Source organism: Rhinoraja longicauda, chromosome 9, assembly GCF_053455715.1.
Source record: "Rhinoraja longicauda isolate Sanriku21f chromosome 9, sRhiLon1.1, whole genome shotgun sequence".
NCBI classification, from domain to species: domain Eukaryota; kingdom Metazoa; phylum Chordata; class Chondrichthyes; order Rajiformes; family Arhynchobatidae; genus Rhinoraja; species Rhinoraja longicauda.
In genome coordinates, this window is record NC_135961.1 from 51,385,968 (window position 1) to 51,520,201 (window position 134,234).

Here is a 134,234-nt window from a genome sequence, read left to right on the forward strand (position 1 = left end):
TGGAGCAACAGACTTTATTGTAGGGATGTGCTGGTGGTGTATCCTTCTGGTTGGATGCATGAGAGTGGTTTGAGAGTGATCAGCCATGATCGCATTGAATGGCGGTGCTGGCTCGAAGGGCTGAATGGCCTACTCCTGCACCTATTGTCTATTGATGCCTGTGCATGACATCTTTCAACATGGGGAAACTGGTGCACAGACAGCCACCACATGGTCCTTGATTGAGACAGACCCGAGTCCAGTAGCTTGGACTCCATGATGTTTGGGAATCTCTTCCTGCTGCAGTTTTCTTCTGCCTTCGGAACCCTTGTGGTGCTCCACCTGCTGGCCAGCCACCATACTCAGCCTGTTTCCCCGTTGAAATCATCTTGGCCGCCGCGCGTTATCAGGCTGCCCGCCACGGGTCACTGGCACGAACATAGCTCTGACGATTTAAATCACAGGGTCTTATGCACACGTAAGTTCCAAGGGCTGCCATTTTGCCGTAATTTATTTTCTCAAACTCACAACCTTCTTTTATTCCTCAAAACCTATTTTTTGGGTCATCTGTGCAATAGCTCCAACATGACCTGGTGCCAACTTTTGTTGATTGCTTTTAGTGTAGTGTAGCGATAGTGTTTTCCAGGCCCTTCTGTCCAATGAGTCCATGCCGGCCAAGAATTACCTGCACACTATTTCAAAGTTTCGCAATTTACAGAATCAATTAACCTTCAAACCAGCAAGTCTGGATTGTGGGATGAAACCGGAGGACCCGGAGGAAAAACATGTGGTTACAGGACGAACATATAAACTCCGTACAGACAGCACCGGTGGTGTGGATCGAACACAGGTCTGTAGCACTGTAAGACTGCAACTCTACCACTGTGCAAAAGCAGTTGGGAAAGTTTGCTTTATTGACGTTGCTATATAATTTGTTGTCATTGTTGACTAAGAGAAGTGATTAAAATAGGTCACTCATTGCGATATCAGAGGTATGGAATAATGAAGAACAAACTTTATCCTTTGTCAAGGAATTTCTCTCCAAAAAGTCATTCACAGTAGCTTAGTGTATGTGAATAAATGAACAAAAATGCATTGAAACCCAATATAATGAGGCTACATCCTGTCTATCACAGCTCATTTTATAAATGGAACAGTGTCCTCTTTAGCTTCATGTCTAACAGGTTGAGACTGACACTACTGAAATCAATGCTCAGAATTTTAGTACCGTTTTTAAAAGAACATATCAACATATCCCTCCCCGCTATCCCTCCAACCCTACCACAATCCTCATCCATCTCCATGCTACTAAGAGTTAAAAACAAGATATTTTCGACGTGGTGTAAGAGTTATTGGGGTATAGTTTAATCCTGGATAGAATAGGTAGCTAATGGATGATCTAAGAATTAGAGGACTTGGCTTGAAAATTTGGGGCATAATATACAATAAGAAAGAATGCTTTTTCCCCATCAGGAGCCAGCATAGGCAATGCACTATAGAGAAGATAAATGCTGCCTGACCTGCTGGGTTACTCCAGCATTTTGTGAATAAATAGAGAAGATAAAGGTTCACATGCACCTAACCTCATCTACTGCATTTGAAGTGGCCTCCTTTACATTGGCAGGATCAAGCAAAGTCTAAGCAGCTGTGTCACTGAACACTTGTGCTCAGTCTGCCATGGCCTACTGGATTTCCCAGTTGTTAACCATTTTAACTTCCCTCCCCATTTCCATACCAATCTTTCCACCCTCGGCCTCTATTGCCAGAGTGAAGCTAAACACAAACTGGTGGAACAGCTCCTCATATCCTGCTTGGCAACTTACATGCCAATGGCATAAGCATTGAATTCCCCTACATTAGGTAACACCTAATCTCTTGTATTAGGTTCCACTCCTCACTTTCCTGTGGCCCACCCACCCAGGAAGTACCCATTTCTTCCACTATCCTGTCCCCTACCCCATTCCCTTCCACCTATATCGCCCACCTCTCTCTTTATCTGACACCCTTTTGTCTCATATTCATCTGTAGCCTTTGTCCACCCATCTGCCAAACAATCCTCCCCACCTGGATCCACCTATCACTTGCCAACCTTTGTCCCACCCCCACCTCTCTTCCAGCTTTCTCTCCCCTATTACAAATAATCTGAAGAGGAGTTCCAATCCGAATTGCCACCTATCCATTCCCTTCACGGATGCTACCTGACCTGCTGGGTTCCTCCAACACTTTGAGTTTTAGGCAATGGCCTAATGGCTGTAGCAATGCTATGATTCTATGGATTTTAATTTTAGTGATATCAAATTAACTGCCACTGCAACAAAAACAGAAAATGTTGGAAACACTCAGCAAGTCAGGCGGTCGGAGTGGAGAAAGAAAAGATAACGTGTCCGGTCAAAGACCGTGCCATGTGTTTTTATTCCCAATTCCCAATCCCATTACAACCTGTATTGAAAGAGCACAGGGTGATTTCAGAAAAGGCACAGCAGCACCAGCATGCTACATCCACCCCACAAGCAATCAGGAAACACACAAAGATCCTGGTTCTGTATGTGGATGTGAATGATGTGCATCAACTTCACACTCCCCTCAAAAGTGGTAAGATTTAAATCATGCGTGCCCCTGAAAGAGGGGCCTTTAACATTGAAACATAGCACAGTGCCTATGTGGAGCCTCACCAACAAATTCAGACTGAATCACATACCAGGTGTTAGGACAAGTGACCACGACCTCAGCAAAGGAGCTTTATAAAGAGTGCCAAAGGAGATTAAGGAAGGAATCCTGGTTAAGGAAGAGATTCTGATGAAACGTTAACTGTTTCACACACCCAAAATGGTAACAATTTCTGGATTGCTACCTGCACCCTACCATACCATAGAAATTGTCATTGAGTTGACGAGAATAGAGAGTTAAACACTTGGCTCAAAGATTGGTGTGGGAGGAGTGGGTTAGAACCTGTGGGACATTGGCATCCATATTGGGGAAGGAGGGAGTTGATCCGATAGGAGGGATGACAAATAGCATAACCAGGGCTGTGGATAGGGCTTTAAACTAAATAGTGGGAGGAGGTGGTTGTCAACTCATTGGAAAAGTATGGATAAAGTCAAAAGGAAGGTGAGTGCTGGAGAGGTTAGTGATGTGTCCAGAATAAGAAATAGGACAGAAAGTTTAGAAAGGGTTAAGAGTCTAACGTCAGGCAACATGGGGACCAATTTGAAGGAGGGATGGTAAATACAGAACTGAAGGTGTTATATTTGAGTGCATGCAGCACACAAAACAAAATGAATGAGCTTATACCACAGTTAGAAATGGTCAGGTATGGCATAGTGGGCATAACAGAGTCATGGTTGTAAGAGGATCAGAGCTGGGAGCTGAACATCCAAGGATGCATATCCCAACAAAAAGACAGGCAGCTGGGCAGAGGAGGTGAGATGGCTCTGTTGGTAAGGAATGGAATCCAATCCTGAGCAAGAAGTGACATCACATCGGAAAATGTAGAATCCTTGTGGGTAGAGTTAAGAAACTACAAGGGTAAAAAGACCCCGATGGGAGTTATATACAGACCTCTGAATAGCAGCCAGGATGTAAGGTACAAATTACATCAGGAGATAAACAAAAGGCAACCAAGCTCTCCTTAGATCCAATGCGCTCTCACCTTTCAGAATATTGTCAAATGCCTTGCTGAAATCCATACATACATCATCTATAGCTCTGTCCTCATTAACCTTTTTGGTTACATCTTTAAATCACATCCAACTATAGAAACATAGAAAATAGGTACACGAGGAGGCCATTTGGCCCTTCGAGCCAGCACCGCCACTAATAGTGATCATCTACAATCAGTAACCTGTGCCTGCCTTCTCCCCATATCTCTTGATTCAACTAGCCCCTAGAGCTCTACCTAACTCTCTTTTAAATTCATCCAGTGAATTGGCCTCCACTGCCTTCTGTGGCAGAGAATTCCACAAATTTACAACTCTCTGGGTGAAAAAGTTTCTTCTCACTTCAGTTTTAAATGGCCTCCCCTTTATTCTTAGACTGTGTCCCCTGGTTCTGGACTACCCCGAAATTGGGAACATTTTTCCTGCATGTCGCTTGTCTAGTCCCTTTATAATTGTATACGTCTCTATAAGATCCCCTCTCATCCTTCTAAACTCCAGTGAATACAAGCCTAGTATTTCCAATCTTGCCTCATATGACAGTCCCTCCATCCCAGGGATTAGCTATCTCTGATCAGTCTTTGCCTCTAAATTAAGGTCTGTCTGTCCCTCTGAATTCTTTTTGCACTACAATCTTGCACTAATCTGCCGTTTTGCACGTGTTATATTTGTTATTGTATTTACCATTACTGTATATTTAACTGTTTGACATGTGAGCTTCATGTGGACCAGGATTTTAATTGACTGGTGTATTTACAATGAACTAATATGATGTGATCTGATTTAAACAATTTAAGGGTGGCATCGTGGCGCAGCTGGTAGAGCCGCTGCCTCACAGCGCCAGAGACCGGGGTTCGATCCTGACCTCGGGTGATGTCAGTGTGGGATTTGTACGTTCTCCCTGGGTTGCCTCCGAGTGCTCCGGTTTCCTCTCACATCCCAAAGACGTGCGGGCGAGTCGGTTAATAGGCCTCTGAAAATTGTAGGGAGTGGAGGCGAAATTGGGAGAACATGGGACTATTGTGAATGGGCGATCGATAGCCGATGTGGACTCGGTGGGCCGAAGGGCCTGTTGAAGTGTGTTCACCACTGTAGTTGAGGGCAAGTAATTGCAAACATCACTTCTAATGCGATAAATCGAATCAAAGTGTTAAACGTTAAAATTATATATGGACCCTGAGTGTCACCGGCCTACACAATATATTACATGGATACATGTATGTATGTATGCATGTATGCATGTATGCATGTATGCATGTATGTATGCATGTATGTATGCATGCATGTATGTATGTATGTGTATGTATGTATGTATGTATGTATGTATGTATGTATGTATGTATGTATGTATGTATGTATGTATGTATGTATGTATGTATGTATGTATGTATGTATGTATGTATGTGTGTATGTATGGATGCATGCATGTGTGTATGTATGTATGTGTGTATGTATGTATGTATGTGTGTGTGTATATTACATGGATATGTGTATGTGTGGATATTCTTATTTCTAAAGTTGTGGACTTCCACAGACGGCAGGTTCTGAAAAGAGATTTACTTTCCCAATATCAACGAGGCACTGCAGCGCACTACTCTACGCGCTTAGAAACAGCAGTCAGGTACCTGAGAGCGCAGGGGACACTCGGAGTTGAGTGGATGCTCAAAGCGAGAGGCTGGAACAGTGCGAGAGGGGGGCTATGCTGGAGGCAGGTCCACTGAGAGTGCCAGGACCGAGTTTCAAAACCAGAGTGAGACAGGTTGCTAGAGAGAGAGAGAGAGAGAGAGAGAGAGAGACGGTGACAGAGACAGTGAGAGAGTGGATCTAGGGAGATTACCTGAGGGAACGCTGGTATAGAGTCCCAGAGAGAGAGAGAGTGAAAGAAAAACCACAGGGGAGAGAAAGAGTGACAGGTAGTAGTACTAAAGAGACAGTGGAAGAGTGCATGGGTAGAGACTAGTGAGAGCTAGAGTTGAAGAATACCAAAGGGAGATAAAGGGAGACAGAGAGAGACAGAGAGAGAGGGAGACAGAGAGAGACAGAGAGAGACAGAGAGAGAGGGAGACAGAGAGAGACAGAGAGAGACAGAGAGAGAGGGAGACAGAGAGAGACAGAGAGAGAGAGAGAGAGAGAGAGAGAGAGAGAGAGAGAGAGAGAGAGAGAGAGAGAGAGAGAGAGAGAGAGAGAGAGAGAGAGAGAGAGAGAGAGAGAGAGAGGTGTGGTGGGGTGGGGGGGGGGTGGAAGAGAGAGGGTACCACAGTGTGGAAAATGGGAGAGCAGAGAGAAGGGGAGAGACTGAGGGAGACAGAGAGTACCAGAGAGAGAGAACCACAGGGAGAATACTAGTGTCCAAGACAAAGAAAGAAAGAGCAGAAAGAGATTGTGGTAGAGAGGGACAGAGATTGTGGTAAAGAGATTGTGAGGGAGAGAGAGAGAAGAGAGAGAGAAGAGAGAGAGAGGGAGAGAGAGAGAGAGAGAGAGAGAGAGAGAGAGAGAGAGAGAGAGTGAGAGAGAGAGAGAGAGAGAGAGAGGGGGGGAGAGAGAGAGGGGGAGGGGAGAAAGAGAGAGAGAGAGAGAGAGAGAGAGAGAGAGAGAGAGAGAGAGAGAGAGAGAGAGAGAGAGAGAGAGAGAGAGAGAGAGAGAGAGAGAGAGAGAGAGAAGAGAGAGAGAGAGAGAGAGAGAGAGAGAGAGAGAGAGATAGAGAGAGAGAGAGAGAGAGAGAGAGAGAGAGAGAGAGAGAGAGAGAGAGAGAGAGAGAGAGAGAGAGAGTACTATATAAAGAACACCATAGTATCAGAGGGGCAGTTTCGGAGAGAAAGGAGCCAGAAGGCAAGTGTGACAGAAAGCGAGAGAGAGAGAGAGAGAGGGAGGCAGGTACTTATAGTGGAAGATTAAGAGTTTGCCAGTGAGAGAGAGTGAGACGGATTGTGCCAGAAGCATCTGCTGTCTCCCTGCACCATAGCCTGCACCATCGCTGGCCGTTGTGAGACTGAGGAGAGGACACCTTGCCCTAAGCCGGTAACAAGCCGCTGCTAACCTGCACGATGTCCCTCTCGACCTTGCTGCTACTCACTTTCCTCTGCAGCTGCCACTCTGGAAGGTAAGATTCAGGTTCAACATATACAATACTGAGTAGGATTTATTTTTAGATGACATTTTTTTTTTTTTTTTACGATTTCAAAGCAATTCTTTGCTGCTCACTACCGAGCAGAGGATAAAGATAGAATCCACCTGCACAATCTTCATTTGTACTTTGTACAGCCAATTCCACAAGTAACAATGTTTTGATGATCCGCTTGTCATGTTCCTGGGATTTAAGGACACCAGATTTTCTGTGATAGTTGTTGAATGATTACAGTCATATCTTATTAGATAATTAGATATAAATACATTTATGGTGCAACTGTTGGTATAAGTGAGTTAGAAGTTTAAGAACATAGAAAATGGAGCAGGATAGCACAGGAACAGGCCCTTAGGCCCATGATGTCTGTGCCAAACATACTGTATGTCTACTTTAATTTACTCCTTCTTCCAGTATGTGCTCCATATCCCCCCCCATTCCCTTCATATTCACATATCTATCTAAAAGCCTCGTAAACATCGCTGTTGTATCTGCTTCCACCACCAACCCTGGCAACTACAACTCTCTGTGCAAAAACCTTGCCAAGGATATCTCCTTTAAACTTTCTCACTCCGACCTTGTAGTTATGCCATCCAGTATTTGACATCTATTAGGTCTCCCTTCAGCTACCAATGCTTGAAAGAAAACAAAGCAACATAATCCAAATTCTTCTTATAGCTAATGCCCTGAATCCTTGCTGCATCCTGGTAAACTCTTCAGCAGCCTTGACAAAGCCTCCTCGTCCTTCCTGCAATGGGATAACCAGAACTGCACATAATACTCCAAATGCGGCCTAACCAAAATTCTATAAAACTGCAACAACTCCTGACTCTTATACTCAGTGTTCCAACCAATGAAAGCAAGAATATCATACCCTTCTTTACCACGCTATCTACTGATATTACTACTTTCAAGGAGTTATAGACTTGGACTCCAATATCCTTTTTTACATGCTGTTGAAGGTCCTGTCTTTATCTGGATATTTTCCTCTTACGATTGACCTCCCAAAGTACCACACCTCACATTTCCATCTGCCATTTCTCTGCCCATTTTTAACTGATCAAAATCCTGCTTCCTCCTTTGACAGTCCTCTTTACTGTCTGCAACTCCACCAAACTTTGTGTTGTTTGCCAACTTACCAACCAACCAATCTGCATATTCATCCAGGTTAGTTCTCTTGGAGCACTACTGGTCACAGACCCAGCCAGAATAACACGCTTCCACCACTGCAGTCCGTCTTCAACAAGTAAGCCAGTTGTGAATCAAAACTACCATGTTACCAAGGATCGCATAATTTTTATATTCTGGATCAGCCTACAATGAGGAACCTTGTCAAATGCCTGACTGAAGTCCATGTAGAAATTCTACTCCCTAACCTCATCAGTCACCTTTGTCATCTCCTTAAAGAACTCAATCAAGTTTAGTAAGACATGACCTGAGCCACCGAAAGCCATACTAATTTCTTTAATTATCCCAATTGCTTCCAAGTTAAAGTAAATCCCATTGCTGAGAATTCTCTCCAATAGTGCCCCCGCCACTAATGTGAGGCTCACCAGCCGATAATGTCCTGGATTATCACTACTTCCCTTAAATAAAAGAAAAACGTTCGCTACTCTCCAGCTCTCCAGGACTGAGTAGAGAAGATACAAAGATCTTTTTCAAGACCACTGCAATCTCTTGCCTCTCTCAATAGCCTGGGATAGATTCCATCAAGCCTTGGAGACTGATAGTGCTGAATGTTCTTCAACAGCATGTAAAAAAGGATCTTGGAGTCCAAGTCTATAACTCCTTGACAGTAGCAACATCAGTAGATAGATTGGTAAAGAAGCGTTTGAAAGAGACCCGGCACCATCCATTTTGTTCTGTGCTGACTATCAAACACCCATTCATACTAATCCTAATTTAATCTCATTGGATTCTGTCACTCACTTACACACTGGGCACAATTTACGGTGGCTAATCAACCTACCAACCCACTTGTCTTTGGGATGTGGAGGGAAACCGAAGCACCTGGAGGAAACCCACACAGTTACAGGGTTTAAGCAATGTACTGTTAGGATTGAACCCAGTATGCTGGAGCTGTGAGGTAGCAGCTCTACCAGTTACGCCTTAGGGTAACCATATGGGGAAAGATGACCTGGATGTGTGAAATTAACTGAGTAACCTATATTTATTTTGTTGTACATCGAAGACCAACCTACATCATCACGTCACCGAAAAGGCTGCTGACCAGACACAATATGACATTCAGTGTTAACTTATTGGATGGTAGCCAGGGCCCTCTGAAAATAACAGCGCACCTCAGCAAGGACAACACGAGCTTGAGACAGGCTGAGGATACTTTCCACCCAGGTAAGAAGCCAGGTGGTAAATGGGCCTCCTGGTCTGCCCCGAGAATGTATACCAGCTGAACTACAGCAGAGGGTCCCTTGATCTACCCTTGCAACCCATCTCTATCCTACCTGACTCATCTGCCAATTAGTCCCTCCTCACATGAATCCATCTATCACTTGCCAGCTCCTTCCCCTCCACCTCCCTCCACCTCTCTCTTCCAGCTATCTTTCCCTTCCCGTTACTTTGTCAGTCTGAAGAAAGGCCCAAACCTGAAATATCTTCTGTTCATTTCCCTCCACAGATGTTGTCTGACTTGCTGTGTTCCTCCCATGCTGGGTTAGGTCAAGTGGTTCTGAGGAAGAAGGGCATGGGGCAGTGAGAGCTTTACTCTAAATGTAAGGAGGTGGCTCTCCACTGTTTTCTGAATGACAGCTAGGGATACACAATAAATGTTGGCCCTGCCTACAATGCCCAGATCCTAGAAAATAAAAGCTTCTCCCTCATTTTCCTCCATGAGATCACAACTAGTCTGCATTGTGTCTATTGGCCATCTTTCACATTTTTAACATTGTCCTTAGTCCCGTTCTTGATATGGATTTTCACTGAAGGGGAGTTTAAGGTAAGGATACAGCATTTCTCCTTAAAGGTTGGAAAAAAACCATAGAATTTCTGCAGCAAAATCTCAGAGCACTCCAAGGTTATTGACAACCAATGAGGCAGTTTGATAGTATAGATGTGGAGAATGTGTAGGACGGAACTGCTGAAGCTGGTTTAAGCCGAAGATAGACACAAAATGCTGGAGTAACTCAGTGGGACAGGCAGAATCTCTGGAGAGAAGGAATGGGTGATGTTTCGGGTTGAGACCCTTCAGTCTGAAGGAGGGTCTCGATCTGAAACGTCACCCATTCCTTCTCTCCAGAGAGGCTGCCTGTCCCACTGAGTTACTCCAAAATGTTGTGTCTATCTTCGATGTAGAGAATGTGGCAGCCAATATGTGTACAGAAAGATCCCACAGGCAAAGTGATCATGAGTTGATATGCATCTTGGTGAATATCTGAAGTGGCAACATTGAGTATAAATGGTGTCCATGAAAGTGCTGAGAAATAGGTAGCAATATATCAGCTACAACAACACCATTAATGTTGCTATTCACTATTAGAAGAATTAATTTTAAAGAATAAAACAGTGTTATTAGACAGGATGTCTTCAGAAGTAAAGTGAGACTAATTGGTACATTGTCTTATAAGAAAATAACTGCAGATGCTGGTACAAATCGATTTATTCACAAAATGCTGGAGTAACTCAGCAGGTCAGGCAGCATCTCGGGAGAGAAGGAATGGGTGACGTTTCGGGTCGAGACCCTTCTTCCGTACCCTGGTACATTGTACCCTGGTACATTGTCTTGTTTGCCCTGATGAGGTCAGTGAACTTTAAATGCAACCACTGTTCTTCTTTGCTGGAGGTAGTGCCGGCTGCAAGTTTTACTGCCCCTTTACTCAGCAGACCTCCTGCCTTTATTCCCAGCATCCTGCCTTTTTAAGATCTGTTGAATTGAGAAAGGTTTGCAGACCGGACTTGCGAAATCATAGCATGTGAAGATGAAAGAATAAAATTGCAAAGATCGGAGGGGGGAGGGGCTGTTGAATATCATATTGCAACCACTTTCTAAAAGGACATAAGAAATAATACCGGGATGACGATTAATCGGCTTACCCAATCCATTGATTTAAAAAGATCATATTGAAAATGGCCACAAAAAAAAATCTTGTATAAGTTTCCATTTACTGTTTGAAACAAAAACCACAGAGAATAAGACTTTCATGTTTGTGACAGGATTGTATATCATATTTGAGGGCATATGTTGACCCCCATTGCTGACCACCATCAACAAATAATAAGCTTGGGTTTCAAATGTAATGTGCATGACACAATAAAATCTCAACCCATGGTAAATTTCAGAATAATACTTATTAGGTCGACTTCGCTTCTCACCCAACAAACCGGTTGTCCAATTTGCACCTTAAACTTTTGTTGTCCTGTAAATTGATCGTGCATCTGAATAGGGATTTGCTTCCACATTTCTTTTCTTTGCAAATCTGAAAGATTGAAAGAAAAGAAGGCCGGTGGACTGAATAGTCGGGGCGTCACTCTGAGCTGCCATGTAAGGGATCTAAGAACTTTGTTAGTCCAGTGCCTTTCCCAGAGACAATGTAGGTGTAATTGGAATACTTATAAAAGCTGCCAAAAAAATGTAAGCTGGTATTATTTTCTTTGCATATGGATTTTCCTTCTTATCCCATAAACTCCACCCCTTGAGGATATAACTACATGGTGAGAGGGGAAAGTTTAATATAGGTATGTGGACAAGTTGGATGCCTGGGATATGCTGCCAGGGATGGTGGTGGAAGCAGATAAGATGCTTTTAGATAGGCATGTGAATTTGTAGGGAATGGAGGAATAAGGATCATGCGCTGGCAGAAGAGATTAGTTTAATATGGTATAAGAAAATAACTGCAGATGCTGGTACAAATTGAAGGTTTTTATTCACAAAATGCTGGAGTAACTCAGCAGGTCAGGCAGCATCTCGGGAGAGAAGGAATGGGTGACGTTTCGGGTCGAGACCCTTCTTCAGACTGATGTCAGGGGGGGCGGGACAAAGGAAGGATATAGGTGGAGACAGGAAGATAGAGGGAGATCTGGGAAGGAGGAGGGGAAGAGAGGGACAGAGGAACTATCTAAAGTTGGAGAAGTCGATGTTCATACCACTGGGCTGCAAGCTGCCCAGGCGAAATATGAGGTGCTGTTCCTCCAATTTCCGGTGGGCCTCACTATGGCACTGGAGGAGGCCCATGACAGAAAGGTTAGACTGGGAATGGGAGGGGGAGTTGAAGTGCTCGGCCACCGGGAGATCAGTTTGGTCAATGCGGACCGAGCGCAGGTGTTGAGCGAAGCGATCGCCGAGCCTGCGCTTGGTTTCGCCGATGTAAATAAGTTGACATCTAGAGCAGCGGATGCAATGGATGAGGTTGGAGGAGGTGCAGGTGAACCTTTGTCTCACCTGGAAAGACTGTTTGGGTCCTTGGATGGAGTTGAGGGGGGAGGTAAAGGGACAGGTGTTGCATCTCGTGCGGTTGCAGGGGAAAGTGCCCGGGGTTGGGGTGGTTTGGGTACGAAGGGACGAGTGGACCAGGGAGTTACGGAGGGAACGGTCTCTGCGGAACGCATCATATGTGGCATCATATTTGGCACAGATATTGTGGTTGGAATGGCCTATTCCGGTGCTGTACTCTTCTATGTTCTTGTACACGTTTACAAAGTCATAACAGGCATCGATAAGGTGAATGGTGGCAATCTTCTTCCCAAGGCAACGTAGTTCCAAATCTAGAGGACATAGGCTTAAGATGAGAGGGAAAAAATTTAAATGAGATCTGAGGGATAATTTTTTAATGCAACTTTAAAAACACATTAAAACACATGTATGGATAGCAAAAGTTTAGAGGAATACTTCCAAAAATAGGTAAGTGGATCAAGCAAGGCCATTAAATCTGATTGGTACGCATGAGTTGGGTCGTAGGGCCCCTTTCCATGCTGTAAAACTGTGTGACTCCAAAGAATGGCACTCAGGTATTTATCAGCCATGATCCTGATAAGTGGGGGAGCAATCATGCATGGATGGAGGATCTATTTCTTATATCTTCCAACCTACCTTATTTAAGACCTTTTTATAACCTGCACTTTCTTTGTGATGTCATAATGCTGTTACACAATATTCCTTTCTTTGGTATTGTTCACTTTGCACTACCTGTTGTACTTGTGTATGGCTTGATTGTACACATGTATATGATTTGTCTACATAGCACACAAGCCAATTTTTTCAATGTATCTTGGTACACTTATCAATAATAAACCAATACCAATATATTCTTATGTTTACCTCTTTGCCAGGAATGAATCAAATTTCTATCACTCTTTGAATATTTTCAATAACACTCACTAGTTTATTAATATAAGCTATTTCTGACCTTATTTCTTTCAGGTACTATAGGAAGAATGATCCTGCCTACGGTAAGTATTCCACCATGAAAGTGCAGGAAGAAATTTATATTCCATTGCATTGAACTATTGAAAGAACAACTGGGAGTATTATAGCTGATCATAAAAAATATGGTTTAAATTTCCTTTGTATATTTATGTATCCATTCCTTATAAATATATCAGACGTTGAGAATGTTACTGGGAAGTACATCTCTGTACAAGAACCCCTACAATCCTACAATCAATGCAAAGTGGACCTGCAGGAAGATGCTATCCTTAGAAAACCCACTCTTGTAATTTCTTCCCAAAAGAACACAAGTCAGGCAGAGTTTATTGTCAGATGCACAAGGACGGCAAGATAATGAAAATGAAAATATAATGAGAATCTTGTTTGGTGCTGCATCAGGGACACACAGAATAGATCAACAGCTGAAAACATAAATTATATATAAATTACTCATGGATAATGCATTAAATTCTGCGAAACATTAAAAACTTTTTTAAAAATATGTGCAAAAAAGATTGAGACTTTGGTGCCAAAAACAATTAGAAAAAAGCAAGGTCACTGGGAGAACTTGCCACATAAAACAGTACTGCACATGGATTATGCATTTGGGCTCATAATATCCTTACCAATTTAAACAAGTCTCTGCCTCCATGTGATCCATATCCCTTCATTCCCTGCATAACGGACCCCCCGGAGTCAGGGGGTATGGGGAGAGGGCAGGAACTGGGTACTGATTGTGAATGATCAGCCATGATCACATTGAAGGGCCGAATGGCCGAATGGCCTCCTGCTGCATCTATTGTCTATTGTCTATTGTCTATCCATGTACATTGGAAAGGTGGCAGGAATATGTCTGTGAACATCTAAGGTAAGTGGTGGGGCAAAGGATACCTCTGAAATTGTTTGTGGGTAGGAGATTATAGATGATAGATTTTGGCGTCCATTTTAGATGTCTATTGAAAACAATTGAGTTAAGTATCGAAGTGGAGTAAAACATGCAGACATCACAATATTGTGGCTTTATTGTTCATTCACGGACAAATATCTACAAATGGCTAAAGGATTGATAGGGGGGAAATACACATTTTTGACTATTTATCCGAGTAAATTTATTATTTTGCAACTTCACATTTTTGTTTTTCCTTCTCAAACTCCAGGAAGATCTGCTGAAAGGCCACTATGAATTGGTAGTGGAGGGATATCAAGGGCAGAACCTGCTGTTTTCCAATAGCTCCACCTTGGAGATTATTCTGGAGAGAGTCACCGCATTGATTCAGACAGACAAGGCAATGTACAAAGCAGGACAGACCGTGAAAATTCGATCCATCTGTATCTACACCGATCTGAAGCCATACCTGGGCAAAATAAATATCATCATTTCTGTAAGTGCTACTTGACAATTCTTAAGCGTGACACCAGCAGCTACTAATCTAGATGTTGCTGACAGTGACATGAATGTGCGTGCACATAACTCAATCTTTGATCTGAATTGTGTTAATCATAGATCTGAAGATGAGTCCTTACCCAGAACATCACCTTTCCATGTCCTCCAGAGATACAGTGTGACCTGCTGAGTTTAAATCATAGATTAATTGTTTGCAGCATGGATAGAGTCCATTTGGCCCAACCAATGTGCAGTAGCTTCATGTAAGAGCTGTCACTAGACTGCTCTTTCACCCCATATCTTGCAAATGTTTACCTTTCATATACTCATCCAGCTCCATTTTGGATGCTACAATGAATATATCTCCACTACTACTCTCACATTGCATTCCAGACTATAAGCACTAACCATGTAAGTTATATTTCCTTACAGATAATACCTGGAGTGCAAAGGTTAAATGACAAGGAGATATTTCAGAATCTAACTAAAAAGTCCCCATAGCTCCCTGAAAGTGGCAACACAAGTAGATAAAGTGGTAAAGAAGGCATATAGTATGCTTACCCTCATTATTCGGGGCATTGAGTATAAGAGTCAGGAAGTCATGTTGTTGCTTTATAAAACTTTGGTCAGTCTGCATTTGGAGTATTGTGTGCAATTTTGGTCACCCCATTACAGGAACAACATGGAGTCTTTGAAGAGGGTCCAGAGGTTTACCAAAATGCTGCAGAATAAGAGGATATTATCTATAAGGAGAAGTTGGACAAGCTTGGGTTGTTTACTCTGAAGCTTTGAAGACCTGATAGAAGTATATAAAATTATGAGAGGCATCGATAAAGTAGACAGTTACAACCCTTTTCCCAGGATCAAAATGTCAAAGACTAGAGGGCATAGTTTTAAGATGAGAAGGGCAAAATTTAAAGGCGAGATGGGAGGCAAGTTTTTTTACACAGAGAGTGGTGGTTTACTGGAATGAACCAACAGATATGGCGGCACGGTAGCGCAGCGGTAGAGTTGCTGCTTTACAGCGAATGCAGCGCCGGAGACTCAGGTTCGATCCTGACTACGGGTGCTGCACTGTAAGGAGTTTGTACGTTCTCCCCGTGACCTGCGTGGGTTTTCTCCGAGATCTTCGGTTTCCTCCCACACTCCAAAGACGTACAGGTATGTAGGTTAATTGGCTGGGTAAATGTAAAAATTGTCCCTAGTGGGTGTAGGATAGTGTTAATGTACGGGGATCACTGGGCGGCACGGACTTGGAGGGCCGAAAAGGCCTGTTTCCGGCTGTAGATATATGATATGATATGATATGATATTGTGGTGGAAACGGAGACAATAGTGGTATTTAAAAGTGTTTAGATAGGCACATTGATATGCAAGGAATTAAGGGATATGGATCACATGCAGGCAGTGGAGATATGTTTACATTGGTGTCATGTTTGGCAAGGAGATTATGGACTGAAGAGCCGTTACTTTGGATCTGTCTTCACTGAGGAAGATACACACAATCTCCCAAATGTTCTAGGGGCTGGAGAACCTAGGGTGATGGAGGAACTGAAGGAAATCCACATTAGGCAGGAAATGGTTTTGGGTAGACTGATGGGACTGAAGGCTGATAAATCCCCAGGGCCTGATGGTCTGCATCCCAGAGTACTTAAGGAGGTGGCTCTAGAAATAGTGGAAGCATTGGAGATCATTTTTCAATGTTCTATAGATTCAGGATCAGTTCCTGTGGATTGGAGAATAGCAAATGTTATCCCACTTTTTAAGAAAGGAGGGAGAGAGAAAACGGGTAATTATAGACCAGTTAGTCTGACATCAGTGGTGGGGAAAATGCTGGAGTCAATTATAAAAGACGAAATTGCTGAGCATTTGGATAGCAGTAACGGGATCGTTCCGAGTCAGCATGGATTTACGAAGGGGAAATCATGCTTGACAAATCTACTGGAATTTTTTGAGGATGTAACTAGGAAAATTGACAAGGGAGAGTCAGTGGATGTGGTGTACCTCGACTTTCAGAAAGCCTTCGACAAGGTCCCACATAGGAGATTAGTGGGCAAAATTAGGGCACATGGTATTGGGGGTAGGGTACTGACATGGATAGAAAATTGGTTAACAGACAGAAAGCAAAGAGTGGGGATAAATGGGTCCCTTTCGGAATGGCAGGCAGTGACCAGTGGGGTACCGCAAGGTTCGGTGCTGGGACCCCAGCTATTTACGATATACATTAATGACTTAGACGAAGGGATTAAAAGTACCATTAGCAAATTTGCAGATGATACTAAGTTGGGGGGTAGTGTGAATTGTGAGGAAGATGCAATAAGGCTGCAGGGTGACCTGGACAGGTTGTGTGAGTGGGCGGATACATGGCAGATGCAGTTTAATGTAGATAAGTGTGAGGTTATTCACTTTGGAAGTAAGAATAGAAAGGCAGATTATTATCTGAATGGTGTCAAGTTAGGAGGAGGGGGAGTTCAACGAGATCTGGGTGTCCTAGTGCATCAGTCAATGAAAGGAAGCATGCAGGTTCAGCAGGCAGTGAAGAAAGCCAATGGAATGTTGGCCTTCGTAACAAGAGGAGTTGAGTATAGGAGCAAAGAGGTCCTTCTACAGTTGTACCGGGCCCTGGTGAGACCGCACCTGGAGTACTGTGTGCAGTTTTGGTCTCCAAATTTGAGGAAGGATATTCTTGCTATGGAGGGCGTGCAGCGTAGGTTCACTAGATTAATTCCCGGAATGGCGGGACTGTCGTATGTTGAAAGGCTGGAGCGATTGGGCTTGTATACACTGGAATTTAGAAGGATGAGGGGGGATCTTATTGAAACATATAAGATAATTAGGGGATTGGACACATTAGAGGCAGATAACATGTTCCCAATGTTGGGGGAGTCCAGAACAAGGGGCCACAGTTTGAGAATAAGGGGTAGGCCATTTAGAACGGAGATGAGGAAGAACTTTTTCAGTCAGAGGGTGGTGAAGGTGTGGAATTCTCTGCCTCAGAAGGCAGTGGAGGCCAGTTCGTTGGATGCTTTCAAGAGAGAGCTGGATAGAGCGCTTAAGGATAGCGGAGTGAGGGGGTATGGGGAGAAGGCAGGAACGGGGTACTGATTGATAGTGATCAGCCATGATCGCATTGAATGGCGGTGCTGGCTCGAAGGGCTGAATGGCCTACTCCTGCACCTATTGTCTATTGTCTATTGTCTATTGCCTGTTCCTGTGCTGCACTGTTCTATGTTCTGATGAAAGGTTTTGGGCTTGAAAAAATATCTCTTGGTTCTCTCTCTGTATCTGAACGCCGACTTGCTATTTCCTGTGTTTACAGATTTTATTTTATGACTTAGGGTTGCGTTCTAAATCAGAACATTCTGGAACTGCATCAGAGGAAAGAGAAACAAAATCAATTTTCGAGGTCAAGGAGCCTTTGTCAGAATGAGAAAGTGAGAAGAAATATTCCGTTTGAAGTTGCAGACAGGGTAGAAGAGGGATGGGAGAGCAATGGGTGTAGCCCTCATAGGGTGGGACCAAGGTTGTTCAACACTGATGGTTACAGAGCTGTCTAGTTAGTCGATTAAAAGTGGTGTGTTGTGGTTAGGATAGAGAGAGACAAAAAATAAAAACAGATGTTACATGCGGCACACTGTAGCGCAGCGGTAGAGTTGCTGCTTTACAGCGAATGCAGCGCCGGAGACTCAGGTTCGATCCTGGCTACAGGTGCTGCACTGTAAGGAGTTTGTACATTCTCCCCGTGACCTGCGTGGGTTTTCTCCGAGATCTTCGGTTTCCTCCCACACTCCAAAGACGTACAGGTATGTAGGTTAATTGGCTGGGTAAAATGTTTTTTAAAAATTGTCCCTAGTGGGTGTAGGATCGTGTTAATGTACGGGGATCGCTGGGCGGCACGGACTTGGAGGGCCGAAAAGGCCTGTTTCCGGCTGTATATATATGATATGATATGATGATATGATGTATAGATCCTGCAGAAATAGATTTTTGTTAACCAAAGACATTTGGGAATAGGAAGAAAGCCGGGTATTTGGAGTTAGTTCTTAGTTTGACTGTGGTCTTGATGATTGGATAAAAAAGCCCAAGAAACTAAATGGCTTCCTTGAGTCAGAGTCCTGCAGCATGAAAACAGGCCCTTAGCCCCAACCTGTCCATTCTGATCATGTTGCCCATGTGAGTTAATTCCCCTCAAGTCCCCTTTAAATCTTAAATCTAGGTGTAGACTCTCATAGAGTCATCCATTTTTATAGCTTGGAGACATTCCCTTTGACCCAACTCGTCCATGCCAACCAAGATATCCAGCTGGGCTAGACCCATTTGCTAGCCCTTGGTCCATATCCCTGTAATCCTTTCCTATCCATGTACATGTGCCAAATGTCTTTTAAACATTGTAATTTTACTTGCCTCTGCAGCTTCCAACAATCCAGGATGTTCAGGGCTCATATAGGTACCATGACTTCATGCAAATGGGAGTTGAAAGGTGAAAATCATGTCCCCCAAAGAGCTGTTGAGACCAGCGATTTAATAAATTAGTTCAAACTTGGCATAGTTTCTTGGTGGGCAAGAGTACTGGGGATTCCCAAACCATGGGTAGCCAGAGGTAAGATGTTGATTAGCCAAGATCCAGTTGAATGCAGCTAGAAGTTGAGGCCTGGATAGTTAATACCCATACCTATGTCTCTGGTCGGTCTTCTGCAGCTTTGCTTATACTTGGTCCGGGAACTTCAGCACCTTTGTGAAGTTCAACAGCTTATCGAGTCCACTGCGGAAATATCCACTGTTGACAATGCTCCTAATTGCCATCTGAAATGCTCTAGCAGTCCATTCACTTCAAGACCTAATTAGGACAACATCAGTGCTGACCTATTCACCTCTCCTTTTTCTCTGGAGCTGCTGCCTGATCCGCCGAGTTTCTGCAGCACCTTGTGTCGACCTTTGGTATAAACTAGCCTCTGCAGTTCTTTATTCTAACAACGCTGACCTTGTCGATGTTGTCGCCATATTCCAGGAATAAAATCCTTTCCAATTTATGTTTCCTGGTATAAAAGCCAGCTGCAATGTTCACAGTCGCAGAAATACAGCAGACTATGTGGAAACATGCGATTTTGCCCAACCTGCCAAACACCAATATTAAACCCATGTGTAGGAAGGAACCACAGATGTTGATCTATATTAAAGATAGACACAAAATACTCTATAGTATTTTGTGTCTATCTTTAATATAGACCAATGGCTCAGACAGTATCTCTGGAGAAAAGGAATAGGTGACATTTCATGTTCTTCTGCAGAACCCTTCTTCAGATTAAAAGTTAAAGAAACAGATTGCATTTTAAACCCATCTCACAACCCTTGCCCTGCATCCTTCTATGCTGGTGATTCTAGTTCTCACCTAAATGCTGTCAGTGACATTAGCTTCAACCACTCTCTCAGACAGTGCAATCCAAGTACACGCCACTCTTGGTGAAAAGATCCTAAGCTTCGGGATTGGAATGGTCCTCTCTACCTCTCTTGCACATTCTAAGGTGCTGCTTAAATCCTTCCTCCTAGATTAGAACATAGCAGTCGTAAATTTTGCCTGTTAATGTCCATGTGAAATTCCTTGGAGTATTTTACCAAGTTAAAAAAGCAATGTTGCGATTACTGTTGAATAACCCTTTGAACAACGATCCATCAATCAAGCTGCAACAATCTCACAATTGAGAAACTAGGTCGAGATTCAAAAGTGCACAGAACATTCTGGGGAAAAAAGTCTGATGTCAACATGATACATGCATGGGTCATGTTCATGAAATTGAATAGGTAACAGGTTCACCAGGGAGTTATGTGAGACTTTTAAGGAATGGAGTGTTATATGCTCCTAACACTCGCTCTGCTATAATCTGAATGAGCCCCTTTGTTTTATTTGTTGTCCATTTAGGGATTGTGCAGCCAGTTATAGAAATAAAAGCTGAAGCGTATTTTTTGCCAGCGATTGTTTTCTCGATTCATTCCTCTCGGTGTAATGCATGTGATTGACTTTCAGCTGAGTCATCTGGTGAGGCTCCTGGTCTAATCTTCTGCAATAGGCAGGTGTTCAAGGCCACACGGCATTTCACATCAAGGAGCACGGATTAATCCTGCAACCCGGTCAACTTCTAACACTCAGCCAAACGGTGCCTCCTGCAAAAACTGATTCTGTCTCCCATGGCCTCATGGACTTTCTTGCAGTGTTCTGCCTTTGTCCACATAACATTCCTGCCTATAAAGTAGCCTTGAGCACATGTTTGTGAGGGCCACAATAATGGGCAGTGAAACATAGAAACAGAAAATAGATGGAGTAGGTCATTTGGCCCCATGAGCTAGCACCGCCATTCAATATGATCATGGCTGATCATCCAAAATCAGTACCCCGTTCCTGCTTTCTCCCCATATCCCTTGATTCCATTAGCCTGAACAAGCTCCCTTAAATAGGGTCTTTGATAAGGTCCCACACTGGAGACTAGTGGGCAAAATCAGAGCACATGGTATTGGGGGTAGGGTATTGACATGGATGGAGAATTGGTTGGCAGACAGGAAACAAAGTATAGGAATAAACGGGACCCTGTCAGAATAGCAGGCAGTGGCGAGTGGAGTGCCACAAGGCTCGGTGCTGGGGCCACAACTATTTACAATATATATTAATGATTTAGATGATGGGATTTAAAGTAACACTAGCAAATTTGCAGATGACGCAAAGCAGTGTGAATTGTGAAGAGGATGCTAGGAGGTTGCAGGGTGACTTGGACAGATTGAGTGAGTGGGCCGATGCATGGCAGATGCAGTATGCAGTATAATGTGGATAAATGTGAGGTTATCCACTTTGGCGGCAAGAACAAGGAGGCAGATGATTATCTCAAGTGTGTCAGATTAGGAAAAAGGGAAGTGCAACGAGACCTGGATGTCCTTGTACACCAGTCACTGAAAGTAAACATGCAAGTTCAGCAGGCAGTGAAGAAAGCTAATGGCATGTTGGCCTTCATAATGAGAGGATTTGAGTATAGGAGTAAAGAGGTCCTTCTACAGTTGTACAGGGCCCTGGTGAGACCACATCTGGATATTGTGTGCAGTTTTGGTCTCCTAATTTGAGGAGGACATCCTTGCTATTGAGGCAGTAGGTTCAAGGTTAATCCCCAGGATGGCGGGATTGTCATATGAGGAAAGATTGGAAAGACTGGGCTTGTATTCACTGGAATTTAGAAGGATGAGAGGGGACCTTATAGAAACATATAAAATTATTAAAGGACAAGCTAGATGCAGGAAAATGTTCCCAATATTGGGAAAGTCCAGAACCAGGGGCCACAGTATAAGAATAAAGGGGAGGCCATTTAAAACTGAGAAGAGAAAAAACGTTTTCACCCAGAGAGATGTGAATTTGTGGAATTCTCTGCCACAGGAGGCAGAAGAGGCCAATTCACTGGATGAATGTAAAAGAGAGTTAGATAGTGCTCTAGGGGGTTGCGGAATCAAGGGATATGGGGAGAAGGCAGGCACAGGTTACTGATTGTGGATGATCAGCCAGTCGGTGCTGGCTCGAAGGGCCAAATGGCCTTCTCCTGCACCTATTTTCTATATTTCTAAATACATCCAGTGAATTGGTCTCCACTGCTTTCTGTGGCAGAGAATTCCACAGATTCACAACTCTCTGGGTGAAAAGGTTTTTCCTCATCTCAGTCCGAAATGGCCTGCCCCTTATTCTTAAACTGTGACCCCTGGTACGGAACTCCCCCAACATCGGGAACATTTTTCTTGAGAAAGCTGGAAACACTCAGCAGGTCAGGCACATTAATGGGAAGAAAAAAAAAACAGCTGACATTTCAGGTCAAAAATCCTGTTGAATATTTCCACCATTTTCTGCTTTTCTTATTGATTTCTATCATCCTCGGATTTTGTGACTTTCTTATAACAATGGACATAAATGTTACCTTGTAAAATGTCTGCTGCCTCATTCATTTCACAACATTGAAACAATCAAAGTATTTTATAAATAGTTAAATTTTTTTTGAGGTATAATTGCAAAATCCCCAGAAAGCACCAAGGGAGTGTTCCGGAAACAATTTTCTTGTGCTCATACAGTAAAATCCCACAATAAATTCTAGTGGTCAATTTTCCCAAAGCATACTTTCCCATCAATAACATTATGGTGGCTCTGCCGTTTTGCATGGGATCTTATGGACAGTGCTTGTTTTAGATCTTTCATAATGTTATAGTCATAGAATTATCCACTGCATGGAAACAGGTCCTTCGGCTCAACTTATCATGCCGACGATGGTATCTACCTGAGCTAAACTAATTTGCCTGCAATTGGCCCACGTCCATCTGAACCTTTTCTTTGCATCAACCTGTCCATATGCCCTTTAAACATTGTAATTGCTCCCACCTCTATCACTTCCTCTGGCAACTTGTAACTGCCTCTCTGTGAAAATGGTGCCTCTCATCTTAAGCCGAAGCCCTCCAGTTTTAGACTCTCCTACCCTGGGAAAGACTGTGACTATCCACCTTATCTACGTCCCTCATGCTTTTATAAACCTCTATAAGGTCACCCGTCAGCCTCCCACACTCTAAAGAAAACAGTTTCAGCCTATCCAGCCTCTCCTCGTATCACGAGCACAGTTGTCGGAATCCTGTGGTGCAAATGAGATGCCCATTCCTGACCATCGTTTGCAATTGAAACATAGCTCTGACTAAATATTAGGGGGTGAAATGTTTTTGTATAATAGTTTGATTCGCTGTTCCACCGGATTAGTTTAATGGTTCTACTAGCTGTGCCATTATGTCATGTCACATTCTAAAAACAAATATTCAAGTATCTACTTGTTTGTGCTTGATGACAATCCCGTGAAAATACCCTGATTTTTCATTTACCGCATTATAAATGCTATATCAATGTCGATACGGTACGATACAATGAAACTTTATTCATCCCCAGAGGAAAATTGGTCTGCCGACAGTCACAACACACAAGGTACACACAAACTTGAAAATTAAAAGTGAAAACAAAAAGAAAAAGACAAGCGACTGTTGGCTAGCTGCTGTGTGCACAGTGCCTTCACCTGAAGAAATGAACAAACAAACAAACAAACACAGACTTATCCCCTGGGTAGAGGATTCTAAACTAGAGTTCCCCCCTCCCCCCCACACACCAGGTCCCCTTTTGTTCTCCCACCGTCCCTCACGGCGATCCCCTCACGCCGGGTCCTCCATTGTTCCTCACGCCGGTCTCCCCACGCAGGGTCCCCAGTGTTTTCCCCTTCCCCTCACGCTCATTGACCGCGTGGCCCACGTTTCCGCTGAGGCCCACGCTGCCCGCAAGGCCCACATTGCCGCTGCCACTGCCGAGTCTCCCGCCGTCGCCGCCGAGTCCCCCATCGGCCATTGTCATTTATTCTGTATAAAATTCACCAAAATGATTGAATTCAATGATAAAATTGTTTTTTTTAAAATTTGACAGAGCCCACAGGGGTCAGTGATCCAGCAATGGTTGGACTTAAAACCTTCGTTAGGTGTTGTCTCCAAGGAATTTCAACTGTCTGCCAACTCTCCACAAGGCGACTGGGAGATCCAGGTCACATTTAATGTAAGTGCGATCAATCACATTGCACCGCTTCACAGATTGGATGAAAGGAGTAAAGTAAAAGAGAAACCCTGGGTTTATACATTGCACCTGAGACCATCGTCCAGCATTCAACGTGTTTATCTGAAGAAGGGCCTCGACACGAAAGGTCACCTATTCCTTCTCTCCAGAGATGCTGTCTGACCCGTTGAGTTACTCCAGCTTTTTGCATCTGTCTTCTATCTACTCCTTTATCCAGCGTCCTCTTTACTTGCCATGGCCACTTACTGTGGGAGAAAGTTGCATACTTTTACTGCATTCAAATTAAAGATACTTAGCTGAATCTCCTACTGAATTGGTAAGTAATCATTTGATTTAGTCTAGAGATACAGCATGGAAAAAAAGCCCTTTGGCCCACCGAGTCCACGCCAACCAAAGATCACACTAGTTCTATGTTATTCCACTTTCGTATCCACTCCTTATACACAAGGGCCAATACACATAGGCCAATTACTCTACAAATCTGCACGTCTTTGGGATGTGTGAGAAAACCGAGCATTCAGAGGAAATCCACGCAGTCATAGGGAGAATGTGCTAACTCCATAGGGATTGCACCCGAGGTCAGAATTGAACATGGGTTTCTGATGCTGTGAGGCAGTAGCTCTACCAGCTGTGCCACTATTAGTATTGTATTGGTTTATTATTACCACATGTCCTGAGGTACAGTGAAAAACTTTGCATGCAATCCATGTAAAACATTCATAAATGGGTACAATCAAACCATGCAACCTAAAGTATTACTGCAGAAAAATGCAGATAAAACAAAGAACGCAGGGGCCGCAAATAGGTAGATTGGGGGATCGGGAATACATTCTTAGCTTATAAAACGTCTGTCCAGTAGTCTGACAATGGTGTGGAAGTAGCTGTCCTTGAATCTGGATATATGTACATTCAAGCTTTTGTATCTTCTATCCAACAGGAAAGGGGAGAAGAAGGAATGACTGGGGTGCAAATGGTCCTTATTTATGTTGGCTGCTTTATTTCAATGGCCTTGAGGGTATCTATCCTCTCACAAGTGTAAAATACTCCCAAGCTTTCCCATAACCTTGAGAGCTTTCATCCCTCAGAGAGCTCCAGCCTATCTGATCATTTCTTGAACATTTAGCAACTGGCCCACCAATTTTGCACTTCTCTGCGTCTCTACAATTCTGGAGATACAGAAATGCAATAATCTCATGCCCTTGTTTACATCATTTTATTACCTTGTCTGGACTTGATTTTGAACCTCCAAGAGGTGGGCTTGAACAAAATCTTGTTAACTACCACTTATTCTATGTGGAACTCTCCTACTCTAATCAAAATATGCTGCTTCATCATTTCCTTTTGAAGGGCATTGCCCACATATCAAGAGAGTGGTTGTGTCGAGTCTTGCCTTGTCCATCACTTCTCATGATGTGAGGCTAGAACCACTGGTAGAAAACATCTTGATTGCTATAGCTTCCATTGACCCACAGTCTTCAATTCCCCCATCATCTCCAGTATTTTCACAATGAACAATTAGTTTTTTTTTTAAATGACTGGCACTGTATCTTTCTCCAGGTATTACTTGTAATATTCAGTGTCTAAGATCAGAAAGTGTGGGAGAAATTAACCTCCAGGGAGGGATGTGCTTTTAAGCAAGTTTGAAGTTCTTCGACAAGTTGTCAGACAGAATGCATTTGCCTTATGATTCTTTTCCAGGAGGTGAAGCAAAGGAAGACATTCACCGTGGCTGAGTATGGTGAGTAACTCCTCATCATCAGAATATTTACAGCATGGAGGACAGCCATTTGGCCCATCTAATCTGTACTAGTGTTTAGGACCCACCCCATCATCACACCCTTCCGTTCGTCTTGTTTTTATCCAGATTCTTCTTAAAGTCATCACTATTTCCAGGAGCATAGTTGAACCATCTTCCCTGTTACTTTTTAATGGTTCAACTGAATACATAAGTTTTGTAAACTACCGATTTATTCTTTAACCAAGTCACACATCAGACTTTTGTGGTTTGCTTTGTTCAAACTGAAGTTCCTTTACAATCATTAATTAACTCATTATTCATTATTGCATAAGGCTTGGTCCAAAATAGTTTGTTCCCTGCTTGATTCCACAGTAAATTAATCTGGAGGACCATTTAAAAATACACTGATATAAATCCTACATTCAACAAGAAGTAGTTACTAGATGTGTTTGAGGGAATGGGGAATGGGAACGTAATAATTGGTAATATTTACTCCTAGGAATTTGAAGTTTTCAACCATTTTATGAATGCCATCAATGCAAACTGGAGTATGTGTACTGCTTTGCTTCCTGAAGTTGATCACCATCTCCTTTGTCTTGCTGACATTGAGAGAAAGGTTGTTGCCTTGACACCAGGACACAAGGTTCTCAATCTCCTTCCCTTACTCTGACTAGGACCACTTCTGCGTCATCTGAAAGCTTGGAAATCATGCCATAAATTCCCATCCAAATTGTTGATATAAAACATAAACTTCAAAGGGCCCAGCACTGATCCCTGAAGCAACCATGAGTCCCAGGCCTCCAGTCCGATAAACAACCTTTCACCATCACTCTCTACTTCCTTCCATGAAGCTAATTTTCTATCAAGTCAGTTCGCTCTCCTTGGATCCCATGCAATCTAACCTTCCGGAGCAGCCTACCATGTGGAACCTTATCAAATGCCTTGCTGAAGTTCATGTCCATGAAGAACTAACTAAACAATGAGGATAAGCTGTAGGATCTTCACGCATCCAAGCATTTGATGAAAAAGCGACACTAGGGTACGTCACTGGATGCAACACTGCAAGAGTTGCATGCAGCGGTTATGAGAGGATGGCCAGAACTTGTGACCATGTGGCGATTTACTCATTCAACATCAAACCCACACTATCCACAATCCAATGGCAAGGTTGGGGAATGTTGTAATAACAGCCAATCTGCTTCCAAGGAAGACAAAATAAGTATGCAGGATAACATTCCTCACCCTATGGAAGCAGACTACTGTCAAGAATTACTTCTAGCCCACTCAGAGACTGCTGAACTCCCGACTGGATTTTTATCTGAGCTTCAAGATTGTTTAAACCAAAAGCACCAACTGAACTGAGGGAAAAGAGGGAAACAAAGTTTCTTGCTGAAGAAGGGTCTCGACCCGAAACTTCACCCATTCCTTCTCTCCAGAGATGCTGCCTGTCCCACGAAATTACTCCAGCTTTTTGTGTCTGAAACATGGCAACTAAGGAGGTGTCAAACCAGATGATGTGGTAATCAACCAACCACAAATCAAGTGTGAAAGAAGAAAGATGGCAAAAAACTACAGTCATCAGGCAGTTATTATGACTGCAGTCGTGTCAAATTAAGCCTTTGGAAAGTATTGTACACTGCTCAAATTGACATTAAATGAGGAAGGTGTGCAGAGAGGTTTGGCAAACTGACCAAATTAGTTTAGTTTAGTTTAGTTCATTATTGTTACATATACTGAGGTACAGTGAAAAGCTTTTTGTTGCATTCTATCCAATTCAGTGAAAAGTCTATACATGATTACAATCAAACCATCTGCAGTGTGGAAATACAAGATAAAGGGAAGAAAAGTTTGGTGCAAGATAAAGTCCAGTCAAGTCTGATTAAAGATAGTTTGAAGATCTCCAATGAGGTCAGGACTGCTTTCTATTTGGTGAGAGGACGTTTCAGTTGTCTGATAACAGCTGGGGAAAAACTGTCCTTTAAACTGGAGATATGCATTTTCAAAAAGAATTAGCAGAAGATACACAGCTATTCAAGGTCAAGGTTTCAAGGTCAGTTTATTGTCACATGTACCAATTAAGGTACAGTGAAATTTGAGTTACCACACAGCCAAACTAAGTGAAAAGCAACAAGACACACAACGACATAAAAGTTAACATAAACATCCATCACAGTGGATTCCACATTCCTCAATGTGATGGAAGGCAATAAAGTTCAAACTACTTCCTTTTTGTTCTCCCACGGTCACGGCAGTCAAACCATCCGCAGTTGGGGTGATCAAAGCCCCCGCATCCAATGTTTTTGCAGAACAAAAATGTTGAGGCTCAACTAGGTGACAGTGAACAGCAACTAGAGACAACCAGAATTGAGAGAACTGTTCACCATACTATCTTCCAGACTTCATGTTGGTATTATCTATCTATCTATATATGGATTGGAAACCTGCGCTGAAATTCTATATTGAAAGTAGAACAATTTATTTTCAGAATTAGTTTAAATCTAAGACAACTAAAATTTTGAAATTTAAATTAGTTTTTTTGGACTCTAGGAGTATAAAGTCTGTTGCATGGATAATGAAAAAGAAATAACAGGCACCATCTGGTGCCTTTTCATGGTAGTGCAACAATTGTAAGCATTAAATATTTAGGTCAGGTTTCACAAAGAAGGAGATTGACAATTGCAGGCTTGTAACAAATTCAGATTCCTTAATTAGTACAAAACTCAAGAACCCATAGATGTGACAACATTTTTTTTTATCAAAGGAAGAATGCAGCACAAAGGAACAAACAGATTGCACCTCTACTTCTTCAGATGTTTATCCAAGGGTCTTTTCCAGTGGCCCCATTTGCAACCTGCCCCTAAACACTTTCCCCAGAAGTGTTAATTGAAGGATAAATAATGACTGAGGACATCTGGGTCAACTCATTGAACAGATAGTGAGAGGGGTCTTTCATCCACACTTCAAAACACATTCTCTCTTCTATGCGACCCTTTTTTTTGTCACTTTGCCATTTCAGTGTTATCTCGATTTGAAGTTTCAATCAACACATCTACTGTATATTTTCCAATCGATCGATCAGACATAACTGGGACTATTACTGGACGGTGAGTAAAGTAGGGAATTCCAGCTACAAGGTATGGAGAATTCTGCTATAACACGACAGTAGTGTTCCTGTAAATCCTTATGTTTTAGAAAATTGTATTAAAACAGCAACCGTGTCAATGGGGGAAAGGGGGTCAAGGACTAGAAAGTTTCAGACTTCTTTCTGCAGGATTTTCAAAATCAAAGGTTTTTTCAATGGCTAACTTATTTTTGTTACTGCCAGCTAATAAATGTTAAAAGCTACATACATTGTTTAATAAACCATCGTTGCACAAGGTTCAATGGAAATGATGGGTTGGCAGTTTCAATGGCCACCCACGGTTAAAGCATCAGCTGTATTCTTAAGAGACCATCGTTTCTGATTATAGCAGGGTGGTTACACGGAAATGTGTTTTTTCTCCCACTCTATTGTTTAAATCCAAGACAGCTTTTGTTTGCTTGTTAATTTCCAAAATATCTTTCAGGAGGTCCTTAAGATCCCAATCAAAATTGCTTTATAACCAATTTGCTCCCTAATTCATTATTTGTGTTATATCTATTTGTGTTATGGAAACATGCTATTGCAGAGTTGAGTAGGGTAGAGTATATGCCTCAAGCTAAATTAAAACAAATCACCTCCTTGGAATCTGTGATCTGTGTTGTGGATCTGTATCATCAGTTATTTTACCTAATGGGCTGGAAAAGCAAGGTGTATAGGAACACAGGTACATCAGCACAGCTATTCTGTCCTTCTGCACGCCATTTGCGGAAGGTTCTCGACCCCAGCTACATGTGCCAGCAAAGTACATGGATAGGAAAGGTTTAGAGGGATATGGGTCAACTATGGGCAAATGGTACGAGCTGAGATGGGCATTTTGGGCAGCATGGAAGAGTTGGACCAAAGAGCCTGTTTCCCTGCTGCATGATTCTAGATGTCTACGAGGAACAAAATCTAGTCCACGCTTAGCGAGAAAGTGACCCCTACAATGTGGTTGATCTTTATTTGCCTTCCTAGTTCAGGAATCATTCAGATAGTCAATAGATTCTTGACTTACTAGTGATGTCTGCTAACAATTATTTTAAAAAAATTCACAAGTCTTTTAAAATGTTTTTTGTTCCAGGTGGCATCGTTTAGTGAGTTTCCCAATCAGTGCCCTGTGCCGAGTTTCCCAATCACTGAGCAGACAGCAGAGGAAACCCATAGAGTGTCTCCCTTCTGAGCACAGAGATCTCTGTAGTTGCCATAAAAAAGTAACAAGTTGTGAAATTGAATTGACTAAATCCGGCCACGTTTGGCCCATGCTTGGGTTGCGCAGTGGCACAGCGGTAGAGCTGCTGCCTTACAGTGGCCAGAGACCTGGATTCTATCCTGACCACGAGTGCTGTCTGTACGGGGATTTTATGTTCTCCCCATGACCTGCGTGGATTTTCTTCGGGTGCTCCAGTTTCCTCTCAAAGACTCGAAAGACGTACAGGTTTGCAGGCTAATTGGCTTGGTGAAATTGTAAATTGTCTCCAGTGTGTGTAGGATAGTGTTAGGGTGTGGGGAACACTGGTTGGCACGAATTTCGTGGGCCAAAGGGCCTGTTTCTGCACTGTATCTCTAAACCAAATGATCTAAATCTCAACCAGTTCACCCAATACCCTGCTGGGACTGGCTTTGTCCTTGTGGCGGTTATACAGTCATGGACACAAACAGTGCAGAAATGTTCTCAGACTCACCATGTCTATGCTGACCCTTTTGCCTATCTACACCGGTCACATTTGCTCATATTAGGAATACATCCTTCTCTGCCTTTAATCTATCTATTTGCATCTTTAAAATAGTAATAGTATCTGATTTCACCACCACCTCTGGCAATGTGTTCCAGATATCGACCACTCTGTGGAGAAAAACTTTCTCCTTTACAACTTCTTCCTTTCTCTCTAAACCTATGTCCTCTTGGTTTTGATACCCTGAAATGGGGAAAGACACTGACTCTCTAACCTGCATCTTAGATAGACACAAAAAGCTGGATTAACTCAGCAGGACAGGCAGCATTTCTGGAGAGAAGGAATGGGTGACGTTTCGGGTCGAGACCCTTCTTCAGACTCAAGATAGCTGCCTTGTAGAATTATATATACCTCCTCTAGGTCATCCCTCAGCCTTCTTTGGGCCAGTGAAAACAAGCCTAGCCTTTTCAAATAACCATAATCTAAAACAATACTCCAGGTGTAGCCGAACCAGTGTTTTATAAAGCTGCTACATGGACATGGAAACATGAGTCATGCAGTGTGATTTTTAGATGCCCAGTTAAGGCAATAAAATGCTGAAATGCTTTATACAGTGGCAATGCAATGTAAATGTTGTCCAGTGAATCAACCTCACAGCAAAGGGTTGAGGATATAGCCCAGTTACACCAGCATTATCCCCTGCTGACAAGTAAGGAAAGCACAGCACCAAACCTGCCCCGAAGGTTAATGTTTTGTTTTGTTTAATTGAGAGATACAGCATGAAAACAAGCCCTTCGGCACACCGAGTTCATGCTGACCATCGTTCACCTGTTCCCACTGGTTCTATGTCATCCCATTTTTGCGTCCACTCCCTTCACGTTAGGGGCAATTCAGCAGAGGCCAATTAACCTCCACACCCACACATCTTTCAGATGTGGGAGGAAACCGGAGCACCCAAAGAAAACCCACATGGTCGCAGGGACAACATACGAACTGCACACAGACAGCACCCAAGGTCAGGATCGATTTTGAGTCTCTGGCGCTGTGAGGCAGTAGCTCTACCAGCTGCACCACTGTGGACAAATGAACTGATAGTGGGGAATAACTCTCTGAGCAAATTATGAGACGGGGGGGAGGGGGGGGGTTATAATAGATTGCTATAACCTCAATCACTTTACACGTCAGTGAGCATATTTAAAGAAAATCTTGAGCAACTTATAAGACTCCTTAAACAAAGCCTTCCGAACCCACAACCTCTACTGGCTAGAAGGACTAGGGGACCAAAAGCATGGGAACATCAGCACTGGGAAGTAGCTCTCGGAGCCACACACCATCCTGACTTGGAAATATATCGCTGTTCCTTCTCCGTCACTGTTTCAAAATCCCGGAACTCCCTCCCTAACATCATTATGGGTACACCTACACCTCAAGGACTGCAGTGGCGCAGGAAGGCAGCGCACCTTATACTTCTCAAGGGTATTGGTTTATTATTGTCATGTGCACTGAGATACAGCGAACAATTTTGTTTTGCTTACTATCCAGGCTGATCAAGCTTGACATGAGTACAATAGATAGTGATAAAGAGTCAATACACCTCGACTAGGTCATCCCTCAGCCTTCTTTGGGGCAGTGAAAACAAGCCTAGCCTAGAGATCGTGAATCAACTTCAGCAATGGGCTGAGGATATAACCCAGAGTCACACCAACATTGCCCCCTGCTGACAAGTAAGGAAAGCACAGCACCAAGCTTGTCTCGTAGGATGGATTTTATCATCATCATCATATCATATATATACAGCCGGAAACAGGCCTTTTCGGCCCTCCAAGTCCGTGCCGCCCAGTGATCCCCGTACTTTACTTCAGTTTAGTTTAGAGATGTAGCATGGAACTCGGCCCATCGAGTTCACACTTACCGTCGTTCACCCGTTCACACTTGTTCTATAGTATCCCACTTTTGCATCCACTCCCTACGTCGTTAGGGGCAATTCTACAGAGGCCAATTAACCTATAAACCCACACATCTTTGGAATGTGGGAAGAAAGCGGAGCAGAATAGACAATAGAGATATACAGGTATATAAAATAATTAGAACCTTTTTCTCTTCAGGGGTCTTAAACCCATGGTGGATCTCAAAATGGTTTGCATAATAGTGAGTCCAGTGCCCTCTGATGAATTCAGTCAAGGGTCAATTTAGGATACTATTGCTGAGTTGTTCCTGCAATTTGGTTTGCTTTCTTCTTTTCAGATACCTCTATGGAAAACCTGTGAAAGGAAATGTGACGGTCACTCTATCCTTGCCGATCTACCCTGAGACGCTATCCAAAACATTTGAGGTACTTTTGGGATTACTGTTTACTTACCTGGCTAATCTTGACCCCAATTAAACACTGAAACAGACCATTCAGCCTAATGTGTTGACCATGATGCTCCACATCAGCCTCTTCCCACCCTGGTCACCATATCCGTCCACTCCTCTTCTTTCAATTTTCTCCTTCAACCCACTCTCTGCTCCTTCATTCCAACACAACCTGTGGGAGCAGGTTTCATCGTCCCACGACCCTCTGGTTGTGGAGAATTCTCTGGAATGTTCTAATTTCCAGCTGGATTTATTAGTGATGTCGAATGCTTCTAATTCCTCCCACATTCTTTGGGCTGGCACCTGAATCAAAACTCTGGCTGCTGTTATATTCTATTCACATTACAAACTCACAATGGGAAGAAAGTAAAGACAGCACTTCTACTCACCTAGACATGTCTGCACTGTTGAGGACTAGGTGCTGTGGTGCTGCAGATAATGCAATCACCCATTGGTGCACAGCAATACCACATAAGCAGCACAAACATAACCATATTGTCTGTTTTTGGTGATATTGGTTGATGAATAAATACCGGTATGGTCTAATCACGGCCCTATAAATTATGGTAAGACATCCTTGTTCCTGTACCCAAAACTCTTGGTCAGCATACATTTGCTGCACCTTTTGCTTTTAGTGACCAGAGATTGGACACCCTGTTCTCTGTGCATCAACATTTCCCAATCTAATATTATTTAAATAATACTGTGGTTTTCTGTTTGTCCTTCTGAAGTGGATATGTTTACATTCAACAAACTACTGGAGGAACTCAGTGGGTCAGGCAGCATCAGTACTGTTGCAGGGTCTCAACTTGAAACATTAACTACCCCTTTCCCTCCACAGATCCCACTTGTCCTGCCGAGTTTCTCTCAAAGTTTATTTTTTCCTCAATATCCCGATTACTTTTTCATCAATACTCATCTTCCAACTGGGCATGTTGCAGATTTCCAAACTCAACTTTGCACTGTATCACACCTGGACATTGTTGTCATAAGTTAATCATTGGTGTTATTGTTTAAACGTTAGTTTTCCCTCTCCATTTTCCCACTCTGCCATTTGCTGCACATCACACCACACCATCTAAATGCCCTAATAACAACTCATTCCCGTAGTTACCTTGGCTCCCACCTTTCAGAGATATTCCTCATTCTATCCATCCTTGCCCCCCCCCCCCCCCCCCCCCCCCACCCCTACCTTCTCCACTAGACTGGAGCAACTAGGCTTGTATACACTGGAATTTAGAAGGATGAGAGGAGATCTTATCGAAACATATAAGATTATTAAGGGGTTGGACACGTTAGAGGCAGGAAACATGTTCCCAATGTTGGGGGAGTCCAGAACAAAGGGCCACAGTTTAAGAATAAGGGGTAGGCCATTTAGAACTGAGATGAGGAAAAACTTTTTCAGTCAGAGAGTTGTGAATCTGTGGAATTCTCTTCCTCAGAAGGCAGTGGAGGCCAATTCTCTGAATGCATTCAAGAGAGAGCTAGATAGAGCTCTTAAGGATAGCGGAGTCAGGGGTATGGGGAGAAGGCAGGAACAGGGTTCTGATTGAGAATGATCAGCCATGATCACATTGAATGGCGGTGCTGGCTCAAAGGGCCGAATGGCCTACTCCTGCACCTATTGTCTATTGTCTAATATTTTTCTCTCAGTCCCAGTTCCAACCAAGGGTCTTGACTTGAAATGTTTATTTCTCTTTACACAGGTACTTCCTGAGCTGCTGATTTATGTATTTTTGGAGCCAATAACATCATTCATTTTTAGATGAAAATTGTGTTGTGTAAATCTTCAAACGTGACCTTTCCCTTCTTTTGCAGGTGAATGGAACTGCTGATTTTGCCTTCCTTTTCTCTGAACTGCACCAGTTCATCCTCAGAATTTTTGGACCATTCCTGGGCTTTGATGATGTATTCGTACCAAACAAGACGCTGAAGGAAAACTCATTGGAAAACGCACTCTCTCTGATCATGCATCAGGTGCGCCACGTTACAATCATGGCAACGGTGACTGAGTCTCACACAGGTGAGTCACACCAGGTCATGGCACTTATAGGCTATGACTTTTGCAGTCCACCATAAAGAAAAGAACATGCATTTTCATAGCGCCTTCTCCATTGTCTTGCTTCACAGCCAATAAAATTATTTTTGAAGTATTTTCATTGTTGCAATGCAGGAAAATTAATAGCCAAATTTGTACACAGTAAGTTCTCATCAATAACATAGACCACTGAATAGCACAGTGCAGAAACAGGCCCTTCAGCCCACAAATATCTGTGCTGAATATGATGCCATGACTAACTCTTATATGCCTGCACATAACCAATATCCCTTCCTTCCCTGCATATCCATGTGAAACGATAATGATGAGACAATCTGTTTTCAATAAAGTGAGTCAGTGGATATTTTTAAGGCAGAGATAGACAGATTTTTGATTAGTACTGGTGTCAGAGGTTACAGGGAAAAGGCAGGAGAATGGGGTTAGGAAGGAGAGATAGATGAGCCATGATTGAATGGCGGAGTAGACTTGATGGGCCGAATGGCCTAATTCTACTCCGATCACATAAACTTATGACCTTATGACCTTATGGCATAGATGGGACCAAACACCTGGAAAAAGCAGCGTCGTGGAATGCGACCTGTAGTCATCATAGATTCATAGAGTTGCACAGCACGGGAACAGTCCCTTCAGTCCAACTCAATCATGCTGAGCATGTTGACTTCCTGAGCTAGTCTGTATTTGGCTCAGATCTCTATAAACATTTCCCATTAATTAACCTATCAAAATGTTTATTAAACATTGTAATTGTACCACCTCTGTTCCGTCTTCTCACAGCTCATTCACCAACTGTTTGAAAACTTACCCCTGACCCATCCACTCTCAGCTGAAACTAATGTTATCTAGTTTCAGACTTAATAAGGCCACCCTTTAGCCTACTATGCCCCAGAGAAACTGCAGGTATTCAGTCTCTTATTATAATACAACCCTTACAGTTCCAACGTAAATATTTTCTGCATCCTCTCTAGTTTAATCATATCCTTCCGACATTTCGGTGATCAAAACTGCACACAATATTATAAGTGTTCTCTTAGTTTAGCTTAGTCTAGTTTAGTGATACAGCACGGAAACAGCTCCTTCGGACCACCGAGTCCATGCCGGCCAGCGAGCCCTGTACACTAACATAGTCCTACACACCAGGGACAATTTACAATTTTACCAAAGCCAATGAACCTCCAAACCTGTACATCTTTGGAATGTGGGAGGAGACTGAAGCAGCCAGATTAAACCCAGGCAGTCACGGGGAGAATGTACAAACTCCATACAGACAGCACCCGTGGTCAGGATCTAACCCAGGTCTCTGGCGGTGTAGGGCAGCAACTCTACTGCTGCGCCACCGTGCTGCACTTGTAAATATCCTATATATTCGTTACATGACATCCCAACTCTTGTACTCAACACCCCATCCAATGAAAGGCAAGGGTGTCAAACATCACCACCTTGTTTAACTCATCACCACTTTCAGGAAACTATGTACTGTACCTCTAGATCTCTAGATTCAACTACACTCCCCGGATCCCTGTCTTGAATCTACAACCTTCTGTCTTGGTGACAAGAGAGCTCTCGCCTCCAATGAGACGGTTGATTGGATGTACCTATAATGGCTGACCTACCACCCAGCTTGCCAGGTGACCAAGAGGGATCCAATAGATCATCTATCTCCATTCCCCAGTTCCGAGACATTAGATTTCACTTGTTTTGCTCATAGAATTTAATTGACATTAACAATTTGGATTAAATGAATATTCTTTAACTGTTGAAAATATTTCTCCTGTGTGCCTTGATTACGGGCTGGGGGACACTTTCTGAGTAGAGAAGAGTCTTTCCTCCTCTTTTCTTTGTTGTAAGGTTCAGTGAACAGTGACCTGAGAGCCAGAGGACCATTCGATTCATAATGCTGGGAATGCTAGTTGTAAAGATCTTGCCCAGTTAACTGCAATCAGCCCCCCTGTCCAAACCTGCACGGTGGCGCAGCGGTAGAGTTGCTGCCTTACAGCGAATGCAGCGCCGGAGACTCAGGTTCGATCCTGACTACGGGCACCGTCTGTACGGAGTTTGTACGTTCTCCCCGTGACCTGCGTGGGTTTTCTCCGAGATCTTCGGTTTCCTCCCACACTCCAAAGACGTACAGGTATGTAGGTTAATTGACTGGGGAAATGTTAAAAAAAAATTGTCCCTAGTGTGTGTAGGATAGTGTTAATGTGCGGGGATCGCTGGGTGGTGCGGACTCGGTGGGCCGAAGGGCCTGTTTTTAAAGGGCCTGTATTTCTAAATCTAAAACAAATAATAATCTAAATCTAAATGTTTCCATTCCTTCAGGTATCTGATCTTGCTTCACAAGTCATGTTTTAACCCAATTCCTTCAATGGATCTCCATCCACTTTTTCCTTCCTGAAATTTACCTCAGATGCCATGCAATTGACCATAAATTCCAATATCTCTGAATGTTGGTCAGGCTCATTGCCCTCAACAAGGTAGCTTACGTAATTTAAACACATTTAAGGTGTTCTATACGTGCAAAAGCAAACTACTGCAGAGGCTGGAGATCTGAAATGAAAACAGAAATACACAGCAGGTTATCAATGGAGAGAGAAAAACACATCTAGAAATGCGTATGTGTTGAAGAATTGAATTTTACGATCTGATTGCGCTAATTCTTGTTTGAACTGGGTCACTCTGGTAATTTGACTGAACACTTCCAGTCAGAAAACATTGTTTATTGCCTGACTTGTCGAGTGTTTTCAGTATGTTCTGACAGAATCCTTGTACCTTACATCTCAAGGTATGATGCAGAGCACAGCAATAAACATCTCCATTTCACTCTCGAAATATAAGCTGAAGATTCTGGACTATCTGAAAATCTTAAACCCACCTCAGAACTACACAGCATATGTAAGTACTGACTTGGAGAGATGTTTCAGACTGCGTTGGAGCAGGCAGCAAGGGAGATGATTTGGGATGGTAGTTTTCACATGTGGAGATGAAGGGAGGAAGGGGTCAGGCAAGGAGGTAAGGGACATTGTGGGGGACAGGTGGTCTTTCATTGAATGGTGAAATGGAGAGCAACGGTTGCCATGCGGTACAAGGGAGAGGTGGGGGAGTGGAAGAGGCAACATGCAAGTGGGAATTGGGAGGAGAGAGAGATAAAAGGGAAGGAAGGTATGAAGGTATTAGTAAAGGAGGTTGGGAGTGAGGGAGAGATCTCTAACGTGCACATATCAGCCACAAACATGCACCAACCTGCCACATTCCTATTAAATCTTTACACTCTCACTTTAAACCTATGCCCTCTAGTTCTTGATTCCCCAGTCTTGGCGGCACGTTGGCGTAACTACTTCATCTGGAAAATCGTTCATGATACCTGTCATCTGTGTGAAAAAATGTCCTTCATTTTCCGAACAAATCGTTCCCCTCTCACATTAAACCGATGATCCCTACTTCTTGACTCCACTAACCCAGAAAAAAGATTGTACATTCACCCCATCTATAGGATCAAATTTGTTATAAACCTCGTCTGCACATTTTCCAGCTTAATGGCATCTTTCCTATAGCAGGATAACCAAAACTGAACACAACATTCCAAGTGCAGCATCACTAACGTCTTGCACAACTGTAACATAATGTCCTAATGTCTATACTCAATTCCCCGTATAATGAAGGGCAGCATGCTAAAAACCTTCTTCACCATCCTATCTATCTGCGATGCCACTTTCAGGAAACTATATACTTGTATTCCTAGATCCCTCTGCTCTACAACACTCCCTAGGCCCTGTAGTTCACTGTGAGGAACCTGTACTGGTTTTACCTCCCAAAATGCAACACTTCACACATATCTGAATGAAACTCCATTTGCTTTTCCTTGCCCCACTTGCCTAGCTGATCAAGATCCTGCAGTAATTTTTGATAACCATCTTCATTATCTACCATCCCTCCTATTTTACTGTCAAACTTACTAATCATGCATTGTACATTCTTTTCCTGATATGGATAGCTGATATGGATGCCAAACAGCACTGGGACTAGCACGATCCCTGAGACACACCACTAGTTACAGGCTTCTGGTCTGAAAAAGGACCTACCACCACCACAATCTGCATCCTACCAAGATGCCAATTCTGTATCTAGTTCACCAGCTGTCGTTGGATACGATCTAACCTTGCAGAGCAGTCTACCCAGTGGAACCTTATCAAAGACCTTGTGAAGACCCATATGGACAATGTCTATGGCCTTGCCCTCATCAACATTTCACATCACTTCTTCATGAAACAATTACATTTATGAGGCACGGTCTCCCATGTAAAGAACATGTGACTATCCTGCATCAACCCACATCTTAGTTTAGTTTATTGTCACGTGTACTGAGGTACTGTGAAAAGGTTTTTGTGGTGTGCTATCCAGTCAGTGGAAAGACTTTCCAGATGCATTTTCACTTGCTTCTGAGTTTATTGATGGATTAAGCCATCTCGGCTGAAATGGTTTAACTGTTTGTCTTGTACATTTACAGGTCCAGCTGTCACGCTTTGATCACCAAAAACTCTCAGTGCAAGACAGGAAGAACAGCTTCATCGTCCAAATCACACAGGCCAAGAACCCTCTAGCAACCAGTAAAACATCAGGCATATCCTTGAGTACCATCAACATCACTGTTCCAGAGAGCGGGCTAGTTCAAATTCAGTTTCCTTTGCTGCCAAATACTGTCAGCTTATCGATAAAGGTAGGGACTTTCGATAAAGTTCATAAATTATAGGAGTAGAATTAGGCCATTCGGCCCATCGAGTCTGCTCCGCCATTCAATCATGGCTGATCTCTGCCACCTAATCCCATTTTCCTGCCTTCTCCCCATAACCCTTGACACCTGTTCTAATCAATAACTTTTCTATCTCTGCCTTAAAAAAGCTTTCCTCCAACATGCTTGCACACACACACAATGACTCTTAACATTTTACACAGATGCGCTGTAGAAGGTATCCTATCTGGATGTATCACAGTGTGGTTTGGTAACAGTTATGTCCAAGACTGGAGAAAGTTGTGGATGTAGCCCAGTCCATCACAAAAGCCAGCTTCCACCTATCAACTCCATCTACACGACACAATGCCTTGGGGAAGCAGCCAACACAATTAAGGATCATTCCTTCTTCTCCCCTCTCCCATCAGGCAGAAGATAAAAAGCTTGAAAGTCAGTACTAACAAAGTCAGAAGCAGTTTCTTCTCCACTGTTAGTGAACTTTTGAATTGACCTCTCATAAGCTAAGGATCCATTCCCGTTCTCCCAATTTACCTTGCTGCAGCCCTTATACTTTTATTTTACCTGCACTTTCTCTATAACTGTGGCACTATGTTCTTCATTCAGTTTCCTTTCTTTTGTAAACGACCTTGTTTAAAAGAAATACATGTACAGTTTGGTTGTACTCATGTATGGTATGGTTTGGAGAGGGCGCAAAACAATGTTTTTCACTGTACCTCGGTACACTTGAGAATAATAAACCAATACCAATACCATACACATACACATATATACACACCAACTTGCACAATTAAGCATTCACATGCCCATGTATGCACACAAACAAACCACCTCCAACATGCACATATATGTACACTAATTTGCACATACTGGCCACAAACATGCACGTACCTGCCTCATTCCTATTAAATCTTCCACTCTCACCATAAAGCTATGCTCTCAAGCTCTTGATTCCTGACTCATTTGTGGAGCAGCAGTAGAGTTGCTGCCTTACAGTGCCAGAGACCCGGGTTCAATCCTGACTACAGGTGCTGTCTTTGCGGAGTTTATACGTTCTCCCGATGACCTCGTGGATTTTCCCCAGGTACTCCATTTTCCTCCCACACACCAAAGACAGATTATGTGACTTTGGTGAGAATTGTAAATTGTCCCTAGTGTGTAGGATAGTGCTAGTGTACAGGGATGACTGGTCGGTGTGGACTCGGTGGGCCAAAGGGTCTGTTTCCGTGCAGTATCTCTAAACTAAACTAAGCCCCGGGAAAAAAAGACAGTGGGCATTCAATGGTAGATGTGTGTGTTTGGTTCAATGGTCCTTTGTTGTCACCTATGCCCAAGAATAATGTAATTTTTTTGTGGAAATTTACCTTATCTTGACCCCTCATGATTTTATACACCTCTATAAGACGTGGGCATTCCCTCCTTGTACTTTCAAGGACTGCAAGTCAAGGATCACTGGAGGCAATGTTGTTTACTTTGTGCTGAACATTAATTCCCTTAGCAAAGGACCATATGTGCACTTTAGAAGCAGGTGCACATGAAGCTTGGGGTAGATCAGCCATGATCATGTGAATGGTGGGGGGGTTTGGCTTGAAAGGCAAATAGATCGACTGTTGCTCCTCTTTGAGGCAAACATTAAGTGGCTGATTTTGTCCATGATGAACTTCCCAACAGGCAACATTTGAGAGTGCAGTGATCGCAATTGACGTGGGATCAAACCAAAAGGCACCTGCCATCTATCTCCATGTTCTGAGGCCTGTTGTCAAGGTAATGCGATGGGAAATGATGTATAATTGTATCATCTGGAGAAAAAAAAGTGTGCTGCTAATCTTGAGCATCTTAGTTTAATAAATTTTAATACATTTTGTCTTGTTTAAAAGCCTACCTTTTTCATTAATTAGATTTGTCTTTACCTAGGTGGGATCACCATTTGAATTTAGCACTGAGAGGTCTGAGCCATCAAAAGAGTTTACCTACCAGGTAATTTCATTCATAATATATGTAACCCTAAGGAAAAGAAAGATTCATTATATTAAAGCATGCGCCACTTCTTTACAATAAAGTAAATATTTAATGTCTTTAAAGTGTTCTGTCTGTTTCTATACGAGCAGACACCATGCATGATGAGGTTCTGTAAAGTGTCAAGAGGAGAACGATTCATGAATCTTCTTTTAGTGAGGGAGGTTGGATGTTATTTCCAGAAGAGCAATACAATACAATACAATACAATATATCTTTATTGTCGTTGTACAGGGGTACATCGTCTCTCTCTCTCTCGTGAGCGTGCAGTCAGTATCGGTGGTCAGACTTGAACCTGCTTCCCAGGAACGGTGAGGTAGTGGCAATAACTGTAGCTTATCGTGCCGGCCTACCTGGGTTGTTGCTAGAAAGTAGCACAATACTAGGTTAAATGATTGTTTATATTTCTGAAGCCAAGGTATGTTTGGAGCTAAGAAACAAATTGCTGGAGGAACTCAACAGGACAGAGGGCAGTTGTGAAGGGAAAAGGATGATCGAGCCTCTGCATCAGGTCTGTGAGTGTAGAGAGGAGATAGCCAGCATATCCTCACGCCCTCCTCTTTCCCTCCATACTGGGCACCTTCTGCCCAGCATCTCCCTCCTCACCTGACTACATCTGTTCCTGCCAGCCCCTGCCTCACCCAACACCCCCCCCCCCTCACTTCTCTGCTGGATATCTACCCTCTACATTCTCAATCTGATGCGGAGTGTCAACCTGAAATGTTGAACATCCTTTTGCCACCACAGATGGTGCTCAACCTGATAAGTTTCTCCAGTCGTCTGTTTTTTTCTTCAGATTCCAGCATTTATGGTCACATGTTTACTTTTAGAGCAAGTCAATGCCATCGCATGTAATTTTTAACACCATCCCTTCCCCGCCTTGATCCACCTCTCAGGTCACATCAAAAGTTCAAGCGGTAACTATCGGTAAAAGTAACCTGACGAGAGTTCAATTAACTCCGGACATTTCATGGGCACCATTGGCTCACCTCATTGTCTATTATATCAAAGATGGTCTGGTGGTCAGTGATACTCTGGATCTGAATGTGGAAGGCATCTTTGCAAATAAGGTAAGACATTTTACTTGGGCCAAATAAAAAGTAAGGGAGTGATTCTATTGCACTCTTTCCAACCTTGTGTACTGCTTTTGAAGTTGACAGTGCAGCCTCATATAAACTGGAGAAACCAAATACAAATTGGGTTATTGATTTTCAGAGCAGTTGCACTCAGTACACAAGAACGACCCTGAGCTTCCAGTTACCATTCCATTCCCCTCTGACCTCCCTGTCTTTGGCCTCCTATGCTGTTACAACGAGACCCAAGTTAAACACAAGGAACAATACCTCATCTTTCACCTTGGCACATTTCAGCTTGTAACGCTCAATATCAAATTATCCAACTTCAGATAACTTGCTCTTTGATTTGTATCAGGATTGGCCATTTCTTCAACTCCTTTCCTTTTTCTTTGATATCCTTCCCCATCAGATATACTGATCTGCTGGACAAGCACCAGTAGACCAGTCGAGACAACATCAGCCGGACTTCATAACATCAACAATGTATTAAACAGTTGGAGAGCCTTGATTAACCATCCAACGGTGACATCATCTCATAGAAACATAGAAACATAGAAAATAGGTGCAGGAGTAGGCCATTCGGCCCTTCGAGCCCGCACCGCCATTCAATATAATCATGGCCGATCATCCAGCTCAGTAACCTGTACCTGCCTTCTCTCCATACCCCCTGATCCCTTTAGCCACAAGGGCCACATCTAACTCCCTCTTAAATATAGCCAATGAACTGGCCTCAACTACCTTCTGTAGCAGAGAATTCCACAGACTCACCACTCTCTGTGTGAAGAATTTTTTTCTCATCTCGGTCCTAAAAGACTTCCCCCTTATCCTTAAGCTGTGACCCCTGGTTCTGGACTCCCCCAACATCGGGAACAATCTTCCCGCATCTAGCAACAATCTTCCCGCATCTCATCCCATTGCAGGCATCTTCTTTGTTTAGGTTAAGGTTTAGGTTTATCATTGTCATATGTACTGAGGTTCAGTGAAAAGCTTTGCTTTGCGTGCTCTCCCATCAAATCAGACAATAATATGCATGAATACAATCAGGACAAACTTAAGTACAAAAGGTGGATTGTAGGGAAAGATACAGTGCAGAATGTAGTTCTCAGCATTGTAGCGCACTAGTTCTAGAGACAAAGGCCAATGTCTGTAATAAGGTAAAGGTGAATCGGACTGTTCCCTCGCTCATGGAAGGGCTATAACAGACGGGAAGAAGCTGTTCCTGAGTCTAATGGTGCACTTGTTCTGCCCATTGCCTTCATTCATTTTCTCTGCAACCTAGAATAGTTTTTTTTTTCTCCCTTTCTCAATTCATTTGAAGGACCTTTAGCCTGAAAAAAAATAATCGCTTCTCTTTCAACAGAAATTGTCTGACTTGCTGAGATTCCTAGAATTTTCCAATTTAATTGAGTCAAAGTTTATTTTTTGGATGTGGTGGGTTCCGGGCACCGCCATTAGTTCTGTGTTTGCTGTCTGAGGCCCTTTAACTATCTCCATTATTGGCCAGTGCCTTCTCGCCTGAACTTGCTCTTTGTCAATCTGTGGACAAACTCTTCAAACATCGAAGCTGAGCAATTTGTTGATGATCTCAATGAAAGATGTCAGATTCTAGGGGTGGTCTTGCAAAGGTGGACGTGGAGAAAATATCCCCTATTATGAGAGAGTCTAGAAATGAGGATCATGTATAAAATAAAGAACTACCCATTTAAGCCAGTGATAGGCTTTGTAACTCTCTTCCTGAGATGGCAGTCTTTGGATATTTTAAAGGCAGGTAGATAGATTTATTAAAGGGTTGGACACGTTAGAGGCAGGAAACATGTTCCCAATGTTGGGGGAGACCAGAACAAGGGGCCACAGTTTAAGAATAAGGGGTAGGCCATTTAGAACTGAGATGATGAAAAACATTTTTCAGTCAGAGAGTTGTGAATCTGTGGAATTCTCTGCCTCAGAAGGCAGTGGAGGCCAATTCTCTGAATGCATTCAAGAGAGAGCTAGATAGAGCTCTTAAGGATAGCGGAGTCAGGGGGTATGGGGAGAAGGCAGGAACGGGGTATTGATTGAGAATGATCAGCCATGATCACATTGAATGGCTGTGCTGGCTCGAAGGGCCGAATGGCCTCCTCCTGCACCTGTTGTCTATTGTCTATTGCCTATTTGGGATTTTCAAAGGAGGAGGCAGGAATACAGAATTATGGTAACAGTCAGTCACTCACTGAATGGCAGAGGAGGTTAGATGCATGACACTCCAAAGACGTACAGGTATGTAGGTTAATTGGCTGGGCAAATGTAAAAATTGTCCCTAGTGTGTGTAGGATAGTGTTAATGTGCGGGGATCGCTGGGCGGCGCGGACCCGGTGGGCCGAAGGGCCTGTTTAGGCGCTGTATCGCTAAATCTAAATCTAAATCTAAAAAAAATAATGGTCAGTTTACCTAGTATTACCGATAATTTATTGTATTACTATTTCTTGTATATTTGTTGTGCCGTGGCATCAGCGTGCCCGTTAAGCTGCAGCAAGTAAGAATTTCATCGTTCCATTCCTGTGCATCTGATAACACTCTTGCGATGGATTGAATGGATTGAGTGCTCCCACTTTATATGTTACATATTTTGGGCACCACATGATTAAGTTTTATCAAAACAATATTTTGTAAATATGATCCAAGTGGCATGCAAATTATTAAACTACTTGGATAGGGATCTTGGCCAGCATGGACGAGTTATTCTGAACAGTCTGCTTCTGTGTTATGTTAATCTATGCCTTGCCTCTCTGCGGGGTATGTGGTGTATGTCTCCTTGGACCTATTCGGTCACGTTGGCCAGTGGGCAGTGGTTGTTTTGGCGTCACTTGTGCAGCGGCAGATGTTGGAGGGCTGATTCTGAGTTGCTTAGAAACATAGAAACATAGAAAATAGGTGCAGGAGGAGGCCATTTGCCCCTTCGAGCCAGCACCGCCATTCATTGTGATCATGGCTGATCATCCACCATCAGTAACCCATGCCTGCCTTTCCCCCACATCCCTTGATTCCACTAGCTCCTAGAGCTCTATCTAACTCCCTCTTAAATTCATCCAGTGATTTGGCCTCCACTGCCCTCTGTGGCAGAGAATTCCACTAATTCACAACTCTCTGGGTGAAAAAGTTCCTTCTCACCTCAGTTTTAAATGGCCTTATGGCGAGTCCGAGACTTGTAGTTGTAGATGAAGTTTATTGCAACCGCAATACACGAATACAGAATCAAAACAACAAGTCGCAGGACAACCAATATAAACTTACTGTCTTCCTTGAAGACTCAGACGAACTAACTAAATCGGGCGCCAAACGCACCCATGACATCGCTGACCAATCAGCGATGTCCTTCCCTGGACCAATCCCCATGGTCGCGTTCCCACGTGACCTCGCTGGCCAATCCGAGGGTTCGACGACCTAGACCATTCTCCATGGTCGCTACATGACCCCCCCCAGAACCCGAGGTGCGGAACCTAGCTGGGAGTCTGATTTCGCGACCATAACGAGTACGGAGAGGGACAGCCTGAACCACAGGAGCCGGAGGTTCCGGACTTGGTGGGACAGCCGGAACAGGAGGTTCTGGAGGAACTACCGGAACGGGGGGTCCTGGAGGAACTGCCGGAACGGGGGGTCCTGGAGGAACTGCCGGAACGGGGGGTCCTAGGGGGACTGCCGAAACTGGGGGTCCCGGAGGAACTGTCGGAATGGGGGTTTGTGGACTGGGCGGAACTAACGGAGGTCGGCCTCTTCTAGGGGTTTGACCGACCAGGACTGGTTGATCCGGGTCCAAATGGGCAGGTTTGAGCCGGGACACCGAGACGAGCTCTCTCTTGCCGCCCATGTCTAAGGTGAAAGTAGCCGTTCCCTTACGTAAAACCCGAAACGGCCCTTGATAGACCCTCTGCAACGGGGCGCGATGGGCATCTTTACGCAAAAAAACGAACTCACAGTCCTTCAGGGAAGACGGTTCATGTACCATGGGACACCCATGACGTGAAGTCGGCACTGGAGCCAGGGAGCCCACCCGTTCCCGGAGAGCTGCTAACGCTGCTGGGACTGTAGGGAGCAGTGCTGAAGTGTCCGGAAACAGATCTCCAGGTACTCGAAGGGTCGAGCCATATACCAGCTCTGCGGACGACGCACCGAGATCTGGCTTTGGAGCCGTCCGGATGCCCAAAAGAACCCAAGGGAGTTGGTCTACCCAGTCCGGGCCTTCAAGCCTTGCACTGAGGGACGCCTTAAGTTGGCGGTGGAACCTCTCCACGAGACCATTTGCCTGGGGGTGATATGCAGTTGTGGGTTGTAATTTGGACCCGTACAGTTCCGCCAGCGCGGCCCAGAGGGACGAAGTGAACTGTGGTCCTCTGTCAGTTGTAATAACTGCCGGGACCCCGAAACGGGCTACCCAATGAAGGGCCAAAGTCCTAGCACAAGACGCTGACGAGATGTCAGACAATGGGAAAGCCTCTGGCCACCGGGTGAACCGATCCACCACCGTGAGGAGGTGGGTGTAGCCCTGGGAGGAAGGCAAAGGCCCGACCAAATCCACGTGGATGTGAAAAAAACGAAAAGCCGGGACTTCGAAATCCTGTACGGGGGGCTGGACATGGCGCTGGACTTTAGCGGTCTGACAGGGAACGCAGGAACGTGCCCAACCCGCTACCTGTTTCCGTAGGCCATGCCAGACAAACCGAGCTGCTACCAAAGCAGAGGTGGAGCGGATGGACGGGTGCGCCAGCCCATGAATGGCATCGAAAACCCGGCGCTGAAGGGAGGGCGGTACTACCGGCCTGGGGCGAGGAAGAGAAACATCGCACCAGACTTTCGTGCCCTCCGAACCACAAGCTACCTGGGCCAACTTCAATCCCGAAGTGGTGGACTAGTACGTCGAAACGGTATCCGCCAGGAGCTGTGCCTCCGCAAGCTCCTGGGGATCCACTTCGCAGTCCACCGCCGAAATAGGGGGAAAAGCAGGTCTAGACAGGGCGTCAGCAACGGCATTCAGCTTACCCGCAATATGACGGACATCTGTGGTAAATTCTGAGATAGCAGTGAGGTGCCGCTGCTGGCGGGCCGACCATGGGTCAGACAATTTCAAAAAAGCGAATGTTAATGGCTTGTGGTCCGTAAATGCCACAAATGGGCGGCCCTCGAGGAAATACCTGAAATGACGGACAGCTAAATGGAGAGCTAGAAGCTCTCGGTCAAATGCGCTATATTTCAGCTCGGCCGAATTTAGTTGCCGGCTGAAAAACGCTAAAGGCTGCCAACGGCCACCAACCTGCTGCTCCAGAACTCCACCCACCGCCACGTCAGAGGCGTCGACCGTCAGGGCCGTGGGGGCTGAGGGGCTCGGATGGACCAACATGGTGGCGTCTGCCAAGGCTGCCTTAGCTGCCGTAAAAGCCGACTCTGCGGCCGGGGACCACAACAATTCTACTGGATTACCTGCAAGGCATTGGAAAAGCGGGCGCAGGACTCGCGCCGCTGCCGGAACGAATCTATGGTAGAAATTAACCATGCCAACGAACTCCTGCAGCCCTTTTACTGTGGTGGGCCTGGGGAAAGCCCGAATAGCCTCCACCTTCTCTGGCAAAGGGGCAGCGCCGGCAGGGGTAATTCTGTGCCCTAGAAAATCGAGAGCAGGGAGGCCGAATTGACATTTGGAGGGTTGAATAATGAGCCCGTGGTCTTGGAGCCGCTGGAACACGGTCCGCAAATGGGCCTGGTGTTCTTGCACTGAGGGGCTAGCTACCAGGATGTCGTCTAAATAAATAAACACAAAGGGTAAACCCCTGCCCACGCGGTCCATCAGTCGCTGGAAAGCCTGTGCCGCGTTCTTTAAACCGAAAGGCATACGCAACCATTCAAACAACCCGAACGGAGTAATAGTTGCAGTTTTTTGTATGTCCTCCGGTCGCACCGGAATCTGGTGGTATCCTCGCACCAAATCGATTTTGGAAAACACTATCGCTCCTTCCAGTCCAGATGAAAAGTCCTGTAGGTGCGGTATGGGGTAGCGATCAGCCGTGGTGACAGCATTGAGACGCCGATAATCGCCACATGGTCTCCACCCCCCAGATGCCTTGGAGACCATGTGTAACGGCGAGGCCCACGGGCTGTCAGACTGACGAACAATTCCCATTTCCTCCATCTTCCTGAACTCCGCCCGTGCCACCACCAGTTTGTCTGGCGGTAGTCTCCTGGCCCGAGCGAAAACGGGAGGGCCTTCGGTGCGGATGTGATGGACCACACCGTGCTTAGCTGAAGGCGCGTCGAAACGTTGGACGAGCAGCTCTGGGAACTCTGCCAGAATCGCAGCATACGAGTCGGGGGCCGCGACGACGGCCTGGACAGTAGGGCTGGGCGAGGAGGCGATTGCCGGAGCGACGTGCTCGTCTTCAGCAGCGGGTCGGAGGTCGTTACCGCGGACATCAGGAACCAGTGAAAAAGCCCAGAGAAAATCTGCGCCCAGGATCGCTTGTTTGACGTCGGCTATGATGAATGGCCATTCGTACGTGCGTAGGCCTAACACAAGGGACATCTTCCGTGTGCCGAAAGTGCGAATTGGGCTGCCATTAACCGCGATGAGGGTGGGACCTGTCTTACCCGATCTGGTTTCGAGGTCGGTCGGCGGCACTATGCTGACAATGGCTCCGGTGTCCACCAAAAATTCTGTGTCCGTGAATCGATCATGGACATAGAGGCGCCGGTTCTGGCCAATCGTAACTGCCCCTATGTACGATCGGCCGAGGCATTTCCCGCGAAGGTACAAGGCAAGCGGCAGTTGCGGGATTCGTTACCCCATCGTAGGTGATAATAGCACCAGCCGCGCTTGTGCGGATCTTTTTGGCGGGCTTTCGGAGAATTGGCGGGAGACGTGGCGCCATCTTGTCGTCGCTGTGGCGTGGTCACCGATGTCGAGACTTTGTTGATGGAATCCCCTGCCTTGTTTTTTCCTGCTATGAGCGCGTCCGCTTTCGCTGCATATGCTTCAGGGTCCTTAAAAGAACAATCCGTAAGCAGCAATCGGACATCCTCGGGGAGTTTTTCGCGGAATGCCTGCTCAAACATCGGGCAATCCGTATGCTCACCGGCTAGCACCATCATTTCGGCCATGAGGACGGAAGGCAGTTTGTCTCCAAGCTCCGGTAGGTGCAGAAGTTTTGCCGCACCACCATGCTTTTTTAACCCGAAGGTCCGCAGTAATACCTTCTTCATGGTTTCATACTTGTCTTCCGCAGGTGAATTTATTATGAACCGCATCACGCGCTTGGTTGTGTCCGGCGATAGTGCGCTGACGAGGTAGAAATACTTCGTGGAATCATCCGACACCTTCTTTATATGGAATTGGGCCTCGGCGTGGATAAACCAAGCTTGCGGTGCGTACGTCCAAAATAACGGAAGATGAACGTCCGCCGCGCTTGACTCCGGTGTGCCCTGCTCAGTCATCGTCAACGAGGCGTCGGGTTTTTCTCAGTCGGTGATCGTCCAGATCACGTTCGGGGTCACCAATATGGCGAGTCCGAGACTTGTAGTTGTAGATGAAGTTTATTGCAACCGCAATACACGAATACAGAATCAAAACAACAAGTCGCAGGACAACCAATATAAACTTACTGTCTTCCTTGAAGACTCAGACGAACTAACTAAATCGGGCGCCAAACGCACCCATGACATCGCTGACCAATCAGCGATGTCCTTCCCTGGACCAATCCCCATGGTCGCGTTCCCACGTGACCTCGCTGGCCAATCCGAGGGTTCGACGACCTAGACCATTCTCCATGGTCGCTACAGCCTCCCCTTTATTCTGCGTGTGGGCCCTGGACTTATTAAAGTGGACTAGTCTGTGACCATTGAGTACAATGTAGATCCTGCGTAACGTAGGTGCTCACCTATTACTTGCTCCACATGCTCCACTCCCGATGAGATGATGACCGAGTCCCTCCTGTCTTTTTCAGCCTTCGCCCTCCATCACAACATCCTGGCTTTAATACTCTGACCCAATCCATAGGTTTGTTCTCTCTCCCATGACTCAGGACTGACCTCTCCTCCCCAAATTGGGCTGAGTCAGCTTACCATCAACCTTGTAACTGTGACTTATTTGATTTCCTTCAACAGTTCTGCAGAGGCAGAACTTGCAAAAGAAAGACTTTGTGTGTGCTCCCTTTGGGTAAGGCTGATTCTATTAGTTTCTCTCCACCATTGAATTGGCAATGCCATCCACATATTGCTTGCAAACACATTGCCTCTTAAGTTGCTTCACATTACCTCATAAAGACATTGGTTTCAGGTGAGAGGGGAAACATTTAATGACCTAAGGGGCAACCTTTTCACACAGAGGGTGGTACGTAAATGGAACGAGCTGCCAGAGGAAGTGATTGAGACAGGCACAATAAGAACATTTAAAATACATTTGGACAGGTACATGTATAGGAAAGGTTTAGAAAGATATGGATCCGACGTGGGCAAATGGGACTGGACATCTTGGTTGGCATTGACCAGTCAGGCAGAAGGGTCTTTTTCTGTTCTCTCTTTCGATGCACTGAAGAACTTCTGCTCCATAGATTCGTTACACCACAGGCTCATTGATCCAGTGCTGATTCTCAGCAAGAGCAATCCTCCCAGACCCATTCTTCTGCTGTTTACCTTGTAGCCCTGCTACCAATATCACGGGATTTTCCTCTCTTGAATCAAAGGCAGCATTCAATAGCTGCAGTTTCTGCATCAGCGTCGATTCTTATCCGTGATTCCTTTTTCCTTTTACTTGGCTGTTCCCACTTTCCCTCTCAGATGTCTCATTTACGCTGAGAATGCAGAGCATTAAGTTCTGGAATATCCGAACTGTGCTTGTCCATAGTATCTCAACATCTGGATGTTGAAAACATTCTTGTTTTGCATTTCGTCAAGCTATTGGCCCCAGGGCCAAAATCTCCTTTACTTTGATTATGTTATCTGATTATGCTCCCAGCCAAGTATTTTGGGACACTTTAACTATGTTAGGGTCACAATATAAGTGCAAGCTGCTGTCGCTGATAAATTAACCATTTGCTTGGTCTTGACTAATGCAGGTTTCATTATCCTGGAGTAAAGATCAGACCAAGCCAGCTGACAATGTCTCTCTCAGTGTTTCCACCAATGAGGTTAACTCTTTTATTGGGCTGTTGGTGGTGGACAAGAAAGCCCAGCTTCTCAAAGGAGGAAATGACATCACAGAGGAAATGGTAAGTCCTGATTGCAAAGTTCTTGTCTCTACATCGGTGTGACCAAGTGGAGACTAGGGGACCACTTCACCAAACTCTTGCACTCTGTCTATCCCAGCAAGCAGAAGCTCTCGGGTGCAAGCCATTTCAATTCCCCTTCTCATTCCTATACCAACCTGGCTGTGCTTGGCCTCCACTACAGCCCGAGTGAGGCCACACACACACCTCCCCGTTTTCATCCATCCCTATAGTTCTACATTTCACTCCCCACCTTCCTTCCTTATCAAATTCCAGCAACTGCAGCCCTTTTGTCTTCACCATTTATCACATCCAGACTTGGTTACTATTTCCACTCATCTCACCCCCCCCCCTCCCCACCTGATTCATCTGTCAGGCAATCCCTCCTTACCTGGATCAACCTATCATTTATCAGCTCTTGCCCCACTCCTTCCCCTCACTTCTTTCTATCACCTATCTCCCTTCTACTCCAATCTGAAGAAGGGTCCTGACCAAGAACATTGTCTGTCCATTTTCCTCCACAGATGGTGCCTGACCGGCTGAGTTCCTTCAGCAGTTTGTTGTCTCATTTTCTTGTCAGTCCAGTGTGGATCAACTATCTGCTGTCAAACTCAACTGCCTTTTTATTCCACAGTGGAATGAAAACCTAGAGGATTCTACATTGAGCAGAGGATTAAATGTTATTGGGTGAATTCCCAAGGCTTAGTTTATTGAAAGAGCTTCCCGTTGATATATGCATGCAGGCTTCCTATTGGTCAGCTTTGGGTAAATGTACATCAGACGAGGAAGTTAGAATAGGAAGAAAAACAGAAGCAGATAAGAAAAGCTCCCCATTTACCCCAGAATGATCAAGGACGCACAACTATAGAGTTTGAAAGTGACACAATGGCACAACTAGTAGAACCACTGCTTCACAGTTCCAACAGTTGGGTACCATACTGACGTCCGGTACTTTCTGCGTGGAGTTTGCAGGTTCTCCCTGTAACTATCTGGTTTTCTTCTGAGTTCTCCGCTTTCCTCCCGCACCCCAAAGATGTGCAGGTTGGGAGCATAATTGGCTGCTGTAAATTGCCCCCAGTGTCCAGCTGAGTGGTAGAATCTAGGGAGAGAGTGGGGTTGATGAGAATGTGCAAAAAATTGAAATTGGGGTTAATCTAGCATTAGTGCAAATGGGTGATTGAAGCTCAGCATGGACTTGGTGGGATGAAGTGTGTGTTTCCATGCTGTAAGTCTGTAGCTGAAAGTGAGAGAGTGCAGGAACTGGGAATCGATCTGCCAGTCCTGAAACTGGGAGTGGCCTTTGTTGACGAGTTAGGATTTTCTTGGGATATGCTGCATATTTTTAGACCCAGAACAGCTCTGTGATATTGGACTGGTCCAAAGGGGAGCTGAAGGTGTGAGGTATCTTGATCCTTGCATGAGAATAAGTTGCCTTGACCTGTTTTGATCCCTTCCAATTGCAGGTTAATCAGGCATTGAAAGCTACTGTTGAAGAATATGTAGCAGAAGATACGAAAGACAATGTATTTCAGGTATTGCATAGCATTGATAATAACCGGAGGAGGGGAAGGGGTGGGGGAGGTGGAAAAGTAAATTGAAGGGAAAAATCGTGGAAATGCTCAGCAGGTCAGGCAGTGTTTTGGAGAATGAAAGAGAGTTAATGCTTCGGGTCAATGGCCTCATCAGAAATGTTGGAAGAGCACATGAAGGGGCATTGACTCTGGAGAGGAGGTTGTGAAGGAACCCATAAAAAAAGCGAGGGAAACTAGCAGACAGGTGGGTGTAGGAGTCAGGGTAGGAGGCATGGTGGGGGTGGGTAAGTGTACATGAGGTGGGTGGAGGAGCAGAGAGAGTGCGGGAGAGGAGGTGTGAGATGATGAAGGAGGTTGGAGCTAGATGAGGAAGGTGGAGGGTTATGGAGGGATGGGAGGAAGGAGGGAGATGGGAGGAGGACAAGGATGAGGTGAGGAGTGCTGGCATAGGGGAAGTGAGAAAATGCACAGGGAGGAGGGTGGAGTAGGAGTTGAGAGATGTATAAGCATGAAGGAGAGATAGAGGGGCAGGAGAGGAGGGCACGGAGGGAGGAGGTGTACCGGAAAGGAGGGAGGAAGGGCGGATGAGCAGAAGACTTCAAACTATTTGGGACAATATTACCAGCTACTTCAAATTTAGTGTTCTGCCCCAACCATTACCGGTCCTTATCCTGAAGAGTGTTGAGTTCAGAGAAGTACCCATTGAATCAAATGTTGAAGTGTTTTTGATATTTTGTTAACAGAGCATCGGTCTAATGGTGTTAACAGATGCTTATTTTCCACCATCTGAGCCAATATGTAAGTATGAATTCATAACTATTTGATTTACAGCCCTGGTTATTGGGAAATTGGGATTCTTGGGAAAAGTGGATAAAGATGTCCTATACCCAAGAAGCTGAGTTTGGTAGTTTCAAGGCCGGTGAAGTTGTGGTATCAGTCAAAGAATGGTTACAACATTGGACAAAGCCATTTGGTCCATTGACTCTGTAAAAGCAATCAAGATAGTCCATCCTCCTACACGCTCCCCCCTGCCCTGTAAATTATTTTCCTTCAGATACTTATCCAACTCCCATTTGAACACTACAATTGAGTTTGAGTCTGCACCTACCCACATGTTGTGTTCCAGATTTTGATCATCTCCCCGTGACCTGCGTGGGTTTTCTCCGAGATCTTTGGTTTCCTCCCACACTCCAAAGACATACAGGTATGTAGGTTAATTGGCTGGGCAAATGTAAAAAATTGTCCCTAGTGCGTGTAGGATAGTGTTAATGTGCGAGGATCGCTGGGTGGCGTGGACCCGGTGGGCCGAAGGGCCTGTTCCCGCGCTGTATCTCTAAATCTAAAAAAAATCACTCGCTGCTCAAAAAATATATATTTCTGCCCAACCCCTTTGATTCTCATGCCAATTCCCTTCATCCCATGTTCAAGAGTTCTTGATCCTTCCACCAATGAGAACAAATTCCCTCTCTCTCTACTCTGCTACCCTTCATATTTTTAAATACTTTATGATTGGACGTAAATGCAGATGGGTTGGTTAGTAAGTTTGCGAACAACACCAAAATTGGTGAAGATGCAGACATTGGAGAAGGTTGTTAAAGTACACTGCAGAATATAGATCAGGGACAGAAATCGGTGAAGAAGTAGCAGAGGGAGTTTAATCCGAGCAAGTGTGAGGTGTTGCACTTCTGGGGCTTGAATGTAAGGAGAAATATCATATCATATATCATATCATATACAGCCGGAAACAGGCCTTTTCGGCCCACCAAGTCCGTGCCGCCCAGCGATCCCCGCACATTAACACTATCCTACACCCACTAGGGACAATTTTACCTTTACCCAGCCAATTAACCTACATACCTGTACGTCTTTGGAGTGTGGGAGGAAACCGAAGATCTCGGAGAAAACCCACGCAGGTCACGGGGAGAACGTACAAACTCCTTACAGTGCAGCACCCGTAGTCAGGATCGAACCTGAGTCTCCGGCGTCCTTAACAGCATTGGTGTACAGAGCGATCTTGAGGTCCAAGTCCATAGCTCCCTGAAAGGGGCAACTCAAGTTACAAGAATGGAAAAAAAAAGGCTTGCCTTCATCGATTGAAGCATTGAATATAAGGGTCAGAAAATCATGTTGTAGCTTAAGAAAATAACTGCAGATGCTGGTACAAATCGAAGGTATTTATTCACAAAGTGCTGGAGTAACTCAACAGGTCAGGCAGCATCTCAGGAGAGAAGGAATGGGTGACGTTTCGGGTCGAGACCCTTCTTCAGACTGACAGACAGTTTAGCTTTGTAGGAGAAAATTATAATATAAGAAAATAACTGCAGATGCTGGTACAAATCGAAGGTATTTATTCACAAAGTGCTGGAGTAACTCAGCAGGTCGGGCAGCATCTCGGGAGAGAAGGAATGGGTGATGTTTCGGGTCGAGACCCTTCTCCAGTCTGAAGAAGGGTCTCGACCCGAAACGTCACCCATTCCTTCTCTCCCAAGATGCTGCCCAACCTGCTGAGTGTAAGGGGTTTCTGCGCCGAGCTTTTGCCCGACCTAAGGTCCCCGTGCCTTGCTCTGATCCCTTGACCAGGCCGCGCACACTGGTTCCCCGTGAGTGGTTCGACCCACTCACCCCCTACGGTTCTAGACACTGGACTTAGATGCAGGAGCGTTGATAGTGCAGAAAAATTCAACCAGACCAGATTTGAAGACCAGGGTTTAAATGGAAAAGGCTTTTATTTAGCGCTTGGGGCTATTGTCCATGAATACTTATACAGTTCTATAAGACATGTCTATAAAACACATACCGAATCACATGAATACTTATAACTATGAATCATAAAACACACACAGTTCTACAAGACATATACACGACTGTAAGATGGGGAACGTACGACACATCGCAAAATTGACCAACACACATTCCTTTACACACCCACGTTTATTCAAGCCACCCTCCCCTCTACACTAAACTATGTCCAGGATATGCAGATTTGGGGTACATGCTCACCATGGGGCTATCACTGGGGTTACTGGCTGTTCGTGCTGCAGTATTTCTTCTCGAGTTGCGTGCCTGTTCCTCTCTCTTGCATCCGTTTTCTTGCCTGCTTGCGTTCCTTGCAGGTTTTCTTCTTAAATTTAAAACCCAAAAGTCCTGGCCAGTTATACTATTCTGACCCGTCCTATCTCCCGCCAGATCTTGGAATCTCTTTGTTTAAAAAGATATGTATGAGTTTTCTCTCTGATCTGCGCTTATGTCCGGGGATACCGGGGATGGCCAGACGGTGTTAATTGGTATTTAGTTGCGAGGTGATGGGTTTAACTGGTTTCCCATCACCTACCAGGTAGTTTTCTATGGGCTATTGTGCCCCCTTAACGAGATTAACTGTGTAGGTCGGCTTGGGGCATTGTGAGTATGCTGATGTCAGCGCCCCAGTGTCTGGACTTTGACCTGGTTTCGCAGGTTTCTGCATGGCCAATATCCATCCATTGTTCTAGCCGTGGCTTTGCAGAAACCTAGAGACTGGGCTGTAAGGTTTTTACTTTTGTGGCTGGTCACGAGGTCCTGCAGCCATCTTAGGACCCACAGATTGTGACATCCCTTGGTAAACTGACCGCAGCCTTTCTCCGCTATCAGCCCCAGTCTCCCGTTTAAAATGTCCAAACTGCAGCTCTTTGGTTTGGTGTTGTTTTCAGAATGAGGGAAAACTTCTCAAATCTTACATGAGTTACTCTAGCACTTTGTGAATAAATAGCTTTGTAGGAGTTTGGTTAGGCTAAATGTTATGTATTGCATGCAGATCTGGCTGCGCGATCACAGGAAGGAAGTGGAGGCTTTGGAGAGAGTGCAGAAGATGTATACCAAAATGCTGCCTAGATTAGAGGGTATTAGCAGTAAGGAGAGGTTGGACAAACTTGGATTGTTTTCTCTGGGGTGTTGAAGGCTGAAGGGAGATCTGATGGAAGCATATCAAATAACGACAGGAAGAGAATCGACAATTAGAACCTTTTACCCAGGGCGGAAATATGAAAGATTAGAGGGCATAGCTTTAAGGTGAGAGGGGCAAAATTTAAAGGAGGTGATGACGTACAAATTATCAATGTCATACAATTTTTTACACAGGGAGGGTGGGTGCCTGGAATACGATACCAGGGGTGGTGGTGGAATTTAAGAGTTTTTTTGTTTAGGCACATGAATATGCAGGGTATTGCGGGATATGGATTACGTTCAGGCAGTTGAAATTAATTTAATTAGGCAACATGTTCAGCAAGGACATTGTGGGCTGGCCTATTCCTGCGCTGTACTATTCTACGTTCTATGTTCTATCCCATTGTACTCCTTCTTTTGGAAGGAGGGTATCCCCAATCTCCAAAAAACTCTCATTTTTCTCAACACATGACACCCAAAACTGTGCATCGCAGTTTAGTTTGGTTTAGTTTAGAGATACAGCATGGAAACAGGTCATCCGGCCCACCGAGTCCACACCGACCAGCGATCCCTGCACATTAACACTATCCTACACACACTAGGGACAAGTTACATTTTTGCACCAAGCCAATTAACCTACAAACCTGTACATCTTTGGCGTGTGGGAGGAAACTGAAGATCTCGGAGAAAACTACGCAGGTCACGGGGACAACGTACAAACTTTGAAGACAAAAGCACCTGTAGTCAGGATCGAACCAGGGTCTATGGCACTGTAAGGCAGCAGCTCTACTTCTACGCCACCGTGCCACTGCAGCTTTCTCATAAAAGCTTTCAAAACTTCATATACCTCATCTTTACACTCTGCGATTGGCGTCCCCTTATTGCGACGCCCTGGTTGTAGACATACAAACGAGGGAAAGCATCAACACAGCATGGGTGATCGTCACAGGCTCGTCACATCTTTCCATCCAGTTCATCTTCACGGTGCATTGCACCAGGAAGGCTGAAAATATCATGAAAGATGTCTGCCACCCTGGTAGAAGATACATGAGCTTGAATGCTCGAATATCCGGACTTAAAAACCATTTCTTCCCCATTGCTATCCAATCCTGAACCAATCACCATTTTCACACCCCCTTCACGGAGGCGTTGTCATGTATTCTTACTTCTTAACTCTACCTAAATCGGTTACTCCGTTATTGTACTCTAATATTCTTTTTGCACTACTTTGATTTTGCACCAAGATAAGGCTGGAGGAGATTAAGCGAAGCAAGTATGAAGTTCAATACAAAAGAGAAGTTTGAAGCTGTTCCATTGAGTCTTTGCGTGACCATGAAGACAGTCAATTATCATTGGTGTTTTATGATGGACATGTTTCAAATTGAATGCAGTTCCCTCGGGGTTTTGATTCCCATAAATTAAATAATAAATATTTTTTCCCCTGCGGAATTGAATAGGTTTCAAAGGTTTTAATTCCCTCTGGTGCCACAGTGGTAAATTGGGACTGTTAGTGTCTACCCAATTTTCAGTCACTAATCCTTTTACTTTAGATCACTGCATGGTAAGTAGAAATTAAAGCCTCCTGTCTGTCTCCATAAATAAGTAAACACAGCTGGTGCCTTTGTGTAAAAACCTCAGCTTCCAAGAGAAGGCCAGTGTTTGGCTTTTTCACGATACTGAGAATAATGGTTCAAGTCGAGTTTAGATCAAATTATACATGGTCTGTGGGGGAAAGAATGAGCTCAATGTCATTTTTTTTGGTTTGGTGCAATTCATGTATGACAGTGACTTTTTAAAAATGCTATATGGTTTTAGAAAAGTCCTTGAGGTCTTTTTGATTGGGGTTTCAGCTATCAAAGAAAATTCCAACTGGGACGATCCTTAAAGCTTTCAGTCTCCCCATGTGATATTAGAAGTGATCCAATGTGATATTAGACGTGTCATTAAATTGAGGTCTCATCTGCTCTCACCTGTGGATGTAAAAGATTCCACTGAGCTACGTGGAAGAACAGTATGGGACCCATCAGCACACTGACCATGAGCACACAATGGGAGAATGAAAAGCAAGATGTGCTGATAGATGTGATGGAGTGGTGAGAGGAAGCTCATAAACCTCACCGTTGACCAATGGATCAAATCCCCTGTTTCTGATTAAATTAACAGTGGCATCTTAACATTATTTAATGGTTTGTGGACTTTTTAAACAAAGGATGGCTTACTTGTCTCGTAAAGGCTTGGCTTGAGATTTCATCTCAAAGGCTTGGTCACATAATCTGAACCTATCCTCCAAAGCAGGAGAGGGAAAGGACTCTTCTGTCAGAAGTGCCTACGCTCGGAACAAATGTAATGTTTTCTCTTTCAGAAGAATGTTAACAACGCAGTGATATTATTTTGTTAATATCCTATCCCATGCTTGATCGCTCTGTCAGCAACACCAAAACAATTGTCTGATCATTATTATGTTTCTATGTATGGGAGCCTACTATGCACAAATGAATTACAACATTTTCTGACAATACAACAGGAATTACACTTCAGATTGCAATATTTTATTGGCCATGAAATGTCATGAGATTGTAAAAAAGTATTTTAGAACTACTAAATCTTTTTTCCTTACTTGTTCTTGGGAAATTATTTTCTACAGAATTTTCCATGACTTTCACTTTATCCGCTGTCAAAGGTTTACACTGTTACCAATATGCTGACGCAGAGAAGTAAGAGACTTGATTTGGTACACAGTCCCATCTGGTGGGGAATTGTTTGACAATAGACAATAGGTGCAGGAGTAGGCCATTCGGTCCTTCGAGCCAGCACCACAATTCAATGTGATCATGGCTGATCATTCTCAATCAGTACCCCGTTCCTGCGTTCTCCCCATACCCCCTGACTCCACTATCCTTAAGAGCTCTATCTAGCTCTCTCTTGAATGCATTCAGAGAATTGGCCACCACTGCCCTCTGAGGCAGAGAATTCCACAGATTCACAACTCTCTGACTGAAAAAGTTTTTACTCATCTCCATTCTAAATGGCCTACCCCTTATTCTTAAACTGTGGCCCCTGGTTCTGGACTCCCCCAACATTGGGAACATGTTTCTTGCCTCTAACGTGTCCAACCCCTTAATAATCTTATATGTTTCGATAAGATCCCCTCTCATCCTTCTGAATTCCAGTGTATACAAGCCTTGTCGCTCCAGTCTTTCAACATATGACAGTCCCGCCATTCCGGGAATTAACCTAGTAAACCTACGCTGCACGCCCTCAATAGCACAAATATCCTTCCTCAAATTTGGAGACGAAAACTGCACACAGTACTCCAGGTGTGGTCTCACTAGGGCTTTGTACAACTGCAGAAGGACCTCTTTGCTCCTATACTCAACTCCTCTTGTTATGAAGGCCAACATTCCGTTGGCTTTCTTCACTGCCTGCTGTACCTGCATGCTTCCTTTCAGTGACTGATGCACTAGGTCACCCAGATCTCGTTGTACGTCCCCTTTTCCAAACTTGACACCATTCAGATAATAATCTGCCTTCCTATTCTTACCACCAAAGTGGATAACCTCACACTTATCCACATTAAACTGCATCTGCCATGCATCCGCCCACTCACACAACCTGTCCAATTCACCCTGCAACCTCAAAGCATCTTCCTCATAGTTCACACTACCACCCAGCTTTGTATCATCTGCAAATTTGCTAATGGTACTTTTAATCCCTTCATCCAAGTCATTAATGTATATTGTAAATAGCTGCGGTCCCAGCACCGAGCCTTGCGGTACCCCACTAGTCACTACCTGCCATTCTGAAAGGGACCCATTTATCCCCACTCTTTTCTTTCTGTCTGTCAACCAATTTTCTATACATGTCAGTACCTTACCCCCAATACCATGTGCTCTAATTTTGCCCAGTAATCTCCTATGTGGGACCTTGTCGAAGGCTTTCTGAAAGTCAAGGTACACCACATCCACCGGCTCCCCCCTGTCAATTTTCCTAGTTACATCCTCAAAAAATTGCAGAAGATTAGTCAAGCATGATTTCCCCTTCGTAAATCCATGCTGACTCGGAACGATCCTGTTACTGCTATCCAAATGCTCCGCAATCTCGTCTTTTATAATTGACTTCAGCATCTTCCCCACCACTGATGTCAGACTAACAGGTCTATAATTACCCGTTTTCTCTCTCCCTCCTTTCTTAAAAAGTGGGATAACATTAGCTACCCTCCAATCCACAGGAGCTGATCCTGAATCTATAGAACATTAGAAAATGATTACCATTGCGTCCACAATTTCTAGAGCCATCTCCTTAAGTACCCTGGGATGTAGACCATCAGGCCCTGGGGATTTATCAGCCTTCAGTCCCATCTGTCCTTCCCAGTCAATGTCCTAAGTCTGTTGATTCTTGGTGATGAAGCATCACTATGGAGTTGTATTTGATACAAGAGACTGTAGATGCTGGATCTTAGCCAAGAGCAAACTGTTGGAGGAACTCAGTGGGTTAGGCACCATCTGTGGAGGGAAATGAACAAACAATGTTTTGTGGTCAAGACTCTTCTTCAGACTATTTTCGCTCAGTCAGTGAAACCATCCCAAGGCTCCAGAGATCCAGGTTAATCCTGACCAAGGAGCTGTCTATGCTGTTTGTGGTTGCCCGGGTTTTCCCTGTGTGCTCCATTTGTCTCCCACGTCCCACAGATGTATTGGTAGGTTAATTGGCCATGACGTTTTAGTGTCAATAAGTGGCAAAAGAATGTAGATGGGCATGTGAGATAAAACCAGGATTCCGGGAAATAAGGAAAGATTGGGATTGACCTGCTGGGAGCTAGCATGGTCTCGATGGGATGAATAACCTCCTTCATCATAACACGTAAGTAATCTCCTCGCCTGACGTTGGTGCAAGAGTAGACGGACTATCGGTTGTTTGAAGGGAAAGCAAAACCAGAAAGAAACAGTCGGATGTACTGATGGGGTTAAATGATGAAGATTTTGTGCATAAAAACCAACATGGACCTAAAAGGCAAATGGCCACATAAATTCAATGTGATTTCAAGTAAATTGTATCTCCAAAGGGATATCAACATTCGCTTACTGGCAAAACTGGCTGAAATTCGAGTCACATAGGAATTTGAAACTCTACACTGACACAAATAATGCATTCTGAACAGATCTTGGAAATGAAGCAAAATTCCCTTTATTTTCTGCAGATTTGGTCTCCTTATCAAAGGAAGGATATATTGGCCTCAAATATGGCAGATTGAAGATTTACGAGGAAGATTGATTCTTGGAAAAAGAGGATTATTTTAGTGGAAAAAAATCTTTCTTCACTGCCATTTAAAACCAGTCATTTTTAAATGTATTTTTGAGGACTTGGCAGAGAGTCCTGCCGAGAGAATTTAAAACTTAAAGATCATCGTCTCAGTATAAATGAGAATATATTTCTTGTCTCATGAGATACATTTTGTATTCGGCAACCCCAGAGGTTGTGGATGTTTAATCAATCAATTCAATGGATAGGAAACATTTAGAGGGAAATAGGACAAATAGGACTAGCTTTAATGGGAATCTTGGTTGGCATGTATGGGTCAGGCTGAAAGGCCTGTTTCTGTGCTGCATGGCTATGACTCCAAAGGAGGGCTTTCAACACGAAGGAAGCAATTAGTAATTAAGGTAGGAAAAAGGATGAGGCACTGTGATCTTGTGGAATTGCAGAATTGGGAGGAGCCGGATGGTCTATGCTTCTATTTATCCTTCATATTTGAAAGAGGTTAGAGTAGAAGAAGGAATTGCCTTATCTAATGATCTTATCTGACTAATTTTGACAACTTTGGATTCCAAATTAGGCTGCTAAATTTTGCACAAGGAAGACTCATTCAAATGAAAGAGATCTCACAACGAGCTTTTGTTTAAAAATAATCAGGGTCTGCCTTTTGCCGACCTCTTTTTAGCAGTACTGAGCTGGGAATATTTGGTAATCTTGTGCATCTACTTTCACAGTCTTAATGGCATTCGATGGCAATATTGTATTCAGGACCCTGAGCCAAACTGTTGAACTCGAAGAAGCAGAAGATCAGAGAGTCAGGACATATTTTCCAGAGACTTGGATATGGTTGGACCTATTAACTGGGTAAGATATCAATGAAACAGAGCTCGATGTCCTCAAGATCAGATACTTGAATTGGATTTACGGGTGTTAGATTCATAACAGAATTTGTTTACATATATTGGTAGAGATATCACAAATAAATTAAAAGCTGTGAACCATTCGGTCCCCTCTTTCCCTTCCCCATCATGAGGCAACTTTATCACTCCAGAGGTTTATGGTAAACCCTCAAATATCTCAGCACATGTATAGTGCATTCAGAAAGTATTCAGACCCCTTCACTTTTTCCACATTTTGTTACGTTACAAGCTTATTTTAAAATGGATTAAATTCTTTTTTTTTAATCTTCAATCTACACACAATACCCCAGAATGAAGAAATGAAAACATGTGTCTAGACATTTTTGCAAAGAAATTAAAAATAAATAACTGAAATATCACATTTGCATAAGTATTCAGACCCTTTGCTATGACACTCAAAATTGAGCTCACATTCATCCTGTTTCCATTGATTATCCTTGAGATGTTTCTACAACTTGATTGGAGACCACCAGTGGTAAATTAAATTGATTGGACATGATTTTGAAAAGCACACACCTGAATATCTAAGGTCCCACAGTTGACAGTGCATGTCAGAGCAAAAACCAAGCCATGAAGACGAAGGAATTGGCCGTAGACCTCCGAGACAGGATTGTGTTGAGACACAGATCTGGGGAAGGGTATAAAACAATTTCTGCAGTATTGCAGGTCCCGAAGAGCACAGTGGCCTCTGTCATTCTTAAATGGAAGAACTTTGGAACCACCAGGACTCTTCATAGAGCGTGCAGCCCGGCCAAACTGAGCAATCGGGGGAGAAGGGCCTTGGTGAGGGAGGTGACCATGAACCCGATGAACACTCTGACTGAGCTCCAGAGTTCCTCTGTGAAGATGGGAGAACCTTCCAGAAGGACAACTATATCTGCAGCACTCCACCAATCAGGCCTTTGTGGTAGAGTGGCCAGACGGAAGCCACTCCTCAGTAAAAGGCACATGACAGCCCGCTTGGAGTTTGCCAAAAGACACCTAAAGGACTCTCAGACCATGAGAAACAAGATTCTCTGATCTGATGAAACCAAGATTAAACTGAATGCCAAGTCTGGAGGAAACTAGGCATTGCTTTTCACCTGGCCATTTCACCTTTTCACCATTTCACGCTTTTCACCTACGGTGAAGCATGGTGGTGGCAGCATCATGATGTGGGGATGTTTTTCAGCGGCAGGAACTGGGAGACTAGTCAGGATCGAGGGAAAGATGAACAGAGCAAAGTACAGAGAGATCCTTGATGAAAACCTGCTCCAGAGAGTTCTGGACCTCAGACTGGGGCGGAGGTTCACCTTCCAACAGGACAACGACCTTAAGCATACAGCCAAGACACTGCAGGAGTGACTTCATGACAAGTCTGTGAACTTCCTTGAGTGGCCCAACCAGAGCCCGGGCTTGAACCCGATCAAACATCTCTGGAGGGACCTGAAAATAACTGTGCATCAACGCTCCCCATCCAACCTGACAGAGCTTCAGAGGATCTGCAGAGAAGAATTGGAGAAATTACCCAAATACAGGTGTGTCAAGCTTGTAGCGTCATACCCAAGAAGACTTGAGGCTGTAATCGCTGCCAAAGGTGCCTCAACAAAGTACTGAGTAAAGGGTCTGAATACCTATGTAAATGTGATATTTCAGTTATTTCTTTTTAATTACTTTGCAAAAATTTTGAAACACCTGTTTTCGCTTGTTTATTATGGGGTATTGTGAGTAGATTGATGATTTAAAAAAAAAGAATTTAATCCATTTTAAAATAAGGCAGTAACGTAAGAAAATGTGGAAAAAGTGAAGGGGTCTGAATACTTTCTGAATGCACTCTAACAATACCAATGTCAATACCATCTGATCCTTATATATTTTGATTGCCAAATGTTCTAGATCCCCGCCAGTGACTGAGCCCCATGACCTCTGGGTGACATTCATCCATTAACACCTGGATCCAGGTACTCACAATATCTAAAAGACCTTTCTCCTATTCCATGGGGTGCATATTCTACAAACAGCCATTGCCAAGATTTTCACTTGTACAGATGTAGCCACGATCAATCACTGTTTTTCCAACACTGTTTTCTTTCGATTAGTCCTAACTCCGAGATCAGTGTCCAGAGGACAGTCCCCGATTCCCTCACCACCTGGACTGCGAGTGCTTTTGCAATTTCTGAACACCAAGGCCTTCAGCTGGCCACTGTACCTGCTCAGGTGAGTGTTCCACAACCTTGCCCAGGTGAAGTAATCCGTCGGCCAACCAAACATTTCAATTTGTCTGATTGTGGAGGATTATAAAATGGAATAGTTTGGATGTTGAGAGGGGACTTCTTCTTTCCCAGAGAGTATGTTGGAATAATTCACACAAGATGTGAGTGACTACCAAACTGTAGCTACTTTATTTGCAAGTGATATTCGTCGGGCGAGGGAAGCAGTCAATCACGAACCTGCTCTGCAGATTCAAAGCATGCAATATTTAGTAGGAATCCGAGAGGTCACTTTTTCACACAGAGGGTGGTGGGTGTAGGGAACAAACTGCCAGAGGAGGTAGTTAAGGCTGTGACTATCCCATTGTTTAAGAAGTAATTGCAAAGGTACATGGATGGGATATGTTTGGAGGGATATGGACCAGGCGCAGGCAGGTGACACTAGGGTAACTGGGACATAGTGACCGGTGTGGGCAAGTTGGGCCGGAGGGCCTGCTTCCACACTGTATCACTCTATGACTCTATGACTGTATGAGGGAATGACTGAGATGAAAATGATCCATGATTATGTTGGCAATTCTCCGAGGCAGTGTGGTGTGGATGGATTCGATGGGGAGAGAGGCGGGTAGGCGGTGGCGGGTGCGGAGGCTGGTTTGTGTAATGGATCCACAACTCTCCGCATTTGCTTATGGTATTAGGCCGAGCAGTTGCCAAACCAAGCTGTGATGCATCCCAATAAAATGCTTTCTATGGTGCATCTGTATAATTATGATGGCCTTATGAAGAGTAAACAGAAAAGAGCCAATTCCTTTAAAATTTTTAAAAAACAGGTTTCAAACATTTCCTGGTGGAAAGCAGAAAATACTGGTGGGAAGATTACAGGGAAATGGGTGAAATCCTTGACTTCCAGGGTGTTCTCATCACCATGCTGCAGGAAGGATGCAATAGTGTTGGAGATTCACCAGGATGATGCCTGGCGTCTAGGACAGAGTGGCTAAAATATGAAGAGAGACTGGAGAAGCTAGATCTGTTCTATCTGAGAAGGGGATGTTGAGGGGACATGGTTAAGATATCTAGAATTATGAGAGGTGCAGATGTACTACACGTAACTACTTACCCAGAGAGTAATGAGTACCTGGAACGCACTGCCTGAGAGAGTTGAGGAAGCAGAGTCACTGACAATGCGTCAGAAGTGTCTAGATGCGCATAAATCACCTAAGTATAGATGACTATGGACCAAATGTTGGGAGTTGGGATTAATAATAATGGTTATCATGGGCTTTATAGTTTCTTCTTTATCACATGTACAAGGTACAGTGAAATCCTTTTTTTTGCATACAGATTAGCAAGACTATGTCTACATAAGCACAATCCCCCGGTTAATACAGAATGTAGAGAACAACCCACTGATTCTAGATGCAAGTGTTGCCATTTTGTAGCCACTTTGCAATCCCAGCTGCTGCTGGCCACAAAGGTCTGTTGCAGCCATCGTGTCCACCACCTCCCCTGAAAATGAGTTTCAGATATCACTATTCTCTGTGAAAACCACCCATTCAAATCCCCTTTAATACTCCTTCCTCTCACCTTAAACCTATATCTAGTTTTTGAAGCTTTTACCATGGGGAAAAAAAGATGATGACTTTACCCACATAACTTTGTATATTTCTAACAGATTACCCCTCATCTTCCTTCATTCCAGGGAAAACAAGCCCAGCCTACATACAAAACTACACACAATACCACAACTGCCGTCTAATCAATGTTTTGCACAGTTGTAACATAATGACCCAACTTTTATATTCAACTAGACCAAGTGGACCCGTTGGGCCCAAACCACTCCTCCATTGGTGCAGCACCATCTCCTCCCCCTCCCCCCTCTCCCTCCTCCTCTCCCTCCTCCTCCCTCTGTGCCCCCGTCCCTCCCCTTCCCCCCTTCACTCCCCCCCCCCCCAACTCCCTCCCCCCTCCCCAAACACAGAGATCACTGCACTCACGGCACTTGCTCCGAATCCTCACCAGTGCAGGCAGCACGTCCATCTTTTTTTTCAGCGGTCTCACAATACCCTCTGTGATGGAAGGCAAATAACTTGTACCTTCTTTCCTCCTTTTCTCCCTCGATCGGGGTGGTTGGAACTCCCGCAGTCGATCCCTAACAAAGGGACCGACAGCTCCACAATGTTAAGACCGCAGTGCGGACAGAGATACGATACAGAAAAAGTCACATCTCCGTCGAGGAAACAGATCACATTTTTATTTTTACTTTTCCCCCAACCCCCCAACTCCACATAAAACAAAAACTATATACACTAAAACATACATGTAAAAACAGACAAAAAACAACAAAAGAAGAAAGGGATGAGACAGGCTGTTGGCGAGGCTGCCATGTACAGCGCCACCCAGTGGTAGTTGTTTTACAAATTTCAGGGAACTCTGGATTTGGTTCAAAGAGTCCTTCAGTTCTCACCATGCACTGCACCAATAACTTCCACGTCATCTGCAAACTTATTAATCATATTTCCTGTATTCACAAGATAGACACAAAAATGCTGGAATAAGTCAGCTGATCAGGCAGCATCTCTGGTGAAAAGGAATAAGTGACATCTCAGATTCAGAAGGGTTCCAACCTGAAAAGTCACCTATTCCGTTTCTCCAGAGATGCTGCCTAACTCGTTGAGTTACTCCAGCATTTTGTGTCTGTCTTCGGTACAAACCAGCATCTGCAGTTCCTGCCGACACACTTCTTATATTCACATCCAAGTTGTTGATATATTTATCATAAACAACAAAGGTCCTAGGACTGATCTCTGCGATACACTACTGGTCACGCACTTCCAATCAAAATACATCCTTCCACCACTACCCTCTGCATCCTATCATCAGCCATGTGCCTTCTCAAATGCCTCACTAAAGTCCATACAGACAGTCTATGTTTTCCCTCCACTACTTTTGACAATCAACTAGACGTGGCTGAAAGCTATTGGTACACTCCCTAGGATTAGCCCTTTTTAACATAAGCAGATCACCACTGGCAATTGAATGATGTCCTCCCTATGTGTTTGGGCCTTGCCAACTTAATTATTTCCAGCTAAGGTCATGAACCCTAAATCAGTTCACTGCAATTAGTGCTGCGTAATCAATTTCCACTGAAGGGATAGAGTTCTCCGCTTATCAGCAACTGGAAAAGTTACACAGACATTCCCCAGATAGTCAAACCTCAAAATCTTTGTGGAACAAACAGATCATGTTCTGCACAGCCACGTGGGCCAAATGAGCTGTTCCTATACTGGAGACACAAGAAACTGCAGATGCAGATTTGCAAAAAAATACACAAATTGCTGGAGTAACTCAGCTAGTCGGGCAGCACTTCTGGAGAATATGGATAGGTGACGTTTCAGGTTGGGACCCTTCTATCTGGATAGAATTTTGGTTAGTCATTGGTCAACATAAAACACAAACTGCTCGGATCGGACAGCATCTCTGGAGGGAACGGACAAGTAACATATTGGGTTAGGACTCTTCTTCAAACTCTACTCCAGTGATGTTGCCTGACTCGCTGAGTTACTCCAGCCCTGTGTGTTTTACTTAAGGTTCCAGCATCTGCAATTCCTTGTGTCGTCATTGGTCAACAAGTGACAGTCAGGAGTTAAATAAGTATTTCCCTACATCCATATACTAAAACTTTTGTTTGCTTGCTTGTTCCTGAAATACAGCCAAAGTGGTTCACGATAGCGAAACCATTTTAGGCCCACCTTACTCACCGTCGTCCCATGGTCCTATGGAAGAAGTTTCATTGAAATTGGTGTTATTCTTTTAAAGTTATTCACATTTTAAAGTTAAAAAAACCGTGCATGCGCAGTTGGGGCCCGTTGATCCGATACTTACGCGAGACGGCCGTGTGCAGTTGGGGGAGGCTCGCCATTTTGTCTTCAGCTCTGGCGCTTGTGCAGTTGGGGGAGGGTTGCCATTTCGTATTCAGAATAGATGCCCGAATGGTCCGTATCCCACGTGGGGTGAGCGCCGCCGCCGCCGGCTTCTGCCCACTCAGAAGAAGTTACTGGGCTGTTAGGAATGGGGGAGTGGGGAGGGCGGGAGGGGAGGGGGTGAGGGGGAGGGGGAGGGGGAGGGGGGGAGGGAGGGTTGGGGGGAGATAGGGGGAGGGGGGGATGGGTGGGAGGAGACGGGGAGGGGATGGAGGGGGGGATGGGGCGAGTGGAGGGAGGAGGAGGGGAGGGGGGGAGGGGGAGAGAGGAGGAGGAGGAGGGGGGAGTGGGGGAGGAGAGGGTGCTGCACCAATGCAGGAGATGTTTGGACCCAACGGGTCCACTTGCTCCAGTGTGGATATAATATTTAAATCTTTGCCACCAGATGGCTCCAAACTCAAGAATACTCATGCACAAGGAATCTCATCAAAACCTTTCGATCAAAATATATGTAGCATTATTTATTTATGATATCCACAGACCTCTTTTCGACCACTTACTCAGATTACCAAAGCAGCCAAAGAAACACCAATAATCTGATTGCAGAGTAGCCTGGGATAGATATTGGTCACAGGACTCTCGGAGAACTCCCTGCTATGCTTAAGATTAGTGTCATGGGATCTTTCACATCTCCCAGGGGACAGTGCAAGTGGCAGCGCTGCTCTCTCTCTCAGTGCTGCACTGAACTGTCACCTTATAGTTTTGTGCTCAAAGATCTGGACTGGGACTTAAACCCACAACGTTCAGACTCAGAGGCAATGTGTCCCTGGTGCATGATTTCCTCACTTCCTCACTTTAAGGGGGCACGGTGGTGCAGGGGTAGAGTTGCTGCCTTACAGTGCTTGCAGCATTGGTGACCCGGGTTTGATCCCGACAATGGGTGCTGTCTGTACGGAGTTTGTACGTCCTCCCCTTGACTGCGTGGATTTTCACCGAGATCTTCGGTTTCCTCCCATACTCCAAATACAGGTTTGTAGGATAATTGGCTTTGTATAAGTGTAAATTGTCCCTCGTGTGTGTAGGATAATGTTAATGTGCGGAGATCACTGGTCGGTATGGACTCGGTGGGCCGAAGGGCCTATTTCCGCGCTGTATCTCCAAACTAAATTAAACTAAATACCACATCCACTTCTTACACTCTGATGTGGGGATGACTAGATCATTGGCAACTGCTCATCCTGCAACTGACACTTCGAGGGATTGGATCAACACTGAAACAGAAGAGATGACTGTGGGACAGTATATGGGTTGGAACAAAGAACTGTTCCCAGCAGAATGGGATCCTATGGAGACACAAGAACCTGTAGAAGCTGGTTTACAAAAAGCGACACAAGGTGCTGGTGTTCCACAGCAGATCAGGCACCATCTCTGGAGAACATGAATCAATGACATTTTGGGTCGGGTGTTTTACAGATTCTATGGAACTCATTTATCTTGGCCACTCCTTTAGTTCAGAAGATTATAAGGCATAGGAACTGAATTAGGCCATTCGGACCATCGAGTCTGCTGCGCCATTTGATCAAGGTTGACCTATTTTACCCTCACAACACCATTCTCCTGCCTTCTCCCCATAACCTTTTGACGCCACTCACCATTCAGGGCTCTGTTCTTCCACTCCCCAGATGTGGCGTTCATGGCACAAGGGGTAGGCAGAGAAAAGAACCTGGGCCACTGCTCCGGGCATGCTCAGGGAGCATGCCCTGTTGCAGGTGCTGTCTGTCAGCAAAGGTATTATCCCACCTTAAGCCCTAATGCAGGATAATGCAGGAAGAGCTGGTCTTGGCCAACATTCATTGCTCAACCAGTATCACTGAATTAGACTCTTTCTTTAGTTCTCAAGGATTTTCTTGTCTGTAAATTAGCTGTTTCATGTCCCTGTTTTGTAAGTGTGATCTATCTGTCAAAAGTAATTCTTTGTGGAATTTTGTTAAATGCTGAATTATTAATTGGTCTTTCCTCCATTGTATTACTCAACATCAAGAGGCCAGAGGGAATGTTTCTGCTGGTCCTAATGTCATCACACACACGCGCATACACATACACATACACACACAAACACAAACACACACACACACACACACACACACACACACACACACACACACACACACACACACACACACACACACACACACACACACACACACACACACACACACACACACACAGCAAGAAACACCACATAGCCACAGGCACACACACACACACACACACACACAGATACATATACAGAAGCACAAACACACACATACACAGAGAAACACATGCACACACACACACACACACACACACACACACAATCGTGCCCACTTCCTGCAAAAGCTTTCCATTAATGAGGACAGTTCAGAAAGTGAATGCCAGGTTACTGGGGGTTAGGCTGGGTTGTGGAGGTGAGGTTTAAAATGATCTCATTGAATGGAGGATATAGCATGAGGGTTCTAATTCATATGTTTATACATTCATAACCTACTGCATTAGGCTGGAATGAGCCAAAGACCGGGAACAGAAATTCAAAAGTGAAATAGATTGTACACTGGTTTTCCAAATAATTTTGTGATCCGAGATTTAATTCAATTAAGTGTGGATAACAACTCGCCTGCTTTTTTTGATTAACAGTTGGAGGTCTTCAAGTCTTTCTTTTTGGAATTAAACCTCCCGTACTCTGTGACCAGAGGGGAACAACTAATTCTGGATATAAGCATCTTCAACTACCTGGAGCAGACACAGGAGGTAATGGACCTTCTGTTTCAAGTTGCATCACTGGATTACTCTGTGGGGGCTGCAGTGAAGTGAGTTGGCCTTTCTGGTGGCTAATGATGCATTGGATTACTTTGAGAATACACCGTTTTGTTTCAGTGTTGGGTTGGTAACTACATGCTGTAACAACAAGCAGCCAGAGCAACTGGGTGCTAGAGTAAAAAACAAACTTCTGGAAGAGCTCAACAGGTCAGACAGCATCTATGGATGGAAATGGACAGATGACTGATGATGAAAGGGTCTGGACCCTTCTTAAGACTGACAGAGGAGAGGAAGTCAGGTGATTGGCTATTTAAGGAATTGTGTTCACACTTGGGAAGCACTTCTGAGAAATGTTTAAACAAAGAACTGGAGATGGTGTTTTGCAAACAAAAACACGCAAAGTGCTGGAGTAAGTTAGCAGGTCAGGCAGCATCCCTGGAGACCATGGATTGGTGACATTTCTGGTTGGGATGGGTCACCTATCCATTTTCTCCAGGGATGCTGCCTGACCCGCTGAGTTACTCCAGCACTTTGTGTCTTTTCTTCCGAGAAATGTTTTACTGGACTAATACCTGAAATGGGCATATCCACTGAAGTCTAGAAGAATGAGAGTTGACTAGATTAAGATCCTTTGGGGATTTGTTAATCGTGGAAGTGGAGAGATATGTACAGAATTTAGTACTAGGGATCTCTATTTTTTTTTAAAGGCTTCTCATTTAAGACATAGACGATGTCTAAGTCAAAGATCTTTTTTCAGAAGGTTATGACACTTAGGTATTCTCTTCCTTAAAAAGAATTGAAAGCAGAGCCTTTGAAATTTTTCAAGGAAGAGGCAGCTAGATTCTTGTTGAGCAAGGAAGGGTCTGGATTTTTCTACACAGTCTGCACAGGGTTATTTTTCCAATCCCACAGTAGGAGAAGCAGGGTGAGTTCAACCAAGAGTGCTGATGGGCGAGATATATCGATAAGCCACAGTTTGCACAAGGGCGGTCGTTTGGGACTTACAGCATAAAAATGTTTCATGGAATACCAAAAAATTCTGTCCGGAATCGCATGCAATCAACAGGAACTTGAGAATGCCCGAGTCAGAATTAGCCCACCAAGCCTGATTCATCAGAAGCCGCAGAGCATAGTGTGCATGTTTTGAGATTAACAAGTACTACAGTACAGTCATGACCAACAGATGCGTTATCATTGTGGTTATGTTGCCAGACCATTAATTCAACCCCCTGGCTATACGATCCAGGGACATTAGTTCAAATCTCACCACAACAGCTGGGAATGAAATGCTGGTCTCCATACCAGTAACCGTATAACTATCAGATCACTGGGTCACTAACATGTCCTTACCCTGTCTGATTTGGATAATGACTCTTTAGTGGCCTGGTTGGGCCAGAAAATGTTGTCCTTGGCTGTGGGTTAAGAACCCAGTGGTCTCCGCGAGCTGAAAATACAGACTTACGGTGAACAGTCAGAGCTTAAAATCACGTTCATAAGCTATAGGAGTAGAATTAGGCCTTTCGGCCCATCAAGTCTACTCCGCCATTCAATCATGGCTGATCTCTGCCTCCTAATCCCATTTTCCTGTCTTCTCCCCATAACCATCGACACCCGTTCTTATCAATAATTTGTCTATCTCTGCCTTAAAAATGTTCACTGTCTTGGCCTCCACTGCCCTCTGTGGCAATGAGTTCCACAGATTAACTACCCTCTGACTGAAGCAGTTTCTCCTCACCTCCTTTCTAAAAGAGCGTCCGTTAATTCTGAGGCTATGACCTCTGGTCCGAGACTCTCCCACCAGTGGAAACCTCCTTTCCACATCCACTCTGTGCCCTTCATTATTCTCAGAAAGTTTGGAGCAGTGAAGTAGATGGCAGGAGGGCAAGGGACATGATGTACTGCATGGACTGAATTAAAGGAGATGAGAAGGAAGTTCTTTAGTCATAGGGTGGTGAATCTGTGGAATTCATTGGCCCAGACGGCTCTGAATGGTTATTTTCAAGACGGAGATTGACAGTTTTTTGATTAGTATGAGTGATAGGAGTTATGGGTTGAAGGCAGAAGAACCGGGTTGAGAGTAAAAGATAGATCAGCCATGATTGAATGGCGGAGTAGACATGATAGGCCGAATGGCCTAATTCTGCTCCTAGAACGTGTAAACATTAACTTAATGGCTGAGGACTTGACTGTACAAACTCTGTCATGCTTGTATGATAAGGATTCTTTACATAATCAGAGTGGGGGATGTAAAATTCCTCTCAAGCTCTCAAGCACAGTGGCAATTAAACCTATTTTGCTTTACTGGGCCTCGAAGCAACTAATCTTCACAGGGTGAGGCTGGAGAACTGCCACCGAAGAGGCTGGTGGTAAACCCTTTTCCTGCTGGTTGCAAATAGGAGTGATTCTCGGATCATTCAGGCAGACCTGTCGACACCGCGCCCCCTCCACCCTCCTCTGATCGCTGACAGGATACACAAGCACCTTTTTGACTCTCTGCACTGTTTAGGCCCAGGCCTAGGATCTCTTTAAGTTTGCTTCTCCATTTCATTCAAACTTCTTGCAGCCAAGTGGTGAGAATATAGGAGCCATGATACTGAGAAGCCTTGACTCTATACTCTGTCAGAATGTAAGTTCAAATCCCCCCCCCCCCGGATAAATTGTGAGTTTACCTTGATGAACAGTTAAGTAAATTGGGGGATGGAATGTTGATAACTGGATAAATGTGGCTTTTGTTTTAATTTCCCAGGTTCAGGTGGACGTGGAGTTGGGGGACTTCTTTGATTTGACTTCTGCACTGAGCGAGAACACTGCACCCAGCAGCAAGACGGGGCCTGTGAGGAGTCAGGAGGCCCGTGTATTTTACTTCCCTGTAACACCAAAGGTTCTCGGAAAGGTTCCTGTTACAGTGAAGGCAAAGACCACAGTTGCATTTGATGCTGTCACCAAGCATATTTTAGTGAAGGTAAGACTTGCATTTGGCTATTCCTCTTGACCACGGTTCTCTCTATTTTTAAGGCAACTTCACAAACTAAGAGTCAAATTTAAGAGGTTGCTAAGAATATTCATGTACATGGTATGGACATGGTGGGCCAAAGGGTCTCGTTCTGTGCTGTACAACTATGTGATATTCTGGGCTTTAGAAGTAGTGGCATACAGTTGAGTACAAAAGCAAGGAAGTGAAGTCAAACCTTTGGTTGACATGGATGAGTTGGGCCATCGGGTCTCTTTCTGTGCTATGTAAATTTATGACCTTATGATTCTTAATAAAATCATTGACTAGGCCACAGTGAGAGAATAGAGTCAAGTTCTGGGTGTCATATTTTAGGAGAGATCTAAGGCCCTGGACATGACGCAGGGTAAATATACTGAAAATCTGAGGGTTTATAATGGAGTGATTGAGCAGAATAAGAGGGTATCAGCTATTGGGATTATTGGATCCTTGGAATATTTAATCTGCAGCATCAGAGGTTGACAAGAGATCTGATAGAAGTATACAAAATTATGAGAGGCACAGATAGGGTAGACATTCAGAAGGATCCTATTTCAAGGATGAGAGGACATAGCTTTAAGGTCTGAGGGAAAAATTTAAATTAGTTGTTACTAGGCCATCATCTAGAAGGTTGGTTCACTGATTCAAGGGCATTGGTTCAAATCTGCTGTAGCTTGTGGGAGAAGGGAGGGATTTACTATCAAGAAATTATATAACCTCTGGAATTAAAGGCAAGTTTATTTTTACACAGAGAATAGTGCGTGCCTAGAAAGCACAATCAGGGGCGGTTGCAGAGGTAGATACAGAAGTGGCATTTGAAGCTTTTAGATGGGCATATGGATGTGTAGGGAATGGAAGGTAACCGATCATGCAGGCAGAGGAGATTAGTTTAACTTGTAATGATGTTCAGCGCAGAAGGGCCTGCTCCTGTACTGTCCTGTTCTATTTGGTAGGAGGGTTGGTTATCCGCGATGTAAATGAATAGGCAAACAAACCAGAAGAAAGGAGGAAAATTTACTCTGCAGTGAATTGATGTGAGGTGGAACACAGTGGTGAAAGCAGATTCCCTCAACAACAGGATTGGGAAAATCCCTGAAGTATGTAGGAATGTGGGGAGTGGGACGAATGAAATTGCTTTTTCATAGAGCCAACACAGACCCGATGGACTTGATGGCCTCCTCCTGTGCCATGTGATTCCAGAACCTACCTCCTCTATATCCAGTCAATTGCAGTGGTTGGTTTTGGGGGTGGGTGGAAAAGGGTGGAGAGGAAGTAGGAGTGCGAGGTTAGGATTGGTTTGGCTGCACATCCAGTATGGTCAACCGTGATATGGCTAAGGTAGTGGCTTTGCAGCCACTGCATGATAGGATAGACATGGCTTTGCAGCCACTGCATTTGGTAAGCAGCAATGGACAGCAATGTGAAGACGAAGAGGAATGATCTTATTCCGAGCTTGGTTGATGAATGCACATTGGCCAGGACAACCAGGGAAAGGTCCCATGCTCTTCAAAGTATGGCAACCTCATTGAAACTTACCGAATAATGAAAAGCCTGGATAGACTGAATGTGGAGAGGGTGTTTCCACTAGTGGGAGAATTCTGAGGCTATTCTGAGTCATAGCCTCGGAATAAAAGGATATACCTTTAGAAAGGAGATGAGAAATTTATTTAGTCAGTGGGTGGTGAATCTATGGAATTCATTGCCGCAGATGGCTGTGAAGCCCAACTCAACCGATATTTTTAAGGTGGAAATTGATAGTTTCTTGATTAGTAAGGATGTCGGGGGTTATGGGGGGAAGGCAGGAGAATGAGGTTGAGAGGGACAGATAGATCAGCCATGATGAAATGGCAGAGAAGACTTGATCGGCCGAATAGCCTAATTCTGCTCCTAGAACTTATGAACTTATGAAGTAACATGGCGTGAACGTTGAGAGGTGTAGTCACAATGCTCTGGGTCATGGTTCAGACTAGCAATTAAATGTATCAGGAACATTGATTCAAATCCCACCATTGCTTGTGGGAGAAGAGGGGGATTTATTATTAACAAATTATGTAAACTCTGGAATTAAAGGCCTAATGCCCCGAAAGGGAACCTTGCATTCATTTTTACTTTAAAAGAAAAACATTTGGTTCATTTCTAAACTCCAGGGAAGAATGAACCCAATCAAAGTCAGGTTCATAAAATTATGAGAGGCATACATGAGGTGGAAATTATAGAGGCATTCCAGGGTGGAAATAGACAATAGACAATAGGTGCAGGAGGAGGCCATTCGGCCCTTCGAGCCAGCACCACCATTCAATGTGATCATGGCTGATCATTCTCAATCAGTACCCCGTTCCTGCCTTCTCCCCATACCCCCTGACTCCGCTATCCTTAAGAGCTCTATCTAGCTCTCTCTTGAATGCGAAAGACTAGAGGCCATGGACTTTAGAGATACAGTGCGGAAACAGACTCTTTGGGCCACTGAAGCCACATCGACCATCGATCACTCCATACATCAGTTCTACCCTATACACTTGGGGCAATTTTACAACTTTACAGAAGCCAATTAACCTACAAACCTGTACATCTTTGGAGTATGGGAGGAAATCAGAGATCCCGGGCAAAACCCACGCAGGTCACAGGGACAACGTCGAAATTCCGTACAGACAAGCACCCTTAGTCAGGAACGAACCCAGTTCTCTGGCGCTGTAAGGCGCAACTCTACTGCTGCGCCAACGTGCTGCCCTGGTGGAAACAGATATGATAGAAGCCATGAAGTGGCATTTAGACCGGCACATGAAGAAACAGGGAATAGAGGGATGTAGATCATGTGCAGGCAGATGGGATTAGTTAGATTCATGTCATCGGCGGTGCAGATATAGTGGGTCGTAGGGCCTGTTCCTATGTTGAACTGTTCAATGTTTGTGCTACACGTGACTCCAGACCCAGCGTGGCTTATTCTTAATCCCCTGAAACGGGCCAACAAGCCACACGGCTTCAGGGGATGGACAATAACAGCTTACCTTGCCAATGACATCCAGACTACATGACCTGAGAGAAAATCAAACATTTCCTGAGAAAGGCAGCTCTCACGGGTCAACTTTGATATTGTGTCCAAGCCTTTGAAGGGGATTGGAACCATTGTGCGCAAGACTCAAAGAGGAGAGCATTACCCACTGGGCCGCAATTGATATGATGTAACAGCTTCACTGAAGCCAGCGGAATACGCTGAGAACTCCAATATTTGGAATCCTAGCAACGTACTTGGATCCTCTGGGCTTTACCTAATGGCACAGCAGTGAGAGAAGGTTGAATTGGTTCAGATTTTACAAATGTGTTACAGATGATGAATGGCCCACATCTCTGAAAGTCTGGGAGTAATCCCCGTAATGGATTGTTTAACTTGGACCATGAGTATAGGGTTAGATTTAAACTAAGAAAAAAGCCTCAAGCAAGCGCAGTGATTTGGAATAATCCTTTAAGCCAGATCAGTGAATATGTGGGAAAGGCACGCGACAGAAAACTACTGGTGTAACTCTTTCGAAACAGAATTAGATGAATTTTGCACATAGGCTTTTGAAAGGAAAGTGACTATAGACAATCAGGGCTGCAGAGCAGCAGCAGAAGGGGAAGGGCATGTAATATATATTTACAGCGCAGAAGGGGTCCTTTTGGTTCATTGAGTCTTTGGTGGCTCCTAGCTAGAGCAATCTCTTCGGAAGATAAGGTGAAGAAGGGCAGGAGGAGGTTGAGTCAGGCCTGAGGGACTGAATGGCTGAAGTGTTTGTGCGTTAGACTCTTTGACCCATAGAGGTACACAGCACAGAAAGAGGCCCTTCATCCCACATTGTCCATGCCGACCAAGATGTCCGTCTAATCTGGTTCCATTTGCCTGCATTTGGCCCATATCCCTCTGAACATCTTCAATCCATGAATCTGTCAAAGTGTCTTTAAAACCTTGTTTTGTACCTACCTCTCCAGCTTCCATTGGCAGCTTGGTCCATATACCCACCCCATTTTGTGTGAAAATGATGCCCCTTAGGGCTTTTCCCCTCACACATTAAATCTATGTCCTCCAACATTAGATGCTCCCTACCCAGGGGAAAAAAAGACTGTCACCACTCATCTTATCTATGGGCCTCATGATTTTATATACCCCTCAGTTTCCTACACTAGGTTACAGCTTATCATATCATATCATATCATATATATACAGCCGGAAACAGGCCTTTTCGGCCCTCCAAGTCCGTGCCCCCCAGCGATCCCCGTACATTAACACTATCCTACTCCCACTAGGGACAATTTTTACATTTACCCAGCCAATTAACCTACAAACCTGTACGTCTTTGGAGTGTGGGAGGAAACCGAAGATCTCGGAGAAAACCCACGCAGGTCACGGGGAGAACGTACAAACTCCTTACAGTGCAGCACCCGTAGTCAGGATCGAACCTGAGTCTCCGGCGCTGCATTCGCTGTAAAGCAGCAACTCTACCGCTGCGCTACCACTCTACCACCCACTTCTTATAACTCAAGCACTCCAGTCCCAATGACAGACTATTGGATCTTTTCCACATCCTTTCCAGCTTAATGACATCCTTCTCTAGCTGGACGATCAGAACTACGCACAATACTCAAGTGTGGTCTCACCGACCACTTGTACAGTTGCAATATGACATCCCAGCTATTATACTCAGTGCCCTGGCCAATGAAGGCGAGCATGCCAGAAGTCTTCTTCACCACCCTGTCCACCTGCATCATGTTTCAAGAAAGTATACATCTGATGTGGGCACATTTGCAAATATAAATGAATGGAAAGATTTGGATGTGGGTGATTGGCAAAGTGCTGTTATGTACTGAACTGTATACAAAAATGAATTTCACTGTACCTCGGTACATGTTACAAATAACAAATACCATTGAACCATTGAAGCATTGGTCATTCAGGATAGAGGATGGTGAAGGTTTGGAAGTCTACATCCAGTCATTCAATGTATCACAGATAGAGATTAATAGGTTTTTGGGCATTAAAGGAATCAAGAAATGTGGGGTAGTACAGGAGGTTGGTACGGAGGGAGCTATATTATTGAATGCAGAAAACAGGGGGCAAATGCTTTCCTGTTTCAATCTTCCCTACGGCTATACAGCATGGAAACAGGCCATTTTGTGCATCATGGCCATGCTGACCAGTGGACACTCCTCCATATTATCAGCACTTAGCTCATAGCCCTCTATATCCAGACAATTCCAGTGCTCCTCTAAACATGCCATCAAGGCTGTCAGCAACGCCACTTCCACCACTCTCTCAGGCAGTGTATTCCAGCATTCATCACTCTCTGGGTGAAGAAAGTCCTCCTTAGATCCCCTATGATTCCCTTACTTCTTACCCTAAATTTATGTCCTCTCATTTTATTCATTATATTCAACACTATTAAATGGATAAGCGTTCCTGCAGTCTACCCTATCTACACCGTTTATAATTTTATATACCTCAATCAGGTGCCCTCTTAACCTCCACTGTAGGGAAGACAGACCTATGCTCTCTAATTATTCCTCGTTAACAAAACACTCCATCCCAGGCAACATCCATATATTTTAATGTTACAAGAAGGTTTGAAGAGGTGAAGTGGCATGCAGTTTAAATGAGGCATTAGTACTCCTAAAGTTTGGAACTGTGGCGAACATCACAACCAGTCACTGTTAAACTTGCGGAAAGGGGCAGGAGTCTTTGTTAGAGAAAATGAGTCATAGTCATAGAACACAGCACCCAAATAGGCCCTTTGGCCCTTGTCCATGCTGCTAACCCCATTTGTTTACATTTTGCCCATATCGCTCTTAAATGTATTTTGAAAGTCAGAATTATATGCATTTCTATAAGCTATTTCTGGCAGCTCATTCCAGATATCAACTCCCCTCTGAGTGAAAAAAGTCACCGCAAGCTCCTTCTTAAATCTCTCCCATCTCACCTTAAGCCTATGCCCTATTGTTTTAATATGCTCTACCCTGGGGAAAAAACTGTGTGTTCACTTTATCAACGCACATTCCCTTTATTCACTAAGGAAGACATAATCTCCCAGATGTACTAGAGGACAGAGGATCTAGGGAGACAGAGGAACTGAAAGAAATTTGCATTAGGCGAGAAATAGTATTGGGTAGACTGATGGGACTGAAGGCTGATAAATCCCCAGGGCCTGATGGTCTGCATCCCAGGGTACTCAAGGAGGTGGCTCCAGGAATCGTGGACGCATTGGTGATCATTTTCTAATGTTCAATAGATTCAGGATCAGCTCTTAGGAATTGGTGAGTAGCTAATGTTATCCCACTTTTCAAGAAAGGAGCGAGAGAGAAAACGGGGAATTATAGACCAGTTAGTCTGACATCGGTGGTGGGGAAGATGCTGGAGTCATTTATTAAAGAGGTAATAATGGCGTATTTGGATAACAGTAAAAGGATGGTCCAAGTCAGCATGGGTTTATGAAGGGGAAATCCTGCTTGACTAATCTTCTGGAATTTTTTGACGACGTGACAATGGATGAAGGAGAGCCAGTGGATGTAGTGTATCTGGACTTTCAGAAAGCCATTGATAAGGTCTCACACAGGAGATTGGTGGACAATATTAGAGCACATGGTCTTGGAGGTAGGGTATTGACATGGTCAGAGAATTTGTTGGCAGACTGGAAGCAAAGAGTAGGAATAAACGGGTCCTTGTCAGAATGGCAGGCAGTGGCGAGTGGAGTGCCGCATGGCTCGTTGCTGGGGCCGCAACTATTTACAATATATATTAATGATTTGGATGATGGAATTAGAAGTAACACTGGCAAGTTTGCAGATGACACAAAGCTGGGTGGCAGTGTGAACTGCGAAGAGGATGTTAGGAGGTTGCAGGGTGGCCTGGACAGGTTGAGTGAGTGGGCAGATGCATAGCAGATGCAGTATAATGTGGATAAATGTGAGGTTATCCACTTTGGCGGCAAAAACAAGGAGGCAGATTATTATCTCAACGGAGTCAGATTAGATAAAGGGGAAGTGCAACGAGACCTGGGTGTCCTTGTACACCAGTCACTGAAAGTAAGCATGCAGGTACAGCAGGCAGTGAAGAAAGCTAATGGCATGTTGGCCTTCATAACGAGAGGATTTGAGTATAGGAGTAAAGAGGTCCTTCTACAGTCGTATAGGGCCATGGTGAGACCACATCTGAAGTATTGTGTGCAGTTTTGGTCTCCTAATTTGAGGAATGGCATCCTTGCTATTAGGGCAGTGTAGTGTAGATTCACAAGGTTAATCCCCGGAATGGCGGGACTGTCATGTGGAGGGGAGGGGTGGAGGGGAGGGGTGGAGGGGAGGGGTGGAGGGGAGTGGTGTAGGGGTGGAGGGGAGGGGTGGAGGGGTGGAGGGGTGGAGGGGTGGAGGGGTGGAGGGGAGGGGAGGGGAGGGGCTTGTATTCACTGGAGTTTAGAAGGATGTAAGGGGATCTTATAGAGACATATAAAATTATGTAAGGACTGGACAAGCTAGATGCAGGAAAAATGTTCCCAATGTTGGGGGTGTCCAGAACCAGGGGCCACAGTCTATGAATAAAGGGGAGGCCGTTTAAAACTGAGGTGAGAAAAAACTTTTTCACCCAGAGAGTTGTGAATTTGTGGAATTATCCGCCATAGGAGGCCAATTCACTGGATGAATTTAAAAGAGAGTTATATAGAGCTCTTGGGGCTAATGGAATCAAGGGATATGGGGAGAAGGCAGGCATAGGTTACTGATTGTGGATGATCAGCCATGATCACAATGAATGGCGGTGCTGGCTCGAAGGGCAAAATGGCCTCCTCCTGCACCTATTTTCTATGTTTCTAAGTTTCTATGCCTCTAATGATCTTGTACAACCCAATAAGATGACTCCTCAGCATCCTATACTCCAAAGAATTGTCCTAGCCTTTGCAACTTCTCCCTATAACTTAAGTCCACAAGTCTAGGTAACATCTTGGTGGATTTCTTCTACACCCTTTCCAACTTAATGACATCCTTCCTAGAACTGGGTAACCAGAACTGCATGCAATATTTCAAGTGTAGTCTCAACAATGACTTGTTCAGCTGCATCATGATGTTGCAACTTTAGAACTCAATGCCCTTCCCAATGAAGGCAAATGCCTTCTTTACCATCCTGCCCACCTGACTCACCACTTTTATGAAACCATGCACCTGTACTGCCAGGAGGTGAAGTTTCTTGTAAGAATTGACATGAAACCGGAGCTGTTGAAGATGCAAGGTAATTGGCAAAAGGCAGATGAGTATTTTCTTTTATTGTGAAAGAGAGCAGTGAGAAATTCAATAGTAACTTTCGATGGAGAATTGGATAATACTTTGAAGGGGAACATTTCGTGTAAGAGTGGGGAGAGTTGGACAAATTGGTTAGCTCCACTAAAGTGCCCACCTATTTACAATTTCCACGGTAGAATGTCATATACCAGGGGGCATAGCTTTACAGTGAGAGGGGAAATGTGCGAGGCAATTTCTTTTTACACGAAGAGTGCGAGGTGCATGGAATAATCAGTGGAGGTGGCAGAAGCAGATACAATAGCAATGTTTAAGAGTCTTTTGGACAGATATGTGAACGGGAGGATATAAATAAAAAGTTTGTATAAATCCCAATTTGTTCTTTGGTTGACTTTGATCTCAAAACCTTTATTATTGGAGACTTCTAAATCCTGGTGAATGGAAGGAAGGATGTTTGACACTGTGTTTGCCTCCCTGTCCTCAGGCGGAAGGGATAGAGCAGTCGTTCTCCAAGGCATTCCTTGTGGCCCCAAAAGCCAACGAGCAACTTTGGACGGAGGCAATACGATTCAGCTTCCCGAAAAACGTGGTGGAGGGAAGCCAGAGGGCTCATGTCACCGTGATCGGTAAGAAGGCTCCATCCTGCTTAGTTTAGTTTGGTTCAGAGATACAGCGTGGAAACCGGCCCATCGGCCCACAGAGTCCGTGCTGAACAGCGATCCCCAAACACTAGCCCTGTCCTACACACTAGGGACAATTTGCAGTTTTTACCGAAGCCAATTAACCTACAAACCTGTACGTCTTTGGAGAGTGGGGGGAAACCAGAGCACCCGGGGAAACCCTACGCAGTCTCGGGGAAAACATACAAACTCCGTACAGACAGCACCCATAGTCAGGATCGAACCCAGGTCTCTGGTGCCGTAAGGCAGCAACTCTACCACCGCGCCATCGTGCCACCCTCAATTTTCCTCACCGGGTGAGCGGACCACCACTGGCATTGCTAGAGCTTAAGCAGGGGGCATGGCAGGGTCATGGCTTAGCTCACACTTAAGAAACACTTTGTCTGAACCTCGCTGTATGCCGACTTTGACTCACTCTCGTAGCTGATCTCACCCACGGGAGATTTTCTGCTGAAAGGCAGGAGGAAGCTAAACCGAAGAATCAATTTTTGGGGGGAAAGGTATTTCTCTCCATTTTATTAACTTAAAATAAGGACCAACAAAATGGCCGAAACATTGGGGATTGCCATTGGGATTTCCAACTCCATCCTATTTCGTGCCAGTCAAGCCATGGTCTTGGTTCTTACAACATGGAAACAGGCCCTTCAGTCCAACTTGTCCATGACGACCAAGAAGCCCCATTTACTCTATTCCCATTGCCCATATTTGACATATTACTCTCTGAACCTTTCCTATCCATGTACACGTCCAAATAAAATAAAATATTATTGTACCTAGTTCAACCATTTCCTCTGACAACTCATTTCATAAGCATATTGAAACATATAAGATAATTAGGGGATTGGACACATTAGAGGCAGATAACATGTTCCCAATGTTGGGGGAGTCCAGAACAAGGGGCCACAGTTTGAGAATAAGGGGTAGGCCATTTAGAACGGAGATGAGGAAGAACTTTTTCAGTCAGAGGGTGGTGAAGGTGTGGAATTCTCTGCCTCAGAAGGCAGTGGAGGCCAGTTCGTTGGATGCTTTCAAGAGAGAGCTGGATAGAGCTCTTAAGGATAGCGGAGTGAGGGGGTATGGGGAGAAGGCAGGAACGGGGTACTGATTGAGAGTGATCAGCCATGATCGCATTGAATGGCGGTGCTGGCTCGAAGGGCTGAATGGCCTACTCCTGCACCTATTGTCTATTGTCTATTGTCTATTGTCATATCTTTTTTTTTTTTTTTTTTTTTTTTTTGAGAGGGACGGACAGAGTTGACGTGGGTAGGCTTTTCCCTTTGAGAGTGGGGAAGATTCCAACAAGGGACATAGCTTCAGAATTGAGGGACAAAGGTTTAGGGGTAACATGAGGGGGAACTTCTTTACTCAGAGGGTGGTGGCTGTATGGAATGGGCTTCCGGTGGAAGTGGTGGAGGCTGGCTCGATTTTATTATTTAAGAGTAAATTGGATAGGTATATGGATAGGAGGGGATTAGAGGGTTATGGTCTGAGTGCAGGTAGATGAGACTAGGTCAGGGAGAATGGTCGGCGTGGACTGGTAGGGCCGGACAGGCCTGTTTCCATGCTGTAGTTGTTATATGTTATATATATGTTATATATATATCACATCTGTATGAAAAAGTTACCCCTCAGGCCCCTTTTAAACCTTATTGTACCTGGCGTTCCTCTCTCTTCCATGTCCCTCATACAGTTGAGGTGTGAGGATCACTGTCCAGGCCAGTATTTATTCCTGGACTGTAATGGCCCTTGAGAAAGTGGTGGTGAACCTCTTCATGAACTATTGTGGTCCTTCGAGTGAACAGGTTGGAGCTCCATGTTTGCGGTGCGGAGAAAATTATTTTACTTTGATTGGGGAATACAATTTAGCAGGCTGCTTATGAAATTGTTTCTACATGAGAGCATGAAAATAGGAGTAGGCCACTTGGCCCCTCAGCCCTGCCCCGTCATTTAATATCAAGGCTGATCTGCCCCAGGCCTCATCTCCTCTTTCTATGCAATTTCTCATAGCACTTAATTCCCCGACCTTTCAAAAATGTTTCTACCTTCTCTTTAAACATCCCTAATGATCTGGCCTCCATAACACTCAGGGACGGAGAATTTCTGAGAAATTCACTACTCTCTGCGAGAAGAAATTTCTTTGTTCCTCAGTTTCAAATAATCGGCTCCTTATTGTGTAACACTGTCTCCTTCAGTGGAGACTCTCCGCTAGTGAAACCCTAGGACAGTTACCCTATCTTGGCCCCTTGGAAGTCTGATCATTAGTCAAGACAGGAAGTGGATACCAAAAATGATTGGCTAAGAGGTAGGTGGAGGGATCAGCACCATGTGCACAGAATTCGAGAAGCATGTGTCTTTCATCTAAATATCATTCTCAGCTGGCAGTTCTATTTTGGGCCTTGTAACTTCTTGTTGCAAAGATTTTTGGTTCCCTTTTTCTCCTTCTGGTTGCAAATATTTTGCGGGACACATCTGTGTCCAATCTCCTTTCATTTCAAGGCAATCGTTTAATCTGAAATAGACATATGCAGAATATTTGTCCCTTTATTTTAGTTCTCATTTTTGCCTTTCAAGATCTTCTCCATAGAGCACGGATTCTTGCCAAGCCTCAGATCAGTAGTAATGCCTGTTTCTCCATTCTCCTTCAGATGGTTCAACTTTGCTATTTTTGTCATGGGGACCATTATAGATTTTTCCATCAACTGTGGCACCTTCGGTTTTCACCCAGAGAATTGTGAATCTGTAGAAATCTCTGCCACAGAAGGCAGTGGAGGCCACTTCACTGGATGTTTTCAAGAGAGAGTTAGATTTAGCTCTTAGGACTAAAGGATTCAAGGGATATGGGGGAAAAGCAGGAACGCTGTACTGATATTAGATGATCAACCATGATCATATTGAATGGCGGTGCTGGAACCAAGGGCCGAATGGCCTACTCCTGCACTTATTTTTCTATGTTTTTATGTTTCTTTGATTCAGGAGCAACAATCCTTGTGTTCCTGTAATGTCTAAAACTGAACCTATTCATTGCATCTTGGCATAGTTAAATTGGCTCTGGTGCTTAGTGGGTTTAAATGTGAGTGTATACAGTAAGAGATATAAACTTGGCATCAACTCCTTTGATAAAAGTTATTGATTAAAGTACTTAAAGTAGTTGAAATAACTTATCAGAGAGAAACTAGTACTCTGATAGGGAGTGTCAATAATGGAGGCTAACCTCTAAAAACTGAAAGCCCTGGATATACTGGAAATGCTCAGCAAAATAAAAACAGCATCTGTGGAGAGAGAAGAAACAGGAACATTGTTATAAATGCAGACACTGAACACCTGAAATAAAATTGGACATTGCTAGAGATTTTCAGCAGGTTAGGCTGCTTCAATGGAGAGAGAAACAAGGTTAATATTTCAGATTGTTGACCCATGGTTTGCCAAACCTTTCTTTAGGGTGACGTTTTATATTTCTATCATTTCGGCCGGCTGGGACAGGTTGGGCCGAAGGGCCTGTTTCTGTGCTATGACTTTCTGGCTTAGGGTCTTTCCATTGAAAGATGAAATGAAGAATTTCAGTGGGAATCTCAAATTCTGCCCTCCCACCCAAGCCAAGAAAAAAAGTACAACAGAAGCTTTCAAATGTCGGAGGGATATAGAGCAACATTGGGTAAATGGAGGTGAGGTACAGAGTTGGAATGGCCGAACTGGCTGGCAAATTGCCTCCTCCTGTTCCTGCCCTTGTAGTATTGTTATGGAACTACTCATTGCATGAGGCAACTTAACCAATAGATCAGTAAAAAAAGTGGACCAAACTTCTGACAAACACTGGGAATTCACATCGCAAGGGCCTCTCTGACAATTTGGATTGGTAAATTAATAGATATAAAAGGAGGAAAGTTGGCATTGTGCTCACTATTCTGGTTATGATATTCAGCTCCATTGAAGGCAATGGCAACGTAATAGCTTCCCCATATGTCTGAAGGAATAAATAGTTGAACTTGGCAGCCATCGAATGCATATGTGGCTCCTGGAAAATATCACGGACACTGAATTTTGGAAGGCCAGGACATCATTTTGGTTTGGCACAGCCCTGTTGGTATCATGCATGTGGAATCATTGGGATTGGCACTGGCAGAATGTCCAATTGAGCCATTGACCAGATGACAGCAAACTCATAAGTCAAGCAAATCCTTAATGACAGCTGCTGGAACTCCCCAGGTGGAAAACTGGCTCATTTGCTCATTCTGCACTGGGGCATATAATGCACCTCATATCCCACTTGGGTAGCCGATATCACAATGGTATGGATTGTACGAAATTTGAATTTTCAAATTTCAGGTAACCCTTACCCCTGTGTTCTTTCCCCATTTGTACTGATCCACCTAGGTTCTCATTCCCTTTGTTCACCTTTTCCATTTCCAACACCACCATCCCTGTTACCCAAACACTTTACCTTCTCCCAACCAGTCCCATCAGCCCATCACCTGCACACCTATCTCATCTCACACCTGGCTCCATCTGTCCATCATCCCTCACTTATCTAGTTCCACTTATCACTTTCCAGCCTCCATCTCCACTTTCTGCATCTCCCATCCAGGAAATAATGGGTTAAAAATCAAACAAAATGAAATTAGCAAAAATGCATAGTAAGGGCTGTGCACAATGCCAGATTCACCTTTCCACATTTTGATTCATGGTGCCTCTTTATTAGGGTAGACTAGAGGGTCACTATTAAATACATGGACTGAGTGGGTTTATATATTGTTGAAAGTTTTATGCTTTTTGGGAATGAGCCAAAGACAATACGAGTTAAAAACTAAATGGCAAAACTCCTTTGATAATCTGCTTCTCCTTTCAGGTGATATCCTGGGACCTTCTATTAATGGTTTGGAAGACTTGCTTCAGATGCCATATGGGTGTGGTGAACAAAACATGATCAGATTCGCTCCAAACATTTACATTTTGCAGTACTTGACAGCTGTAAATCATGTGACGGAGGAGATGGAGGCCAAAGCCATGTCCTACATGATCCAAGGTGGGTTTGCCAACCATGTTAACTTCCCTTCCCATTGCCATACTGATCTGTCTGTCCTGGGCCTCCTCCATTGCCAGAGTGAGGCCACATGGAAACTGGAGGAACAGCATCCCATAGTCTGCTTGGGTAGCTTACAACCTAACGGTATGAACATTGAATTCTCCAGTTTCCTTTGGCCTTTGTCCAACCATCTGCTGATCAGAAACCTCCCTCACCTGTATCCACCTATCACTTGTCAGGTTTTATATACCTATCAAGTATTATCCCCTCAGGCTCCAACGTCCGAGTGAAAACTACGCGGTCACAGGGAGAATGTACAAACTCCGCACAGACCGGACCGGTAATCAGGATCAAACCCAGGTCTCTGGCACTGTAAGGCAGCAACTCTACCGCTGTGCCACCGTGCCACCCCATGCATCCCACCACACTTCCACAATCAGTCCGAAGAATGGTTCTGATCCGAAATGTCACCTATCCATATTCTCCAGAGATGCTACCTGACCCGCTAAGTTAGACCAGCATTTTTTTTGCTTTTGTTTTTCTTTGGCTTTGTATTGTAATGTGTTACTGCAATGATCAAGGAGTTCCATATTACGCCTTCACTTTCCTAAGAATTAATCAGGAAGAGTAGCCAGCTTTCTATCGGTGTCAATTGTAACCACCATGTTAACCACATGTCAGTGGGTAGCACATATTCTCTTACTGTTGAGTGGGCAAGTTGGTGGATCAAGTCCCACCCTAGGAGTCATAGATTCGTACAGCACAAAGACAGACTCTTCGCTCCACTGAATCTACAACACCATCAAGCATTCATTTACACTGACCCCTTTCTTTAATTCTCCCCATATTCCCCTTAAATTCTCCCCAGATTCTACCACTCACCTATACGCTAGGAAAAAGTTACAGTAGGCAATCCATTTTCCCCACTATCCCTCTCACACTTTCCCCTTCCCTCTCGTCCACTTTCACCTATATCCTTTCCTCTGGCTTCATAATTAACAGCTTTCACAACCTGAGGTGTCATACGTTCATAAATTATAGGAGCAGAATTAGGCCATTTGGCCCATCAAATTTACTCCAACATTCAATCATGGCTTATCTATCTTTCCCCCTCAACCCCATTCTCCTGCCTTCTCCCCATAACCCCAGACACACTTTCTAATCAGGAATCTGTCAATCTGTAACTCTACCAGGTCTTTCACTATCTGGTAAGCTTCAGTGAGGTCCCCATCCATCCTTCTAGGCCCAATGCCGTCAAACACTCATCATATGTTCATTCATTCCTGGGATCATTCTCATAAATCTCATCTGGACCTTCTCCAACGCCAACACATCCTTCCTCAGATATGGGGCCCAAAACTCACTTAGCCATGACTTCCAGAGATGTTGCCCAACCCGCTGAGTTTCACCAGCACTTTGTACCTTTTTCTTTTAAACTAGCACTTCCTTGCAGTTCCTTGTGTCTACAACCTCCTTGGGTGTATGCCTTTTGGGTTGGGGCAAGAAACTGGAGCATCTGGGGGTAACCCACGGGGCAAATGTGCAAAGAGGACTGCATCAGGACTGGAGGAAGTATTGTATTCTGTTCTGTTTGTGCATTGAATAATCTTCCTGGAGACAAATGATCATTTGTTTTTATTCCTTCACGAAATGTGTGTGTGAGACTGTCTAGGTCAGCATTTACTGCCCACGTCCTAATTGCCCTTTGAGCTGAATGGGTTATGACATCATTTGAGGGCAATTCAGAGACAGCCACATTAGTGTGTCTGGAATCACACAGACTGGATAAAGACGGCAATTTTTCTTTTCCCTGAAGTTTCCAGATGGGTTTCTAAAATCCAGTGTTTTCATGGTCACCATTGCAGGTTCAGGATTTTTTTTTAAATTCCAGATTGATTTAATTAAGTGCATTTAAATCCCCCAGCTGCTGTGGGATTTGAGCTTGTGTTCCCGGATCATTACTCCAACCTCTAGATTACTAGACTAACAACAATAATGTAACCACTATATTAACATTCCCACGATTCTCATAAGTCAAAGGAACACGTGAAGAAAATGATCATTTGGGCCTTGGACGTTGATCCAGAATTCATTTCATTGCTAATTCCTGCCCTGACCAGTTCCCTTATCCATATCTTATGCACAGAGGCTGTGTCTCATTAGCTCTCTGGCAGACCAAGTTGATCCAATTCTCTTGTCAATGTTTGAACCGTTCTCAGCAAAACTTCTGCTTTTCAGGTTACCAAAGGGAGTTAACGTACCAGCGAACTGATGGCTCCTTCAGTGCATTTGGAAACTCTGATTCTTCTGGAAGTACTTGGTAAGAAGGTTTCTGTTGCGAGAGGATTGAAGGCCCCTTCTGCCTGTAGATTCAATTACAAGGCTCTTATTCACTCAGCTGTGGAACCAATCCAAAAAAACGTTGCAAGATTTATTGCTTACTTTTCCTCGGTTTAATTCCTGAGGAATGTGGTGGGGATAACTATCAGTAGAGAATACATTCGGAAGGAACCATTGGGAACATATTCACACTGAGCGACTTTCCATCATGCCAAACGGACTCAGTGGAAGGAGAGCCAGGAGCTAGTTCTCAGCTGGTTCTCACTGCCCTATCTGTGGATGGCTGAGGTTCACTCAGCTCTGCCCACCAAATTCCCTGGTTCTTTAACTTTTTCTCTCTCTCTTTCTTTTGCTTTCATCCCATTCCTCTGTTGCCACACTGGTCTCACTCTATCCCTTGCTCTCATTTGGTCATGCTCTTTGTATCTTTGCTCTTTCCCTCTCTCTCTCTCTTGCTGTCAGCCAGTCACTTTCCTTTGCTCCGTTATTCCCTGAATTTGATTAATTCTCCCTGTATTATTCAAAATAATATGCTGAGTTGCTGCTCCCATTAACCTTGTGAGCTTTGCATCCTGCCATAACACATGATGACATGGTTTGAGATAGTCAGTTGCATTTCCAAAATGCTGTATAAACGCGAGATGCACACTAGTAGTTTTTTGCAGTGTGGTACATCTGGTGCGGTTGATTCATGAGAATTTTGTTCCGTGACTGACCTGGAAAAAAAAAGTGAAATACAGGAGCTTTGGTCGCTACGCATGCAATGGTTTGTGATTGATGATTAAATCAAGCTTTCTGTGGTCAGTAAGACTTACAACAAAATAAGCAATCTTCTCGTTTTCAGCATTTTATTTCCACTTTACAATACCACAGCAAACATCTTGTAGCATGGTCAGCTTTAGCAAGCTCCTTAAATGAGACCTTTTTAAACTTTATTGGTCTCAACTTTCGGAAATAATATTACTGATTTGCACATGACATCCTTTAAAAATAGGCCTATGCAAAGTCAAATTGATTTCTCTTTCTTGAATCTGATAAGGTTTCTGAATGAGCTGTCTACTTGACTACTCCAATAAATTGACTGCCGGTCAATTAATTTGAGATTGCGGAATGTTTTATGTACAAGAGTACAAACAGCAACCATATGGGAGAGAAAAGGAAAGATATGATAAGGGAATGCTAGAGAAAAGAAAGAAAGGAAAAGGGATACATGGTAAGTCGAGGAGATGGTGAGAGAATGGGGAAAAGAAAGGTGAGAACAGATCAAAGTGGAGTGTAGACAGGGGCAAAATGCCAAGAAGGAAAGGTTGCTGGACATTGTAGGAAGGAACTGCAGATGCTGGACACAAAATGCTAGAGTAACTCAGCGGGACAGGCAGCATCTCTGGATAGAAGGAATGGGTGGCGTTTTGGGCCGAGACCCTTCTTCAGATTCAGTGTCTGACGAAAGGGTCTCGACCTGAAACGTCACCCATTCCTTCTACCCAGAGATACTGCCAGTCCCGCTGAGTTACTCCAGCATTTTGTGTCTATCTTCGGTTGCTAGAGAGTGTCCGGAGAGTAAAAGCTGGTGTGAATCGAGAGAGGTGTGCGGGAAGCGAAACTGAAATCCAGGACAGGGATGGATGGATTGCACGTGAGAAAAATAGATGAAATTAATATTAAAGGTGAAGAAAAATAAAAATGGCAGAGAAACGGTTAAGAGGGAGAGAGATAGTAGGCACAGAAGAAGGAGATAAGGCAGAGTCAAAAAGTCGTAAAGTACAGAAACAGACCCTTTAGCCTAGCACGTCCTTGCTGATTTTTCTAGCATCCTATTTGGCAGCATTTGGACTATCCTTCTATGCCTTGTCTATTCAAGTGTCTGTCTAAATGCCTCTTAAATGTAGGAATTGTATCTGATTCCACAAGATTGGAAATGGGAGAGAAGCCAGAGTGGTTGAGGAAAAGGAGTAAATATTTGAATTTGCTGCTTCCATGATTTACATTACACTTGATATTTTAACCACGGCTAATCCAAGCTCTAGACAAATATTTACCGCGACTAAACCACATCCTTAAATAGAAGAGCTTGCTTTCTAGTGCCATTAGAACTGACATTGTAAAGAGGTACTTATTCTCTTATTCCTCAGCTTGCTCAGGTCAGTGAGCAATGCAGTCTAGCTTTCAGCCTTCATCATTCTGTGGTTAGGTAGAAGGTTGCAGGTTCAAATCCCACTCCGGGATCTGGAGCACAGATTCTAAGAGGGAATTCCCTGTGCAGTGACAAAGCAGTGGCAATGATGGATATAATGATTACATGAAAGGGCTCTCCTCAATGTCTCTGATCAATATATGTCCCTGATACAGCGGTAGTGTAGGTGGGTCAGTGGTGGAGTTGCTGCCTTACAGTGTCCAGAGACCGGGTTCGATCCCGAGTATGGCTGCTTGTCTGTGCGGAGTTTGTACGTTCTCCCCGTGACCTGCGTGGGTTTTCTCCGGGATCTCTGGTTTCTTCCCACATGACAAAGAGATACAGGTTTGTAGGTTAATTGTTTTGGTATAATTGTAAACAGTCCCTCGGTTGTGTAGGATAGTGTTAGTGTGTGGGGTTCGCTGGTCGGCACGGACTCGGTGGACCAAAGGGCCTGTTTCCACACTGTATCTCTAAACTAAACTAAACTAAAGTAAGCTAACATTATTGCTACAGACCCTCTGATCTATTGTTTGTGGGAGTCTTCGATACACAATATGCTTCTGCATTTCCTACATTGCAACAGTGATTTCTTGACAATTTATGGCATTGACTGCTTTGATGTGTCCCAAAATCGGAACAGAATATACAAGTGCAATTTGTCTCCTACACACTAAATTAGGCATCAGTAGGCACTGCCCTAACAAACTGATTTGGGATGTTGGATGTTGGAAATTGAATGTAAAATAGAAAACACAGAAGATACTCATCAGGTCAGACCACATCCGTAGAGAGAGAAAAACAGAGCTAGGACAATGTTGATGACCTTTCATTAGAAATGGAAGAACATTAGAGGTAAATCAAGTTTTAAATGCAGTGAAAATGAGGGAAGGAAGGCGAAACCAAAAGGGAGTTCTATGAATGGGTGGATGGCATGAGTAGAGGATTTGGGAAAAAAAGATGAAGTTACCTGCAGCAAGATTTTTTTTAAATGAATGTTGGAAATATGAGGAAAAAAGCTGGAGTGTAATAAGCTTCTTCAGAATGTGATGCCGAAACTTGTCTCTTCAGAAGGTGAGGTTGTAATGTGCCCAGTCAAAAGACAAGGCTATAACAGGCCAAGTCAGCACTGAGCCTGTAATGGGCTTTGTCATAAAGGCTGTGATAAACCTGGTCTGTATATGTGTTGGCAGCAGTTAAGGGCTGATTGCTTCTTATTTCCCCAGCTCCTTTACAATGAGCTTGTGCACGTCGGCCTGAAAGCCTGCTCCCCATTCTCACCTACCCCTGGGTATAGATGTTACTCCAGGATCTCACAATATACAGGATGTCTCTTCAACCTCTTTCACTTGGAGCATTTTGTTTTGATTAAATCGTCCCTCTCTTCACTACTCCTCCCTCACAACTCTGACCATGTTGTTTTCTTTTGAGCATTTATCTGATTGCTTGTGAATGTATTGTTGATTCTGTTTCTACTATCCCCTCAGGCATTAAGTTCCAAACCACAAAAACACATTGTAAAATTATAGAAGCACAATAAACCGTGGCACAACTCAACTGTGTGGTCCCCCAGGCCTCCTCTGCTGTTTAAACTAATCCTCAGCTCCGCTTTGCTGCCTGTTCCTGTGACCTTGCTGTATTTGAGCTTCAACACAGTTCAAATGGTGCCCAGTGTAAGCTCAAGCAACAGCACCTCATTTTCTGTCTGTGATTTTGGAAATCAGTACTGAATTAAGCAATTTCAAATAACCAGCCTTTTCGGATATATTTGGAGAGGGCAAGATGCCAGGGGTGTTCCAGGTGGATTAGGACATCTGAAGATGGGAGAAGTGGTCCACAGTATGGGGCCAAAGAAATGGGCACAGATACCAAGGTGGAGAAGAAGAGTTCAACACTTTGGCAGATTTGAAACTCACAGAGGTGGAGAAATAGTAGGATGATGCCTGGCTTTCTGTGATCAGTGAGGCGAAGATCAAAAAGGATAGGGGGTAGTAGAAACTCAGCCAGAGGTGGGTCTGGGAGGAGAGATGAGGGCCAGAGGAAAACAAAAGAGGAGAAGGATGAGCCGAGGGGTGGTGATCAGGAACTTTGAATTCTGTACTTCATGGAACATACTGCAGGATGAAGAGATTGAGGCAGATACAATAACAATACTTAAAAGTCATTTGCACAGGAACATGGATAGAAAATATTTCAGGTATTATATAGGTCAGACACAGACAAATAGGATGAGTTTAGATGGGCACCTTGGCCTGCACGAATGGATTGAGCCAAAATATGTACTGTATAATTCTGTGACATTGAGACTCTTTCCAAATTGGTGCCTTCCATACATATATATGTCTGTGTCATTTTGGACTTTTCTGCAAGTGGCAGTAAGTTCCCAAAGCTTAGCCAACCAAATCATTCCTTTATTTTGTGAGCCCTCTACCAGGTTAATCCCCAACCTTCTGTAAAAGAAGTTCAGACCTGAAATGTTAACTCTGTTTCTCTCTCCACAGATACTGCATGACTTACTAGGTGTTTTGAGCAGTGTCTGTTTCTCTCATTCCTCTGGGATTTCTGGAAGAACTTGTTCAGCCATGTTTCTGGAATATCTTGTTCAGCCATGTTGATTTGTCACAAACTCATGGAACAGGAACCAGACCTAGGATGTTTCATTTTGGCATTTTACCCCAGTGATTCCATATCTTATTTTGTATCAGGGAGTACAGAAGAAATTAATTATCCGTCACAATTTGCATTTTGCATTCTGCTTCTGAAATAGGGGCCAGTTGAAGTCAATCATGTCCGCTGTTATATTGTGGGTTTGGAACATGTGGCCAACAGCGGACATCAGTTCCCATGATTTGAAGAATGCATTATTCTAAAATATATTCTTTTCTTTTTTAAGGTTGTCGGCCTTTGTACTGAGGTGCTTCTTACAGGCAGAGGAATTTATCTACATCGACAAGGCAGTTTTACACAATGTCACATCCTGGATAATAAAACACCAGAATAAAACGGGCGAGTTCTTGGAGCCAGGCCGTGTGATCCACACAGAACTCCAAGGAGGACAGAATGGGCCCATAGCACTCACGGCTTATGTACTGACGGCACTTTTGGAGGACAAGAAATACAAGGTTGCTTGTCATTTCTTGTCATAGTCAATAATCTGCCTCTGTGGACACAGTGTACTGCAGATGCTGTAAATTTTGAAAGTTAGCTGGATATATTCAGCAGGTTAGGTAGCTTCTATGAAGGGAGAAACATTGTAGAAAGAAGGAACTGTGGTTGCTGGTTTACAAAAAAAGACACAAAGTTCTGGAGTAACTCAGCAGGTCACGCAACATCTTTGGAGAACATGGATAGATGACTTTTCGTGCTGGGACCCTTCTTCAGTCTAACCCGAAACGTCACCTAATGGTTCAATGGTACTTTTATCTATTCATGTTCTCCATTGATTCTGATCCGTTGAGTTATTCCAGCACTTTGTGGGGTTTTTTTAGGGGAGAAACAATGCTCATGTTTTACGGTCATAAGCATGGTGTTTGGGCTCTTAAATTAAAGTTGTGCAAGCAAAATAATAACAGTGAGTCAAGGTAACAGAGTTATACAGCAGAGAAACAGGCCCTTCAGCCCACCATGTCCATGCCAACCATCCATTGGTTACAAAAGTGTTCCATTCCTGAGAACTGATCGTTACCTGAATTTTCTGTAAGTCAGACATGAACGAAAGTCAGTTCATGGGAGAGATCAGGGGAACAGCGGTGACAGGGGAGCAAGCAGGCATTGGAAGAGCAGCCACCAGTCGGCCTTGCTGACTCAGTGAGTGAGCCTGCTCTGCACGCCTCCACCCAGCCTCCGACTGGTGTAGATTATGGGGTATCAATAAGTCGAGTGTTCATAACCTGGGGATGGCCAGCATACTAATATCATTTACTGACAAATTATCTGTAGCCTTCTGTGCGATGGTGATTTAGATGCTCATTGAGATACTTTTTAATAGTCGTGAGTGCTAACCAAAATCTAGAAATCTGAAATTAAGCAGAAAATGCTGGAAATACATGGCAGCAGATATGTAGAGAGTAGCGCAGTGGTGCAGTGGTAGAATTGCTGCCTTACAGCTCTAGAGACCCAGGTTCGATCCTTACTACAGATGCTGTCTGTGCGGAGTTTTACATTCTCCCCGTGATCCCATGGGTTTTCTCCAGACTCTGGTTTCCTCCCATACACCAAAGACACGCAGTTGTTGGTTAATTGGCTTCATACATTCAAAACTCCGCTGCCCGTCTACTCACACACACCTCGATCCGTGACCATATCACCCCCATCCTTTATAAACTCCACTGGCTCCCCATCCCCCAGAGAATCCAGTACAAAATCCTCCTCATAACCTACAAAGCCCTCCATAACCTGGCCCCATCCTACCTGACCGACCTCCTCCACAGGCACACTCCCACCTGCACCCTCCGCTCTGCCGCTGCCAATCTCCTATCCCCCCACATCCGGACTAAACTCAGATCCTGGGGGGACAGGGCTTTCTCCATCGCTGCTCCCACCCTATGGAACTCACTACCCCAAACCGTTAGAGACTCCCCCACACTCACCACATTCAAAACATCGCTGAAGTCTCACCTGTTCAGTATTGCCTTCAACCACTGAAGGTCACCTCACCTTCTGTCTCCTTTCTCTGTTCATTTATTTATTTACTTATTTATCTATTTATTCATTTCCCTATGTTCTCAAAATCTCTGTAAAGCGTCTTTGAGTATATGAAAAACGCTATATAAATAAAATGTATTATTATTATTATTATTCTGTAAATTGTCCCTAGTATGTAGGATAGAACTAGTGTACGGGTGGTCATTGGTCGGCTTGGACTCGGTGGGCCGAAGGACCTATTTCCACGCTGTATCTCTAAACTAAACTACAGAGGCAAAGGATTAATCTTTCGGATTGTTGAAACATTAACTCTATGCAAAGACATTGTCTAATCTGGTGAGTGTCCGCAGTATTTTCTGATTTAATGATGCAGTTTGGTAAACCAGCATCTTTAATCTTTTGTGTCTAAAGATTTGCCATATAGCAACAAAGTTTGCGTTTTTTATTCTTTCTATTTATTTTGTTATCCCTAGACTGTGAATTACTTTCAAAGATGTTTCTTTCAGGATAGTGTTTTAGATCAGGTATCAGGTGCTGTATCGTATCTTGAAGGCAAGTTACATGATGGAATCAGTAGCAACTACACGTTAAGCCTCACAGCATATGCACTGACCCTAGCCAAGAGCAAATTCGCAACAGAAGCACTCAATGAACTAAATCGAAGAGCAGACCAACAGGGTAAGGCTGGAAGACAATTATTCTGAAATAGTGTTCTTAAGTTGCAATGGTCTTTGGTTAGGGTTAAAGATTGAATGATGAGAACAAATCACTGAACATATATTTTGATTAGGATTTCACTCCAATTCCTTTAAAAGCAACAGAGTGGACCTGTATTCCTGAAACGTGAAAGGAAATTCAAGAACTGGAAATTTGAAATGAAAACAGGAAATATTCAGCAGGTTAGGCAGCATCTGTGAAGAGAAAAACAGTTTCAAGTCAATGACCCTACTTTAGAGCTGAAGTAATGAGAGAACAAGCATGTTTTAAGTTGCATGCTTGGGGATGGGTAGAGCAGACAGAAGGACGACTAAGGTTGTCCAGGTGGCATTGGTGTTGGGGTCTTTAATGTGAGAAAAAAGTATGGTTGTTAATAACAACTGATCTATTGATGATTATACAGAGAGTGAAGCCAGGAAATTGAGGCGGTCAAAGGAGTTGATTGGATGGATAACAAGGAACTAATTTTCTGTTAGAGATTTTTCTTACAGATTTTTTGGTAAATGTTTTCCCCAATGGGCAGTCTAGAACAAGGCCAGGGGTTGGTGTCAGAGACATTTACCTCATACCAAAGGAATTCCAAACTTCTCTCCAAGTAGATTTAACCCAATTAAATAAAACCCAAACCCAAGATTAAGGAACCAAATCAGGTTCATTGGGCTGGGATACAGATCAGCATCAGAACAGATCAGCATCAGCATCTGTTGGAGGTTTCATTGATCTCTTCTTCTTCCCTTGTTCAATGTTAAGCATGCAACCTAAAGCATGCTTGACTTCTCATTATTTCAGTTCTAAATCGGGTCATTGACGTGAAATATTATGTTTTTATCTGTGCCAATTGGTGTTTAGTGAAATAAAACCTGTAAGGCTGAGAGGGGACATGATCGAGGTGTACAAGATCATGGATAAGGTAGATGGCGGGGAACTTCTTCCACTGGTGGAAGGTTCAACAACGAGGGGACATAGATACAGGGTAAGGGGAGGGAGGTTTCGGGGGGATGTGAGAAAGAACTTTTTCACCCAGAGGGTGGTTGGAGTCTGGAACTCACTGCCTGGGGTGGTGGTGGAGGCGGGAACACTCACAACGTTTAAGAGGCATTTGGATGGGCACTTGAAATGCTACAACATTCAGGGCTACGGTCCAAATGCGGGAAAATGGGATTAAAATTAGACTGTGTTTGGTAACGGGCGGCGCGGACACGATGGGCCGAAGGGCCTCTTTCTGTGCTGTAGGACTCTATGACTCTCTATGACTCTAAGATGAAACTTTGCAACAACTTGTGGAAGGAGTTTCACAGACCTATCACATTTTTGCCAGTAACTTGGGATTATGGGCATCTTTTATATGGGGTTAAAAGATGATCGTACATATATTTTTGACAAGTAAATCATGCAGTTCACATAGTTTTTACTGCTGACATATTTAATCCTAACCAGCTAACAATATCAATACCAATAATGAAACTAATATTTATAACACCAAAGTAGTCAAGGGTTATGTGTTTATTTTGTCAAAGTTTGAACAGTTTAATAAAGAGTTTAAATATTTCAGAACATTTTGTTCGGATTCTTTGGACATCACTGAGAGGATAGCATTTGTTGCCCACCCTAATTTCCCTTGAGATTAAGATTGAGGCGATTAAGGTTGTGGGGACAGAAGTTGAAATGAGGTGCCCTTGCCCTTGAGATGGTGAGCTGCCTCCTTGAACCAGTGGAGGCTTGGTGAAGATGCTCCCACATTGTTTTTGGGGAGGGAGTTCCAAGACTTAGATCCAGTGATGATGAATGATCAGTGATGGTGATGAAGTGCATATATTTCCAAGTCATGATGGTGGAAGAATTGAAATTGTTCCTTAATTGTCACACCAGCATGATCTGGTTACCTAGTGCAACTAATAACTTGTTGTATTATTGTTTATTGCACATTTATTTGTTATGTTGTTGCATTTAATTTGCCTGTAAAGTTGCAGCAAGTGAGAGTTTCATTGTTCTGTTCCCAATGCACATGATAATTAGACACTTGCCTCCTGAGCTCAGAATAACCATTCCGTCTTTGACCACAGCTGGTGTAAAGTTCTGGTCATCACCCGTGAGCAGACCTTCCTTCTGGTGGGGACAGAAGACCCTCTCGTCAGACATTGAAGTGGCTGCCTACGCCCTGTTGTCACACCTGAGGCAGGAGAGACTTTCAGAGGGCATCCCCATCATGCAGTGGCTCAGTCAGTGCAGGAACCACCTTGGAGGCTTCGCTTCCACCCAGGTACACGTGACACCTTGACCCCTGTTCTGCTGGGCTTGGTTTCTGATAATGTTCTCATGTATGCAAAAGAGTGAGAAATACATCATGGGCAAGGAGGACATTCAGTCTGTTGTGCCCATTCTGGGTTTTTTTTAAACGCGATATCAAATTAGTTCCACTCCCCTGCTCTTTTTTTGCAAGTGTCATTCCTATTTCCAGTGAAAGTTCCCTTAGGATATTCATGCTGGTCACCCATGCATTCTCTGCAGCTGTTCAGCTTCCTAGTGTGAGCTAAAAGTTCCCGCTTTTTTCCCTTTCCACAGTGTTTCACCATTCATAGAGTTATAAAGTTAAACGGCATCGAAACAGGGACTTTGGTCCAACTGGTCCATGCTGACCGAGGTGCCTTCCCGTGTTAGCTCCATTTACATTTGACCCATATCCTTCTAAAACTATCTTACCCATATACTAGTCCAAATGTCTTTTAAATGCAGTTGTGCACACCTCTACCCCTTCCTCTGGTCGGTTATTTCATATACCTGCTGCCCTTTGTGTGAAAACGTTACCCTTCTGGTTCCCTTCAAATTTTCTCCCTCTCACAAAAGTATGTTTATCAATCAGTTTTAGGGTCCACTACTCTGGGAAAAAGACTGACCATTCAACTTATCTAGATTCTTCATGATCTTATAAACCTCTATCTGATCATCCCCACAGCCTCCTTTGCTCCAGGATAATTAGTCCCAGCTATCCAGTCGCTCCTTATAACTCAAACCCTTCAGCCCCAGTAACATTCCTATGAATCACTTCTGCACTCCCTTTAGCTCTTCAATAAGATCATGGCTTATCTTCTACCATTTTCCTATTACATTCCCCATATTCCTTGAACCCTCTGACATCCAGAAATCCATCTTTTGTTTTGTACATGCCTGAACCTCCACAACCATCCGGCACAGAAATGTGAAAGATACATCACCCCTCGAGTGACAAATTATCTCTTCCTTTCAGTTCTAAATCCCCCCCCCCCCCCCCCCCCCCCCACTTTTTGGAGATCATAGTTCTTTGTTCTGGGCTCCTCCGCCAGGGGAAGCATCCTTCCCTTATCTACCTGGTCAAACGCTCTAGATCACCCGGTTGCTAAACACTTTAACTGCCCCTACCGTTCCCATACTGATTTTTCTGTCCTGGGCCTCCTCCACTGTCAGAGTGAGGCCAAATGCAAATTGGAGAAACAGCACCTCATATTTCGCTTGGGCAGCTTACAACCAAAGACGTACAGGTATGTAGGTTAATTGGCTGGGTAAATGTAAAAATTGTCCCTAGTGGGTGTAGGATAGTGTTAATGTACGGGGATCGCTGGGCGGCACGGACTTGGTGGGCCGAAAAGGCCTGTTTCCGGCTGTGTATATATGATATGATATATGATATGATAGTATGAATATTGATTTCTCTAACCAAGTATACCTTGCCTTGCCTGTTTCTCTGTCCCTACTGTCCCAGGAGCGGCACAGTGGCGCAGCTGGAGAGTTGCTGCCTTACAGCGAATGCAGCGCCGGAGACTCAGGTTCGATACTGACTACAGGCGCCGTCTGTACGGAGTTTGTACGTTCTCCCCGTGACCTGTGTGGGCTTTCTCCGAGATCTTCGGTTTTCCTCCCACACTCCAAAGACGTACAGTAGGTTAATTGGCTGGGCAAATGTAAAAAATTGTCCCCACTGGGTGTAGGATAGTGTTAGTGTGTGCGGGGATCGCTGGGCGGCGCAGACCCGGTGGGCCGAAGGGCCTGTTTCTGCATTGTATCTCTAAAAGAAAAATCCACTCCACCCTAGATCTCCAACTAGTTCCACTGTCCTCCTGGTTAATTTTGCTGTTTGTATGCCTCGTTGTCACCTTCCTGTCAGCCAACAATGAACCATTCTACATTTCCTTGATCATCGTCTGCTTTGATCAGCCATTTTCGCACCTTTCCCTTCAATATCTCTAGTTTCCCTTCTCCCCTGACTCTCACTCTAAAGAAGGTTCTCAAACCAAAAGGTCATCCATTCCTTTTACAGAGATGCTGCTGTCCCGCTGAGTTACTCCAGCATTTTGTGTCTAACTCTAGAATATATTTTTTTTTAATTGCTGCTCATTTATTTAAAGAATAGAGGCACTGCCTCATTTGGCAGGCCCATCACCCAAAGGAAGTGTATGGTGAATCTTTGTTGCATTCTCTGAAATTCTACACAATACCTCAGCTCCGGTCTCAGCAAGAAGCAACAAATAATCTGCTGGAGGAACACAATGGGTGAAGCAGCATCTGTAAGTGGAAAGGAATAATCAGCATTTCGGGTGGAAATCACGCATTAGGCCTCCTTCCTTTCCTTCCACAAATGTTCCTCGACCCGCTGAGTTCCTCCAGCAGATTGTTTTTTTTTGCTCCAGATTCCAGCATCTGCAGTCTCTCAGGTCTCCATCTCATCAAGGCCATAAACAATCACTGTAAGGCATTGTTACTTTTGTATTCAAATCCTTTAGCAATAAAGACCAACAACTCTTCATTCAGTGATAAGAGTCGTAGACTCGTACTGTCCAGAAACAGGCCCCATTGGCTCACTCTGTCCATCAATGTTTTCTATGGTTCCTTTACACTAATCACCTCTGCAATGACTGGTGGTGAGGAGAACATCCCACAACTCCTTCTGATCGTGGCCACTCCCATCCGATCTCCAGTTCAGCTCTGCTCCAGAACAAACAACCCCAACTTCACCACACATTTCCCACCACTGAACTTTCTGGCTAGTAAATGAATAACTGCAGATCCCAGTCATCTCACAATGTTGAGTTGAACATAATTGTGAGTGGTGTGAAGCTCTGGAGGGTGCTCAAAGTTAAAATGCAGCAGCCCAATGCCCTCCATTCATCTTCACTCAGTAATTCTATGGACTGGATTTATTTACAGGGATCTCTTTTTGTTTGCTCTTTATTCCAGGACACAGTGGTAGCCCTCCAAGCACTGTCCCAGTTTGCAGCTCAGAACATCGTTCCCACGACAGACCTGGTGGTTTCAGTCAATGGACCTGGGCTAGCTGTCCCAGCAACTTTCACCATCTCCTCCGCAAACATGTTGGTCCTACAGGCTGTACAGGTATTTGCTGCATTGCTGCGGGCTCCAACAACAGTAGCTCAACCCAGGAAGCAAATGGAAAGAGCATTCATACCACTTGAAACCAAAAGGTCCAGATGCCAGGAATTTGGAATATAAATGGGAATTGCTAGGAATGCCCAGCATTTCAAGCAGCACCTGCAATGGGAGAAACTGGGCCAATGCTGACCTGTAAACAAATTGAACTGTTGATGCTGCTTCTTTCCCCTCTTTATCCCCTATTTTATTCATAGCCCCTTTCACAAGGTTGGAACATCCCAAAGCATTTCATAGCCAATAGAGTATGGTTGAGGGACTGGCACATTTGCAGGAAGCACAATGGACAACTTAGACCCAGTAAACTCCATGAAAACAGGGTTATAATGGCCAGCTCATCCGTGTAGAGTTGGTTGAGGAAGTAACTACTGACTAGGATACTAAGGGTAACTGCCACCTCTCCCCCAACAACCCCTACATCTCTTTCACAACCATGGCATGGTGTCTGTAGCAACCATCTATCAACGATGGGATTTCTGCTTCGCATCACATTCTAAAAGTGGCACCTCGGACAGTCCAACACACACTCAATTCTGCACTGTAGTGTCTCGAGTGCACTGGCGAGGCAAGTCACTGGAGTCGGACTTGTACCCAAAGATTTTTGTCACTAGTGGGAGAGTCTAGGACTAGAGGTCATAGCCTCAGAATTAAAGGACATTATTTTAGGAAGGAGACAAGGAGAAATTTGTTTAGTCAGAGGGTGGTGAATCTGTGGAATTCTTTGCCACTGATAAGACTGTGGAGGCCAAGTCAATGGATATTTTGATAGATAGATTCTTGATTAGTATAGATGTCAGACGTTAGGGGGAAAAGGTAGGATAATGGGGTTAGGAGGGAGAGATAGATCAGCCATGATGGAATGGCGGAGTAGATTTGATGGGTTGAATGGCCTAATTTTACTTCTATTCCTTATGACAAAACCTAACACAAAAGTCCAAAGTAATAGTCACAGACACATACAGTGCCCTCCATAATGTTTGGGACAAAGACCTATCATTTATTTATTTGCTTCTGTACTCCATAATTTGAGATTTATAATAGAAAAAAAATCACATGTGGTTAAATTGCACATTGTCAGATTTTATTAAAGGGTATTTTTATACATTTTGGTTACACCATTTAGAAATTACAGCAGTGTTAATATGTAGTCCCCCCCCCCCCCCCCTCCCCCCCCCCCCCCAATTTCAGGGCACCATAATATTTGGGACACATGGCTTCACAGGTGTTTGTTATTGTTCAGGGTGTGTTTAAATGTCTCCTTAATGCATGTATAGGAGAGCTCTCAGCACCTACTCTTTCCTCCAGTCTTTTCATCACCTTTGGAAACTTTTATTACTGTTTATCAACACAAGCACCAAAGTTGTGCCAATGAAAGTCAAAGAAGCTATCATGAGGCTGCGAAACAAGAATAAAACTGTAAAGGACATCAGCCAAACCTTAGGTTCACCAGAATCAACTATTTGAAACATTATTAAGAAGAAAGCGAACACTGGTGAGCTTCCTATTCGCAAAGGGACTGGCAGACCAAGGAAGACCTCCACAGCTGATGACAGAAGAATTCTCTCTATAATAAAGAAAAATCCCCAAATACCTGTCCAACAGATCAGAAAAACTCTTCAGGAGTCAGGTGTGGATTTGCCAATGACCACTGTCTGCAGAAGACTTCATGAACAGAAATACAGAGGCTACACTGCAAGATGCAAACCACTGGTTAGCCACAAAAATAGGATGGCCAGGTTACAGTTTGCCAAGAAGTATTAAAAGAGCAACCAGTTCTGGAGAAAGGTCTTGTGGACAGATGAGATGAAGATTAACTTATATCAGAGTGATGGCAAGAGCAAAGTATGGAGGAGAGAAAGAACTGCCCTAAATCCAAAGCATACCACTTTATCTGTGAAACACGGTGGTGGGGGGTTTATGGCCTGGGCATGTGTGGTTGCTGAAGGTACTGGCTCATTTATCTTCATTGATGATACAACTGCTGATGGTCGTAGCATAATGAATTCTGAAATGTATGGACACATCCTATCTGCTGAAGTTCAAACAAATGCCTCAAAACTCATTGGCCGGCAGTTCATTTTACAGCAAGATAATGATCCCAAACATACTGCTAAAGCAACAAAGGTGTTTTTCAAAGCTAAAAAATGGTCAGTTCTTGAGTGGCCAAGTCAATCACCCGATCTGAACCCAATTGAGCATGCCTTTTATATGCTGAAGAGAAAACTGAAGGGGACTAGCCCCCAAAACAAGCATAAGCTAAAGATTGCTGCAATACAGGCCTGGCAGAGTATAACCAGCGAAGACACCCAGCAACTGGTGATGTCCATGAATCGCAGACTTCAAGCAGTCATTGCATGCAAAGGATATGCAACAAAATACTAATTAAGACTACTTTCATCTACATGACATTGTTGTGTCCCAAACATTATGGTGCCCTGAAATGGGGGGACTATGTATAAACACTGCTGTCATTTCTACATGGTGAAACCAAAATGTATAAAAATGGCCTTTATTAAAATCTGACAATGTGCACTTTAACCACATGTGATTTTTCTCTATTATAAATCTCAAATTGTGGAGTACAGAGGCAAATAAATAAATGATGGGTCTTTGTCCCAAACATTATGGAAGACACTGTAGGAATTTTTGACTTTGCATTCCCCAGAGCATTCATCTAATAATACAACTCAGCCAAATGAATGAAACCGAGGTATGCCTCAAGCTTCTAGTAAGAGTCACCGAGTCCATACACTATTGAAACTGGCCCGGTGCCCACCGAGCCCATGCCAAACATTCAAACATTTTTAAATTCTTCCCTCATTCCCAACCATCTCTTCTGATTCTGCACTTATCTACCTACATGTAATGAGGAATTTACAATAGCCAGCTAACTTGCCTGCCCCACACATTTAGGACATATAGGAAGAAACCAGGGCATTCGTAGGAAACCCAAGTATAACAGGGGGATATGCAAACTTCATCATGCATCTGCCGAGGTCAGAATTGATTCTGGTTTGCTGGAGCTATGAAGCAACAGCTCTAGTAGTTGTGCCACAATACAATCCTCCAGAGATAGTTCTGCTTTGATTCCATGTTAGTTACAGATTTAAACACTCTATCTTTACTATGGTCATTTTCTTTCAATGCACAGATTGGGATTGAGCAGCCTCTGCAAGTGACAGTAACAGCAAAGGGCCAAGGCATGGCCATTGTCCAGGTATTGTAACATTATCAGCCATCAATAACATCCATTAAACATGTTTTTTCTTACTGCTTAAAATAGGTAGTCAACATTTATGGTCACTGGACTTTTGGGAAGTACTGCATGTATTGGAATGTGAGTAGAGGGGATTTACTGGAATAGAATTATTGAATGGCTCCAGCACAGTAGTCATATAGTCAAACAGCACAGAATAGAATATAGGAAATTGGTTTTGCGGTGAAAGGAAAAAAATTTAAACCATGTCCGAGGGGCAACTTTTTCACACGGGGTAGTGTGTATATAGAATGAGCCACCACAGAAAATATTAGAAGCAGATTCAATTGCAAAGCTTAAAAGACATATGGGCAGACACATGGATAGGAACGGTTTGGAGTGATTTGCCATCCATTAAAGTAAGTGACATGGAAAGAGCTACCAACAAAACATTATCTTCATCTGATGGAGGGTTCGAGATCTGATGCATTAACTGTTTTTCTTTTCACAAATGCAGCCAGACATTGAGTGTTTCAAGCATTTCTCCATTCCTATTTCAGATTTGCAGCATCTGCAGTTTTTCTGTTATGATTTTCAGAAAAACATCTTTTAATGGAGGTAGTCACCGCTCAGTAACATTGCAGTGGCTGGCACAACATTTCATCAAAAACCCATGCCATATGGCCTTCACAGTTCATAATGTTTATATAAACCATAGAAGGGAAGGTGTGTGTAGGCAGGAGATGGCAAAAGGAATGGGCATATAAAACAAATGGGGAGAAGAGCATTAATGAAATGAAAGATGAGTCTTGAGTTGTACCAATGTCATCACCGTATGTTGTCTGATAATGGAGATAGATATTGTGATCTAAAACACTGCCCTGTCCATTGCAGATTATCGCTTTATTTTATCCATTCCATATTCATGGTGCATTGCATTAGGGAGGCTGGAAAGTACCGTGCTCGCCCGATCATTTTCTTTTCTCTCTGATGTCCTCTGGGAGAAGATACAGGATCTTGAAAGTCCAGATGTCCAGACTTAAGTAGTTTGTTCACCACTGCCATCAGATTCCTGAACCAGTCACCTCTTTCACACCCTTTCTCAAAAGTGCTGCCACATGCTCTTACCCTTATCTCTTAACTCTACCTTGTTCAGTTATCCTGTTATGGTTGCACTACAATCTTTGAATCTGGTTTGCATTTGCCATTGTATTACTGCTGTGTCCATCATTACTGCATGTATAATGTTCTCCCTTCACGTGAACAAGGAATTTTGTTGCACCCTGGTGTATTAGACAATAAATTAAGCCGCATCTGAATTTGAATTGAGGACGATGTAAAATGCCCAGTCTAAAAGTGAACTATTGTATCATGTTGTTTAAAACAGCATGAAACAAAAGCTTGTGGTCACACCTATGAACTAAAGAGATGCATTCTGCTTAGTGGTTGCCTAGTTTGTGTATGGTTTCCGTAGTGTGAGAGAGATGGTGCTGTGAGCAGAGAGAACCTTGTAGAAATTGGAAGAAGTAGAAGTAACCCGTGATGGCTGATAAAGACAGACTTTAACTGAATAAACTAGCTGCTGGATTTTATGTTTTCTAGCTTAATGTTCTCTTTAATCTGGAAAGTAAAGTTGCATCAAAGGGAAAACGAATGCTTGAGTTGGAGGAGGCATTTGATTTGGACATTGATGTTTTAGACAACAAAGATGACCTCAATCACTTGACTCTAACTATCTGCACCAGGTAAGTGTAAGACTGTGGTTTGTAATTCACTGCCAGGATATGCAACACCGAGGAGGCAAAAACAGTTCTAAAGGTTGGTTAACCTCATGTCACCTGGTGCCTCAGCAGTGGCACCTCATGCTACACAATAGCCACACCTCAAAAATGTCTTATTGCTTATCCTAACTTCCCAAAAGGCATAAGAGGATTGCTTCAGTTTTGTATAATTGAATGCATAAACACTAGAAAATAAGAGCAGGAGTAGGCCACCAGGCCCCTCAAACCTGCCTTGCCTTTCAATATAGTCAAGGCTGATCTATGCTGGCCTCAACTCCTCTTCCCTGCCACTGAGTGGTGTACTGGGCAGAAGGTAGTTATGGTCAACCAAGTCATGTGAGCCACAGCTCCTGAGATTTCATAGTTTACTTAAGTAGTTTGAAATTAATGGCCCAGTTGTTTTTTATGCTTTATTAATCACACAATACCTTGTACATTATCTCTTAGCTGGCTGTGTGGGCTTGCCATGTGTGAAATAAGACAGTATCTCCATGACACCAATTGAGAAGGGTGAGGGGAGTTCTCTCTCGTGTCTGGGTCAATAATCAGCTTCTATTCAGTTTTTCAATAAATATATTATTTACTTATTAGATTGCAGTTGCGACAAGCAAATAAAAGGCCATTCAATAGTGCAGCAGGTAGCAATGCAAGAGTGTAGGAGGCAATGTTGCAAATGCTGACTGCATTGTAAGAATGAATCCACTGTGGACTGCATTGTAAGAATAAATGAACTTCAGGAGTACCTCAAAGACTGCAGAGTGTTTTGGAATAACCTGAAAGTTATGTGGAAGAAGCTATAGAAATTAAAGTTTAATGCACATTTTCAATATATGTTTTTGTAACATAGAGGGGTAATTTGGCAATAATATCCTGGACTGTTTATATTTGGTTCTTTGTGTCTTACTCAATTTGTTAGCAGACCTGGATCAAGAGAAATGATTGTACCCATACCTCTTGTACTATCGTTATCCACACCTGGATTATTTATCAGCCATATTTCCCCTACCACAATAGTCATAGGTCTCTCCAAAATAGTCAGCAATCTGTTGTCATTTTTCTGCTTGAATTTACTTAAAATGTCTTGGCTTATATGATTTGCACAACGTGACTGAATAGCCTCAGGAATATATTATTCTGTGTCTGGCAATGGGTACTGTTCTCTTCTCCAGAAGGAAGAGCTCGTCAGGGTGTAAGAAATATGGCCACTAGTGGGCAGAACATTGGCCAAAAAGATACACGTTTCAATTCTACAAGTAAAGAAAATATATAAAGTTTCTCAGTCAAGAAAATCTGAAAATGCCACGGTTGTTCAACAGATCAGATAGCATTAATGGAGAGAGAAGCAGATTTAATATTTTAGGTTGATGGTGAGGAAAAGTTAGAAGTCAAACTCGTTTTAAGTGATAGAGTAGAGGGAGGATTGGAGAGAACAAAAGGGATATCTGTGATCGGGTAGAGAGCGGTAGAGACCGAATGGCATTGATGGCAGTGCTGCCAACTGAGAGGTTTCTGAGTCAGGGCAGGTCTGTCTGAGCGAGATGGAAATAAGAGAAGAGTGATAGAACTCAGAACATAGAATAGTGTAACATAGGAACAGGCACCTCATCCCAAAATGCCTGTGCCGATCATGATGCTGAATCAAACTAATACCTCTGCCTGCACATGATCCACATCCCTCCATTCCCTGCATATTCATACTCACATCTTCTTAAAACTTTCCCCCTCTCACCATAAAATATGCCCTCTGATATTTGAATTTCCACTCTGGGGAAAAGATTCTGACTGTCGACCTTATCGATGCCTCTCATAATTTTAGAAATTTCTATCAGGTCTTTCCTCAACCTCGAATGCTCCAGATAAAACAATTCACATTCACCCAACCTCACCTTATAGTTAATATCCCCGAATTACCATCAGCATCTTGGTAAACCTCTTCCACCCACCCACCCCGCCCCTCCCCATCTCCCACCCAAAGCCTTAACATCCTTCCTGTAATGGGGTGACCAGAACTTTACCCAATACTCCAAATGCAGCCTCATGAAAGTTTTATAAAACTTTAACATGAATTCCTGACTCTTATATTCATATCCCTCTCAACCTCTCCTATCCATGTACCTGTCCAAATGTCTTTAAAATTTTGGTTTGTACCTGCCTTGTGAATTAGTGTTTCAGCTCAACAGCTCATTTAACCACCATGAAACTATTTCGCTTGATCTCCCTCCTTCATTAAAAAAATATCACTTTCAATCTTGAAAGGTTTAATCAATCCCAAGAATCAATTTCCATTGAGGGCTTTGGGATCCTATTTCCCTCAATGTGTGTTTACAAAAAAAAATCCTTTCTGAATTTGACTCTGAATGACTGACTTGGCTCTACATTTAAGATGCCAAGCCTCCATATTTTCTTAAAGTATAGAAGGAGGCTATCCATCCCATCAACTGTTTCTGACTCTCAGGGAAATTCCAACAATCCCATACATTCCTTTCAAAGAGTGGTGCAGTTGGTACAACTGTTGCCTCACTATGCTGGAGACAGGGTTTAATCTGACCCCGACAGCTGTCTGTGTGGAATTTGCACGTTCTCCCTGTGACCATGTGGGTTTCCATCAGGTGCTACTGTTTCTTCTCACATCCCACGGATGTGTGGGTTTGTAGGTTAATTGACTGCTGTAAATCGCCCCTAATGTGTAGGGAGTGGACGCAAAAGTGAGATAACATAGAACTAGTGTGAACGAGTGATTAATGGTTGGTATGAGCTCGGTGGGCCAAAGAGCCTATTTCCATGCTGTATCCTTGAGTAGTGAATCAACCTAGAGCAGTGAATGATGGGAATCGGCGCGACAATAACTTTGAAGACGGTGCTTGGTGGCAGAACGTGGGAATGGTGTGCTTTTCAAGAAGGTGGACACATTAAATCATTTTAAGCTAACCTTTGGTTTTTTTTTTCTTGCTGCTGAAGATTTAAAGGAGAGGGAAATGTATCAAGCACAGGAATGGTCCTGATGCAAGTTGGGATGCTCAGCGGCTTTGTTCCAAAAATCAATAGCATTCAAGCTGCCGACTTCATCAAAAAAGTGGAATTTCAAGACAGTGCCGTCTCTTTGTATTTTGATTCGGTGAGTTGGAATGTGGAAGGAAATGCTACGTGAAGCACGTTTATCATTTGGGGAAGGATCATGTGTGAGTCAAAGAATTCCCAATGTGTTGTTGACTTCAACCAACCTGTTATTGGTTTACTGTTGTGACATGTACCGAGATATAATGAAAAACTTTGTTATGCGTGCTATCTAGTTAAATCATAGCACACGTGACTAAACCAGGTAGTGCTTAAGGGAAAATAAACAGTGCAGAATATATTGTTACAGCTACAGAGAAAACAGATAACAAAAACATGTAAGGGCCTCATCACTGTAGCTTGGAAAATCAGGAATACATCCTCAGCATATGAGAGGCATTCAAGAGTCTGATAACGTGGGGATGAAGCTGTTCCTGAATCTGGTGGGAAGCTTTCAAGCTTTTATATGGTCTGCCTGACAAGAGAAGGAAGATGACTGGGGTGTGATTGGTCCAGTGCACCATATTTGTGCATATGTCAATATGACTTGACTATTGCTGTGTGCTTTCTGGAGGCAGCATGAAATATAGATGGAGTTAGAGGGATGGAGGGAGAGTGGTTTGTGTGATAAGCTGGGCTGCTTCTATAACTCTCTGCAGTTTCTTGCAGTCTTGGGCAGAGCAGGTGTCAGATCAAGCTGTGATGCATCTTGATGGGTTACGTTCGATGGTGCATCTTTAAAATTGGTAAGGATCATTGGAGAAATGGCTAATGTCCTTAGTCCTGCACCAATGCAGCTATGTCAACAGAGGCCAGGTAACCATTATATCTCCTGGTGACAATCTCTCCAAATATTTATTGACACCATCTGATTATAAATCAATCAGGTTCAGATGATTATTTGAACCCTTCACTAGCTGTCAACCATCAGATCTTTTCCCAAATGGCATCCTTTTATTCTGTCATTGTAACCTTTGTCGTTTTTTTTCCATTCCAAGGATTATATTCAACAATTGCACATTACAGTATACCAATTGTACATAAACGTTAAATGGTCACAATACATCAAGCAGTCATTATAGTACAACGGTGCAATCTTTATTTACAAAGCTCTCGACCCCCCGTGGTGACCAGCGTTCACGGAAGGCCTCCAGAGTCCCCGTGGACACCGCGTGGTCCCTCTCCAGGGACACACGAGCACAGACGTAGGCCCAGAAGACAGTCGACTCTGGTGTGACCATCGACTGCCCCCTGCCTGGACCCGCGAATGGCCATCTTAGCCAGGCCCAGGAGCAAACCGACAGGGAGATCCCACCTTCCCAAATCGGCCCTCCCAAACTTTGGCTTTAAGATCCTCAGCCAGGGGAACATTCTTCAAGCACTGGAAAATTGTAAATACTAATAAGTCCGAAGGAGATTCTTGATTGGACATAGGAGTGCGGTTTCATCTTCTGACACTTGCATTAACTCTGCAATTTCATGGCAGGCGCCAATTGTATTCTGTTCCCAAAACTCAGGTTCATTGAGTTACTCATTTCAGTAATGGACAATGTGCAGAAATATTATGTCATGAAAGAATTTCCATCTCTTTGCAAAGCGAAAGGGAGTTTCCCAGTCCTTGAGGATAGTTTTTATTCTTTAATTAACATTATGAAAAGGGATCCTCTGCTCCTTTAGTGCATTGTGGGATCGTACTGCACTAAAGTTAGCCATATCTTTCAGTCCACACACTGATGACAAAGCAGCAAAGTGTGCTGCTTGTCCTTGAAGCACATTGATTTATGTGCTCTGCAATGCTCCAGGAAAGACTTTAATCGGTCTTTGTCACTTTTGTTTTTGTTTGTTCCCTTGTTCTGGGAAAAAATAACTTGTAAAACAAAACACTTTAAACAATTTGTAAAGAAACATTCCTTCTTTATTAACAGTTAAATGAGACCGAAGTTTGTGTGATCATCCCTGTGATGAGAGATTCCAAAGTAGCTCATGCCCAGGATGCTGTGGTGATCATCTTTGAGTATTACAAAATGGGTAAGGTGTTTATTTATTTGCTTGCTTTTGAGTGTGAGCGTACATGAATGCAGGTAGTGACATTAAAATTCATGCTCCGAATGGAGCTAGTGGACTGACTGTGCTTGGAGAGAGCACTGAAGTAAATGATTGTGCCTGGCTCATCATTTGTGCGACATAGCAATCCCTCCATTGTCCTTTACCGGAGATGCAACTGAAGTAGAATCTGTTTATTCTTTGCTGATCAGGCTTAGGGACAAGGATTGCTGATTTTCAAGCTGGAACTGGCTACCAATGTGTCAGAGGACGTCGCCTGCTCTTATTTTAGCCTTTCCTGAAATCTTGAGAGGTTGTCCCTTCTGTTGCTGTTAATTGTATCCAGACTACGTTAACCACCTTCTCAGTCCAGCCTTGAAACATGGGGTCTTCCAACCAAGAAAGGCAGATCCATTTCTGTCCAACTATCCTGAATGCCCAAGATTGTGCACTGATGAATTTTAATTAATCGATTGCAATAGACTCTGGCCTGGGCTGAGGGTGTCCACAGTGGGTGACAACTTTGGAAATATGGTCTATAGTCACTCCTTCGACTTATGTCATCCCACCCCTTAGGGGTTATGGGGAGAGGGTAGGAGAATGGGGTTGAGAGGGAAAGATAGATCAGCCATGATTGAATGGTGGAGTAGACTTGATGGGCCAAACGGCCTAATTCTGCTCCTTGAACTTATGAATTTCACATGACCAATTATTCTCAACCCAAAATGCTTCTTCCTGAATTCTCGGAATTATCTTGTGCAGTTCAATTTTCCTGTGAGCCACCCAATTGCACTCAATAAGATTTACAGTGTTGCAGACTATGGAAACAGGCCTGTCAGCCCAACTCATCCATGCTGATCAAGTTGCCTATCTGACCTAGTCCCTGTGATTGACCCATTTCCCTCCAAACCTTTTCTAATCATGTACCCATTCAAAAATCTTTTCAATATAATTGTTCCCGTCTCCACCATTCCCTCTGGTAGCTTGTTCCACAAACCCACCACGACTTAGAGAACTGCTCTGGAAAGTTATTCCTGATTCCAACTATTCCAGATTCAGGGACAGTTTCTTCCCAATTGTTATCAGGCAACTGAACCATCCTACCAACTAGAGAGCAGTCCTGAACTACTATCTACCTCATTGGAGAACCTTGGATTATCTCTATCTTTGATTGGACTTTACAATCTTTATCTTGGACTACATGTTATTCCCATTATTCCCTTTATCATGCATCTGTAAACTGTGGATGGCTCGATTGTAATCATGTATTGTCTTTCCGCTGACTGGTTAACATGCAATCAAAACCCCGTACACGTGACAATAAACTAAACAAACTCGGAAATGCAATTCCCATTTCATATCCTCTGAGCACATGGACAGAGCTCATTGAGCAAGTGCCATAACGTGAAATGGCCAGCATGTTCAGCGATTGCATGCGTACAATTCGTCTGATCAAGCAAGTCTCAGACATTGCCTTAAGCAAAGGTTTGAGTGCTGCATTGTTCAAGGGAGCCTCACGTCTCTGCCAAGTCCATTGGTCTAACGGACCCCAGATTCCTGATCACCTCTCCTACTTAGCCTCACCCTGATCCTTGACTGCCCCACAATAGCCTATCCCACCAATTCCCAATTCTGGATGTGATCGTTCCCTGAAAGTGGCACACAGGTTGATAGGATAGTGAAGAAGGCTTATGGTATGCTGCTTTCATTGGGTAAAGCAGTACACCTCAAGAATATAAAAGTTTGCACGTTACAACTTTACAAAACACTGGTTAAACTGCAGGTAGAGTATTGTGTGCAGTTCCAGTCATCACAATATAAAAAGAATGGTTTTATGCTGGAGACAGCACAATGGGGATATGAAAGAATTTTTTTGCTCACCTGCTCGAGGAAAGATGCCATTAAGCTCTAAAAAAGTGCAGAAAAGATTCATGGAGCTGTTGCCAGGACTCAAGGAACTGAGAGGTGGGACGGCCTAGGACTTTCTATAAGAGACGGAGCAGTAATCATGTATTGTCTTTCTGCTGACTGGTTAGCATGCAACAAAAGGTTTTCACTGTACCTTGGTATGTGTGACAATAAAGTAAACTCAACTCAAACTTATATTAACTCATCATATGTATTAAATCATGAAGAGAATTGATAGAGTTAATGCACAGAGTCCTATTCCCAGGGTTGGTTAATCAAGAACTATTTGGCATAGGGTTTGGTGAACAGGGAAAAATTTAAAAGGAAATACACAGGCTCCTGTGTTTGGAATGAGCTGCTAGAAGAATTGGTTGAGGCAGATACAATAACAACATATAAAACACATTTAGGCAAGCACATGCGTATGAAAGGTTAAGAGAGATATGAGCCAAATGCAGATAAATTGAACTTGTTCAGATGGAGATCATGGTCGATATGGACGAGTTGGACAGAAAGACCTTTTTTCCATGATATAGTTTTATCCAAGTTATATAACTCTATAACTTTAAACCCCTGACCCACCATTTCTGCCCTGTGTACAGCACCTTTAATGGGTCATGTCAGGTATTGTACAATGTCTGATCTGGATAACGTTATTTGGATTTCAGTTGGCTGAAAGAAGTCATTTGCTTTAATAATTCTTAAATAATCTCAATATTGCAATTGTTTTTATTTTATATATTCTTGGGGTGTGAACATCAATGGCCTTTATTGCCACCTTGTATTGCCGTTGAGTGAGTTGGGTGAGCCACCTTCTTGAATGACGGCAGTCCTCCCAAGGAAGGCACAGTGCTGTTTGGGAGGGTATGCCATGATTTATATCATGGCCGAGCTAGAGTGGATATGGAGAGGACGTTTCCAGTAGTGGGAGTCTAGGACCAGAGGGCACAGGCTCAGAATAAAAGGACGTTCCTTTAGAATGATAAAGAGGAATTTCTATAGCCAGAGAATATGCCATGTAAGGTTGCCACGTAAGGTTGTGGAGGCCAAGTCACTAGGTATTTTTAAAACAGAGATTGATAGGTTCCCGATTAGTAAGGTCGTCAAAGGTTATGGGGAAAAGGCAGGGGGATTGGGGTTGAGAGGGGAAAATAGATCAGCCATGATCGAATGGCGGAGCAGTCTCGATGGGCAAATGGTCTAATTTGGCTCCTATGTCTCATGGTCTTATCAATGGTGATGTTGGGCTGACATGTGTTGCTGAGAGTGCGAACAATATTCCGAAGTTAAAAACAGATGAATGAAATGGAGCCCAGGTATGAACAGACTGTTGCATTTTGTTCCAAACACAGAAAGAAGAGCGGTCAGAACGTACAACTCAGAGGTAATGTCCGGCACTGACTTCTGTAACCTCTGCAGCCCCGATTGCAGCATGTGTCGCTCCAGCAACAGCCCCGTTACAGCCAGCATTGCTGCACGGTCAAGTCAAGGAGGCCAAATTGTACTCTTGCTGTCTCTCATTAGCATTTATCTCAGCTTGACATTATTACACGTTTCAAGTCAATTATAGAGCTTCTTGGTCCAGGAGAAGTAATTGTTGTTTTGTTTGAAGGGGGTGGGAAATGTATTTTCATGCCAAAACATATTGAAATCAGGCTTAGTGACTACTGTATCCTTCCGCGGCTTTTCAAAAAGAAAAAAACCTTGCTCATTTTCTTTTTAATGTCCATGTGTTGTCTGCTTGTGGACATAAGGGGGTGTCTTTTTTTCTGTAAATGTTTCTGGCCTGTAATATTGTAGTCACAACTGGTTTTGTTTAAGCTCTTGAGGAGTTACCTGAGATCCAGATTTGAGAGGAAGTGAGAGCGTCCAATGTCCTGAATTTACAACCACTGGTTGAGTTATAGCAGCATTAAAACCACTGGAACAATCTTTGGATCAACCCTGCAGGCTGTTTTTCCTTCTCAAAGCACGATCTGTTTCAAAATCCACAAAGGGAACCAAACCCTTAACACATGTGTGCATTTGCGGTGTATGTGCGTGTGTGATTGTAAATGTTTGTGAGTTTGTGAGACTGGGGGTGCTTGTATAATTCAAGGAAGTAAAGTCAATTGCAAGATTCTTGAGTGCAAATGCCAATCACAGAACAAATGGCAAATAGATTGTGTCCGGTGGGTGGGATGGCGGGGTTAGTGGGGCAGACGATTATAGTTCCAGTCTGTCTCTGATCAGGCAATAAAACGTCTTACTAAGAAATCTCCATTCCACTCCTGTCGTTCTTCAACAGAAAGCTGCTGGAGTAAAGTTATATCAATGGGACGCATTGGGCAAGCCAATTGGTTTTATAATATCTCCATTATTCTGGCACAGGCTCAAGAGAGGTCACTGCAATGGTTTGATCCAGTAATGGTGAAGAATGGCTGTTTTGTATCAGCTGGCATGTCACTTTACTGAGACTCTGGAGCTCATGATATATGCATTGGGTTTCTGCCTTTGTCTTTCCATTGGGGTGAGGTTTGACACAAGCCTCACACAATGTTCCAATCTCTGAGATCGGAATTTACAATGTTCAAATCAACATCAGGGGCCATGTAAAGTTTCAACTGGTCTCGTATCCAATGAGTTACATTTATGGAATATTTTATCAGGGCTTTTGACAGGGGATTAAAAATTTGGACAAAAGTGATGTGGCCAATATGCCCTTTGTCTAATTCACATTGGAACTGACTTCTTTCAAAATTACAAATGTGCGTAAAACCTTAACTATTTCCCTACTTCTTTATGGGTTTTTTCCTGTTTCCTGGAAAATATGTAATCAGTTTCAAATTAGAAGTAGTTTCATGGAATATTAAGGATCACCCAAAGTTAAAATAGATCAAAGGGAAAAGACTTAGCACTGAACCATCATGTTATTGACTGGGAACCAGTTAAAAAGCAGGAGGTAATTTGAAGTTCATATCCCAAGCTGGAGATTTCAGAATTCACAATTCGTTTTTTAGTGCAGCCTTTGGTTTATGAGCAGCCAGCAAACATAGTTTGGAAAGCACAAGGCTCTTTAAACAGCAAACTCAGACAAGAGCAGGAGGAGACTGCTCCTCCAAACAATGAAAGGCCTGGATAGAGTGGATGTGGAGAGGATGTTTCCACTCGTGGGAGAGTCTTGGAACAGAGGCCTTAACCTCAGAATAAAAGGACGTACCTTTAGAAAGATGTGGACGAATTTCTTTATTCAGAGAGTGAAGAATATGTGGAATATGTGGAATCATTGCCCCAGAAGGCTACGGAATTCAGACCCAAAGCTTGTTATGTAATCTAACCAGCATGGACACAGGCCCTTTGTCCCCTATTTCTTGTTCACAAATTATAGGAGCAGAATTAGGCCATTTGGCCGATCAAGTCTACTCCGCCATTCAATTATGGCTGGTCTATCTTTCCCTCTCAACCCATTCTCCTGCCTTTGCCGCATAACCCCTGACACCCATACTAATCAAAAATCTATCATTCTCTGACTTAAACGTATCGATTGACGGTCTCCGTAGCCTTCTGGGGCAATGATTCCACATATTCTTCACCCTCTGAATAAAGAAATTCGTCCACATCTTTCTAAAGGTACGTCCTTTTATTCTGAGGTTAAGGCCTCTGTTCCAAGACTCTCCCACTAGTGGAAACATCCTCTCCACATCCACTCTATCCAGGCCTTTCATTGTTTGGCAAGTGTCAATGAGGTTCCCCCCCCCCCCCCCCCCCCCCCCCCCCTCATCCTTCTAAACTCCAGCGAGTACAGGCCAAGTGCCGTCAAACGCAAGCCCAATTAATCCTGGGATGATTTTCATAAACCTCCTCTGAACCCTCTCCAATGCCAGCACATCCTTCCGCAGATATAGGGCCCAAAACTGTTCACAATGTTCCAAGATGCGGTCAGACCAGTGCTTTATAAAGCTTCAGCATTTTATTCCTTTCATATATTATTTTCCTCTTGAAATAAAATGCTAGCATTGCATTTTCCTTCCTTACGACCGATCCACGCTGGTGCTTATCTGTATTAGTCCCATTTGCCGATATTTGGCTGTAATCCCTTTGAATCTTTCCAATTCATGTACCTGTCAGTGTCTTTTAAACATTGCATTGTACCAAGCTCTTCTGGCCGCTCATTCCATCTGCCCACCATTCAAGAGAACAATTGTCATATGTGCTAGATTTAAACCGGAATAATGAAAATTCCTTCTCTCCAGAGATGCTGCCTGTCCCACTGAGTCACTCCAACATTTTGTGTCTATCCGGTTTAAACCAGCATCTGCAGTTCCTTCCTACACAATGAAAATCTTACTTCCTATAACTTTGCAGGCACATTAGGTGCAACAACAACAATAAATAAACGATCAGTTATTCTAAGTAAACCAGACTATGGTAGGGCCTTCGTGAGACCACATCTGGAGTATTGTGTGCACTTTTGGTCTCCTAATTTGAGGAAGGACGTCCTTGCTATTGAGACAGTGCAGCTTAGGTTCACGAGGTTAATCCCTGGGATGGAGGGACAGTCATTTGAGGAAAGATTGGAAAGACTGGGCTTATATTCACTGGAGTTTAGAAGGATGAGAGGGGATCTTATAGAGATGTATAAAATCATAAAAGGACTGGTCAAGCTACATACAGGAAAAATGGTCCCAATGTTGGGGGAGACCAGAACCAGGGGACACAGTCTAAGAATAAAGGGGAGGCCATTTAAAACTGAGGTGAGAAGAAACTTTTTCACCCAGAGAGTTGTGAATTTGTGGAACTCTCTGCCACAGAAGGCAGTGGAGGCCAATTCACTGGATGAATTTAAAAGAGAGTTAAATAGAGCTCTAGGGGCTAGTGGAATCAAGGGATATGGGGAGAAGGCAGGCACAGTTTACTGATTGTGGATGATCAGCCATGATCACAATGAATGGCGATGCTGACTCGAAGGGCCTAGTGGCCTCCTCCTGCACCTATTTTCCATGTTTCTAAAAACCAAAGCAGTGGAACAACCTTAGAAATGCAAGTCCATAGTGGTTCAGTGCTGAGGTAGGTTTATGGTTAGGGTTATACAAAGGCATTCAAGAACCTGGTGATTGATGTTAAGAAGCTGTTTTAAACTTGAAAGTAATGGTTCGAAGGCCCCTGCACCTTCATTCTGAAGCTAACAAAGAACAACAACCCCAGAGAGCAGGCCAGGGTTGAGAAACATTCATTTCTAAAGTACCAAGTCTAAGATCTGTACCAAGTACCAAGTCTAAGGACAGCCAGAGTGGCGCAGCGGTAGAGTGCTGCCTTCCAGCGCTTGCAGCGCCGGAGATCCGGGTTCGGTCCTGACTACGGGTGCTGTATGTATGGAGTTGTATGTTCTCCCCGTAACCACATGGGTTTTCTCCGAGATCTTTGGTTTCCTCCCACTCTCTAATGACATACAGGTTTGTAGGTTAATAGGATTGGTGTATGTGTAAATTGTCCCTAGTGTGTGTAAGATAGTGTTAATGTGCGGTGATCGCTGGTCATGTGGACTCGGTGGGCGCAAGGGCTTGTTTCCATGCTGTATATCTAAACTAAACTAAATCTGGGTGTAAGCCATGACTCTGTGAAATACAACATTCCCGCATAACCCTTTGATTAAGCAATCTGGTCCTTAAGTCCTCAACCTGATTTTCTAAAACCAGGGGCCACAGTCTAATAATAAAGGGGAGACCATTTAAAACTGAAGTGAATTTTTTTTTTTTCACCCAGAGAGTTGTGAATTTGTGGAATTCTCTGCCACAGAAGGCAGTAGAGGCCAATTCACTGGATGAATTTAAAAGAGTTAGATAGAGCTCTAGGGGCTAACGGAATCAAGGGATACGCGGAGAAGGCAGGCGCGGGTTACTGATGGTGGATGATCCGCCATGATCACAATGAATGGCGGTGCTGGCTCGAAGGGCCAAATGGCCTCCTCCTGCACCTATTTTCTATGTTTCTATAGACATTGGTCAAGAGGGGGGTTGGGAGGCCACATGCTTCCATCCCTTTACTCTTACTTGGATGTTGTCCACCTTTACAGGGTTAATGGAATCCACCTGGGCACTTTTAACTACAGTACTCTCTGAGCCTGCATGTCATGGAGTTGGGATCTCCATGTCTGTTGGGTGATCGTAACATCATTAATTCTACACAGTCCAGCTTGTTAGTTACAGCACTGATTTGTGCCATTTTTCATAGCGTTAGGCCTTTAAAATGGGGATACGGTAGATTATCCTTCCCAGCTGCTGGCAAAATGTCACCACGTTCCAGGGCCATTTTCTGTGTGATAATGTTGCCTCTCAGGTCCCCTTTAAATCTTTTCCTTCTCATCTTAAATCAATGTTTCTAGTTCTAGACGCCCTGACCTGGGAAAAAGATTTATCTATGTCTCTCATGACATTACGTGCCTTTATAAAGGTCACCCCTCAGCCTCCAGCTCCCAAGGAAATAACAGCCCCAGTCTATCTAGCCTTTCCTTATAGCTCAAGCCTGCAGTTTTTCCTGCACCCTATCCAAGTTAATGACAACTCTACAGAATGGCGACCAGACCTATGCAAGATATTTCAGGAGATGCAAGAGATTGCAGATGTTGGAAGCGAACTGCTGGAAAAATTCAGCAAATCAGGCAGCAGCTATGCAGGGAAATAGAGAGGCAACATTTTAGGTTTCTCAAACTGATGGCATGAAGGGGAGAAAGCTGGTAAAGAGAGGTAAGCAGTGTGGAAGCTAACTTTGGGGAAACCACTTTGTGGCCACTTTGGAGGACATTGCCATCTCTACAGCAGGGGTTGGGCAAAAACTGGCAGGGGATAGGTAGATATAGGTGAGAAGGGTGATAGCAGATGGGTGAATTACTAAATTACTATTTAAACACAAGGTACATAGAACATAGAACAGAAAATAGGTGCAGGAGTAGGCCATTCGGCCCTTCGAGCCTGCACCGCCATTCAATATGATCATGGCTGATCATCCAGCTCAGTAACCTGTACCTGCCTTCTCTCCATACCCCCTGATCACTTTAGCCATAAGGGCCACATCTAACTCCCTCTTAAATATAGCCAATGAACTGGCCTCAACTACCTTCTGTGGCGGAGAATTCCACAGACTCACCACTCTCTGTGTGAAGAAATGTTTTCTCATCTCGGTCCTAAAAGACTTCCCCCTTATCCTTAAGCTGTGACCCCTGGTTCTGGACTTCCCCAACATCGGGAACCTTCTCTCCCGAGATGCTGCCTGACCTGCTGAGTTACTCCAGCACTTTGTGAATAAATCGATTTGTACCAGCATCTGCAGTTATTTTCTTATACTACTCGGGAACAATCTTCCCGCATCTAGCCTCTCCAAACCCTTAAGAATTTTATATGTTTCAATAAGATCCCCCCTCAGTCTTCTAAATTCCAGCGAGTATAAGCCTAGTCTATCCAGTCTTTCTTCATATGAAAGTCCTGCCATCCCAGGTATCAATCTGGTGAACCTTCTCTGTACTCCCTCTAAAGCTAGAATGTCTTTCCTCAGATTAGGAGACCAAAACTGTACACAATACTCCAGGTGCGGTCTCACCAAGGCCCTGTACAACTGCAGCAGAACCTCCCTGCTCCTATACTCAAATCCTCTTGCTATGAATGCTAACATACCATTCGCTTTCTTCACTGCCTGCTGCACCTGCACGCTTGCTTTCAATGACTGGTGCACCATGACACCATGCTATAACACCAGGATAAGTGATCAACCAAGAAAACCAAGCCCAAAGACAAAGTAGTATGTAAACTGTTGCAAAAGACTTATGCTAAGGAAAAGAACTAACTCCATGTGCAATCATAAGCACATGTTAACAAGCACATAAAAACTAATCATGTAGATGCAAGTATATCACTGGGGTTATCAAGTGGGCACCTCCCTTCACTGGTGTTTCTCTAAGTTAGGCTCACGACACCTCGGGAAGGCTCAACAGTTAGTTTTAGCATCCCAGAACCACCTCCATCAATACCTGCTCTTACCACCTATACCGTTCAGGCTGTGAATTATAGAGCACTTTGAATACCACTCTCTGGTGAAAAATATTTTCCACCTTTCCCTTCTGACCCTTCCACCTTAAATTCCTTTATCAATGCCCCGGGTTTTGACCTTTCTCGTGAAGAGAAATAGGTCTATTATATTTATTCCCTTGTATTCTTCCCCGCTGGTATTAATGCTTCCTCACCCTCTTCTATTTTAGGCAAAATAACGTGAACCTATCCATTTCTTCCCCTTAGTTACAACATCCACACGGATCTCTCCAGTGCGATCACACCTTCCATGTAATGTGGTCACAGAGCTGTACACGTGGCTTAAGCTGCAGCCTACCCAGTTTTGTGTAGCGTTTCTTGCTCGATGCCTCGGATGATATAGGAAAACATGCTGTCTGCCATTTTACCCACTTCATTGACCAGGCCAGGGTAATCTGTCACCTAACCCTTATTTTTACAATGCCCCTTAATGTCTCTGCTCAGCAAATGCCTCCTCGCCTCAGATTGTAAAATTAACAGTTGACATCAATAATTCTCATTTGCAGAAGAACGCTCCAGATTTTTACTGCATGCAAAAGTGCTTCCAAACCTCATGCCTGAAAGCTTGGCGCTGTTTATTAGACCAGGGCTCCTTGTTCTGAATCGTAGAACCAGAAGAAATAGTTTCCACTGTTGGTTGACGAAGTATTTGTCATAAAGCTGAAAACTGCAGGTGCTGGAAATTTGAAATAAATACAGAAAGTGCTGGAGATCCTCTGCATGTCAAATGGCTTCTGGGAGAGGAACATTCAGCTCAATGTCCTTCCACCAGAACCGTGATAGGTTAGAAAACAGACATATTTAACATTGTGTAGATTACGGCAGGTGGGGTGGGGGGTGGGGGGGGGGGGGGGGGTGGGGGGGGGCGGGTTGGTTGAACAAGCAAAAGGATTGGCCCCTTCATCTCTCCATTTTCTCTGCATCTTGAAATATGTCTGCTTTATAAATTCCTTCACCTCTGATGAAAGGGAATAAACCTGTAACACCTGAAACATAAGCCATGTTTGTCTCCCCACAGATGCTGTCTGACCTAATTAGTATTTTTGATCATTTGTTTTTTGGTTTTGATTGAGCATGAATATAGCCCAGAACACTGCTTGTGGAGCGATGTCACAGTCTAAACTTTAGGGTTTCCATTGGCATTAACTTAACAGCACCTCAGAACTGCATTTTCTCAATATAGCAGGTCCGCACACTTCTGGGATTTGAACTCACATCTTTCTAAACTAGAAATAGGCATGCTGCCGACCCAGCTAACTGTCATTGAAAGGGTTTTCCTTTGAAATACACCAACAGACAGTCTGCGAAGATGCATTTACAACAGGTATTCATGTGATAGTTGGAGATGCAAGAAACTGCAGAAGCAGGAATGAACAAAGCACTGCTGGAGGAACTCAACAGGTCAGGCAGTACCTCTGCAGCGAAATAGATAGATGATGTTTTGGATCCTTCTTCAGAAGGGCTGCCACCGTGGTGCAGCGATAGAGGTGCTGCCTTACAGCGCCAGGGACCCGGGTTCGATCCTGACTATGGGTGCAGTCTATATGGAATTTGTACATTCTCCCCGTGGCCTGCGTGGGTTTTCTCCAGGAGCTCTGGTTTCCTCCCACACTCCAAAGGCGTACAGGTTTGTAGGTTAACTAGCTTGGTAAAATTGTAAATTGTCCCTAGTGTGTGTAGGATCACTGGTTGCCATGCTGTGTCACCAGTTTTAACTAAACTAAACTAAATTAGGGGGGAGATAACCGGTGCAGAAAGGTGAGGGAAGAGGGCCGAACAAGGACTGGAAAATAATTGGTGTACTCATCTGAGGAAGGGTTGATTAGAGGAGAGAAGAGTGGAGATTGTGTCTGAGGCGGGAGATGGGGAGGAGGTGACAAAAGGGAGCAGATGTGGAATCTGATAAGGAAGGAAGGTGGGGAGAAATGCAGAACCAGAGGAAGGGATGGTGGGTGGATGAGAACAGAGGAGGGAAAGAAAAATGGGAGACGCAGAATAGGGAGGGGTGGAAGAATGTTAAGGCATTGTTAAGGCATTGCTGTGGGAAGAATAGGCCAGAGGAAAACTTCATGGGAGAATGGGATTGTATGTCGAATTAATGGGTCAGATGATCTCCTTCTACATTATGTGAAAATATCTCATATTAAAACATGGAAGACCTTGCCTGTCGAATTTCAACCACTCAGTAGTGCATCCGATGTAATGTTCCACCAGGTGGTGCCGTCAGCGATGGCAGCCTCGCCAACAGTCTGTCGATCTTTTCATCTTTTTTTTGTTTAATATGTTTTTAAAAGTTTGTGTTAATGTTCTCTGGTTTGTTTTATGTGGGGTGGGGGGGGGGGAGAGGGTCAGGGGAAACTTTTTTTCAATCTCTTACCTTGCCGGGGATGCGATTGTTTTCCGGATCGTATCACCGGTCGCTCTGCGGCCTAACATCATGGAGCTGCCGGCCTTTCTAGAGACTGACTTTGAGCCCCACTGCGGGGCCGTGTACTTACCACCAGAGTCTGCGATCCCCCCGATGCAGGAGCTTGATCGCCCAGACGCGGAGGACCCGACTACGGGAGCCAAGATCGTCCCCATCAACAGAAGGCTCGAGGCCCCCGACCATGGGAGAACAAAGAAGGGAAAAGATTGAACATTTTTTCGCCTTCAATCACGGTGAGGAATGTGGCGGAGTCACTGTGGTGGATGTTTATGTTAAAATGTATTTTGTTTGTCTTGTTGCTTTTTATTGGTATGACTGTATGGTAAATCAAATTCCTCGTATGTTGCAAAACATACTTGGCTGATAAAGTATGATTATGATTATGATTATGACTGAATTATTGCTAGTGGTTCATTGCGACCACTTCAAGCAAACTTCAACCAGCTTCTGGAATAGTTTTGGATTCACAACTTTCTGGCCCCACTGTTTTGTTTCATATTTGGAAGATTTATTTCAGATGTAACGCTTGATCAATTTCAGCTTTGCCATCCTGTTACATCTTTGGATCCTTCTCATAATTTAAATTCTTTTGAAAAGAGGTGATGATATCAAATTGTGCATTCTTTTTTCCACAATAGACAATAGACAATAGGTGCAGGAGGAGGCCATTCGGCCCTTCGAGCCAGCATCGCCATTCAATGTGATCATGGCTGATCATTCTCAATCAGTACCCCGTTCCTGCCTTCTCCCCATACCCCCTGACTCCGCTATCCTTAAGAGCTCTATCTAGCTCTCTCTTGAATGCATGGAGAATTGGCCTCCACTGCCTCCTGAGGCATAGAATTCCATAGATTCACAACTCTCTGACTGAAAATGTTTTTCCTCATCTCAGTTCTAAATGGCCTACCCCTTATTCTTAAACTGTGGCCCCTTGTTCTGGACTCCCCCAACTTTGGGAACATGTTTCCTGCCTCTAACGTGTCCAATCCCTTAATAATCTTATACGTTTCGATAAGATCCCCTCTCATCCTTCTAAATTCCAGTGTATACAAGCCTAGTCGCTCCAGTCTTTCAGCATATGACAGTTCCGCCATTCCGGGAATTAACCTAGTAAACCTACGTTGCACGCCCTCAATGGCAATAATATCCTTCCTCAAATTGGAGACCAAAACTGCACACAGTACTCCAGGTGCGGTCTCACTAGGGCCCTGTACAACTGCAGAAGGACCTCTTTGCTCCTATATTCAACTCCTCTTGTTATGAAGGCCAACATTCCTTTGGCTTTCTTCACTGCCTGCTGTACCTGCATGTTTCCTTTCGGTGACTGATGCACTAGGACACCCAGATATCGTTGTACGTCCCCTTTTCCTAACTTGACACCATTCAGATAATACTCTGCCTTCCTATTCTTACCACCAAAGTGGATAACCTCACACTTATCCACATTAAACTGCATCTGCGACACTCTGGCTGAGGATATGTTGTTTCTTCCATTTTCCTCCCTTTCAGTAGCACAGACTCCCATATTCTGTGGGATCAGCAACTTACCAATATAGTGTGATATTTCTCTGTACAAAATTACAAATGGAAAAATTACTAAATGTACTTTAGCCTTCGAGTTACTGGGGGAGAAATCTTCAGTCGTTGGGCATTTTCTCACTAGAGAGAGAGAGAGAGAGAGAGAGAGAATGAGGAAGGGAGAGAGAGAGAGAGAGAGAGAGAGAGAGAGAGAGAGGAGAGAGAGAGAGAGAGAGAGAGAGAGAGAGAGGGAGGGAGGGAGGGAGGGAGGGAGGGAGGGAGGGAGGGAGAGAGGGAGAGAGAGGGAGAGAGAGGGAGGGAGAGGGAGGGAGAGGGAGGGAGAGGGAGGGAGAGGGAGGGGGAGGGTGGGGGAGGGAGAGAGAGAGAGAGAGAGACGAAAAGCGAATATTGAGAGCTGTAAGTACTGTACAAGATGAGGGAAATGCCTGAAGGTTCAGTGGAATAACAGTATTCCCAAGATTGGGATTCTGGGATTTATCTTATTGAAGGATGAATCTGCATCTATTCAGTACTCTTTACACATCCTCTGCTCAACACAAAGCACCACAGCTAGCAAAACAAATTTTCAAATACCATTTACTGTTAAAAAAAACCCTCGGCAGCCCCATCTATGTCCAGCAAGCTCCAGCAGACAGCTCAGAGATGAAGTGCTTAGGAAACAGTAACAGGAGACTTTCAGCTACCCCTGCCCCCTTCACTGTTCAGTAAGACCAGAACATATCCCATATCACATGGCCACATTCCTGCCCAGTTTCCTTATCCCCTTGTTCCTTTGGATCCTAAAACGCTTCAATACTCAGATTTGAATGTGTCAGTAATGGAGCATTAACAGGCCTCCATATAAAGAAATCTCTTGACATCTCAGCCTGAAATGGCCGTTCCCTTATCATGACACTGGGCTCTGGGTTCTAGTCTCTCAGCCTGAGGTAAATGGATCTCAGCATCCACCTTGTCCATTCTGAGTCTCATTCATAGATTAGGTCTGCTCTGCCTGGAGCAGAGGAGGCTAAAAGGGGACATGACTGAGGTCATATCAAATCATGAAGGGTATAGATCAGGTACACTACAAAGAAAACATCTCCCTATATCTGAGATACGTAAAACTGGTGGACCTAGATCTATGTGTATTATTACAGATATTATTTATTTTCATGTGTACTGAGATACATTGAAAAACGTTCCATACTATCAAGTCAAATGAATGAATGAATAAGTTTATTGGCCAAGTATGTGCGTATACAAGGAATGTGCCTTGGTGCTCCGCTCACAAATGACAACATAAATCATACCATGCTTGAGTATAATCAAGCCATATACAAGTATACCTGGTCGTGCAAAAAGAAAAAAATACCAGGGTGCACAACAGTGTGATGCTGTTACAGACAAAATACAGATAAAAATAAGGGCAAGGGCTGCAATGAGGTAGGTTGGGAATGGGAGCTACATTGTGTAATGGACTGAGCTACATTCTTGCAATGTCCTGTGGTCTTTGTCAGAGTTGTTGCCAAACCAAGCTGTGATGTATCCCTATAGATTTAGGGTATGGATAAAAAATTTAGTAGGGATCTGAGGGAGACCCTTTCAGCAGAGAGTGGTGTGTACTTGGAATGTCCCTGGAGAGAGCACTGGAAGCAGAGTGGCTATCAGCATGTAAGAGGTGTCTAGACAAGCTCTTGAATTATCTTTCAGCATTGGGCTATGGCCAAATGCTGAAAGATAAACTTACTCTGGATGGGTGCCTTCTGGTCTATGTAGAAATGCCAGGTCAAAATCACCCATTTCCATGCTGTCTGACTATATGACCTCTCATTCTTCCAACTCTAATGATTTTGGGCTAATTCTTCTTAATCCTTCCGCAAAGCACAGCCTCCTGAAACTCGGAGTCAATGAGCTCAGAATGGGAGTTTGTCTGTTTACTCTCCCATTAAGTATCCCAGGACATTTTCCTCTATTAACGAGGCAAATAATTGAGGTTAATTAACAGGTTGAGATCTGACCAGGATGGACTGGTCAATGCCTTGTAGGGACATGGGCAGAGAAAGCTCTGACCGGTGGAAATGATCAATGCCTTGTATCATGGACAGAGAAAGTTAGCGAATGCACCAGCTCCAAATAATTACAGATGGTTAATAAGAGCTTGTGATCCCAAGGGCTCCCATTGAGTCTCTGCTATATCTTCTACATAGGTGCTTGCCAAATCTTGCCAAAGCCCAATGCAAACTCAATTTTATGGGTGTAAGAACAAGGTTCTGTTCAACATATGGAAGGTGCCACTGCCTTAATTGAAAAAAATGTCTTGGGGTCTTTTCCATCCATCTAAGAGAACAACTTGAGGTCTCATCTGAAGAGAAGGAAACAGCCCTGGTAATGCAGTAAATACAGAAAGTGCTAGAGGTACTCAGCAGTCAGGCAGCATCCAAGGTGAGAGAAATAGTTAATGATTCAGGTTATTCAGAAGCTTCGAGTCTGCATCATTGGCTGCAAGCTTAGATAATTGTTTCAGAACTTTGTAAGAGGACTGTAGTGAATTTTTGCACAGTTGTTGATTTTCTTCTTACGCAGTCCCTTGAGGATGACTCATTGTCATTGATGAAATCAATATGGGCACCTTAGGGTCTTCCACAGAAGGGTCAGGAGGTACCTAACATGGCAGGAGGGTGGGGGTGATTGGGAGTATGTAGCTGTCATAGAATCCTTCTTTATGTAAACAGGCCTTTTGGCCCACCATGTTTACATGGATAGAAAACGTTTAGGAGGGATTTACGCCAAATGCAGACAAATACGACTAACTTAGATGGGACACCTTGGTTGGCGTGGAGGTTGAGACTATGCCTCACTGTCCTTGTCAGCCCATCCAATACCTATTTGTCAACACCCAGTCGGTACCTTTCTCTGCCTTAGTTTCAGTTGATCAACTAAATTCTTCTTACATATTATGAGGAAGGCATCAGTGCTTTCTGGTAGACCACGGGTTTTGTGTGTAGGGCTGCGAGAGGTTGCAGAGAGGGGGGAAGGACATGAAGGGATAATGCTGAGTATTCCAAAACAAAGGCACAACGAGAAGCAGAGTCCAGTGTGGGTCAAAGTGTCCAGGAGTGACAGATGACTGAAGCTCAGTGTGGCTGTTACAGGATAGCAAGAGTTTTGAACAAGCCAGAGTCTTTAGAAAATGTGAAGGAAGGAACTGCAGATGCTGGTTTAAACCGAAGATAGACACAAAAAGCTGGAGTGAGTAACTCAGCCGGACAGGCAGCATCTCTGGAGTGAAGGAATCGGTGACGTTTCGGGTCGAGACCCTTCTTTAGAAAACGTGAGATGGGAAGCAGAACAATGTTTGGATTTTCAAAGTAACAAAAACATGACACTAGGGAGCAGTGTTGCTCCATGACAAACATCCATAACATTAAATGTAATTTTCCCCAAAACCTTTTAATAAACTATCACTGTAGTTGACTGCACCATACTTCTTAAATGAACGATCTCTCTTTTGAAGCTAAAGGATATTTCGGGGAGAAATGGTGCAACAAATCTTTGGAGTCGAATCTCTCCCTCGCTAATGGGTTCCTGCTGCATGCGAGGCAGATGATGCAGGTGTGCGAGAGTTGCGATAAACATGGTGCTGCTTTTGAAAAGGCTGAAAGTTGCCAGACCCAGCTGAGAGCAATAGGACATCGCTGGAACAATTTATTTTGTTGTTTGAGAGCTGGGTCTTGACAAGCACAAAAAGAGGCTGCCAACGTTTCGCTTCGCAATACTTTTCACATTGACCCACGAGGCCAATCGGGGCTTTGGTTCACTCTCTGTCCGGAGCACAACCGTACCTCGATTCAACACCGTCAGCTGAGGTTGTCCGCAGTGTGCTGTAAATCAATGGTCTCGTGCATTGGGATGAAGTGCCGAAGCAGGCTGCTACCATTTGATGGAACAGGAATAGGCCACTCAGTCCCTCATAGTCACAGTCATAGAGTCATGCAGCTTAGAAAAGGCCATTTGGCACACCACTTCCATGCTGAGTTTTCCGTCCATCTCCACTAGCCCCACTTGCCCTCATTAGGAGCACATCTTTCTACGCCTTGCCTATTCAAGTGTTTACTCTTAAGTGTAGTGATTGTATCTGATTCCACTATCTCCTCCAGTAGCACATACCAGATATCAACATTTGCTGTGCAAAACACTTTCCCCTCTGATCCCCTTTAAAACTCATCTTAAGCCTATGCTCTCTTGTTTTTGATACCCCTACTACAGGGAAAGAATGTTGACTATCCACCCTATCTATGAATGCAATCATCTTATATCTCTCTCAATTTCGAAAAACATCGCGAAAAACAAACTCAGCCGATGCAATCTCACCACATAACTAAAGTCGTCAAATCAAGAGAACATCCCGGTGAATGTCCTCTGCATTTGCTCCAATGCAATTCTCAGACCTGTTCCGGCCATCAATTAATTCACAAAATGCTGAAGTAACTCAGCAGGTCAGAGCAGCATCTCGGGAGAGAAGGAATGGGTGACGTTTCGGGTCGAGACCCTTCTTCAGACCCTGAAGAAGGGTCTCGACACGAAACGTCACCCATTCCTTCTCTCCCGAGATGCTGCCTGACCTGCTGTTACTCCAGCATTTTGTGAATAAATCGATTTGTACCAGCATCTGCAGTTATTTTCTTACACCGGCCATCAATTAGATTGACTTCTAATCAGTACGTCAACTCTGTCTAAGCACCGCAATTCTTCTAACCTAAACATTGTTTTCAAGGCTCCAATTGCTTCCCAGCAGTCTGACCAAAATGATGTGTGTAAATGTTCCTCCTGAATTCCTCCCAAGGCAGCTAGCTTTAATTTTATGACATCAGCCTTTCACATTTGATTGATTCCATGAGACAAAATTGTTTCAAAACTATTTGGTTCAATTTCTGGAATAGGATTTGAACCCTCATGCATCTGACCTAGAGGCGAGTGAGCTTGCAGCTGAGCCAAGCAAGGCAAGACTTTCACAGCAGGGCCTATTAGACAATGGAGATATTGACTCCAGTCACATAAAGATAATTGCTACATATATTCAACATTAAGTAAACATTTGGGGTAAAGGGAATTGAGGAAGTGAGAGGAATTTAGTTCAATAAAGAGAAAGCCTTCACCCCGAATTGTGTGTGTGTGTGTGCGTGCGTGCGTGCGTGCGTGTGTGTGTGTGTGTGTGTGTGTGTGTGTGTGTGTGTGTGATTGTGTGTGTAAAACTCAATTTGTCTGGATTAGCATTGGAGTGTTCTGTTTATTTTCTCTGTTCCTAATCTTACCGTATCTGTTGTAAACCCTGCAGAGGGAAGGACAGTTTTTGTGCTGTCTCTT

At 43.9% G+C, this 134,234-nt stretch overlaps 1 protein-coding gene across 1 annotated transcript; it reads left to right on the forward strand.

Annotated features, from left to right (window-relative positions):
• The first annotated feature begins 255 nt into the window (after window positions 1-255).
• On the forward strand, window positions 256-118,645 carry LOC144597066 (CD109 antigen-like). Its single transcript, XM_078405980.1, has 34 exons — window positions 256-457; window positions 6,648-6,732; window positions 8,945-9,105; window positions 13,124-13,152; window positions 14,287-14,511; window positions 23,980-24,105; window positions 25,822-25,861; window positions 28,878-28,965; window positions 32,900-32,987; window positions 34,829-35,033; window positions 37,849-37,958; window positions 39,571-39,780; window positions 41,482-41,574; window positions 41,725-41,787; window positions 42,723-42,896; window positions 51,977-52,129; window positions 53,590-53,658; window positions 54,402-54,456; window positions 63,564-63,693; window positions 65,828-65,945; window positions 72,535-72,648; window positions 75,404-75,619; window positions 84,378-84,519; window positions 89,417-89,593; window positions 91,832-91,913; window positions 97,000-97,228; window positions 99,257-99,428; window positions 101,531-101,727; window positions 104,676-104,831; window positions 108,037-108,102; window positions 109,684-109,826; window positions 112,821-112,977; window positions 114,842-114,944; window positions 118,220-118,645. Exons 1-34 carry the CDS (start codon window positions 256-258, stop codon window positions 118,435-118,437), a joined length of 4,596 nt encoding a protein of 1,531 aa, XP_078262106.1. The 3' UTR covers window positions 118,438-118,645.
• The last annotated feature ends 15,589 nt before the right edge of the window (window positions 118,646-134,234 follow it).

Excerpts from the sequence above, each read along its gene's own strand:
- LOC144597066 (XM_078405980.1), top strand. The coding sequence starts at position 256 with ATGATGTTTGGGAATCTCTTCCTGCTGCAGTTTTCTTCTGCCTTCGGA. Across the intron at positions 25,862-28,877 it reads ATTCACCGTGGCTGAGTATG|TGTTATCTCGATTTGAAGTT; the intron begins GTGAGTAACTCC and ends TTGCCATTTCAG. Across the intron at positions 104,832-108,036 it reads TGGTCCTACAGGCTGTACAG|ATTGGGATTGAGCAGCCTCT; the intron begins GTATTTGCTGCA and ends TTCAATGCACAG.